This window comes from Hyaena hyaena, unplaced genomic scaffold, assembly GCF_003009895.1.
Source record: "Hyaena hyaena isolate Hyena2069 unplaced genomic scaffold, ASM300989v1 scaffold_898, whole genome shotgun sequence".
NCBI classification, from domain to species: Eukaryota; Metazoa; Chordata; class Mammalia; order Carnivora; family Hyaenidae; genus Hyaena; species Hyaena hyaena.
Window position 1 is genome coordinate 210,836 of NW_024081533.1, and position 142,810 is coordinate 353,645.

The 142,810-nt window shown below is 52.0% G+C and overlaps 1 protein-coding gene and 1 pseudogene across 1 annotated transcript; both read left to right on the forward strand.

Moving 5' to 3' along the window:
* Positions 1-27,309: 27,309 nt before the first annotated feature.
* TMEM132E (transmembrane protein 132E) lies at positions 27,310-81,209 on the forward strand. The gene is made up of 11 exons (XM_039220623.1): positions 27,310-27,608; positions 27,758-27,938; positions 28,083-28,101; positions 68,368-69,298; positions 70,745-70,891; positions 71,092-71,284; positions 72,187-72,330; positions 74,623-74,828; positions 76,558-76,846; positions 77,981-78,172; positions 79,102-81,209. The coding sequence occupies exons 1-11, from the start codon at positions 27,310-27,312 to the stop codon at positions 80,152-80,154; spliced, it is 3,654 nt and encodes a 1,217-aa protein (XP_039076554.1). The 3' UTR covers positions 80,155-81,209.
* Positions 81,210-128,562: 47,353 nt separating this feature from the next.
* Positions 128,563-128,684, forward strand: LOC120222695 (annotated as a pseudogene).
* The last annotated feature ends 14,126 nt before the right edge of the window (positions 128,685-142,810 follow it).

Sequence of the window (142,810 nt, forward strand, 5' to 3'; positions counted from 1 at the left end):
TGTGCACAACTCCGGGGCAGGGGACAGGGGTGGGGTATTTGCATGTTCAAGAATTCGAATGGTGCCCCTTGAGTCGTGCCGTGGGGCAGCTCTCCGCCCCCAAGTTAGGAGGATTTCTAAGCACGTCACACATGGTGGCGGGTTCAAGGAAGCCCAGGTAGAGGGTGATTGCTTATCAGCATCAGTGAAGACCACCAGCAGCAGCAGCAGCAGCAGCAGCAGGGAGCTGCCTCCTTCCCGAGCCCTGGTCCTTCCAGGTGTCACTGAGGGATAGCCAAGCTGTCCCCTGGGTCCTACACATCGGGGACAAGGCTCTGCTGGGTCAGGGAGGGACTGAAATGCAAAGCTCTCAATGTGAATCAGGAAGCCTGTCTCAGGCGCAGGGGTCCAAAAGGAGGCTACCAGCCCAACTCTGCCCTGGGAGACAGGGGTCTGAGTTTCAGCCCTGTGTGGCCACCTGGGGCCTGACTTGGGGCATGTACCTCTCCTCTCTAAGATTTTGTTTCCTTTCCTCCATACAGAGCAGGGAGGCTGACTTAGATGGTGTTTCTGAGTGCTTTCTATCTCTAACATCCATCTGTTCCGGAATCTGCCTCTGCTTCAGTCAGAAGGGCTAGCAGGAAGCCTTCTCCAGGGAGGTGACCTTGTTCTTCAGGCACTCTTTGGTCTGGGTGGCTCCGCTGTGTCCCTGCCCTCCTCTTCCAGCCCGCACTCCCCGGCTTAGGGCCTCGTTAGCCAACTGAGAAGGATGGGAGGGGGGCAGAAGCATCTCTCCTCCCTCAGTCCCAACACCTCCCTACCTTTCTGAATTTTTTAAAGTGCCTTTACTCAGAATTCATCAAAGATTCATCAGGTTGGGGATTGGCCCAAGCGTTTGTCTGAGGAGCCGAGTAGAGATGGAGTGGGGAGGAAGCGAGGAGGCCGGCAGGCTGAGCTATGCAGGGGCTCTGCCCGCCTCTACCCTGTGTACTCCTTGGAGAGACTGGAGACAAAGGAGGCAGGAGGTTGGATCCCAGCTCTTGGAGACCCCAGTCAGCAGTCTGGGCCTCACCTTCCCACAGGTGGGGGTACAGTCTGTCTGCCCTCCCCATTTCACAGGAAGAGAGGAGGTTCAAGGGAACGATGGGAGGGACCCACTTTCACTGGGTTACAAATTGAGTGGCATCCCCACTGACTTTCCAGCAAGGCATTGAGAGCTGATGGGATAGGCCAACGTTCCAGACAGGGCACACGCAGGGGGGCCGAGGGAGAGATCAGTCAGTGGGCCAGGCTCTCAGCTCTGGGCTTCCAAGCAGCTCCTTCCCATCTCTACCTTGTATCTTTGGCTTCTACAAGAGATTCCATTTGGAGTAAGGAAAACAAAAATCATTAATTTTTTAAAGTTTGCAAGTCATTGACCAGTCTATACCTTCGTTTTACAGTGGAGGAAACCGGGGCCTAAGTGGGTAGATGACTTGTCTAAAGCCATTTGGGCAGTCAGTGGTAGAGCTGGGACCATAACCCAGGGTCACGGCTCTTGAGCCTGGAGCCTTCTCTCTTCTCCACTGGCTTCACCTTGCCAATACCATTGTCTGGGCATGTCCCTTGGTCTCCCGAACCAGGGATGAACTTGCCAAGAGCAGCTGCTGACCAGCCATCAGGAGGATGCTCTCAGGGACAGCATAACTAGGCTGGGTGAGTCTCATTCAACACTCGTGATGAAACGCTCTGGATCACGTATGCTTGTAAGTGCCCCTGGCTTGAGCCTTACTGTGAAACAAAGTCCCTCTAGCCCCAGTGGGCACTTGAACTTCAGCCTTCAGAGCACAGGGTCATGTGCCCCAGCTGTCCGCTTTTTGGAAGAGGAGATTGAAGCCCAAAGAAGTCAGGGGTCAGATCAGCCTGGGGCCTCTCCGGTGCCAAGTTAGTGTTAGCGTTAGTGCCAACAGAACTGACAGCATCACTGCTTCTCCCCAAGGCCTCTGTCCTCCATCACAAGTGTCCCTCGGCCCTCAGTGCTGCCTCCCGCCCTACGAGGTGTGACAAGGCCAGAAGTGAGGGCAGATCTGGGGGTCTTCACCCCTCAGTCTCAGGGAGGCCTGGCCAGCTCTCAGCACGAGAACACCCACCGAGGGCCTAGCAAGACAATAAACCGTGATAATCATGTTTTTAATAATCGCCTGGAGTTTGTTTAACATACCATCACGGCCGGCAATAAATCCAAATTAAAAGCCCAACTGGGAGGCCTAAGTTAAGCTGCCTGGTTGGAAACAGAATGGCTGAGGGAGAGGAGGGGGAGGGTGGGGATGGGTGGGGCCAGGAGAAGGGGAGCCGCTTCTTCCAAGGCTAGGATGTCCTCAGGAGGGTCTGAGAGGCTGCTGCAAGGAAGGTGGCAGGTCCTGGCCTGGCCCCAGCTTCAACCTGGCCCGGGAATGTGGCTTGCTTTCTTATTTCAAAAGGATGACTTCAGTGGTCCAGGCAGAGAAGACGTTTAAGTTTCCAAACCTCAGAGATGTGAGAGAGACAGTAGTCACTCCTCTGCCTGCAGAAAGGCAAGTGCCGTAAGGCAGGAGCTGTGCCCACCACACTCAGTTTTGTATCCTCAGCCCCCACATCTAATAATCAGCAAATAGTAGTTGAATAAATGAACTGAATGAATGAATATAAATGGACACTTCTGCATCCATCCATCCATCCATCCATCCATCCATCCATCCATTCATTCACACACACAAACACACACACACACACCAACTTCAAATATCTATTGAGCATCTAGAGAACCTGGGAAGACAGAGACAAACAAGATCCCTACTTAGGAGCTCACAACCCAGGGGACAGATGATTGCAGTCTGTGCGATGCACGCACCCAGGCTAGTGCGTGGCCAGGCTGGGGATGAAGGGTGGGATTGACAAGGGCTTCCAGGAGGAGGTTTCTTGAAGCTGAATCTTGATGAAGGGCAATGAAATGTGAAGGGCAGGAGCGGGGGTTGGGGTTGGGGGCAATATAGACCTGAGAATAGTGTTTCAAAGAGAAGAGACAGTGTGTGCAAAGGTGGGGAGGGGAGAGGAGATGTGGCAGGTTCAGAGAACTGAGGACAGCTCCGTGAGAGGAGAGAACAGAATTAGCTCTGGAAGATGAGGAGGGAGGGAGAGAGGGACAGAAGGGGGGGTGGCTCTGTGAGCCTGTTAAAGAGTTTGGACTTTGTCCTGAGGGCAAAGGGAAGTTACAGAGGATTTTAAGCTGGGGAATGACAGGACCAGAATCTCAGTTTGGAAAGATGTCCCTGGCTGTGCCGTGGGGAATGGATTAGAGGTAAGGGAGCTTGGGGCCAGGTGGGGGGTGGGAAGGGAGGGTTAGGAGGCTCCTGGGGCTACCCTCTAGCCAGGTACGGGGATGGCCCCGGCAGAAGGATGGAGGGAGCCCGTAGCCACTGGGAGGGCTCAGGGAGGACGAGCAACGGGCCGTGGCCGGGTGGGCAGATGGCAGTGTGTCTGTGGGCAAAGCAGTAGCACGCCTGGCAGACACATCAGGTCTGGGGCAAAAGTCCCCCATGACAGAAGGCGCCTCTTGTGCCAGTGCCTGAAACCCCTAAAGGAGGAGTTCTTCCACATGTCTGCCTTAAGTCCGGCCTGCTGCGGTGACTGGCCCCTGTGCCGCCCATGGAAGGCAAAACTGCGAATGTCCAAGCTACAGTGGGCCTTTGAGAAACATCTAGATCAACTCTTTCATCTGCCAGTCTTGGAAACAGAGGCCTGGGAAGGGTGGCGACTTGCTCAAGGTCACCCAGTGCTGGATACAGAGCCCAGGTGTCCTGACTCAGAGCACAGACATTGTACGGTGATTGTTCTTGTTCCTGTGCGAGTTCCTGACCCTCTCTGAGCCTCAGTTTCCCCAGCTGTAAAAGGAGAACAAGATGGGCTGGAGATGTGGGTTGCATACGCACACACATGTGAAAGGCTTCTTGAACTGGAAAGCACCACAGTTAATCATGGCTTCGTATTCTCATCATCATCATAAACTCCTTTACTGGATATTTGTCCTGTGCCTGCTCTATCTCAGACATGCCTCTGTATACCAGGGGGTTTGCACAGATGACCGACACAGCCGCCCCCCCCCCCAACTGGCTCTGGGTGCTGGGGCTGGTGCATTTCAGCAGGTGGGTCCCTTGCTTCCCCAAACCGTACCCATACTCCCTCTGGGACCCTGAGATCTCACCCAGCCTTATCACCCTGGGGAGGGACTGCTAGAAGGCCATCCAGTATTCATTCCACAATCCTTTATTCTATGCTGGGCACTGAGCTAAGGACTGGGCTCTCTGCACTCAGAGAATTTACCGTCTGATAGGCCCGAGGTACATGGGGGTCCCCTCTGCAAACAGGTTATGTTTCCCCTCACCCTTAGGATAAAAAGCCCAAACCCACCCTTGTCTCGGGGTCCTTTTGGCCACAATGACCTCATGTGCAGGCACTGTCCCCTCACTCATGCCTCTCCAGCCACACACACCCCCACCTGCCCTTCCAACCGGCCACGAATAGTTCCCCCCACTCCCACCAGGTTTTCTCCCTTCCATACCCTCTGCCAGGAATGCTCCTCCCCAAATACCTACATGGTCCACTCCCTCCCTTCTTTCAAGTCTCTGCACAAATGTCCCTTCCTTAGAGAGGACTTCCCTGATCACCCTGGTTAAAAGGACAATCCCTGATCCCTCTCCAGCCTCCTTCCCTGCCTTATGTTTCTCAAAGTCTTACTATAACCTTCCTGTTAAATTATTTACTTTGGATTTTTATTTGTTTATTATTTGTTTCTCACAATGGAACATAAGCTACAAGAGGTTATAGACTTGGTTTTGTTCACTGCATCTCAGTGCCTAGAACAGAGCTCCATAAATACCGAATGAATGAATGAATGAATGAACGAACGGACAAATGAAATCAGTCCTTGTAACACTTGCACCAGAAGAGAAGGATCTACTGCATTTCCCTGTTTCTAAAAGGCACTTCTCAAAAACATTTGCACATTACTGAAATGCAGATATGTACATTAAAGCAGGGTTTCTTTTCTCCCTACAGCTATTATTAAATCGATGGTGCATCTCACAATTGATGGCATCTTACAATTGAGGAAATGCACAAGAACCCAGAGAAGCAGGGATTCATCCTCCCCAAGGAGACTTGGTAGAAACATCCCCAAGCAGAGAATATTTAGCAGAGCTTTGAGAAATGAGTGAGCATTTTCCACAATGAGCTTATAGAAAGGGCATTTCAAGGCAGGGGAAACAGCACATGCAAAGGCCCCGAGTTCTGGAACAGTATCTGTCCATTGTTAGAAGAGCTCCAGAGTTTGGTGTGTCTGGATGGGAGATGCTGGAGGCAGTGACTAAAGATGAGACCAGAGGCTGTTGGAAAGAGCCTCAGATGCTCCTCTGGGGGATATGGAACAGATGAGAGCCATGAACAAGTCTGAACTCACTCTTTTTTTTTTTTTTTCCCAAGTCTATTTATTTTAGGAGAGGGAGAGTGCACACAGACAAGGGGCAGTGAGAGAGGGAGAGAGAGAGAGAATCCCAAGCAGACATAGCACAGAGTCCAACATGGGGCTCAATCTCACAAACCACAAGATAATGACCTGAGTTGAAATCAGGAGTCAGGCACTTAACCGACTAAGCCACCCAGGTGCCCTGAACTCATTCTTCTAACTCTCGTTGGCCCCATATCAGATCATGCAGAGAAGCATCCTTATGGATTTAGCAGGAGAAGGTAGGTCCTAAATCCAAATGTCACCAAAGTGGATTTTTTTCCTTCTTTCTCAAGATTATCCAGGTTACTTGCTACTAGGCCCTGCTTCCATTTGGCTTCAAAGGCTGAGCCACTAGGACGTGGTACTCCATCTGGCATCCTAGGAAGTCTGGGGGAAGACAGCAGAAGCCAGTTCTCTGCCCACACAGGAAGGCCCTCTTGCCTCAGACAGATTGATTTCCCTCTTGCTCTAGAAAGGAAGAGTTAGCCTTCCCCCAGTGGGAGAAGGTAGGGGTCCAGGCTTCCTCCTAATGGTACCATGTGTACCAGGCACATCACATCTATTATCTTCTCCCCTTGTGAGGTAAGTAACATTATTATTCCCATTTCACAGATGAGGAAACTGAGGCTGCCATTCTAGCACTTGCAAATGCCTGGCCCATAGTGGACACTTAATAAGCATTTCATCTTCCCATAAATATTAACTAAACATCAACTGTGTGCAAGGCTCTCCACAAGACTATACTCCTTTTTTAAAAAAAATTTAATGTTTATTTATTTTTGAGAGAGAGACAGAGACAGAGCACAAGTGGGGGAAGGGCAGAGAGAGAGGGAGACACAGAATCCGAAGCAGGCTCCACGCTCTGAACTGTCCGCACAGAGCCTGACACAGGGCTTGAACTCATGGACTGTGAGATCATGACCTGAGCTGAAGTCAGAAGCTTAACCGACTGAGCCACCCAGGGGCCCCTAATGAGACCCTACTCCTAAATAAACTCTACACATGTCGTGCTCAGCCTGGTCACTTGACACAGATTCCTTCACCTCCCAAGAAGCTCCAGACACATCAGGATACTGCTCAGATGCTATGTCTGTGCAGTCCCCAAGCAGGACCTGTCACTCCCTCCTCTACCTTCCTCCCACCCTGCCCTGCAGGGCCCCCTGCCCGGCATAGAGGCGCTGCCTCTCAGTTTGTCCCTTCTTCCAGGAAGAGACTGGGCCTAGCATGCCATCTGGCACACAGTAGGTCTTCAAAACACATTGGCTAAATGTACGAATGGATGAACAACCAAGTGGAATAAAAGGTGGGAAACATGCAGAGCTGAAATGTAAGTCAGAAAAGGCCAGCTTCGCCTCACTCAGCTGAACCCTAGGGTGCTCAGAGCAAGGTGCTACCTGCCAGCGTAGAAGGACAAGGATGTCCCCACTGAGGAGGCAGCCATGCAGGGCTTTGAACAGGGTCACGAAGCGCTTTCATAAGAAAAGAAAGGGGTAGGGACCTCCTGGCAGGTTGGTCCAGACAGCAGCCATGCTTGGGGAAGCAAGGGGCTGGGACGCTCATTTAACAAATGGAGCTGGCATTCCATAGTCCTTCAGCAGCAGAATAGAAGTAATCTTTGGGTTTGTAGTTAATTTGTTCTTTTAATGGACCCATCTTGTTATCAGCTATTAAAATGGGCTTTCCCCATTAGCTGCTGGAGTCCAGAGAGCCAGCTAGCTTCCCAGTCCCTCTGCCTTAACAAGGAGCAAATGCACTGGCACATATGCATCCAGGCATTGGACGGTGCGGGGGGGCAGTCAGCTTGCCCACATACACCCACTCAGAGGCATTGGAACCCTGTGCATGTGCACAGTGAAACTCACACAGGGTATTTTGAAACAGAATATCGTAAATCCCACCAATGTCCATGTATATGAATGGAAAAGACTCAGTGATTCCTTTAGGCATAAAAAGCCAAAGCTGAAAAGGGCCCTAGGGACCATTGAGCTTAGAGCCCTTCTTCTGATAAAGGAAAAAGCCCAGAGAAGGAAAACAACTTTCCTGAGGCTGCACAGCACATTGATCTCAGGGCTGGACCTGGAACCCAGGTCTCCAGGTGCCCAGTTTTCAGTGGTCTCCTAAAATATGAGTGACAAAGCCTAGTCTAGGTCCCTCAGAGCCGGGGTTCCCAACAACCCCCCAGAATCCCCGCCCCCGCCCATCTTTTATTCTGTCAACCTGTTTTCTAAACATAAACCTAATTAGAGCATCACAGCCCAGCTCATAATAGTTATAATAGTTATACTCCCTGGCATGTATGCAGCACTTTACAGTTTACAAACCGCTGTACCTCATTAACTCTCCATCTCAAAGGTAGGCAAAGCTGGTATTATTTTAATCCCCATTTTCCAGATAAGGAAGCCAAGGCTCAGAGACAGTAAGGGATTTGTCCACGCTTGCAGCTTGGAAAGATAAGGCCAGGACTCAAAGCCAGGCCTTCCAAATCCAAATCCCAGAAGCCCCCAGGGCCATGCTTATTGCTGTGTACAGAAAACAAGTCTCCTTCTCCTGAAGCTGCACTCAGAAACGATGCAGGAACACACATGGGACCATGATCCAACACACGCGCCCGAACAAATGAGCAAGGCCGGGATGTGTGAGCAGGCAGACGGCCTCCCTCTACCCACATGGTCCTCCCCACAGCCAAGGCTGGCCCAAATCTGCCGACACTCCCGGGCACTTAATAAGCAAAAACATCAAGTCACTCAATCAATGAGCTCAGCTGTTGACAACAAGCGAGAGCTGAGCACTCCTAAGAGCTAATAATGCTTTGAGCTATAAACATGGCCATTAGCCGGCTTCCGCCCTGCCATGCGGCTCTGCTGCTGTGGGCAGGGGCACCCGCGCCTATAGCCAGAGGCCATGGCATTTCGAGGTTGGCTGAATGCACCCAGCCTGCCCAGACTGGACTGCTGCCGCAGTCTCCCTCTGCTGACACCCTCAGGTACTCCTGAGGGGCCCCGGCTGGATCCCACCAGAACACATTGAAACCCCAGGTCACCTCCAGGACTCCTACCTTTGAAACCCATGCTGTCTCACAACCACACAGTGTTATCCTCGGAGAGACCCCAACAGAAGAGGTCACACACTCAGCCCTCAAGAAAACCCTATTCAAAGAGGATGCTGGACTCCCAGCTCAGCCACTTATTAGCTGTTGGGCCTAGGAAAAGTTCCTTAACCTCTCTGTGTTTCAGCTGCCTCATCTGTAAACTGGAAATAACCACCGCCTCTGAATGTAACTGTGAGGCTTCAATGTGTCCGTTGTGGCTAGCAGAGTGCCCAGCACATGAAAGATGCCTGACAGTTGAGGCAGAAGGAAAGTGATTGTGGAAGTTGCCTGCAAGGGTGGGAGAAGCCAGCATGACTGGAAGGGGAGAGGGACATGAGCCAAGTGACATGCCTTGATGTCAAACATGATCAGCCAGCAGCAAAGCAGAGGGTCTGCCTGTTTCGAGCAATTTCCTCCAGATGATGTCTGACCTTAAAAATCCTGTTGAGCCTGAGGGCTCCTGGGTGGCTTAGTCGGTTGGGCGTCTGACTTTCGCTTAGGTCATGATCTCGCGGTTCGTGGGTTTGAGCCCCGTGTCGGGCTCTGTGCTGACTGCCAGCTCAGAGCCTGGAGCCTATTTCAGTCTGTGACTCCCTCTCTCTCTGACCCTCCCCTGCTCACGCTGTCTCTCTCTCTCTCTCTCCTAGAAAAAAAAAATCCTGTTGAGCCTGGACAGGTGGGGGAGGTGAGGGATTAGCAGACCTGGGTGGCATGGGAAGACAATGACCGGCCAGGATGCCAGCCCTGGATTAAGGAGGGCATTTTGGCCCTATTACTGATCCTAAATCCGAGTACAAGATTACACACACCAGCTTCTCCTTTTAAATGAATCTCAGCCCCGGCAGGGAGTTGAAACATCTGAGGGTTGCCCTTAATTAGTTGTTGTTCCAGCAGATAGAATCAGGGGGCACGTATTCCCCCAACTTCCCAGAGGAAAATAACATGACTTCTTAGTAAGTAGGATGATTTGAAAGTGATGTCAAAACAAAAGCCATTTTTTTCTCTCTCTGGAAATCTCTCTGCATTTCTGACTTTTCAGTGGCTTCTCCTATCTGTCTGTGCCTGTGTGTGTGTATTTGTGTCCTTTCCTGTCTCTCTCTCTCCCTATCTCCCTTTATCTCTCTGTCTCTCTCTTATCTCTCAGTCTTTGTGTGCATGTGCATGCATATGCAATCTTTTTTCTTCTACTACTGACTCAGAATTCCTGAAAACTTTTAGATAAGAGTTTTCACAGATGTCCCAAGATAGAGGAGGGGTAAAGTGCCTTGGAGGCATGATGATTCAGAACCATGGACAGAGTTTCGCCTCAGCCATGCTAGGATCTCCTGGTCTTGAGAAAGCAGGTGCTGCCCCGAGGGTCCCCTGGTCAGGGTGAGCAGAGTGGGAAAAGGCTGAGCAGAATGGGAAGAAGCTTCTAGAACTGAGAAGGTGGAAGAGGAGGAGCTTGAATCTATGGGCATGGGCAGGGCTGAGAGCAGAATGAGGGTGAAGAGCAGACATGTGAAAAAACAAAGGTGGGGTGAATGTCACTGCTAAGGCTATGAGTTCAGATGTACCTGAGCATGAGAGTGGAGTCAACAGATGTGGGATGCCCATGAGTATGGAAGACTATGTCTGTTCACTTGAGTGGATGTGAAGGCAAGTATGAGAAATGTGCAAATGAGAGCAACCCAGGACTAGAGCTGGGCCACTCTCAGGCTTCCAGCTTCCCTTCTCATTGCTCCTAGAAGACAGCAGGGGCCACTGGGCTGAGCCCCAGGGAGGGCAGGATGGCAGGAGAACTGAGCTTATGCTTAGGGCTCTGCTTGCAGAGAGAAGGCAGAGAAGGGAAGCAGCCCATTCCACCAGGCTGGCTGGTAAATATTTAGAGGGGTGTTTCCACATGTATAAAAACTCAGCCCGTCTGCTAGGCAGTGTTTGCAGAGGCTGGGAGGGGAGCGCTGGACCTAGGCCAGCCAGGAAGCCTGTTTAAACCCCTCTAACTCAACAGCTTCCCCAGCCCACGTTGCACCGGCCTTCTGGTTCTCAAAGACACACACAGGGCACTCAGCCCACTGGCACACATGCTGGTATACCCCAGCACCCTGCATACGGGGACATGATTATACACACACACACATACACACACACACACACACACACAGCTTTTTGCTTTTCACACAGATTCACATGTGAACACACACTCATGGCACTCAAATACATACCACACACTCACATCTATAGTGTGTGCCAGCTTGCTCTCTCTCTCTCTCTCTAACACACACACACACACACACACACATTGTATCACATACACAGCCAGACCACACAACTCACATATCATTACAAATGCATCCACAGTGGCCCATACAGCCCACACAATAACACCTACACACACTCAGTTCATAAGGTATCACCCCCACAAAGGTACATGTGACTTAAACACACAGAGACCAATAATCAGAAATTAAATAGTATCCCAGGTGGCCCAACACATACACAGAACATACATATGATCTCTCATAGGGACCAAATCACACACTAAACAGCATGTCACTTACACACAGAAGTACATGCATATACACAGGCATTTAACACTCACAGACTCAACATTGCTTACACATTATTACAAATACAGTTTATGTATCAGAGGCCCTAGACTCTGTGATTGTGCAGCGTCATGTGCTGTCTTGAACAAGCAACCCACTGCACCTGGGAAGCTTCATGCAGTAGGTTTAATGCTTGCAGGGTAGTAGTTAAGACTCCCCTGGAGCCGGGTGGTCTGAGGTAGAACCCAGCTGATGTTGGATGGAGCAAGTGGACTTAGAAATGGTACCAAGCAGGGGCACCTGGAGAGCTCAGTCAGTTAAGCATCCAACTTTTGCCTAGGTCATGATCTTGCCATTCCCGAGTTTGAGCCCCGCGATGGGCTCTGTGCTGACAACTCAGAGCCTGGAGCCTGTTTTAGATTCTGTGTCTCCCTCTCTTTCTCTGCCCCCCCCCCACACAAATAAACATTTAAGAAAAAAAAAAAGAAACGGCACCAAGCACAAGGGGAACGCTCAATAGAGTCTAATTATCACAGGGTTCCCACACATGTCCTGCCCCCATTCCATAAGGAAGGGAGCTGAGGCCCAGAGGGTAGAAGTGACTTATACAAAGTCATAGGAATGACAGACAATGTTTGGGTAGGGGAGGGGGATGGCGATGATGACACAAGAGCTGATGCTTACCTTGCACTTATGAGAGAGGTACTACTGTATTTTCATTATATACATTATCTCGTCCTCGTAACAACCATATGAGAGACACTGTTATTATCTCCAGTTTACAGTTGAGGAAAAAGAGGCACAAAGAGTTACAGGGTGAGGGCAAAGCAGGGGCAGCTCCAGAGTCACTGCATAGTTCAGTAGGCCCTGTCCTGCCAGCATGGTCTGCTTGCTCCCCAGCCACCCCCAACATAAACTCGAGGACCTTGGAGTGATACTAGATTTTCCCCCTTAGACTCCTCCTCTCCACATCTTCAGGGGCCTTTCTCACTGACTACCAAACCCTCCTCTCTGGTTTGCATTCTTTCTAGAAACCTAGGCCTTACTCTTGGTTCACAGTTTGGGAAACCCAAGAGGAATGGAGCCAAGAACCTGAATTCAGCTTCCTGGTCTTTCATTCAAATAGTCCATATCCTTCCAGAAAGTTACGCTTCTAGAAAGGACAGGTTTCACGGGACTAGGCAGGCTTGCCACAAAGTCTGGATCCACTCCAGCCTGGCTAAGTTCCTTAACCTCTCTGGCTCCCAAACAGCCCATCTGTGAAATGGGAACAGCTGTGTCTCCTTCACAAAGATGAGGCATTCACATGAGCATGAGCAGTCTTTTAAGCTCTGAAACTTTTGGAAGACATTGGTGGCAGCATTAGAGAGTTGGGAAGCTCCCAGAAATCCTGTTCTCAGATTCTGCACCCAAGGCAGCATCAGGATCTCAATTTAGCTTTGGTGGGAACGTCCACATATCCCGCAGTCTTTCTGAAGAAGGGCTCAGGATGTGATGGTCCCAGGCTAGCAGGGGCAGAGCCTTAGAAGCCTACCTTCCTCTTTACAGCAATGAATAAAAGGCATGTGTTGATCAGAATGGGCTACACCACACCACAGTAACAAATAACCCCTGAATCTCAGTGGCTAAAAACCACATTATTTCTTGCTCACGCTGACCCATCACCAGTCAACAGGGGGTTCTGCTCCCAGGCATCACTGGACCCCAGACTGATGGAGCAGTTAACGTCTTTCCTGTTGCTAGTCATCTACCACGGAAGGTCTCACTTTGACAATTGTGCTTGGCCTAGAAGTGACAGGTGTCAACTCTGCTCACAAGTCAGAAGTCAGAAGTCAGAACTCAGAACTAACACAGAGCCTCATGCATGGGGCCAAGCAGTGCAATCCTATCATGTAGGAAATGACAATTGGGGACAGCTGGAAATAACTAGATAGCAGTGCTAATGGTGACTCCAAAGAGAAGACCCACAACATCAGGTGCACTCTGTCCTGAGCCACAATTCCCGGGATGGATCCAGCCTCTGGGGCAAGTGTTTCCAGTTCTGTGAAACATGCCTTCCCAGTGTGACTTTCCAGAAGGATTTAGACTCTGGAGTCCCAGAGGCCTGATTTTGAACACTGGGTCTGCAACTTCCTGCTGTGCGACCATGGGACAGTCATATTCTCTCTGAGCCTCAGTTTCTTCATCTGTAAAACAGCAAGCTCCCATCCAGAAAGGACACCATCGAGATAGCACCTATATTGTGCCTGCCGCCACGCCTGGGTATGTTGAGGACACCATGTACATGGTGGCTGTTTGTCCCAAGGGCTAAAGCACTGAAAAGACCTGTCCTCCACCCTGGCCCCGGCCTTTGAGCCTGGCCTTGCCCTCCCCAATCTATTCCACCCTGGCTCCCTCTTCCCTCACTGGATTTTTGCAGTCCCATCGTGCCTTGTATGAGGCTGACCCATCCCTTGTTGGTAGTGCCTACCCATGGAAAGAGAGAGGGGGAGCTGGCTACCTGGCAGAGGGTGAGCAAAAGAAAATCTCAGTGGCTCGTCTGCATGCTCATTAATGAGGAAAATTGTCACCCGCTGAAACCCAGGGACTGGAGGGAAATAGCTGTTCTGAGCAGCGTAGATACCTTCATCCTGAGTACCTCCTTCCTCCACAAAATGAAGCCAGCTGCCTCTGGCCCCAAAGGACTGGTGGGCAGCCCTCAGCTCAGGTAGCTGGAGAAAGGGGGAGTCTGTCTTCCTCCAGCCTATCCTTGCTCAGCTGCCTTATCTTCTCTCTCTATTCTTTCTCCCTGAACACATGCATGCACCCGATCACTCCGGCTACCACCCATAGCGTGCATCTCCCAGATCTCTCCCGGGTCCAGACCCGTTCCCCCAGCTCCAGACCCAAATGCCCCTTTCATCCTGGGTACCTCCATGTCCAAATCCACAGAGAGCCCAAATTCAGCCTGCCGAACCTCCCTCACCTTCTCTACCCAGCCCACCCCGACCTGGTCTTCATCTCACATCTCCACTGTCAGTGAAGGAGTTTTTGAAGCTATTCATTTTTCCAACACAAATTCAATGCTGCCTGCATGCCAGGCCCTGTGCCAGCTGGGGATGGTGAGATGAAAGACATAGTCCCAGCCCTTGGCAAGTTCTCAGTCTAATGGGGAAGACAGAGACCAAGCACAGAGGGGAAATTGCAAGGGCACATGGGGCAGGGGAGGGAGAGATCAACTTTGCAAGAGAGGCAGAGGGTGGTCAGGAAAACTTCCCAGAGGAGGCAACCTGAGGGCTGAGTGTCCTGGGCACCGCTGGGAGGAGGCATTCTAGACAAAGGGCACAGCATGTGCAAAACAGCTGAACAGCATGACGCGTTCACAGAACATGGTCCTCTGTGGCTAACACATAAGGTGGGAAACGGGAGGAAAAGAGTGAGTGGGGGAGACAGGGGTGCAAAGCAAGCAGGGAGTGCATGTTTCAGTGTTGCTTTGCTGGGTCCCTCCCTCTGCCGATGGGAGTGTGACTGGCGAAACAAGTGAGCCTTCTCACTTGGGAGCTGGACATTGCTGGCGATCCCCTAGCAGAGCCCAGGTCCAACTCACCCTCCTATCTGTGGCTTGCGCTTCCTCCTAGCTTCAGGCCCCTTCTTCCCTTGTGCTCACCTGCCTCAACGCCTTAAGGCCCTGACCCCACCTCCTCTTCCTGGACTCATTCTTGCACTCTAGCTCCCTGCAGACTTGGGTTGCTTGCCCCGTCCTCCCCAGGTCTGCCCCAGGTCCAGCCAGCCGAAACTCAGAGGAACCTGTGGCCACTGAGCAAAGAGACTGATGTAGGCAGGGCTGAGGTGGGTGTGGTCCAGCCGCCTATAAGTCTAACACTGCAGCAGTTTCAAGAGGTCTTGGTGGAAACACCTGGACTCTGTTCTGGGTGCAATGGGAAGCCATAGAGAGGTCCTAAATGGGGAAGTAACAATGCTGGATTTGTGAATTAAACAGAAGATGGGAAGGTGCGAGCAATGCTCCCCATCCCCACCCCCCCGCCCCCCTCCACACACACAAGTGCTAGTATCTGCTAGAACACTAGCAGCGAGGCAGCCCTGGCCATCTTCCCATCAAGCAGGAGCTTTGGGGCATGGAGCACACTGATGGGAGCTAGTTGCCAAAGAAGTGCATTTCCCACACTGGCAGGAGGCAGAGCTCATCCCTTCCCACCTCTTCATGAACATAAGGAGCAAGAGTCTTGCTCAAGATCACTGTGTGAGTTGGTGCCCACGCTGAGCTTGAGTCCAACCTCCAGTCCAGTGTTGCAGAGCCTCTGTAACTGAGAGCTGACAAGAGAGCCTTGTATGAGGGAAGAAGTCATCCCCAACTCTGTGTAAGAGGGTAAACTGCCCCCCTTATATACAGTTTACACATGTAGCCCCACCTCCACCACATCCCATTTTTCAGGATTTCTGTGTCATGGCCAGAGGTGGCTCAATCAGCAAGTGTACTGCCATGGGGCCTGGCTATAGGGAGCTGGAAAGCTGTGAAAGAGATCCCAGCAGCCTTCCAAGCGTCCAAATGAAAGAATTCTGAAGCTGCAGCCCCACTCAGAGATGCACACACAGACACACACTCAGTCATGCACACACAGACACACTCCCAGATGCACAGACAGCAACACAAACAGCAGGAGCTGCCAACACCACCACAGCCCTTCAGAAGCACCTCGAGCTTCCCTGGATGTCCTTGCTTTGGGCTGCTCTCACTCTGATATAGAGCAGGGGCCCAGCATGGAGACCACCATACAGAGCAGTAGCTGCTTCATTCTGCTTTTCCTCCTGGGCTCTGGCCTCCTGAATCTCCTCTGACATGTTCTCAGTCCCTTTCCTGCTTCCTGTCTCTGTCTCTATTTCTATATCTTCCCACATCTTAATGAGTCTTCCAGCTGGGTCTTCCTAGGTCTCTCTGCATCTCTGTCTTGGTCTATGTGTGTCTATGTCTCCATGTCACTATCTTTTTCTATCTCTTTCTCTTTTCTGACTTTTTTCATGGCACCATCACAGACTAACAAGGTAGGAAGACTCTTTAGACCTCATCAAGCTCAAAATGTTCTTGTGGAAATGAGTAAATTAGAACAAGAGGGAAGGACATACCCCTAGGTATACACCAAAGGTTGTACTACTGTGGCTAAAGCCTCTCTTGTTTTATCAAAGCTAGAGTCTCCATCGCCAGTTCATGCTGACGCCAAGTAGGAGCAGGATGTGCAAGAGAGGGCAATGGTGATTCCATAGCAGCAAGGTGGAGTAGGAAGATCTTTGAGCCGGTAGATAAGAACTCAGCTCTGGTAACAGCTTGTCAATGAGCATGCTGTTTGACCTTGGTCATGTCACTTACCATCACTGAGCCTCAGTTTCTTCTGCTGTGAAATAAAGATAATCAGAGCAACTTGCCTGCTTCACAAGCCTCTGATTAATTCTCATTAGTGCAAGGATATGGAAGTGCTTTGGAATAAATTATCAACCATCAGGCAGTAATGGAAGGCAGGACAAGGACATTGATTAATGATTGGTGATAACAATAACCCTGATGATGATGGTGATGGTGGTGGTGGTGATGATGATGGTGGTGATGGTGATGATGGTAGTGGTAATGATGATGGTGGTGGTGGTGATGATGATGGTAGTGATGGTGATGGTGGTGACGGTGGTGGTGATGGTGGTGGTAATGATGGTGGTGGTAATGAGGTGATGGTGGTGGTGTGAATGATGATGGTGGTGATGGTGGTGATGGTTGTGGTAGTGATGGTGGTAGTGATGGTAATGATGGTGATGGCAGTGATAATGGTGATAGTGATGATGGTAGTGGTAATGATGGTGGTGGTGATGGTGGTTGTGATGGTGGAAATGATGGTGATGGTGGTGGTAAGGATAGTCATCGTAGTAGTAGCAATGATGGTGATAGTGATAGTGATGGTGGTGATGAGATGTGGAGGACCACTGTGATCATGGCAGTGGGGATGGTGACAGTGGTGATCATGTTCATGGTAACAAAACGTAATGCCCTGGATCCAGCCTTCTGACATGGAGATATAAAACAGTGGGTATGCTTTGGAGACAGCAGCCCCCTCCACCTCACATCCAGGGATTTCTCTGCACCCTCTGCCAGTACAGAATTCCAATCCCAACTTCCCCTTTAATACCCCAAAGCACAGATCCAGACTCTAGACCTTGAGCTTTTCCATCTCCTCCAGCCCCTCCTCTGCAGAGGCCACTCTATCCCGAGCCCAAGTATCACTTCTCTCTCTGTAGCCACGGCTCCCCTTCCCTGGCCACCTCGCCAACCTATTCTTCCTTGACTCACTGCAACACCCAAGCAAGGAGAGTGAGCACACCCACCATGGCTATTTATACTCAGGAACACCTCACGTTTCCCCTGCCTTGGCCTCCTTCCATCCAGCACTGCCCCGCAGTCAGCTTTCTAAGATGGGAGGCAAGATGAACAGGGCTGTGCTGCCCACCCAAGGCTCTTCCTCAGCTCCTGGGACAGGACCACAATGGGATGTAAAAGAGCTGCTCGTGGGGTGGCCCTAAGTCCAGCCCCCAGCTTCAGTTTCTGCCACATGGGAGTGACTACTCAGCCTCTGGAGACTATGAAGGAGTTTCCTGCCAGGACAGATAGGGTCAGTGGCTTGTAAACTCTGTTGCCACTCTGCCAGCCCTCAGGAGGCTGGGTGTCCTGTCTGAGCCACGGGACAACGATGGCCTGTTCCATAGCCCTCCTCTCAGCACAGGGAGGGGTCAGGACCCATCAGGAGACCAGGGAGGATTGAGAGCACAAGGAAGACAGAGCTGTCTGCCAGAAGTGAAGGCTGAAGTTTGGAGTCCCAAAATTCTCCAGTTATGTCACCCTGTCTCCTTGTGCCTCGGTTTCCCCTTTGCAGGAGGCATAGCCACTGACAGATGCAGAGGCCCACTGGTTGCCCTCATCGCAGAATGGACAGGGGTTGGCAGCCTCCCCAGGGTCACTCACACACTGTCCGCACCTCCTCCTCCCTCTGTGGCTGCACCTCTGACAAGCACCACTCGGGAATCAATCACCCAGGCAGAGCCAGGCCCCGGCCCCTGACATTCCAATTAAACACTTCACTCTGACCTTGGTTGCATCATCTCGGCTTGGAATAACGTCATCTATCTTCCCCAGACGGACGGAGCCTGCAGGCCAGGCATGGGGGACCAGAAGCCCCCATCCCCAGAGCTGGCCTCATCAAGACAGGGACACGTTCAATCAAGAGGACTGCGGCACTCTCAGGAAGAGAAGCCGTCAGCCTTCCCAGGGACAGGCATCCATCTCCCTGGGAGGAGAAAAACAGTCGCGGTCTCCGCCAAGGGGAGCCCCATGTTTATGTCTCTGCTCTTCCCATTAGTTGGGCTGTCACCGGCCAGCTGGGAACTCTGGAATCCCAAGGAAGTGGCAAGCAAAGGGAAAGGGAGAAGGTCTGACAAGGACTTAGTTTGAGGAGGGTGGGGACCCTGGAGGGGGAGCCCTTGCTGGATGGGGCAGCTTTCGCCCCTCCAAGAGGCAGAGAGGTCCCTGCTCTGAGGCCTCTTCCAGACTGACAGGAGACAGTCTTGTTTTGGGGACGTGCCAGACTGAGCGGGAGTCCTGTCCTTCCTGGTGGGGGAAGCATAGCCCTGACTCGTGGAAAGCCCTGTCTGTTGTCTGAGTGACAATCCCCCCATCCCAGGCTTAAAGGGGAACATAGCTCCTTCTTGATGGCAGACACAAAGGAAGTCTTGGGAAACCCCATCTAAACGGCAGACATGGCCTCAACCATCTTCTGAGCCTCCTCCTGTACCCCCACCATGTGGGCCCTGGCAAAGAAGAGCCCCTCCAACCAGGGCTTCCTAGAGGAACGTTCCTCATCTTTGGCATTAGGTGGACCTGGCTGAGTTCAAATTCCAACTCTGTGCTTTCCTTCCTGTGTGTCCTTGAACCAGTGACTCAGCCCCTCTGAGCCTCTTTTCTTTACTGGGAAAACAAGGCCTGCTTTGAGGAGAAAGTGGTGAGGCTGTCTGCTGCAGGGAAACCCTCAGGGGAGGGCAGCAGCCTCAGGGTCAGGCCAGCTCACAGGATGGGGCAGAGAGGCAGCCCAGCCAGCTCAGGTGATCCTGGCCCGGCCCTCGAGGGCAAAAGGAGGCCAGGTCCCACAAGGTAGTAACCAAGCCAGCAGAGGGACCCAACACGCCACAGCCGTCCTTGGGTCCCTAGAATATGGCAGGAGGCCAGATGCCCAATGGCTATACTGAAGCTGACCTGGGGGCCTGGACTGTGGGGGAAGGGAGACAGGCCCCACCTCCTCAAGCAACTCCAGATTTAAAAATTATACTCCATTACCCCAAAAGCAACAGAATAGTTCCTTGGACACCCCCCACCTCCAAAGAACAGCTTCTCAGCTGGCACCACTTCCTTTGGGGTTATTTTTAGCTTGTTTTCCTGGTAATGATTCTTTTGGGTGGATTTCAGGGTTGTAGTTGTGTGCTCTCTGGGAGACGGGAGTGGTATCCACACAAGAAAAAAAAAGGGTTGTTATTCATAGTAATTCGACTGGATTTGTAAAGTTATTATTAAGCATTTGTCACCAAAAAAGTCACTTTGATTTGGTTTTTTCCTTGGAGCTGTTCTCCCTGCCCAATTTTGCTTCCTTATCTTACAGGGGAGGCCTAGAGAGTTTAGAGCGCCCATCGAGAACACACAGGAAGAAACAGAGGCCACCCTTCTCAGAAAGAGAAGGGAGAAGGCAAACCCTTTGGGGCTCGTATCTCAGAGGTGGGACATGACGTGGGTGATATCGACAGCAGATATGCACAGGACTTACCACCAGCCAATCACTGCTCCAAAGTTCTTTGTTACACTTCAAGGTAGGTACCTACCAATATCCTCACTTTAGAGATGAGGCACTGGGCACAGAGAGGTTAAGGAAGTTGTCCAAGGTCACACAGCTAGTAGGCAACAGAGCTAAGATTTGAGCACAGGCTGTCAGGCTCCGGGAATTAGGTTCCGAACCACCCACTAGACATAGGTAGGTGCCTATGAGGACCTGAAAGACAGGTGTCAAGGCTGAAACAAAGGATGCCTTCACTCAGCTTAAGGAGGAAGGGGCAGTGTCTCCAAGTGAAAAAGACACTGCAGTCACCCCAGACTCTCTTTGAATGTCCCCTGCTGATGGATTTGGAGGTAATCATGAGAAGTCAGGGGGAGATCAGCCTCGGAGGACATTTATAATCGATGTGCTCTGAGCACGTGAAACGAACAAGCATGAGGGATAGACAGGTTTGGAATTGAGCCCCAGCTCCACCCCTTTCTAAGCTGTGTAGCTTTGAGCAAGTTACTTTGCCTCTCTGGGCCTCAGCTTCATCATCATCCAATGGAGAAAATATTTACATACCACTCAGATACACGGTGAGGATTCAAATAGGTGATGGGTTGGAAGTGCATGAGCCATTGCAGGACACATGTCCAAACCATTGCCCATGTGCCTTTCATGTATTCATCCATTTGTTCACTAAACATTTATTGGACACTTACTGCATACGTGGAACTGTGTTCAGTTGTGGAAGATTTAAAGATGAATAAGATATAATCTTTGTCCTTAAGGATTTCATAAGTGGATAGGGGCAGCTAAGAGATTAGGTGAATCCAAACTACGAGGCAGACAATGGTTGATTCCATCTGGAGTGATGAATAAGGCTTTGCAGAAAAGGCTCTATGAGGAGGTGGGGAAGGAGGAACAACTCTTCCAAGCAGGAAGCACAGAGGGCCAAGTGCCCCAAAGGTAGAGAAGTGTACAGCTAATGTCGGGGTGAGTGGTTAAAGGTGAGGAGAAGGTATGTGTCAAGTGCCTAATGCAAATCTGGGCAAGGTGGAATTAATCCTGCACCAGCAGGCCACCGGAGCTGGCCTTATAGTGAGGGTGAGACATAAAGAAGCCGAGAATCTGATTTGGGGGTGGGGTGGGAAGGTAAAGCAAGGGTTTTCATCCTACACTAGCAGAAAGGAGAACGTCAGTCTGGATCTCAGCTCTGAATGCTCCCTGTGTGAAGTCGGGCGAGTTGCCCATGGTTCTGTATCTCCTGTACCCACCTGTAACACTCATGGATTTCCCAGGTGGCCTTGAGGCGGCCTTACAAGACTACGGTGTGAGGGCTTCCTCGTCAGCGCTCGGCACAGCTGGCTCCCCTTCTCACCCTCCCCAGCAGCCGGGCCTGGCATTCTCCACCCAGAGTGGGAGTCCCAGGCACTGCCAAGCCCAGGGGCCTGGCAGAGCTGGCTCAATAACTCTGTGGAATCCCAGACAGTGGTTTGGGAGGCTCTGCAGAGAAGCTGGGCCCCCGGCTCTTCCTCTTCCACCTGCATCTGGCAGCCACGTTGGCTAACAAAAGAGAACTTGAGTAACTTGTAGGAAAATGAAGAGTTTACAGCCATTTAGCTGCTGGGCCATGGCATAGAGAGTGTGCTTGCTCACTCTGTTTCTCTCTCTCTCTCTCTCTCTCTCTCTCTCCAGTTCTGGCTCTCTATTTCTCTGCTTCACATTTGATCAGAGCTATGCCCTGGAATTAAGTGAAGCCGTGTGGGGGGTGGGGAGGAAAAGACGGGAAAGCAGAGCCCAGCCCTGCATGGCCGGAGTCCAAATCCTCCCTTGGCCAGGTGCCCAGGGGTGGTCCTAGCTTACTGTCAATGTGTGCCCGAGGGAGGAAGGGAAGGGGGACAGCTAGCGTCAGGGCTGGCAGAGGGTGGGGGCTGCAGGGAGGGTGCAGTCTGGAGGAAGTGAAGGTAGAGTGCTCTAGGGAAATGAAACTAGAAAGACTGTAAACAGATGGTTCAGGGGGCAACTTCTTTTGCAGAATTGGTGAATGTGTGTGTGTGTGTGTGTGTGTGTGTGTGTGTGTGTGTGTATGCATGCTTGGTTAAGATGCTTTAGAAGCATCTCAGTGTCTTTGCCCGTGTACATGGGAAGTTGTGTGTAACTGAATATAATAATGTGGGAGTGCGTGTCATCACAGGCATACACCTTTGTGGGCCTGCTTGCCTCTCCAGCCTCCCTCCCCAGCGCCACCCCAGTCCCATTGTTTCCTGATCGCACTGTAATGCCCCCATCCCGACTCCAGGTCCTTATGAAAGCTGTACCCTCTCCCTACAGCCGCATCCTCCCCTGCCTCTCCCCCCTACTTTCCTGATGTACCCCAGCTCATCTTTCCTTTAGTGCAGCTCAAAGCTCACCTCCTCCAAGAAGCCCTCCCAACACCCGAGACCTAGGTTGAGCTCGACGCCCTTTGTTCCAGCCCCCACCGCCCCTGCGTTTCCATCTGTGGAAGTGCTCACAGATACCCTGCCTCACAGTCCCTACCTCTTCCACACAATGGTGAGCTCTCTGAGGGCATAGCCCATTTTGTTCAGCTAGCTTAGCTCCAGACACATAGTAGGTGGTCAAGAATTCATTTATCAAGAGCCATTAACTGAGCACCCAACGGATGCCAGGCCAGAGGTATACAATGGGGACAACAGAGACATGGTGCCTGCCTTCCTGGGTCTCCCCATTATAGGAGGACAGAAGACACATGAACACAATGCCACGCATGCTTAGATTCAGGAAACAAGACCCCCCAGGTGTCTTGGATGGGTGTGGGCAGTGTCCAGGGAAGGCCTCAGAGAGCAAGAGATGTCCAAAGTGAGATGGAATGAGTGAATGAAGATGTAAATGCAATTACTAAACTGAATCTAAGGCCTGAGCTGAACCAAACCAGAGCTGAACCCCCAAAACAATGACCTGGAAGCCTCATTCCCTCCACCAAGGAGAAGACTGGTCCTATCTTCTCTTTTCAGCAGGCATCCTGGAAAACAGGGACGTGCTGATAGGACAGATGTCATCAGGTCTGCCATGGTGGCAGGTCAAGCAGCAGAGGAAGCAGGTGCTGGCTCAGCCTAGCTCCCTCGTGGACATACATGCAGGGCACAGGGACCTGACATAGAGCCCAACTGACTCTCTGACTGTCTGGCAGGAGGATGGGCTGTTCCCGGCACCACCCAGGAGCTGGGATCTAGGAAACCCCCAACCATTGCCAGCCTCAGGCTAGAAAGACACTTGACTCTGAATAAACTGGGAGCAGCAGAAAGGAGACGCCACCACCTGAATGAACAAGGTGTCCATTTGGAGCCAAAGAGTACGTACATGCCAGGTCCTTCCTCTAGTCTGCGCTCCCTTCTTGGGTGTTCCTCTGGGTTCCTACCCAGGTTCTAGGTGGGATCCATGAGTAAGCCTCACAGGTGAGGTCGGGCAGTCCGTGGGTGTGGCAGGAAAGGACTGCAGGAAGGCTTGAGGCCCTTTCCAGGTAAATGACGTATGGGATTGGAATGGTCATAGCCGACGGTTGTGTCTACCTCTTGCCTGCTGCTTTCTCCCTGAGCTCTAGAACTGGCCTTGCCACGAGTAACAGGCCCATGAGGCACTGCAGCTGGAACAGTTTGGGCACTTGATTCCCCAGGTGGGCTGTCGGCAGCCCTTCACTCCCTAGGGTGAGGAGAACGAGCTGCCATTTGGAGCAACAGAGGATAATCAGATATGCTGACTGGGCAGTATATGCTCTTGGTCCATGAAGAGTAGATCCCAATGGGGTGGAGGGAAGAAGAACCTGAGACTGAAATTACCTAGCAGGCTGCCCCCCTTTCCTGACCTTGGGCCTCAGTCTCCTCCATAAGAAGACCAAAAATGTATGTTGTCCTATAACTTATCACAGTGGTAATCAATGGTAAGCTTAACGTCTGTCTTCCCCTCTAGAATGGAAGTTCCCTGAGGATGGGCTAGGTCTACCTTGCCCTCTGTTGTGAGCAGTGCCTGTGGTGTTGATGTCGGAGTTATTACCAAAGTGTTGTGAGAGGAGGGGGAGGGGAGGGTGGATGGCGTGGAGAGAGGAACCAGAAGTCTGCTGTGCTGTTTCCAGAGAAGGCCATGAGAGTGGCTGGAGCTGCTGGCCCATGACAGCTCTGTGGAGGATGGCTCGGTCCACATCACTGGGGGCAGTGGGCCCTTAGCTCAGAAAAGCACACCTACGTCTCTCCTCTGGGCTTACTCTTTACAGGCCCTTCCATTTGGGGAGGGGGAAAGGGATGGAGACTTCCTGTCTCAAAAGGTGGCTTCTTTCCCCCTTTCTCCCATACAAGGAGCCTGATTCCTGACTGCTGGCTAGCCTCTCAGTGGGATGGTTAATAAGCCCTTGGGTGACATTAATTGCCATCAGGCATTAGGGACCTAATGAGAATCATCTTCCTTGACGACTCCAGCACCTTCCATCCCCAGGGCCTCCAAGAGCCTGGCCAGCCCTCGGTAGCTGCAGCACAGAGCTCTAGACAGATGTGGGCGTGGGGGAAGGGCAAGAGCGGCTCTCGGCAGGCCCCGGTTCTAAGCTGAGGCAGCCACAGCCGGCAGCCAGGGAGGAGGGAGGCTTCCAGGAACCGTCCAAGCCCATTTTCCAAAAAGAAAATGCCAGTTTCCTGGATAACAGGGTCGAAGTCTAGGGCAGAGTCAGGCACATAGGGGACAGAGACTGAGCACCCCAGCTAGCCTTGCTCTGACCTACCTCACCCCACACTCTGGATGCGTGCACAAGTGTGGCAGAGTGACCCTCAAGATCCATAGCCACCTCCCCCCTATAAGAGCTATGTCCATAGGATTGAAGACCCTGTCGCTTCCTAGTTGAGCGGGATTAAGACCTGGTCTCTGGAGGTTGGGGCACGACACCCAAGGATACTATAAAATCATTGCCATTGATCGAATGCCTGGCTGACGGTTGACGGTTGACTTGTCGGGTCTGATCTGGGTTGCGCTCTAATGGAACCAGCCTGATGGTGGGAAAGAACGCCACACCAGCCGCCCCTCCCCCTCCTCAGAAGGTGCCCGGGTGAGTGTGCCTGAGGGGCAGTTCCCCACCCCCACCCCCACCCCCACGTCCCTTTAAAGGCTTGCAAAACAACCTGTAGAAAGGCACGTCCCCTCCTCTCCACCGCCCCACCCCCAGCAGCGGACAGGTTTTTTTCCCCAGCTGCGCCCCAGATCCATCCCAAACGAAGCTGAGCCGGCGAGTTCCCGCGCGGCGGAGGGGCTGGGCGCGGCAGCTCGGTGGATTCCCACCCAGTGCCCCCGAGAGCCCTGCACAGACTCTGGGGGTGGGAGTAGAGTGCTCCCTCCCTACCCGCGCCTCTGGCAGAGCGGCTATAAAGCACCTCCGGCGCCCGGCGAGGAGCGTGCTTCCTTTGAGAAGGGGCATCGGTGGTTGCGGTGGCGCCTACCCGGGGGAAATGCAGCTATCGCAGCCGGCCGGCCCCACTCGGGCGCTAGCCTACAATGGAGAGGAAAAATAAAACATAAAAGAGAGGCGAGCGGAATCGCGAGGTCTGCCGCGGCCCGAGTCTCATTAAGGAGCCGCGCGCGCCCCCAGGCTGGGAATGCGGAATGGACACGTGGACCGGGGTGGGGGGAGCGGCGTGGGGGGTGTCTCCTAGGCGCGCGAGTCGTGGGCCGCGCGCTCCGGGCCCACGTGACCACGGGGAATCTGGGAGGGGAGGGGAAGGGAGCGAGCGCGACGGGCTCGGCGCCCGCTACTGCCGGGGTGGGCGCTGAATCCCGGACGGGGGAGGAGGGCGGGCGGGCGCGAGTGTGTGTGTCTCTCTCGAGTCATTTACGGCGGAGCAGCCGGCGCGAGCGCCGAGGAGGCAGCGGCGGCGGCGGCGGCTTCGTGCAACTGTGGCTCCCCCCACCTCCTCTCTCTTTTTGCTCCTTGATTCTTCTTCCCCCACACACGTCCATGGGGAGCCGGCCCCCCTGCCGGCACCTCCTCTCAGCTAGGCCCCGTAGGCTCCAGCTGCCGCCTCCCGGGCCGCGGGCTGCGCGGGCGCCCGGTGCCCCGGCCCCTGGCGTGGCGCCCGGGTCTCGCCGCCCGCAGCCTGGGCTGGCGCGGCGCTCCGCTCGCCCAAACTGACTCCGAGAGAGGGAGCCGATGCCCGGCTGAGCCGAGACAGCGGGCGAGCGGGCGTCCGGGGGCAGGGCAGGGGCGGCGGGGAGAAGGAGACATCGGAGACTCTGAACCCCGGAAAAGTTCAAGGTTTGTGCAGGTCCCCCCGGGGAAGGCGAGGAGCGAGGCCGAGCGGCGTGCCCCTCTGCTGAGACAGCGAGACCTGGAAGGAGAGGGGGGCGGCCCGGAACCGTGGCGGGCTGGCCGAGCCCCTCTCCATCCTACTACGGCTTAAGGGCCGGGAGGCTGGAGTCGGCGCCCCTGGCAAGGAGGGCGCGGGTCGGGCGCATTAGCCGGCTGTCCCGCTCCCCCGCTTCTCCGAGCCGTGTCTCCATGGGGCAGCGCGTTCTGGCCGCACCACCCTCGCCCCAGCAGCGGAGCCGCTGCCCGGGCAGGCGGCGCTGAGCCAGCCTGCGTGGAGCCCGGGCCCTGGTCGAGACTGGAGAGAACGCGCTGGAGCGGAGCAGCGAGCTCTGCGAAGGGACGAGCCGCTGGCCGCCCGCCTTGGGCATTTTGTCCCGGCGTCGCCTAGGGTGGTGGCGATCCGCGTTGCCGGTCTCAGCACTGCACGGAAACTTTTCCTGCTCCAGATGGATTAAAGTTGCCTGGATTTTCTCTTTCTTTGCAAAAGAAATCATTCATTTGCACCTAACCTGGGATTTCTATGCTGGGGCTGCTGCAGGGCGCTTGGAGGAAGGAAGCCGCGCTATCTATGTGGGGTTACTACCGAAACCGAAGAAACTGGGGCTTGCGTTGGAAATCTGCACCCTCGAGCGAGTTCGGATTCGAGCTGGGCCTCGGGGCTGGGAGATCCAGCACTTGGCTCTAGGCAGTCCCCGAGACGCCGGTGGCCACTGGGCTCCGGGACCGCACGTGCGGCTCCCCCCTCGCCGCCCACATCCTGCAGGGGGCACCAGCCGGGGGAGGTGGAGGCTCCTCCCGCCCGGAGCTGCGCCCCTACCAGCTCCGAGGGTGTAGCCGGCGGCGCCTGGGACGCCCCCTCCCCTCAAAGTGTCCCCGAATTGCACTCCCTGGCCCCTAGAGCTTCAGCAGAGACATTCGGGCGCCACGGCCACCCTGAGTTGGATGTGATCAAGCCCAGCCTGGAGCCAAGTCGCCGAGGACTGTTGCCCCCTCGGCCCCTTCCCGCTCCCGCCTCGGCCATGGCCCCAAGGATGTCGGGCCGCGGCGGCGCCGCCCTGCTCTGCCTCTCGGCGCTGCTCGCCCACGGTAAGTGTCGCGGCGCGGACTGGGAAGTGAAGATGCGGCGGGCGCCGCTGGAGGGGGCACAGAGGAGACTGGTGAAAGGCGAGCCCCCACCCTCTGGACTCGCAGCCGCTGTTCCCAGCCTGGCATTTCGGGCTGCAGCTCGAGTTACCTTCAGCCCCCTAGCCCTTTGGCGGGAGCGGCGGCTGCGAGCCCCGCCCTGGGGACCGAGCCCGGCTCCGGAAAAGGGCGGGGGGTGAGGGGGATTCCAGTCCTTTCCTGGTTAGAAAGAAGGGTCCAAACCCTAGAGTCTGGGGGCGTGTCCGCCCACGGAAATCTATGGGGATCCAAGGGATCCGCTAGATCGCATCCGGGCCGCCCCTCCTTCCACTTTCACCCCCGCAGCCTGCGAGGCTGTGGGCCGTTTGGGTCCGCGGGGATCCAGTTTTCTCCGCTGCTGGCGCGCAGGCCGGTGCGGGGCCGCGCCGCCCGCCGCTTCGCTTCCTGCCGCGGTCCTCGGGAAGGGAAGCGGACTGACAGGGGCCCCGGGAGCCGCGGCGGCTCGCCGCTCGCCGCCCGCCGTCCTGTGAGCTGCATCTAAATGGCCGGCTTAGCCGAGCCCGGAGGGCGGGGGTCTGGGCCACGGGCGCGGGCCGGGGCGGCGGGCGGCGCGCGGAGGCAGCGGGCTCCGCGCTCTCGCGTTCTGCAATCTGTTGCGTCTGCTCCCTAGGCTCACCCCGGGCTCCGCGGTAAAGGGGGTGGGAGAGCGAGGGGCGGGGGTTGGCGCGCTTTGGCAGTGGGACAGCACGGACACGAGTAGGGGACAGAGGGTCTCTGAACAGCCCCCCAGAGTGGGAACTCCAAGCCGACCGGAGAAGGCTGCAGCGGGCCTTCCGCAAGCTGGAGGCGCTCCAGGAGGCGAGGGGCGCTGACCGAGTGGGGAGGGAGAAAGCTGGGGCGGAGGAGGAGAATGGAGAAGAGAGGCCCCCGGCTCCCTCCCAACACGAAACCAGCAGACCTGGGACACATTTCCCCCACCGGGGGTGGGGAGGGCTTTGTCGTCCCACGCTGAGGGGTGAGCCTGGACAGGCTGGAGGGGGACTTAGATGGAGAGGGCAGTGGGCTCTCCGCGTTGATGGAAGAACCTCGATATGTCGTGCCCGACGTTTGCCCACATTTGCCCCATCCAGAGGAGCCGGCCCGAACCCTCCTTGAGCGCGCCCAGGGCCTCTGGCCAGCTGCCTCTCTCACCCTGACCAAGGCGCGTCCTCAAGGTTGAAAGAATAAGGGAAGGAATGTGCTCTGGGAATCCAGGGTCCTGGGGTTAGGAGTGGGTGGGAAATAAGGCCGACCTCCCTCTAGGGTAGATTGGTTCTTCTCTGCCGGGGGTTGACTCCGGGTGGGAGCCGGTTTGAGTTCAGTTCACCAGACCCAGCCAACCTTAGTTCTTTATCAGAAGAATGGGCAGGGCAGCGGGAGGGGGTGGGGGCCGGGGGAATGCAGCCGGAAAGCAGAAATCTCGGCTCCGTGTGCAAGACTGAGGGCGAGGAGGGGGTGGGGAGGGGGCTCTGCCGGTCTGCGCACTAGAAGAACAGGGGGCTGTGCCTGTGCAGGGAGTCTGGGTGCCTAGCAGGAGGAAACGGAGCTGGGGCCCGAGTCTAGGCGTGGTTCTGCCGCCTCCTGGGTCTTGTGTCTTGTCCCCTTTCTAAAACCCAGCCATGTCCCCACCTGGGGGCAGCTCAGCCGTTCTTATTAGGTTCTCACTGTCCAGCTTCCTGACCCCTCAGCCTGGTATTAAAGATCCTTTCTCCTCCTTCACCTGTCAGAATTCTGCCTGCTTCCAAAGATCCAGTCCCAGTGGGGCTTTGGTATCCTGGCCCTGCTTCTCCGGAAGGGTAGCAGTCAGGGGTAGCAGTCGGCCTCGTTTTCTCCTCGGATGTCCCTGTCTTTTCTGCACCCTGTTAGTCCTGAAGTGGTGGAAGCAGAACCATGGGGTTTATTCTCCTCTGTCCCCCCACACAGCCAGTGCTTAGCATGATGCCAGTATACACAGGACCCCTGGCTGACTGGCAATCAGGAAGAAGCTCTTTGCAGAGGTGGGGTGGGGATCTCCCACTGAGTAGGTGTTTTCCCTTCCTGGTCATGTGGCTCCCTTTCTGAGCCCCTTCCCGGAGTTCCCATTGCCATGCCTTCATCTCCCCATCTGCAGGGAAGGGTGCCAGCAGGTGCTCAAAGCTTGGGGAACTCCCCACCCCAGAGATGGATAAGGCCAGAATCACAGCAGTTCCTCCACCTTCAAGAAGACCCCATTACCCACCGAGACCGTCCCTCTATCAAGAAAAGGGTGCATGAATTTAGCCCCACTTCAAACTAACTCTTGGTTGGGAAGGAATCTGGGCTCTTCGAAGATGCTGAGATAGGGGAGGGACTTGCAGTTTTTGGTGCCTGGCAGGCTACTGAGGCCACAGGCTTCTGACCACACAGCCAGACTGGGAGCCAGATAGCCTGGGTTTCTGTCTGACTCTGGCGCCATCCGGCAGGGTGACCTTGGGCTGTCTCGTTCATGTTCCCCAGCTTGCGGAAGCAGTCCCTCCCGTCCCTGCCCCCTCACATTCTGCCAGGACCATGGGGGCAGATACCAGGTGTGAACAGAACCCCGCTACCTTTCTAGGGCCCAGCTCAGGCTGTGGGGGCTTAGTCTCAAGGCTTCTGCCAGAGAATATCAGAGAAGGCCACTTTCCTGCATCTGGTCTTTGGGGAGGCTTTCTGCTCCATTTTTAGTTTGAATGGGAGTTTAGGGGGGCAGGGTGCTGGTTAAATCTGTTGTAGAGATGATAATGTCAACCTCTTACTCAGTAACCTGCACTGGCTCCTCGATGCCTATAGGATCAAGGTTATACTCTTTGGCCCCCGGTATTAAAGGCCCCACATGATCTTGTCTGGATCTGCATCTTTGCCTCTGTGGTACTTCCTGCCTCTCTGCTTTGCACCCCCCAGCCCCTACCTCTGGAATACCAGCCTCCAGAAATCCTTATCTAGCCATCAGAACCCAAGCCAAACCTCATCTCGTCCAGGAAGTCTGCCTCTGTCACCCCTTGGCTTCCCACTAGCAGCCCCCACCCTGTAACAGAAACAATTGCTCTTTCCAGTGCGGCCTTGACTCTTTGTGGTGCCTTTCCAGCACTCTTCGTGGGCCACAGTGTGAGTGTGTGAAGGGTGTGCATGAGCCTATTAATGCTCCTTGTCCCCACGTCCTTGCGTTTAGCCCAGGTGCGATTGCTCTTCATTTTTGCCCCATTCTCCAGTGCTTGATACATACTAGGTGCTCAGAAGAAATGAACGGGGTGGGAAGACAACCCTGTATTGAGGCGCTCTCCCAGTGGCAATTGAAAAGGGAGCTCTAGGGGCTCCTGGGTGGCTCAGTTTGTTAAGCATCCGACTTCAGCTCAGGTCATGATCTCAAGGTTTGTGAGTTCGGGCCCCATATCTGGCTCTTCCCTGATAGTATAGACAGCCTCCTTAGGATTCTCTCTCTCTGTCTCTCTCTCCCCCCCTCCCCCACTCTCTGTTCCTCTCCAACTTGTGCTTTCTTTCTATCTCAAAATAAATAAATAAACTTTAAAAAGAAAAAGAAAAGGGAGCTCTGGAGTGTGGGGCAGAAGCCAGGGCAGGGAGGAGATAGGCAGAGACACCAGGAAGAGAGCAAAGGAATGGGGCAGGGCCATGCCCACAGCCTCTTGAGGGGCATGTATGGGATACACATCTCTGGAGTGACATGTTATAACAGCGCTCCATAGAATATGAATGTAGTGTAGTGTCCCCTGACGCTCTGACTATATAACCTCAGATGCCTGCATCCTTGCCTTTGGGTCATCAGCCTGGCAACCTCGAGCCTCCCTGGTAGGTTGGGGCCACACCCTCCCCCACCCCACCGATGACCCAAGCTCTGGGCTCCTTTGGAGATACACGAGAGACACAACAGAAGAGGGTCAGCACTGACCCCTGGAGTGAGGAATGAGGCTCCCCCTCACCCCGCAACACACACACCCATCTTCGTCCTGGCCACATGGAGCCCTACGCCACAACGCAGCCTTGTTATGTTTAAGACCAGTAGGTGGGGATGTGTTATAAACTTGGTGGCAGAAAATAAGCTTTATTAGAATCCTCAGGATAACCCAGTGCTTGGCTGTAGGAGGTAAGGCCACGTTGGAACACAAGGGGAGGGCTTGGGTATCTCTTAGGCCCTCGCTGGGGCAGCCTGGCTGGAACTATTGGACCCCAGGCCTGAGACTGGCAGTGAGTGCTCAGTGAGGCCACAGAAACTGCGACCCTTAAAGGCACTAACTCCAGCCACTGGGGTCCTGGAGCAGGGGGTCATGTGGCGGGGAGGAAGGGCTAGCCTTGATGCCCTATACATGGTGCTGTCCATCCCCAATGCTGCAACTGAAAGGGACCACAGAGTCACCACAGCAGCCCTCACGCAGATGAGGAAATGGACACTCAGAGAGGGAAGGGGACTGGCCAAGGTCACCCTGCCAGTTTGTTCTGGAATCAGAACTAGCACCAGAGCCCACAGGGAGTTCCTGGAGTGGCGGTCTGCTCCAGGCCACTTGGCACAGATCCCACCACCTCTGTTATCCCCGTCTCCCGGCTTTGTCCAAAGATGTGCTTCCGGCCTCAAGCCAGCCTCAAGTCCCAGCCAGTCAAGACAGCCAGTCACCAATGGCATTCGTAGGCCTCGCCGAGCTCTACAGGAGAACGTGGAGGGGTTCCAGACTAGATCTTCAGCTCTCCTTCATGAGCCCCGTTGAGGAGATGAGAAAAAGGCCCAGGCTCTGAAATTCAAGGTGGTTTGAAATCAGAGTTCCCTAGGAGACGGGACATGGGGGTTCTGATCCCGACTTTGTCATCCACTTGCTGTGCAACCACAGTAAAACCATCTCCCTCTCTGAGTTTTTTTCCCTCTCTGTCAGTGAAGGGACAGTGTCCCCCAGGCCCCCTTCCACGTCTCTTGTTGTGATGGACAAGCCTGCTGTTACCCCTTTTAATGTTTCTCTGCTCCGTGCGGCGCCTCCCTCCACGGATGCCCACATTAGATGCTAACAAGGGGATCGGCTTCCTTCTCCCCGTTCCCTCCCCAGAGTCCTCCTTACTTCTTCCGTACTCAACATAGAATTTTAATAAGAGATTAATGAACCAGTTGTGGTGTTTTGTTTTGTTTTTTTTTTTTAAGAAAATGAATTTCACTGTTTCTGTTTTCCTACTCTGTCTTTTTACATGATGAGGGGGCCTCCTTACCATCAATTCGGGCAGCCCTGCCGCACACCAGCCATCCCCAAGGATGGGGTAGCGTATGGAGGGGCACCAACACTCAGCGAGCTACTACACCCGTTGTCGCTGGGAGGCAAACAGCCCGCCAGGGGAGGCCAGTGCAGTAGCAGGGCACAGGCCCCTCTGGGGACACAGGCAGAGAGGCCAGAAGTCCCTTCCTCCCTTCTTCAGTCCCGTTTGCCCCTTTCAGCCGCTCCCCCCCTGCACCCCCCCCCACCTCCACCCCAGGCCCTGTGGGACAACCAGGCAGGAGGGAGCGGTCCCTGGATTACTCAGTGCTTTTTTGCAAGAGACAATGAATGCAAGAATGAATAATTCGGTGCAGAAAAAGGTAGGAAAGGTAACTGAAGGAATCCCTTTTTGCCTAAATTATCTGCCTGTGGAAAGTTCTGCTTTTTATCAAAATTGAATCCTTCCTGCATTCTCTCCCTACATTGTCGCCCACACCTACTTGTCCTGTGAGCATGGGCAACCCTTTACTCTCTTCTCTTGAGTGACTTTTCCTGTTCGGTCCACACTGGAGGCAGGTGCCATGCTTGCTGGTGGAGTTCAGCAGCCGGTCTCCATTTCCTCAGCCCTTACCTCGGGGCCCTCAGAGCTGGGGGCATGATCTGCCCAGGGTCAGCTGGATAAACAGGACGACACTCAAAATAGTTGAAGTTTTCACAGGCATCTTTATTGAGGAATCCAGGACATCTAACCCTACAGAGCAGGCACCTGGCAGCCAGGACACCTTGAACCCTGAACCCTTGCTCAGGGATATGGCCCCAGAGGCCCCTTAAACAGAATGAGTCACAGTCACACTGAGTGACAACCTCCCTGCTTTTCTGAGGGAGAAAAGGGGAAGTGGAAGAATGGTTTCTACCCCCTGGGAGACCCCAGTATGACAAAGGGTACATGATCTCATGCCTGAGAAGCCCAATCTGAGCCCCAACCCTCAGAGATGGCCTCTGTCCCCTTGCACGGTGAGGGTCTGATTGTGAAAGACAAGATGGCCACCTTGCAGACCTCCTCCTCCACTCCCCACCGCCCCCAGAGCTGTTGGAGAGCCTGGCTCTGGGCCAGAAGCAAGTGTGTTTTTGGTGGATTGGTACAGATGATACAGCAGGCTTGTCACGGCAGGAGAGCAGTGTCACTGGGAGCCCATGGCACAGACGCACACTCGAGTGGGCACCCACACAGTCATGGGCACACCCAGACATGCTTGAGAGATCAAGCAGTTCTTTGGAGTTCAGATCCACAAGTTCATTTGTGTTCCACAGCAGCCGCTGCGTGAAGGCAGCATCTGTGATCCCCATTTTACAGATAGCAAAACTGAGGCTCAACAGAGTCCTCACCACACCAGCTCTTGAGATCACATTTTCTAACCCTGAATAGGGAAGTCTTCTTTGCTGTACCTCTCTATCTCTCACATACCGGGAATAAGCACAGACATGGACAGACAGACATGCAGGGCCCCTCATTGCGAGAGCTCCTCTCCCCCTTGCTCTCTAGACTTCTTTCAGTCCCTTGAACGAATGGTGCTCTTTACCATGCCAGAGCCTCTGTACCTGCTATTTCCTCTGACCAGAACACCCTTGCTACTCAGCCTTCAGGCCAGAATGTAACCACACTTCCTCTTGGAAGCCCACCCTGATTCTCAAGTGGACAAAGACCCACTGCCTTTTGCAACTCATGACGGTTTGCCCTGCACGTAACTGCTCTGTGTGGCCTCCCTGCTGACTGTAAGCATGAGTGGACCTGGAAAGTGTGTGGCCTCTTCCCAGCCTCTGTATTCCCAGGGTCTCCTGGGATGACTGGAATAACATAGGCATTTGATGACTTGTCAGCTGAGTCATTGAATGTACCCTTGTGCGCATACTTGTAGACATAGGCACCTTCCCGGTCACTCAGTGAGTATTCAGTTGGTGCTTGTTGTGGGCCAGGTGCTGTTCTAGGTACTTGTCTTAATCCATGAATCTAACAAAAATCCCTGCATTCCCGGAGCCTGTATTCTTCTGGAAAGTGGTGAGGCAAGCAGACAGCAAGTAATAAATATACAGTATTAAATAAGTGAATTACATAATATATTAGAAGGCTCAGGGGCTAAGGAAAATAAGAAAGGTAGGGTAAGGAGCATTGGAAATTCGTGTGTGTGTGTGTGTGTGTGTGTTGGGAGGGGTTGTGCGGAATAAAATGAATGCTCACTTGATAAAGTGTCATTAGGCACACCTGAAGGCAGTAAGAAAGCAAACTAAGTGAGCATGGGAGTAGCACAGAGGGCAGCCCCTTGGACAGGCATGGGCTTGACCATTCAGACTCAGCAAGGATGCAAGACTGGGCTGGACAACAATGAGGGATGAGGACAGCTGGGGCAGATGGGTGGCTCTAAGAACACTGACTTGTCGGCTCAGTGAAGTGGGGAGCCATAGCAGGTTTTGGAGCAGGGGTGACCTGGGCTGCAGGCTTGCAGAGCTCCAGAACCTGTGGGGTCAGGGACTGCCCTCCCACCAGTGCCGTAGGGAGGGACCTCTGTCTGCTCCCTTTAGCCCATTGATCCTCACAGTCCTGGCTGTGACCTCACAGCCACCCCATCGTGGGCAGGACCAGGGTGTGGAGGGGGCAGGCTGCGGCAGAGACGATCCAAGGATTGGCAAAGCTGATTTTCCAGACCTGCCCGGCAGAGGAGCTGTGTGGTTGTCCAGGCCTCTTCTGATGGGCTCGGACCTCTTGAACTGTTTCTGCCACCTCTTCTTGCTCAACCCCCCACCATGGCCTCCCTGATGGACGCCAGATGCCAGTATCTTCATCTCAGCTGGGGCATTTGGGATGCTATGCTAGCTGCAGTTTATTTAACAGATTCTGATTTTTTAAACTAATTATCTCCCCCCCCCTTACAAAAAAACTCACTCCAGGGGTCAAGGGGATTATAAGCATTTGCTTGGACAGCGATCTTATACACCCCTCTGATTTGGGATGGGTGGCAGCCAGGATGTGTGTCGGCTCTGCGTTCCGGGAAAGCAATACCCAATTTCCCTGGTTCTCTGAGTGCCCTGCAGTGACTCCAGATTACCTGTTGCTTTGACCTCTCTGCCTGTTCCGGTTTCATGTCTGCGAGCGCTGGGTTGGTGGTCCCTCCCTTCCACCACCAGCCCCCCTGTCGCCAACCTGACCACTGCAGCGCACGCATGCCTCTTGAACAGGGAGGTGACCTGCCTGGGGTGGGTGTTGGGGGACCACACTCTCCCCGGCCTTGCCCCTCCTGGGGAGAGAAAAGTGGTATGGGGCCTTTGTCCAATAGGAAAGAACTCTTGGATTGAAAATAGGAAAAATTACCATTTTTCAGCTGCCAACACAGCAGAGAAATGATCTCAATTTTCTGTGGCTGTTCTCGGCAGGAGAAACACTGCCAGCCGCCTGCCCCATGCATGAGAGGTCTGAAATGCAGGAGGGAGGAGGCAGGAGCTGGGGGAGGGGGTGGGATGAGAAGCGGGGGAGGGGGGACTGGCATAGTGCAGAGGCTGCCACCCTCCCCCAGCGCAGCCCCCATGGGCCACAGGCCTGTGTCAGAGCAGCCACTGAATTATCTAACTACGTCAGTAGCCACCTCCGTTAACTGAGGACCTACTATGTGCCACTCCCCGGTGCTGGGTGCCAGGAATTGTTCCCTGGGAGCCAGGAGTAGACCTTGTTCCATTTTGTTTTAGTCCCGATGCCCACTGCTCTCCTCCTCTACCCTCACTTTTTCCCTGCACTTCACTCTAAAACCAACCCGCCTGGCGTCGTCACTTCCTGTGTGATTTCGGGCAGGTCACTCAACCACTTTGTGTCTCAGTTTCCTCATCTGCAAATGATTAGAAAAGTACCCAACTTGTAGGGTTGTTATGATTCAATACATGAGTCATTGTTTCATGCCAGATATTAAGGATAGTGCCTCTGGGGCGCCTGGGTGGCTCAGTCAGTTGGGCGTCTGACTTCAGCTCAGGTCATGATCTCATGGTTCATGAGTTCAAGCCCCAGGTCAGGCTCTGTGCTGACAGCTCAAAGCCTGGAACCTGCTTCCTACACTGTGTCTCCCTCTCTCTCTCTGCCCTTCCCTTGCTCTCTCTCTCAAAAATAAATAAACATTAAAAAAAACAAAAACCAATAGTGTCTTTGGAATGCCTGGGTGGCTCAGTCGATTAAGCATCCAACTCTTGATTTTGGCTCAGGTCATGATCTCATGGTTCGTGAGACTGAGGCCTGCTTTGGGCTCTGAGCTGACAGCACGAAACCTGCTTGGGATTCTCTGTCTCCCTCTCTCTCTACCCCTCCCCTGCTCACACGCACATGCTCTCTCCTTAAAATAAATAAACATAAAAAAAAAAAAATAGTGTCTGCACATACTAAGTGCCCCCAAATGATGGTTGTCGTTGTCACTGTTATTGCTATTACTAGTACATGCCGGGCACCTTGTTAAATGTAAAAAGGAAGAAAATACGGTACCTGTCCCGGGAGGGGCTTCTAAAGGGGTGCTGAGCGGATGAAGCATGTCTGCTCTATGCAGACTGTGATAAAATGCAGTCGCAGGTTGTCAGGAGGAATAAGAGTGTTGTGGAGGGGGGAAATCTCATAACTATTCAAGAGATCAGGGGAGGCTTCACGGAGGAAGTGCCCCGTCAGGAGGCCTTAACAAGGTTTGAGAATTCTGCCTCTGAAGACTAACCAGTCAGCATCTACCGTGTGTCTGGTGCCCTAGGGAAGACAGAAACGCAGAGCAAAAATGATTGCTGGACTACAATTGAGTCCAGTGAGGGAGAGCCAAGGCTGCCTGGGAAGGAGTAGCAGAACAGGCAGGCTAACTACAGGGTATATGCTTGGTAATTCTTTACCTGGAAGATCCTTAGAGACCTTTCAGAGCTTCGGCCCTATGTTCCATTGAGTGTTGGGGAGCTATTGATTATTCTGGAGTGAGGGAGTGACAAGATCAAAGTAGGGTTCTCAGCAATGACTTGGTTGGGGGAAGCCTACAGATTGGAGCAATGCTGAAGAATGCTGTTGAGTGAGGGCTCTGGGGATAGACGGTGAGTGTCCCTAGCTGTCATAAGAGGTACCACCGTGTGGCCAAGAGCCCCAGCTTTAGAACCAGAAAGATCTGAGTGCTGGCTCTGCCCCTATTCCGTGGCCTGACTTCTTTCTATGCCTTGGTTCCCACCTCTGTGAGACCTGATGGCAAATGTGAAGTGCAGAGCCTACAGCATAAGCCTGTGTTTGGAGCTCTCTTGATTATTTTAGCAGCCAAGGCCCAGGGAGCAAAGGGGACTTTGGCCCACAGCCATTTATGACCCCCTGGGGGTCCAGGAGTGTCCGGAGCCCTGGGGAAAATGCCTGGGTAGGAGGCGAGAGGCAAGATCATCCTCAGTATTTTCAACAGATGCACAGCATCCCTCCTCGTTCGTTCCCCACCTCCACTGGCAGCCAGGGCCAAGGGGTCAGATCCCAGGGGTCCCTGCCAGCGTTTGGCTCCAGAGAACTCTCAGAAGAAGTCATGTCAGGTCAGAGAATGGGAGTGAGTTATCAAGTCATGCAAATGTAGGTTGGCATCTCAGCCCTGCCGCAGTGCACCTGGATGACCCAGAAGCACTTTGCCTGCCTGTCTCCACAAGCCTTTGCTTCCCCATCTGCAGAATGGGAGTAATAGCCTCATCTTTCTTGGGCTGGGCTGCTGCAAGGGTGCAAGGGCGGACGTGCCCAGAACAGAAGCCGTGGGCCTGCTGGAGGGCTCAGTAAGGGTGGCAGGCTCTGCTGGTTTCTCCCCTCTTGCCTGGAGCCAGGCCTCGCTGCTGGCAAGCACGGTTAAGACAGTGCCAAAGACTTCCCGGAGATCTGTTTTCTGCTGTTGGGTTTTTTCATTTTGTTTTGTTTGGGGTCTTATTTTTCTTACCCTTGATGCCTCCTAGCAACATGCTGCCTGTCTGAAACACAGCAATGGCCAGCAGCCGGCCCCTTTCCCTCCCTCCATTCCTCTTTCTTTCCCTTCCCAGGAAAGCCACCGCGGGCTTCGGGCTTTGGCCCCCATTCCCAGTGCCTCTCCAGCCTGGGGCAGAGGAGGCATTCCTGGGTCCCACAGCTGGCCCCGCAGCGTGGCCTGGGTCTTCCTGGGCTGGTGAGGAGGCCGCGGCTTCCTGATATTTGCACTGCATTCTCGGCAGGTCTGCCCCGTTGCCAGAAATCGGGTCTGGGGTTAGAGACGTGAGCCAGGGAGGTTCCCGAAACACTTGCTCTGATGCATGCAGCCCAAGATGCGTGGAGACCCTGGTCCCAGAGCTGCCTCCTCTTCCTCCTCCGTCTCAGATTCCTCATCTGCAGACAATAGGAAGAAAGGCAAACCCATCCCATAGGGGTGTTGGGGGCAGGGTAACCGAGGTTATGCACCCTGCTGGCACAGTCAGAACTCAGTACCGGTCACTGTAACCATTTCTTATTCACTGTGAGCCCCTGGGAGTCCTCTCAAATGACCCAATCTGCCCACAGAGCCCCTGTCTTGCCAGCAGCCTCCCACCAAATCTTCCTCTGCCCCTGGGCTTTCTCAGACTACCACCTGCCTCAGACACAGCCTTCTCCCCTCTGGAGTTCATTCTCCTGGTCCCTGAAATCAGGGCTGCTATACTGGACCAGTGCTGCCCAATGGAAATACACCATCTATGGAAGTTACATTGTCCTAGCAATCGCACGAGAAAAAAGTAGAAACAGGCGAAATGAATTTTAGCGTACTATAGCCAATATATTCAAAAGGTTATCATTTCAACATGTAATTGGTACAAAAATTGGTAAGGAATTATTTTACATTGTTTTTTTTTTGTGTTTTTTTTTTTTTTTTTTTTTTTTTTTTATTAAATCTTCAAAAGCCCCTGTGTTTAACTGTTACAGAAGCACAGGGCGATTCCAGCCAGCCCCATTTCAGCAGCTCAGTAGCTGCCCTCCTGGGCAGTGCGGGTGAGATGCTCCCAAAGGACCCAGCCAAGCTCTCTCCTGAGAGGGTTCTTCTGGGGGTCCCTGGAGCCAGCCCCCTGGGACTGGTGAGCTGGGCCACTGTCCTTTCTGCAGTCCTTGGAGATTCCCTGCTCATGTAGAGTCAACTCAACTCCATCCCGGCCTGGGGAGATTCATGCCGGCCGTGGAGACCCACCCATGCAGGGCCCGTGGCTCCCAGCCGCCTCCCAGAGGCCACTTTCCTTCCCGCTCGACCCGGAGATCCTGTAAACACGCGTCACATCAAGTCCCCCTCCTGCTCAGAAGCCTCCACCTCACTGAGAGTGAAGGCCAAAGTCCTTACGGTGGCTGACAAGGCTGGCATCATGTCACTTTTCCCGACAATACCTCTCTGACTGGATCTTCCTTCTCAGCCGCCCGGGCCCCGCCACACTGTCCTCTGCTGCCCTCAGACATACCAGGCACCGAGCCTCAGGGACTTGGCCCTTGCTGCTGCCCATCTGGCCTTTCCCTACCCCCAACATAAGGATGACTCACGCCCCCACGCCCTTCAGGCCTCCACTCAAATGCATGTTACCAGAGTGGCCCTCCTGGCCATCCCCTGTCCAGACTAGCCCCGCTCACACCTCCTGCTGCCCCCCACTGTTTCCTTCACCCAACAGGTCATGTGTCTGCTTGTTCATAGACTGACACGCCCTTGGAATAGAAGTTCCTGACCACAGGAGCCACATCTGTTTTGGTCACTGCTGTATTCCCAGCTCCTGGCTTGGGGCCGGGCACAGGGAAAATAGTACATATATGCGGAATAGAAGAGTAAAAAGGTTGCTCCTTTTCCTCCTCCCACCTTTCTCCCTGGGGAACCAATGGGGAGAGAGATCTAGGAGTTAAATGGGTGACAGAGATCAGAAGGAAGTCATTTCTTCCTTCCTCCCTCCCTCCCTCCCTTCCTGCTTTGCTTCTTTCCTTCCTTCCCCCACTCATCGGCCACATTTTAACTTTGTGGTCTTGGGAAAATTACTTCGCTGCACTGTGGCTCAATTTCCACATCTATAAAATGGGAGAATAAGAGTATAGGTCTCACAGGATTGTTGGGATGAATAAACACATTAATGCATGTAATGCACTTGGAGCTGTGCCTGGCTCGTAGTAAGTGCTCAGTAAACCGTAGCTCCAGTTTTACTCTGCACACGTTTTTGAACACCTGCTCCACACCAAGTGCTGTGACAAAACAGTGGCCGTGTGCAGGGAAGACGTGGTCACCAGCTGATGTGGGACAAGGACGGAAACTTCCAGTGCAGTAGATTCCGTGCCAGGGTGGCAGAGGTGCAGGGGACCTCACTTGGACTTTGGAAAGGGACAGATGTGGCTTTCTGTCATTTTGCAACAACCGCTGGCCAAGGCCATGCTAATGGTGAGGTGAGCTTCTGCAACAACGGGGGCGGCTGTTCTGTGCAGAGCCTTGCCCGCCCAGCCACTGCAGCATGCTGGAGAGAGCGGAGCAGAGCAGTTTGAGAACCTCGTTACGACCAGCAGCCACATCTTAGATCATGGGGGCCAGTGGGCTAGTGTATGTAAAGGACCCAGCACTGCCTGGATGCAGAGTGGACCAGAGAGACCAGACCTATTGTTACCCTTGCTATTGAAGTACTGGCCAGAGGGAAGGCAGACGGTGTGAATCCCCTTGCACACAGCGCCCTACCTCCAGCTGGCACTCTTCAGTGCTTGTTGGATACACGGAAAACGGGTGCCCTCTGAAATCCTATCAGCACTGTGGCACAGAAGGGCCACTCGGTGGGGAGAGATACTTAAAGTCAGAGAAGCTTGGGTCAGGAGAACTAGATGGGCACTTCTTGCCCCTCTCATGCTTGAACCATCTTTATTTGAAAGAGAAGTACACTAAGGTCCAGAAAGGGACAGATCTTAGCCCAGTTCACACAGCAATCTGGCATGGCAAAGCCACACCTAACACCTAGGTCCCTGATGCCCAGTTGGCTTGCCTTGTGTCTTCAGAGGTTTTACCTGAGGGCATTGGAGGTGAGGGGCGGCATGGCCGGCGGTCACTGGAGGAAGCCAGTTGGTCAGTCGCAGATCAGGGTAACCCCGGCCATCTGCAGCTTCCCCCGCAGCTGTATCTGGGGGTATGTCTCAGCGGGCATGGTGTTTACACGGAGTAACCAGATTCCATCTCCAATAATCACACCACAAACAGCATGAAATGTGAACTGTGGGGAAGGCTTTGCTAAATGTGCGACTGGTTTTCTTATTTTCCCTCTGCTCCCTCCCCACCCCCACTTCTCTCAGTGCCAGATCACACGCCCGCACATGGATGCACACATAAGTGATCTGCATTCCCCAGGTATCGGGGTCAGGCCTCCGATACCAGCCCATCCAAGGTCACTTAGGTCCTTGTTTGGGAGATCAGTTTCTCCTGTCTGGGGGATGGGCGAGAGGAGGGGTATTTGAAGGGCAGGTTCTCATCCCTCAAGTTCGCCACCATTCCCTACCAAGACTAAGAGTGTGGTACCCTGGGCAGTTCAAAAATGCCTACCACACACTTTACCACCTTATCAGAGGGCAGCCCAGCTTGTGAAATTGGCAATCCTGATCCCCATTGTATGGACAAGGAAACTGAGGCTCAGAGAAGGGAAGTGACTGGTCCAGGTCATAGAAGGGGAAGTCTGCCTTTGCCTCTTGAGAATGTGTCTTCCGCTCCCCCTAGACACTATCTCCTGAGTCCGTGGCTTCAGGTCCAAAGGGCCCTCCTCTGGCCCCAATATCATAGAGGAAGAGTCACACTCATTCAGCTTGGTCCCAGAGCCATCAACTCACCCATGCAGGTGACCCAGTTACAGAAGGGGAAACCAAGGTACAGAGCGACTGGCTCATCTACTGGTGATGGCTTCTCTCCTCATGGGCCTCATCTCTTCGCCCACCATGTACTCCCCATCTCTTTCCTGGGTCCCTGGCTGCTGCCTCTGGACCCCAGCCTCGGGAGATTTGTCAGAGCGGGACCCTGCAGGCCCCTCCCCGTCCCCACACCCCTCAGAATCCAGATTCTCCTTCTTGGCAGCCCTGCAAAGCTGATCTGCATAAAACCATCCCCGGGCCCTGCCTTTAAAAGTCTTCATCTTTTCTCTTCTCCCTAAACGGCCCCTAAATGATTTCTGTAAATTGCTCTAAGTAGCTCAAAAAAAAAAAGAAATAATAATAACTCAGCGAGTGGCTGCCTGACCAGAATGTGGATGGCTCTCCTGCCTGGCCGCAGCTCCCAGCTCCTTCAGGCCCAGCACCCAGGCACAGGGCCCTCTGCTCCTTGACCCAGCAAGGGGCAGCACTGCCTTGGAGACCCTGCCTTGCCCCTCCTCCTTCAGGCAGGAGGCCGCCCAAGTCAGGTGCATCCCCCATCAGACAGACAGCTCCCCAGGACAAGGACAGTGACATTCTCCTTTCCCCCTCCCCCACCCCACCAGCCTGAGGACTTGTCCAGGGTGGAGCTGTGCCTTCCTCCTCAGTCTGTGCTCCCCTCTCATCAGACCAGAGGCTTTCCCGGGAGCCACTGCACCTGCCCCTTCAGGCAGGGGCTTCTCTCTGGGAAGGGCTGACTCTCCTCGTTCTGCAGCCAGCTCCCTTGTAGGCCTCATTTCCTGCACCTCACGTTAGAAGCTCGGGCCCTGATTCCTAGACTGGGCTCCATTTCCATGACTCAGTCAAGCATGCATGCATTCTTTCATTCTTTCTTTCATTCTACGAAGCTTTCCTAAATACTTCCTGAGTGCCAGACACCGAATGGACAGGTATCCTTCTGCAGATCTGACTCCTTTGAGGTGCTCCAATGATCAGAGCCCCCAGATATAGGCCTAGTTCTCCTGGGGGTAGGGTATCTGGCCAGAGGGCCAGCCGGGGCAGCATGCCTCGTGGACATGAGCCCAGCCTCAGCCCCTCATCACCATGATGACCTCTCGCCAAGGTGGACCAGAGAGGGGCTCCTCTTGGGGAGCAGAGTACAGGGGTAGGAGGGAGGTGCTTCCAAGGAGACCCTGGCCTGCCCCACTCTTCCCTCCATAACCTCTCCCCAAGCCCCCTACCCCCACCCATCTTCTGGTCATGGGGGGGCTGAGATCAGGGCCAGGAGTCCTTGATCCTAGGTCCTAAAATGGTGACATGGACTTGAACAAGTCTCTTCTCCCTTCTGGGCATCAGTTTCCCTTCCTAAGAGGCGACAGAATTGGATTCCATCAGTCACATTTTTTTCTGTCCAGGGAACTACATAATCTATAATATATACTATATATTATATAGAATACACAAATTATATATGATACTGTTAATATATGACACAAAGTAAAGCTACTGGTTAAACGGAGAGTTAGAGGGGTCCCCTTGAGGGCTCACCTGCCCCCACCCTCCCCTGCACCCCAGGGCAGCCCTGGAGACACCCCAGGGAGCCCAGCCAGCGAGCTCTGGGTCTACTTAATCCACCCCTGCGGGCCTGTCCACTCTGCCTTTGGGGGTCTGGCTAGCGCTGCCTGATTGGGGGCAGTCCCTCCACCTCTCTGCACCCACTTCCCTGGGATCACACTCAGTTCCCTGGTGGGGTGAAGCCCATGAGAAGACTTTGGCTCTTGCCTGGGCCCCGGCACTCCCTAGGGTCCTTGAATGAGTCTAGCCTCCGGTTAGAAATGCAGGCCTGAGAGCTACTCGGAAGGCGGCAGGTGGGGCCAGCCCCAGGACAGCCCTGCCCATCCCTGACAGGCGGTGGACTGTTCCAGATGGGATGAGGCCCGTTTGTCACCCTCCCTGCACTCTCTGTGATGCGCAGAAGTTGGAAGGAGGAGAATAAACAAACACAGTCCTCCACTTCCTCTCTGGTTTAATTGGAACCCAATTAAGTGAGTAATTGTTACAAATGTGAAATCACCTTCCACCAACTTGGGGGATGTGAGCCTGTGCCCAGCCTGAGCCTGTGGGACCAGGCTGGGGCCAGCCCTGGCCCAGCAGTGCAGGCTTTCCAGGGGCTGGGGGAGTGGTGACTCACAGAACTCCTGACATCCCCCCTCAGCTGGGAGAGATGCAGGGCCATCCCGTCCATCCCCCACTGCCGGAGCACAGCCTCTGGCCTCCAGCCTCTGGTGTCACATCCAGCCAAGCTTGATTGACTGGGGCTGGGGTCCTCTGGGGAGGGGACACTTGGAGGGCCTGGGGGCCAGACACTGGGGTCCCTGGGAAGGAAGAGAAGGCTAGAAAAGGTGTTAACAATGGGCCTGTCTATTTGTAAGTGATTTGAAGAGAAACTTTCTTTGGTTTTCTCTCTCCTCTTTCTTTCTCTGGTGTGATTCTCTGCTTCACGACCCAGAACTCGAGGTGACACTCTCAGAACTGATGTTCAGTTTCATTACACACATAGTAGCTGCCCAATAAATATTTATTGAGAGGGGCTTGGGTGGTGCAGTCAGCTAAGCATCCGACTCTTGATTTCAGCTCAGGTCATGATCTCACAGTTTGTGAGTTTGAGCCCCACACTGGGCTCTGTGCCAACAGCGTGGAGCTTGCTTGGGACTCTCTCTCTCTCTCTCTCTCTCTCTCTCTCTCTCTCTCTCCTTCTCCCTCTCTCTCTGCCTGTCCTCCACACTTGCTCATGCTCTCTCTCTCTCTCAAAATAAAGTAAAATTTTAAAAATATTTAATGAATGCAATATAGGCAAAATCTGTTGGGTGGGCTAGCCTGGAAATATAGGTCCTATTGATAATACTGACTCTATGGAGGAAGGCACTAGAAGTGCTTCCAGGTTCTAATACCTGCTTTCCAGCGAACTTTTGCTAAGCAGCCCATGTAGAAGTTGGAGTGTGTGTGTGTGTGTGTGTGTGTGTACAGGAGAGAGAATGTTCTGCTCCCAGTGAGCCCAGCATGGACCCCCCCACTGGGGCCCACACTGGGATGTGATATGGGTACCCAGATTGAACTCAGTGGCTCATTTATGGAGATGGCAGAGAGGTCAGAGGGAGGAGGACTTGTGTAGGGGGTGCAGAGAAGGTCAGAGAAGGGTTGACGCATCCTGGACAGGCAGACAGGCAGGAGTTCGAGTGGCCAGGGCTGAGCTGGGGCCCGGGATTCGGCTGTGAAGGACACAGATGTCAGAGTCCTTTGCACACGGCCTCCTCCACCAGGGTTGGGGGAGGGGGCAGTGGGTGCAAAGACAGCCCTGGCAGACCAAAGATTCCAAGTAGAAAAACTGGCTGGAGATGGGGAGCTGTGAGGGGGAGGCCATGAGGTCACGGGCCCCCCTGACCTGGAGCTTTAGCCCGGGCCCAGCTCACAGTGGGTCCCTCACAGTGTTTGCTTTGGGAACAGAGAAGGGATGGTCCCCACCAGGAGTATCACTGCCTCCTCGTGATACAGGATTTGGGGAGTGACAGCTGACCAGAGTCCTGGGAAGAGTGTCACCAGAGACCAAGGAGGGCTCTGGCTCACAACCTTCTAGGGATTTGCAGGAGACCCCAACTTGACCATGACCCCAGCATCATTAAGGAATACGGTGGAAAGAAGAGAGGAACAGAGGTTGGTCCAGAGGCATGGCCAGCGCTCTCCCTTCCCTGAGCCTCTAATGTGCAGGAATCGGGTAGCATCTCAGAGGAGGAATGACAGTCAGCCTACTGGCCATGCGGCCCCAGGGCATCCCTGTCACTCCAAAGGGTAGCCATTGAACTCAGAAAGAGGGGCTTGGGAGAGCCCCCCAGCTCCCTGGGCTGCTGCATCCAGACCAGGCTGTCTCCTGAAGCCAGGCTCAGCCCTGCAGGGTGCTCTGACCTCTGGCCAAAGGCTGTCTTTGTCCTCAAAGTCCCAACCCTACTTCCTGCTGACAGAGGACTCCAGAGAGGCAGCCATTCACAGGAGAGGTGACCCTGATGGCCTTGGGGGAGGGGGCTGCCCCTGACCACACAGAGTGACAGTGATTAAATGTACCAGCAGCTGGGCCATCCGGGCCCTCCCTGCTGCTAATTTGGGTCAATTAAGCCAATTTGTCTTTGTCGACTTGAAGTCCCTTCTCTGTAATGGCTGCGGTCCCTCTGGGGCATCCAAGGGAGGAAGGAGCGGGGAGGGAAGGAGGAGGCAGTGCCCTGGCCTCAGTGGCCAGTCTCCCACTCCCCATCCTAAATCCCCAGGCTCAGGGACATTCCTGAACCTTGTGGCCTTTCCCATTGCACTGCCCAGGGGCCTCCGCAGCTGTCACCCCTGCAGCGACCCCATAAGGTAGGTCAGGCAGGGTTAATCCCTGTCCCACAGATGAGAAATTAGGGGTCCTTCAGGGAGGAGAATAGAAAGTTAGGGGGAATAGAAAGATCTGAGCCTGGCATTCAGAGCCCGGTCCAGCACTCCTCTCCCTAGGCCATTTGGGCTTAGAATTTCCTGAAGGCACTCAGTCTGTGCTCCTGAGACCCAGGGGAGCCCTGCTGTGAGAGTCCCTGAAAGGTTCCGAGGAACACAGTTTGGAAACCACTTCGCCACTCCATCAGGTTCCACCTTCCACAAGAAACGGGAGGCAGGGACAAAAATTGGTGTCTCCAGAGAAAAGCCAGTGGCCTCTGCTTGGCCTCCCAGCCAAGGAGAGAACGGCCATCTTCTAGAAAGGACAGCATTACTGCCTGGAAGCTGGGCCCTGGGAGTGTCTGGACCTGGGCCTCACCCTCAGGAGGGGTGGGAGCAGCAGCGTTTTAGGCTAGCACAGGGTCCAAGGCCAGATCCCGAGACTGACATGCAGCTCCATCTACCCGGAGTCTTGTGAGGCCCCTTCACTCCTCTGGGCCTTAGTTTACCCATCTGTAGCATTGCCGGACCCGAAGAGGAAATTGGGCTAGGACCCTACAGCTCTCACATCTGACAAGCCGTCCTGGAGGGAGTGGAGGTAGAGGGGAAGAGGCCACCTGGGAAATGGAGTGCTCCCTCTCTGCTCCATTCTGCTCAGATTTCATCCCCAGGGACCCAATCTGGGCCTCACACTCAGGGCCCAGGGAAGGCATCGCCCGGGGCAGTGGTTTCTGTGGGAGGTGGGCAGGAAAAGAGAATCTGGAAGTGGCCACAGGCAGGGTCAGCGTCCGGCACGGAATGAGTCGGGCTTCCCTTTGAGCCCCTACTAGATGGCTTCTTTGACCCATCTCATGACCAGAATCACATCGCCCAAGGACAGAGGGTGGGGAAGCAGATTCAAGTGGGAGGAAGGAACTGAACAGTCTACAGGAGATGAGAGTCCCCTCTCGGGAGTCCCCTCTCAGAAGTGCTGGTGAAAATGGCTGCACAGTGGCTTGGCCTCCTCGGGATGTCTTCCCATAACGTGTCCTAGCCTAGGCCTGCCTCCCAGGAGATGGAGGTGGGCCAGACGGCCTGTGCGGGGCGGCCCAGAGGTAGTGTGTTGGTGCTAAGTTCTTAGGTGAAGTCATCTTTGTGGCTGCTTCCTATCTTGGCTGATAGGAAGTGAGATGGGTGAGGGTCAAATGCAGAATCGTGGCAAATGCACCTCCCAGGCATCCTCTCCTGGGTCATTCCCTTGGAGGGTAAGCCAGTGTTGCATCTCAGATGTGTGTGATCTCAGAGTCTATGGTATGGGGGCCCCAGGACTGGATGCTAGAGTGACAGACTCACGGACCACCTGGAGTGGAGAGGCTTGGGGGAGAGGCTTTGGGGCTGGAAGGGACCCAGGAAGAGGCCAGCTTAGCCCCCTCCTGTTGTTACTGGTGGGGAGACTGAGACCCAGAGAGGTCACAGGGGCCGGCACGCCAGCTGATCACTCGCAGGCTTGGCCAAGTGTTGCTTTCCTGGTCATATTTAATAAACCTCCGCCCCACGGTAGGTGGGAAGAGGGGATGTACGCCGTGCCAGGCACCCATTTGACAGGGGATGCACAGGACAAGGTGGGTGGTGGTGCTGAGCGGGCTTTGGGCTGGACCTTGGAAGGAGCCCTCAGGGGCTGTTCCTTCCCCGGGTGTGATCTGTGGCACTGTTCTCCTCTGGCCAGGTCTTTCCCCTGGGCGTCCCTGCATCCCCTGACCCTGCCTTCTCAGCCTCCTTGCAGCTTCTGTCTGTGCCCACCACCCTTAGCCGTGTGCCCCGGTGGGCAGCCCTCCCCCTCCGCCATCCCAGCCATGCTCAGATCCCTGGGCGCCAGACCCAGCCACCGTCCATGTCTCCTTTGGATATCCCACAGCTTCCTCACTCTGGTCACCCTGAGCCCTCCCTCATTCAGTGGAACTGCCCTCCTTCCACCCAGAGGCCAAAGTGGGCAAACTGCTCACCATCTAGAGCTCTCCCTCTCCTGCCTCCTGCCTCTTTCACCTGGCCTTGGGTCTGGTTGTCCATGTTGCTTAAAGTGACAGCAACAAACACTATGCATTAACCAGCTTGGATTTAAATAAGTTTTTGAAAATAAATAAATAAATAAAATAAAATAGTGACAGCAATGGTAGTTGTCACCTACTGGTACTTACCCATTACCTGGTATTTTTCTAAGGGGTTTGCATATATTAACTCATTTAATCCTCCCAGTGACCCTCTGAGGTGGGTACCAGTACTGTTTCCACTTTGCAGACAAGAAAGCAGGCCCAGAGAGGGTGGAAATTTACCCAAGGCCACACAGCAGCTGGTGAGCGTGGAGTCAGGACCAGACACACATATGTCCTCAAGTCTATGCTTCACAGTGGCTTCTCCCGAAAGGTCCTCTGCTTCCTCACTGTCACCACCCCACTCAGGGCCCCACATCTCTCCGTTGGACCACTGCAACCGCATCCTGTGTCCTGGGGGGCTCTTTTTAAAACTAAAATCTGACCATGTCACCACCATCCCCACACCTTTCCTAGTTGCCTATGCGTAGGGTGGAATCCTCCAAGCTCCTCACAGTGGCATCCGAGGCCCTGGTCTGGCCTTGCTCGTTCTCCTGTGCCGTCACCCACCTCTCCGGCCCCTCCCCCTAAACACATGCTTTCAGGGTGCCCCCCACTCAGAGGGCCACTAGTCCCTGAACTCACCAAGCCCCGAGGGTCTCACATCGCCACGCTGACCCACCCATCCCTGACTCTTCCTGGCAAAATCCTGCTCACTCTCCCCAGTGGAAAGGCTTGCCGGGCCTCCCAGTCAGACTCCATTATTCCCTGCTCCGTACGCCCTCAGCAGTCAGTTAGCTACCTGTGGGTCTGCCCCTCTTAGAGTCCAATTAGAACCTCTCTGTGCCTCACCTGGCACATGGAAAGCCTTTGAAGGACCAAATAAAGAAATGAATGCATTTTCAGGAAGATGAAGTCCTAAGTCTAATGAGAGTGATCTCTTATTAATAGCATTGCTAGCGTTTATTACTGAGCACGTATATCTGTGCCAGGCACCATGTGCCGAGTTTGCCTCGTATCCTCACAGCAGCCCTGTGAAGCATCATCTCCTACTATTGTCAGCACTTTAATGGAGATGTGGCTGAGGCTCAGCGAGGGTGAGTAGCTCACTCAAGGTCACACAGCTGGAAAGAAGCAGGACTGGGATACTTGAGCCCCAGATCCCCCACTGCTTGCAATCCTGCTGCTCAGAACTGCTCAGAGTAATGGGGTGAGCCTGGAGGGGCTGTGCATACGTTGGCAGTTCTGAGCGGGATGTGCCTGTCCTCTGCTGCCTAAAAAGCTGCTTGCATTTCCGTATGTAATCAGCCATGAAGTCCTAAGTGAGCAGACTCAGGTCCCTTGTCCCTGACTGTCACACGGGCAATTGGGACCCTCAGAGCATGAACCATATGATGAGTGGGGCTCAGCCTAGCTCCAGAACCACATGGCTCTTCACAGCTGAGCCCAGTAAAGGTATCTGTTTTTAGAATAAGGGGGTCGAGTGTGCTTGCCACCCCTATCTCTGTAGCTACGTGGGACAGGAGGGGCTGCCCCTTTTAGGCATGCTTCTATGGAGACCCTTCCTTGGTCATCTAGAGCCAGCCTGGAGGAGATGCCAGCATGCCCCAAATACACCCCCAGCATCATAGCAGCCTGTCCCCACCCTGCTGTCCCACCTGGGCTGCAGACAGACAGGGAACTTCCCTGGGCCTCCAATAAGCTGCAGGCTTGGCAACTGGCAGAAGAAGGGCTGAGACAATCTTTCAAAGTCCCTCGTCAGCACCAGGATTCCTTCCACGCATCCAGGAAAGATTATCAGTCAGCAATTGCCATGACAATGCCACATAACAGACTTCCGCATCTGTCTTAAGGTGTGTCTATTTCTCGCGAGTCTGCCTGGTGTCTGGGGTTTGGGTATTCTAGACGAGACTTGGCTGGCTGGACTCAAGCTGCTGTTTGGGCCCTGGTCTCTCCGTGTCTCTCACATCCACTTTGGATCAGGTGCTGCTACTTGAGGCTTATTCTTCTTGTGATGGAAAGGCCCAGTTGTGCAAGCACATTTCAAGTGTCTATGTGTGTTTCATTTGCTAAAATCTCATTAGCTAAAGCAAGTGCCATGGCCAAGCTCCAGATCAGGAGCTGGGGATGTATGCCCCACCTGCCACAAGGCCACGGCTGGGCTGCAGCTGTACCACACTGCTGCAGGGCAATGAAGAACGGAGACCAGTAATTCCATCTGCCACCCAAGGAGAGTGTGAGCCAAGTCAGAGCTGGCAAGGGACCAAGAGACCACAGGCGTAGAAACTGAGGCCCAGGGAGGGGATAGGACATGCCCGGGGAGGCACGGGACCCTGTCCTCATACCCTCAGTTTGTGCTTGTGTTCCCTGGAGGAAAGGAGGGACAGGACCACCTGGAGTTGGGGACATTGTGCATCCCAATCCCATGACCTCTCCTAATGAGCAGAGACATGACTGCTTAAGTTTCTCCAGCTGCAATCTTATCTGCTCTCCCTCCCTGCGCCTGCTTTGCTGGAAGGACAGCACTGGGGCCTCTTATCCCCACTCTGCATCTCTCACTCACCCCTTCCCTCTCTCCTCCTTTCCCTTCCTCCACCTTTACCCAGTAAACAGCAGTTCCTAAGAACGGTTGCCTCCCAGGAATCTCATGGTTGAAAGGTCATCCAGGCCAACACTCTGCCTGCACAGTATCACTGATGGAGATTGTCAGCCTCAGGTGGCTGGGATCCTTCTGGGGATGGGGAGCCCACTACCCCCCACAAGGTAGTCCTTTCAGTTGTTGGGCTGTTCTAACCCCAAGAAATTCCCAACTCATTTTTAGTTCCAAGTCTGGCTCCCCCAAAATTTCATTCACTGATCTTAGTTCAATATTTAAGAAAATATACGTGTCAGCTGGGGACTAGGGATACAGAGATGAGAGTCTGCCTGCATGTCCAAGGGGCCATAGTCCACAGGAGAGGCAGACAAGGGTACGAGGTGACAGACATTTGGGTAGGGAGAATCATGGTGGTCCTTGAGAGATGTTCTCACCTTCTGGAGCAACGGGACATCCTGTCCTCTTCCCCAGGACATCCTGAGATGCTCTGGTGCTAGTCAGACCTGGGTTTGAACTCCGGAGTCATCATCTATTAGCTGTGACCTTGGACATGGCGAGGCTGCAGCATCCTTCTGTATAACACTGGAATAATGGATGCATGCTCTATGTTGGAGAATGGAAGGTAGAGTGCATAAAGCACTTGATACACAGAAGAGCCCCATGAATGCACTGTTGTCATCATTGTTAATTGTGCACCCCAGGATGGAATCAACATTTAGCTCATCAGCACTCAGCAAGTTAAAACTTTGACCTTCCAAACGGGACTTTACAGTTGGCCCCAAGTTGGAATGAGCAAAGACTGTTGAGAGTGTGACTCTGTTATCTGCCTTCTGGTTGTCTCCTCTCAGAAATGAGCAGCATCATGGGGCCCTAAGAATGACCTGGGGGCTTTAGGTCCACAGGGGAGGCAGAGATCAGGGTGCAGGTGACCTTAGCATGGAAGAGAATGTCATCTGCTCTTGTATAACCCCTCCCAGAATCTGAGGGCTGTAGGGAACCTCAAAAATGTCCATCTGGGTGCTTGGAGTCAGGAGGGTAGGCAAGCTAAAGATGGACGCAGGAGCCACCATTTCGCCATCCAGCCGTCACAGCAGACATTGTTCATCACATGTGGCTCTCTTCTTCCCCTGAATGTGGGCTCAGATTCAAGTCACTTGCAACTCCAGCTCCTCTGAAGGAGGGCCAAGAATTCCTTGACCAATCTTGCTTTACAGCAGCCCACGCACACTTCCTAAAGGAGGCGGGATTTCCAGACTGAAATGAGCAGGCATGAGGAGAGCACGTTCTGGGTGTGGAGTTGGGGGAACGTCTGGGGAGGGCCTTGTGCTCAGTTCTCCTGCCTTCCTGGCAGGTGCCTGTGAGAGAGAGTGGGAAGGGCTGGCGTGGAGCGGGGCAGGGATGGGGCCGGACGGGAAAGGAGGGAGAAGAACGCAGTTCTGAGCGGAGGGGGCCATGGGTGCGGCAGGGGGTGGGGCAGGTAACTGCAGTTGTGGGGGGAGGGAGGAATGTGGTTCTGGCTCCTTCTCCTCAGGATGCCCAGAGCCCAGGCTGACCTGACAGGTTGTTGCAATAACACAAGCTCAGGAAATTCTTTGTAATTACGGCATTTGCTTCCCATCCTGTGTATCAGCTTCTCTGAGTGTCAGTTTTATCCATGTCTCCTGCTTTTGCCCTGCTGTCTTGAGTGGGCTGCATGGGAGGGGGCTGGGAGATAGGGCCAGGCCTCACCTCGTGGTCTCACTGCCTTGCTCCAGATCCCTAGGGGCTCCCCATCACCCACCCGGAACTTTTAAAGGCAGTTATTCATGTGAAAGCCTTTGTGAAAACCCCTGACTACAAAAGCTACTGAGGACCCCTGCGGCATCCCCCCTTGCACCACCCTGGGCCTTGAAGGGCCTAGGATCCTTCTGCAGGGCCCCAGGACTCTGGGAAATACAGTTTGAAAACCACTGGGATAAAATCCCCAGATTCCTCCGTCTGGCACCAAAGCCCTTCCCACGTCCTCGCTGCCACCCTGCCGTCCACCTCAGCTCCCTGCTTGTTACGTGCCACCCAGCCCAGGGCTGCCTTCATCCCCGCCCCGCCTGCTCACTCTGCCTGCAAGCCCCCCACCCACCCCCCCGGGGCCTATCACACTCCTGGGTTAGGGCCCTGCCACTCAGTTCTTCCTCCCCTCCCAGAGTTTCTTGTGTGGGCATCTGGCTCCTCTTAGAGCACCTGGGGCACCCCGCACTCCCCCTGAGCCTTGCAGCATTCTGCCTTTTAGCGTGGTTATTTATGTACCTGTCTGGTCTCCCTGTTAGCCTGCAAATTCCTTCCGGGCAGAAACTATCTTCTTTATCTGTGTCTCCCTGGCAGTTCCCAGCAGGGTCTTGAGCAGGGAAGGGGCTGAGTAAATATTTATGTGTTGAAGATCTTTATTGAGTACTATTGTACTGAACAGTCTGGCTACAACGTGAAAGGCCCCATCCCTGCCCTCAGCAAGACTTCTTTCTAAGAGGAAGCAAAACCTGTAAAAGGACAGTCACAGCACAAGGAAAAATGCAAAATGGTGAATGCGAGCAGCTCAGAAGTGCCTAACCCAGTCTTGGGGGAGGTCAAGGAGGGCATCATAGAGGAGATGACACTTGGGAGAAGTCCAAGGTCAAGCGGCACCCACCAGGCCGAATGTGTGGGGAACAGCACCACAGGCATAGGGAACAGCATATGCAAAGGCACAGAGGCAGAGAGTATGGCTGGAGTGGCCCAGACCCAGGTGTGTGGGTTGGGGAGTGGGAGGAAATGAGTCGAGAGCAAGTGAGGACACAGAACTCAGGGCATTGTGGGAACGAAACACTCGTGGGGACGTGGGACCGGGGAGGAGGAAAGAAAGCATCCCATAAGGAAGAGGAGTGGGCTGCAGTGAGGCGGAGCAGTACATGGAGGAGGTGGGAGCTGTGAGATCTTGGGCGGGATTTTTGTACTCTCGCAAAGTGGGTGGCTCCAATCAGAGAGTCTTGAAGTCCCCTGGATTAGAAATGCCCATGCTGTGTCAGACAGGTAGGAGAGGGCCTAGGCCTTGAGGGGCAGTTAAGGTGGGGCAGAGCAGATCAGGAAGGCTCCATGCAGGCAATGGGGGGGGGGGGGCACCTGAGAGCCGGAGTTCTCAAGAGCTCTCAGTAGGGATCCCCGCATCTACTCCTCACAACACCCGTAGAGAGGTGGGTTTTCTTGGCCCCATTTCACAGGTGAGGGAGCTGAGGCTCAAAGATTAAGTGGCTTGGATCCAAGGCTGTGACTCTGATCCTTTGCTCTCTCCCCAGCTGACAGGCAGATCTCATCATCCAGGGCTCCCACCCTCCACCCCCAGCCCTGACCCCCTGGGAAACCAGCCCAGGCCCTGGAGCCACCCTGTAGAATACTTCATAGTTCTTTTTAGGCCCTGTCACAACTGTGTGGGGCAGTCAGAGAAGGGATGGTAGCCTCCTTCAGGTGACCAACTGTGTCAGTTTGCCCAGGACTAAGGGACTGTCAGTATCAAACCCATGACAAATTGGTCACACTACTCATTCTGCAGGCCCAGGTCACTCCTTGCAGGTGGCGATGCCCTGGCCCCCAAATTTGCCCTCACACACACGTATTCCAGCCTAGGGGCCAGCTTAAGAAGGGGCCTCCCTCCCCAACTACCCAGTTCTTAAGGCCCTGAGCTGGGGGCCACAGAAGACTGTCTAGTGAAGACACTCGACAGCTTGTTACTGAGTCAGGAAAACCCAGGCAAGGTTCGATGCCTGAGGACAATCATGGGCTCCTCCACCAGGTCCGCATGCCCAGACCAGCTGGGAGTGTGCTCTGCTCCTTACTGGGTGGCTCTCTCCTCCCCAACTGGAAATTCCCCAGACGGGGCTTTGGCTCCCATAACCTAGCTATGCTGCCCCAGCAGCCCCCCACCCCCACCCCACCCCTACTGACCTATCCCAGGGACCAGGAGGAGTCTGAGTTCCAAACCCCACTCTGCCACGAATCCTCTGGGATCTTGAACAAATATCCTCCTGTCTCTAGGCCTCAGTTATAATGGGATCAGAGGAAGGCCCACCTCTCAGACCGTTGTCAGAATGTCAGACCTGGTTCACCTACAAGTGTGCTGTGGACGAGCGGCAAAGTCCCGTGTTCACTGGCTGCCAGAGTGGTTCTGGAAATACGGCTCCCCTGGTCAGTATGTCAGGCCCTCAACTTCCGTTGCTCCCAGTAAATGAGCCCAGGGCCAGCGAAATCAGGAGGTCTGATGGAGCCTAACCCCAGCTGTGTGGCCTCAGGCAAGCCTCTGAGCATCTCTGAGCTTTAGTTCCTTCACTGGCAGAAATAGGGATGCTGTTTATTTCCTGGAGTTATTGTGGGGACAGGAGTGACACACTTAGCCTAGCGCCTGCAGTCTGTAAGCAGCCTCTAAATATGAGCTGGGCCCCCCATGGGCTTGCCCTGCCCTTTGGGGCCATTCTGTTTGCCACAGCCCTGTCCCCCAGAATGGGCTGGGCTGGGCTGCTTGGGTGATGTGGTTCCCCAGCTATTCCCAGAGCCTCCCTTCCCAAGGCCCAGCTCCAAAACCCACCACCACCCCCACGGGCAGGCACAAGCATACACACACACACACACACACACTCTTTTTCTGTTGTTTGCGGCTAATTGTTTATTAGGAGATGCAGGCGGCTGCGCCAGTGGGAAGGCTCAGCTTGTTCCGCTATAATTAGGATAATGCTCACTAGTCATTTAGTGTAACTCAGAGAGCAGCCCCTCCCCCGCGCCTCCAGCTGCAGCTCCCAGGCCAGGCTGCACTGTGTGCTCCGGGTCCAGGCCGCCCCACCCCTGCCCTCCGCCCACCTCCCTACCCCTCTGTCCCACTGGGCACCCCCCAAGCGGAGGTTTGCCTCCCCCGCCTCCTTCTCCCTCTCCCCCTCTCCTGGTTTCTTTCTCTGTCCCCTTCTTCTACCTCCCCCTTCCCTCCTGACTCTAGCTTCCTCTCTCCTTTTCTCAACATCCCCCCCTTAGCTTCCTCATCTTGCCTCATTTCCGCTCTCCCCCTCCCCATGCCCTCCTGGGAGCCTGAACCAGAGGCCGGGGTAGGTGGGCAGCAGAGTAGGTCAAGCCCGGGTTTCCAGGCCCCAGGCAGGGGTGGTTCTAATGGATGCTCTGACCTCCTGGGGGACCCTCCTCCCTCAGGCCTGCTCTCTTGGGGGGACCCTCCTTGCAGCTGCTCTGCCCTCTTTCCTGCCTGAGGCCGGAGGACTGGACTGGTAGAGCAGGCCTCTGTCTCCAAAAGCCCCTCCCATGAGCACAGCAGTGTGACTCTATTGCCCTATTCCCCACGCACTTAGGGTCTTCCTGAAATCCCAGAAACAGGGGTGTTTGGGGGGTTTGGGGCTTGAAGTTCTGAGTGGGAAGGTGGAGACCCCCATAGTAATGGCCAAGCAGAGTCTTCCGCCTCACATGTCCCGAGATGGGTAGGGGCAGCGGGCTGGTGGGGGGTCTCCATTCGTTCATCAGCAACCAGGGGCTATTCCAGCAGCTTCCTCCAGCAGAATCCAGGCCTGGCCACATATGAACCCGGAAACCCCTCCTCCTCCACCCTGGAGCCCCCGGCTCAGCCCTTTCTACCACAAAAGGGACTTCACATCAGGCCCGTTACAGCTGGGAAGACTGAGGTTTGCCCTCGCCCTGACAGTTATTGCAGGGGGCAGAGGTGAGGATGGGGTCCCTTCCAGATTTTCAGAAGTCAATAAATGAGCTGTTCCCCAGGGGTGAGGGATGCTTGCCTGGAAATACAAGGCCTCCTTGTCCTCACAAGCCTGTCTGAGCCTCTGGTCCCCATCCTGAGATCACAGATGCAGACAGACTAACAGACAGACACACACTCACGACTCATACAGGCAAGCTCACAGAGCAGGCACTGGGAGGGGGGCCAGGGTCACAGTGCTTGGGGAAGGGGCCAGGCTTCTGTCCCTGAAGCTGATGATCACTCCTCTCCTGGGTTCCCCCAGCCCAGGAACCCTGTCCCAACACCTTCAAGTCCTTGCCCCCAAGAGGTCTGTATCACCCCTCCAGGGCTAACCCTTCTTACCCTCCCTCTCTTCAGGGGCCCCAAGGCTCTGTCCCCACAGGCCATCTGTAGCTTCCAGCATCGCACAGAGAGAGCAGAAGCTGGAGGGGAAGGGAGTGAGCTTGGCCCAGCCAGTCCCTCAGGACCAGGAAGCCATACCTTGGTCTCCCCCTGGGATTGCTTCCCTCTGGCTGCAAAGCTCTGGGGCCAGCAAGATAGTGCCCCTGGGACCAGCAAGCAGGGAGTCAGGAAACGAGCCCTGGCTCTGGTGTGTCTCCCATCTGCCTTGCTGTGCACCGAGGAGGGGTTCCCTGCCTGGGCCTCAGGGTGCCCAGGAGCAGGATTAGATAGCCGGCCAATGCCAGCATGCAGGGGCCATAGCAGCTCCCTGGGGGGCGTGGCTACCTGAACCTGTGGTGCCCTCACCTTCCTTTGGGTCCCTGGGAAACGCTCCTAGCCTCCAAGTTAGCGGAGCTTGATTCCTTCTCTCATTCACCAATACTTTCCTCCCCTCTGATCCTCCACCTGCACCTCTCTGATTTCTTCCCTCGTTCTCAAAGATGACCCGTCACAGCTGAGCGACAGGCAGCAACTGGTCTGGTGGAGGGAAGGCTTTGAGGCTGAGGGAGCAAGAGTGGCCAGGTCAGGCTGCGGCCCCAGAGCGGGGTGGAGCGGGGTGCCTGCAAGCGGAAGACTGGTACAGACTGTGTGTGCATGCTCGCGCGGCCGTGAATCAGCACGCACAACCTCCCAGGGCCCCCCAGTCGTTCATTTGTTCATGGCTCTGTGCTGGGTGCCAGGGATACAGAAGGCAACATTGTGGCAGGCAAGTCAACCCCCAGTCAAAGCACCAGAAGGCTCAGACATAGGGAGGAGGGGAACAGTCCCTGGGTTTCAGAGGATCTTTGGGCCCTGACTCAGGAGGCTGTGTGAGTTCCCTCCAGGGATGAGGGATGAGGACAGTACCTGCCAAACCATAGCTGACATTTAAAGAGGCTGACTGTGGGGCGCCTGGGTGGCTTAGTCAGTTAAGCGTCCGACTTTCGCTTAGGTCATGATCTCGCGGTTTGTGGGTTCGAGCCCCCGCGTCGGGCTCTGTGCTGACTGCTAGCTCAGAGCCTGGAGCCTGTATCAGTCTGTGACTCCCTCTCTCTCTGACCCTCCCAGGCTCATGCTGTCTCTCTCTCTCCTAGAAATAAATAAAAATTAAAAAATAAAATAAAATAAAGAGGCTGACTGTGCACCAGGCATGGATGAAGTGATTTATAGGTCATCTTATAACACGTGCATTTGCTTTTAAGAGCAGCCCAGCAAAAGAGAGGCTATCACCCCTTGGACAGTTTAGGAAACCGAGGTAGAGGTAAAACCAGCTAAGCTGTTTGCCTGAGCTCGCACAGTGGATTAATGGCAGTGCCAATCTGAGGGGAGCCTTCCTGAGCCTCAGTTTTCTCATCTGTAATATGCTGGGGTAGGGACCCTGCCATCCCTGTAGCTAAGGGACAGGGAGTTATCTGGTGGACGCAGGAAGTGACCTGGCCAAGGACAGGGAATTTGGGGGGAGTTGGAGGACAGGTGCCCCTCCTTCCGGCCCCTCCCCCAGCTTGTTCCAGCCAGGTGTAGGGGGGGAGGCGGGGGAGGGACAGTATGGGGAGGCTGCCTCCCCAGGATCGGCAGCCTCCTGGAGGCTATGGGATGCTGGAGGCCTGGCTTGCCACACTTCCTCGCCCTGCAGCTCCTGCGGCACTCAGCCCAGCCAGAGTGACAGGCCCACGGGGGTCCTCAGTGCTGGGGGCACAAGAGCCAGGTTGATGGTGAGACAGCCCTGCCTGGAGGGAGCTGCTTTGGGAAGAGGCATAGCGAAGCTGGGGAGGGAGGGATGGTGGGGCTCGGGGTGGGGACAGACATCTCAGGACTCAGACCTCTGGGAGGCACCCATTCCTCTGCTGGGCTCCTCCTCAAAGAGGTGGTTCACCACAGCCCCAGCCTCAGGTGGGGACATACCAGCCTAGATGGCATCATCTAGGAAAAAGACAAGCATTTCTGCACCAAGCGCTGGGCTTGGCGAGCAGAATTTAATTCCCTGCTGGCTCCCTGGGCCCAGCATCTTTGTGTAAGACCCAAAATGTTTAACGGCATATAAAGGCTCTGTCCCAAAGGATAAGGGAGGGCAGTGTTCGGGGCCCCTGGGGCCCAGCTGTCACCTCCCCTTTATCCAGCTGACCCCTGCCTGGTCCAGAACCCACCAGACTCCCTGCACACATGGCGCCTGCCCCCCACTATGTCCCCCATGTGCCAGGCAGCTCAGGGACTGTCTCCCTGATGAGGCCCAGAGAAGGGAGGAAACTGCCCAGGGTCACTCAGCAGGCCACTGGCAGATCTTCCTGAGCTGGATTCCAGGGCCCCCCAAAACTAGGAATCCTTTCAGCCTCAGTGACATTTTCGAGCTCCTTGGGACACTGCTTCATGTGCCTGTCATCTCTGTACTTGTCCTTTTTAACTTAACAGACATTGACAGAGGGCCTGCTGTGAGCTGAACAATGCATCCAGTGCTGGAGAAAAGCAGGCCAGCACTTCTCCCCTCTCACAATGAAATAACCAGTACGTGTTGAATGAATAAATGAATAAACACTGAACGCTGAACACTGACTCTACACCAAGAATTACACCAAGCGATTTGCTTATTTAGTCATGGCAGCCCTATGAAATAGGTTCTATTATCCTCATTTCCCAGGTGTGGAAATCAAGGCTCAGAGAGGTTAAGTGACTTGCCTAAGGTCACACAGCTAAGGACGTATCAAAGCTGGGATTTGAATGTGAGTTTGTGTGGCTCCCAAACCACACAGGTTCTTTCTTCCTTTTCTTTTCTTTTTATTTTTTTTTAATTTCCTTTTTAAAAAATCTTGGAATAGCTTCAAACACTTTCCTTCATTTTTAATGACATTTATTGTTTTCTTTCTAATTTTACAAGCAGGGCATGTTCATTGTAGACAACTGGAAAATACATAAAAGCATAAAGTAAAAAATAACAATCACCCATAATCCTCACCCCCCAGAGATAACCACCATTAGCATTTTGATGTATTTCCTCCCAGTGTCTACATCTTTTTATGTAAAATTGGTATCACGTTGTAGAGCCAGTTTTACACCCTTCTTTGTTTAGTTCAAAGTATTTTGTGAGCATTTTCCCATCTGAGTAAATTTTTTTTTTTTTAAACTTGACAGTAATTCCTGCCCACATCCCTTTGTAAACATTTGCTTTTATTTAACCATGTCTTGCTTTTGGACATTTAGGTATTTCTAATTTTTTACTAATAAACATAACATCGCAGCGAATGTTTTTTACATGAACTGATGCCTGTGTACGAGATTCCCAAAGGGGAGTTCCTGGGGCAAAGAGCATGAGCGATGTCAAAGCCTTTAAAACATATTTTGAAAGTGCATTCTAGAAAATTGTCTAGTGTACCCTCCGATAGCAGGGCGTGCAGATGCCTTACTTCTTAAAACCATTGTTGACACTGGATCTCACGAATTTAAAACACAAATGAAAACTTTCCACAAGACAGGATTTTCCCAGGTCAGCACCTCGTTCCTTAGTACCTGGCATATGGGTTGGTGATTTCCCGTCTGGCTGATACGGGAAAATGGGTCCTCAGAAACGGCATGCTTGCCCTGGGTGAGATCTACCCATTAGCCAAGGAAGAGTGGGACTGAAAGCAGGGACGCCTCCTCCCAGCCAGAACCCTCTTCCAGGCACCCTCAGAGGGGAAGTTCCTCCCCTGCAGCTCTCCCGGGCTAGGGCCTGGAGGTTTGAGCTTATGGGGTGGCGTGTCACTGCGCTAACCCATCCCTGGCTTCTTGATAGTGGACACATGGACCCTAGGATCCTCACCACCTGCAGCAACCGTATCTCTTGCTCCCTTTCATTCATTCATTCATTCACTCATCCATTCATCCATTCATAGATTAGGCACCTGTATGTGCCAGGCACTGTTCTAGGCTCTGGGTACTTCATCATCTGCTGTCAGCATCACCAAATTATACCATACAAGTCACATCAGTGTCTCCCAACCCTGCCGGCTCAGTGCCATGTTTTCCAAACTTCTGTGATAACAGCGCCTGGGATGCTTGATAAACACACAGATCATCAGGTCTCTCCCCTGGCAATTCCGATTGTGTTAAGCCCCAGGTCCAGCCCTAGAATCTGTTTGCTCTTGTTTTGTTTGCTCCTGCTGATTCTTACATTCAGGCAAGTTCAGGAGCAAGTGCCAAAGGATCCCCAAACACTGACATCTGATGTGGCACCTGTATGCATGCGCACATGCGCGTGTACACACACACACACACACACACACGCACACAGGTGAGTAAGCGAAGGGCTCCCAGCACAGCCCAGCACCCTCAGGCCCTGCTAGCACACCCTGCTGTGTCCCTCAGCCTCAAACTCACCAGAGCTAATGACGATCTTTTTTTTCTGATTTGCAAGCGATTAGTTTTAATTTGGGGACAATTAGAGGTAGAAGCAGGAGGCATCTGATCTTGATTAGAAGCAAGGAAATGGCCAGAGGCACCCCCATCCCTAGCCTGCCTGGCTGTAGCCTCTGTGTAGATTAATTTATATTTTCAGTAGGCTTGTGGGGAGTGGGGGCTGGCCTGTGTGCCTGGAGAGAAAGTGGGAAGGTTTTGTGGGGGTGGCCAGAGGCCCCTGCTGTGCTCCCAGACAACAAAAGCCAGACTGAATTGAAAAGGGAGGGCCTCTGTGGGGCATCTGGGTGGCTTAGTTGGTTGAGTGTTGGACTCTTGATTTCAGCTCAGGTCATGATCTCACAGTTTCGTGCATTCGAGCCCCACATCGCTGCGCTGGTGGCTTGGTGCCTGCTTGAGAATCTCCCCTGCTTCCTGCCCCTCCCTCATTCATACTCTCTCTGTCTCTCTCAAAATAAATATACTTTTAAAAAAAGGAAAAGGGCTCTGTCCAGCCACTGGCCCTGTGCAGGTACCTCAGCCCTCGTAAGAGGGTAGAATTGAGATGTGTTAAGAACCTCCTGAGTGCACCCCTTGCTCTGTGCAACACTGGTCCAAGCCCAGCATCTGCCTGTATCCCCATCAAGCTAAGAAAGCAAAAGCGTAAATAAGTAGGTGCCTTCTAGTGTTGGAAGTGGCTTGAGAGATTTCTGCACAGGTGAAGGCCAGCGTCCTGCCTGCGGGGAGCATTCGCAGAAGTGACTAATGAAACAGTTCGATGACAATTTGCATGTCACACTCACACCAAGGCCATGCTCCAGATCAGTCAGAGCCAGAGCTGGACAGAGCAAAGTGGCACCCACGTGCCACAGCGAGAGGCTGGGGGAGTGCTTCAAGAGGAGGCAGAGCTGGGGCGAGCGTGGAAGGAAGAGGGGACCCCACACACGCCGTCCCCCAGGGAATTCTCTCGGGTGCTGCTGGGTCCAGTCCAATGCCCTCGCAGAGGGTGAATGAAGCCTCTATTCATGCCGTAGTCTCTTTCTGCTCGCTGAGCATAACCCCCAAGTGGCCCTGGGTTGGTGCTTCCCAAGGGGAGGGGCAGATTCAGTGCCCAGGGAAGCTGGGGGGGGAGAGAAGATTCAAGGAGGATGAGGATTCAGGCCTGTTGCATCCACAGTCACCCCATTCTTAGTTACTCTTTACTTAGCAAAGAGCTGCGTGTGCCTTCTTGGGCTGGGAAGAGTCACATGCTAGGTATCGTCTCAGGGAGCAGCTGGGACTGCCTCAGCCGCCATCATTATCCCTGTGGACACAACACCATGATCCCAGCCATCTTCTTCCCCTGGTATGGCGTCTCCGCTCCTGACTGGGGAAACTGAGGCTGTGGGGGGTGGGCAGAAATAGCCAATCCCCATGTGTCAGTCTGCCTGGGCAACCCTAACAAAGCACCTCAGACTGGATGCTAAAACAGCAGATCTTGGCTTCTCAGTTCTGGAGGCTAGAAGTCCAAGGTCAGAGTGTCAGCAGGGTGGGTTTCTCCTGCGGCCTCTCTTCCTGGCTTGCAGAGGGCCGCCTTCTCCCAGTGCCTTCACGTGGTCTTCACTCTGTGTGTCTGCGTCCTGATCTCCCTACTTATCAGAACACCAGGTGTATTGGATTAGGGCCCACCCTGATGAGCTCTTTGCAGACCCTGTCTCCAAACACAGCCACATTCTGAGGTCCTGGAGGACCATGTATGAATTGGGACGGGGATCACAGTTCAACCCCTAACACCCAGCATGCGTCCAAGAAGATGTGGAGAAGCCCTCTCTATAAGAAGGCAGCAGCGGGGCGCCTGAGTGGCTCAGTCAGTTGAGCGTCCGACTTCGGCTCAGGTCATCATCTCACAGCTAATGAGTTCAAGCCCTGCGTCGGGCTCTGTGCTGACAGCTCAGAGCCTGGAGCCTGCTTCAGGTTCTGTGTCTCCCTCGCTCTCTGCCCCTCGCCCGCTTGCCCTCTGACTCCCAGGACTGCACCCAAATGCCACCGGAGGCTGAAAGCTGTTTACACAGAGGGGAACCCGGCTGCTGCTCTGGGGGAGAGCCAAGGCCACTGAAAACAGTGCAAAGCATGCTCTGCAGGGTGAGCTGGATGTGAACACAAGAGGAGGAGTCGGGAGCCCGGAGGCCAGTGCTCTGGGGAGCAAGTAGAGCAGGGTGAGGGGCCAGGAGTGGCCGGCGTTCAGAGCCAAGCCTGAAGAACCGTTGGGGGTGCCTGGTGCGGGCCTGCAGGGCAGATGTGCCCCAGCCTGTGAGATCAGCACCCCCCGTGTTGGGGGGGAGGGGTCCAGGCTGTCACGTCCAACCCAGTCATGCCCCTATGGTACCTCTCCCCCACCTCTGGGCCCAACCTACCTCACTTCTGTTTAGATCCTCCTCTCCCCCAACTGTTGTCCTTCAGGGAACCTTCCAGCAGCTCTTTCCTCCCCAGGCCAGGCCCTGCTCCATGCTGATATACAGGCCAGTGTGCACATCAGCACACACAACACCTTCCCGCATGGCCTCCTGGAAAACCTGCCCTGTCTGCTGACAACTCCATGGGCCTCACTGGCCTCCCCTCTAGCCCCCACACCTTTCCAGGGCCTCTCCCACCTCCCTGGGGAAACTGAGGTCCAGAGTGATGAAGCGACTTCCTTCTTGCTCCAGAGTCCGTGATCAGGAGAGCAGAGGTTAGTGCTGGGGTCTCAGCCACACTCACCTCCACCACAGAGGAAGCCTCCAGGCCTCAGAGGATAGAATGACTCACGGTGGTGACTGGAGGGGGTGTCCTGCGTCACGATGACATAAATACAAAAATTGTACCACCCTAATACTGCCTTTTCTGGCTCTCCTTTCTGAAAGCTGGAAGCTGTTTTCTTAGCACAGGTCACTTCCCCTTTCAGAAACGCAGACTCTTAATCTGCAAGGCTGCTGCCTGGTGCCAGGAGCCATCCCCCTCAGCAGCCATCCCGTCTCGTCTCTTCTCGGATGCTTCCTGGAGGAGGCGCTTGTATCCCACGTAGCATCCCAGTCGTTGGGTTCTGAGAATTCCACTCACTTAGCAAAAATCTATAGGCGCACCTGGGCGGCTCAGTCAGTTAAGCGTCCGACTTCGTCTCAGGTCATGATCTCACGGTTAGTGAGTTCCAGCCCCGTGTCAGGCTCTGTGCTGAAAGCTCAGAGCTTGGAGCCTGCTTCACATTCTGTGTCTCCCCCTCTCTCTCTCTCTCTCTGTCCCTTCCCCGTTCACGCTCTCTCTCAAAAAAAAATAAATACTAAAAAAATTTTTTTTAATGTACTGAGGGAGGAGGGGTGCATGTAGACATGGCCTCCAGGCCATCCTCCAGGCCCCTCTGAGTCTTCTGCCTGTCTGCTGGCTCCTGCCCCCGCTGTGCCTCCAAGGGGTCCAGATGGCCAGCCGTGGGGTGGGGACAAGGAGAGTGTCGAAGGGGACTAAGTGCTTACTTAACAGCCTCTGGGATCCCCTGGGGACGGTAAGCAAGGCAAGGCCAGTGGTTGTGAGTTCCATGTCCCCAGCCTGTCCACCCCCAGTGCTGCTGAGTGTTTACTGCTATGGCAGCTGCCCTTCTCAGGCCCCAGCGGGACAAGCACGGTGACCCCTCCCCATCTCGGCCCAGTGCCCACAAGCCCTGGACATCCCTCCCTTGGCCTTTCATCTACCCTCAACATCCTGGTGAGGGGGCCAATGTCACCATCTCAAGTTTAGATGTGGGAACCAAGGCCCGAAATGGGAAGTAACTTGCCAATGAATGTCACAGGGAGAACCTTGAACCTGAGTCCTGAAATCATTATTTGCCTGCTTTCTACCACTTCAAAGCAGTTGGTTGGCTTCCGTGCTCTGGCTCAGGCTGTTACTCTGGACTCCAATGTGTATCCTTTGGACCAGCCTCCCCCTGATGGCAAGGACACCTTCTCAGAGACTCCAGGGGTAACTGTGGAGCAGGGATTGCAGCCAGAAAGGCTCTCCCCATCTCTCCAGACGTCTTCCTGCCCCCATCTTGGACTTAGCTGTCCACCTCCACCCCCACCCCACCACTGGCAGCCAGTATATCTTGCAGGGTGCAGAGCATCTAGTGGGAAAGGTGGCCTGTGAACAGAGTTCCCCAGGAAATGGGAAGGGCAGTCTGGGGGTTGAGGCATGGGCTGTCCGCCCTGGGCGATTTCCCCGGCTAATCCTAAGGGCCCGTCAGAGAGAGCTCTAACTAGGTACATGAGACCAGGTACCATTCCTCTTAGAACACTTGACCCCAAGCGTCTCTACCTTGCCCCAAGCCAAATGCTTCTTTCTTTGAATGAGGAAATTAAACCACAGATTTAAAAAATAGGATATAGGCACCGGAGCCTCAGGAGCAGGGAATTTTTCGTTCATTGCCTTTATGAGGAATTGGATGTGAAGGTTTGTGGGGCTGTCAAGATTTCATTGATGGTGGTAAAATAATAAACGTGCATAAATGACAAGTAACCACTATAGCGTTGGTTAGGAGGCTCCTCCTTGGAACACAGGTCTCTGCAAATCACTCAGCATAAATCAACCATGATTTGTCAAGGGCTTGCTCAGTGCACAACCTCCTAGATAACTAACTTCCTTATAAGATAGGATGAGAGGTCCCCTCAGTGAAGGAGAGTCATACCTTGGAGGACTTCATGGAGGAAGTGGCGTTGGAGCTGGACTTTGGAGGAAGATTCCACTCTGGATGTGTGTGGTCAGGAAAGGAGGGAATTTGATGCAGAGGGCACAGCATGGGAGATCAGGCAGAAATTGTCCAGTTATGTTGGCAGTGGGGGTTTGGGAGGAGGAGTCCTGGGACAAAGGGGAGCCTGGAACCCCACTGTAGAGGACCCTGAATGCCACACTCAGGCCCAAGGTGGGTTTGAATTTTGTCTTGTAAGCAGAAGGGATTCTGTAAAAATGCTTACAGACATTGGCATTGCGATGCACAATTTAGAGAGTTCTTTTTTATTTGATTCTGGAAAACAAATCAAATGACAGCACAGCATCCTTTAAGATGAGTATTTATTATTATTATTATTATTATTATTATTATTAACTTGATTGTAAATATGAGGAAAGTGACTCAGGGCTGATGGGAAGATACAGAACTGCTTCTCAAACCTCGAACCCCCACAGCTTGGTCCTTCCTCTTCCTGAGCAGAGTCCAACAGGAACTGAGCTGGCGGTGAGGGGCCACCAAGGTCTCATCTGTGTCCAGGAGAAATAAATCACTCTGCTGCTATGGGGGGAGTGGATGCCAGCGAGGTGGTTAGAGGGAGAGGGGAGACCCAGGCAGGCGGTGTTATGTTGTCATAGCAACAGGATCCCGGCCAGAACCGGGGCAGGGCTCCCGGGATGGAGGACAGGGGCCAGCTCGGGACATATCATATAGCCAAGAGGTGGAATTGCTAGCATTTGGCGGGTCCTGCACAGATGTGGGGAGGGGACCAGAGATGGCAGATCCGAGGCTTGAGTTGGCTTTGGGAGACTGGGGTCACATTCCCTGTGTATTTAGTGCATGGGGAGAGGGAGCAGGGGGAGACAAGGGAGCTCTGGGGCCCCTGTGCCATCTGAGGCAGCTGGAGCGGGAAAGGGCTTAGTTTTGAGAGTCCGGTGGCCCTGGGTTCGAATCCTAATGCTGGCCCCTTTGACTCATGTGGCTTGGGTGCGTTGCTTAAGCATTCTGCACCTTTACCTGTAACGTATTAAGAATAGGCTTTCAAAAAAAGAGAAGTTGTTGATAGGAAATGATTGAATCCATGGAGACGGTAGAATGTCTAGCTCTGAGGATCCAACTGAGGATCAAATAAGCTAATGCCAGTGGAGGGAGCGTGGAGGAGGTTACAACGGTAAGAGTTAGAGCCTTCTCAAGGCCACTCTCTGTTCTCAGCCCTTTATGTACACACAGTACTTGGGAAATCTTCAGGACCCCACTTGAAGGCAGAAACCAATTTTATCCTCATTTTATACATGAGGATGATGGGGGATGAACCCTCTTTAAAGCCTCACAGTGCTTTGCGCTGATATCAGATTTACCTGCTCGTTACAGCAAAAGAAACCAGGCATTGGTGAGCCGACAGTTACCACACCAGCACAAGGGGGCGCCTTGGAGCTGGCGCCCGCTGGGCACGTGGGAGGCCGCGGAGCCCCGCGGGGCCAGCGCGGCCTCTGCTCACCCCTCTGAGCTCTCTCCCCTGTCTGTCCCCAGCCTCTGGCCGCTCCCACCCAGCCAGCCCCAGCCCACCCGGCCCGCAGGCCGGCCCGGTGCTGCCGGTCAGCTACCGCCTGTCGCGGACGCGGCTGGCCTTCTTCCTGCGGGACGCGCGGCCCCCGCCGCCCGCGGCGGCCAACGGCTCCCTGCAGCGCTCCGAGCCCTTCGTGGTGTTCCAGACCAAGGAGCTGCCCGTCCTCAACGTCTCCCTGGGGCCCTTCAGCACCAGCCAGGTGGTGGCCCGCGAGCTGCTGCAGCCGTCCAGCACCCTGGACATCCCCGAGCGCCTGACGGTCAACTGGAAGGTGCGGGCCTTCATCGTCCGCGCCCGCGTGCCCGCTTCGCAGCCCGTGGCCCAGGTGCTGTTCTACGTGGCCGGCCGCGACTGGGATGACTTCGGCGTCACCGAGCGGCTGCCATGTGTCCGCCTGCACGCCTTCAGGGACGCCCGGGAAGTCAAGAGCTCCTGCCGCCTCAGCGGGGGCCTGGCCACCTGCCTCGTGCGGGCCGAGCTGCCCCTGGCCTGGTTCGGGCCCCCAGCCCCTGCCGCGCCGCCAGCGGCCCGCCGCAAATCTCCGGACGGGCTGGAGCCCGAGGCGGCTGGGGAGAGTCAGCAGGCGGAGCTCTACTACACCCTCCACGCCCCTGACGCCTCTGGGGGGTGCGGGGGCGCGCGTCGGGGGGCTGGGCCGGGGGCGGGCGCCCGCGCGGAGAGCCCCACCCAGCACCCGCTGCTGCGCATCGGGAGCATCAGCCTGTTCCGGCCGCCCCCCAGGAGGACTCTTCAGGAGCACAGGCTAGACAGCAACCTGATGATCCGCCTGCCAGATCGGCCCCTCAAGCCTGGGGAGGTGCTCAGCATCCTCCTCTACCTGGCCCCCAACTCCTCCTCTCCCTCCAGCCCCAGCGTGGAGCATTTCACACTCAGGTAGGCGCATGTGGGGGGAGGGTCTGCCCTCATTCCAAGGTCAAATGCACACCTGGCCCCTCTTAGGGGTGTGCTGACGCCTGCCGGGCCAGCACCCTAATCCTACTTCTTCCATTTCTCACTCGAGCAACCTCAGGAAGACACCTGACTTATTTGAGCCTCAGTGTTCTCATCTGCCTGATGACAACAGAAATCTCTGCCCTACCTCTGTAGCTCACAGAAATGGATGAAGGAGAAATGTTCGTTTTCACAAGCATGGGTATCAAGAATGATGGAATGGGGTTGGAAGGGCCCTTAGACCTTTGCTGGTGTAACTGCCCCATTTTATAGAGGAGGAGACCAAAGCCAAAGAGAAGAAATGGAGATCAGAGTGCAGCCGGTTAGCTGGGAGCCTGAAATGAGCAGTAGTGTGTCTGTGTGTCAGCACATTTGCCCAATTCTGGAGTTGAGATGACAATTTTCAGGAGTCCCCTGAACAGGATACAATCCACAAATTCAGAAGTGCCTTAAACCAGATCACATCCCCACAAAACAGAATGGAATTTAAACCACATTGAATGACTCTGAGAACACAGTAAAAGCCCCACCAAAATATTCCTCTCACCCCCAGGCACTATGCATAGGACCCAAAACATTGCCATTAACCTCCAGCTTCTTTGAGTTAAGCATTGTCCTGTCTCCTGAGTGTACCTGCTTAAAGTTCAGATATTCCTGGATGGGATGAGATCTGATTCAATGATTGATATATGAATGTATGTATGAGTTAAATCAGTCATCACAGATCTTGGGCTACATTAACAGGAGTAAACATGTAGAATTAAGGAGGTGATCACCATTCTGCTTTAGCCAGTATGAATCAGACCATAGCTGAAGTCTTGTATTTAGTACAGGGCACTATACCTTATGTGTGCAGTGTCCAGAGGATGGTGACATGAAACTATGGCAAAAAGTAACAATTGGAGGAGCTAGAGATTTTAGGCCAGGAGAAAAGAAGACTCAAGGAACACCTGCTCCCCTCCCGCTGTCTGAGAACTGTTACAATTGAGATGAAGGAGGGTTCTTCTCTCTTGCCCCAGCAGACCCCATGACTGTTTCAGCTAAATATAGGAATGGGGTTTCTAATCCTTAGGGGCTTTCTGAGAATGGAATGGGATGTGTTCAGTAGTGAGTTCCCCGTCACTAAAGTATGCAAGTAGAAGTTTGGTAAAACTTGGCAAAGAGATGTGATAGAAGTGATTGTAGCCTCCAGTGAGGGTCAGCATTTTCAGCTACATGATACCAGATTCCCCAAGTTCATCTCAAGCATGAAGTCTAGGACTCAGGGTAATTTACTCACCTGCTCCCCCTACTCCCAGCCCCAGCTTTGGGGGGGAGGGGTGGCCAGGTGGACAGCCATTTGGACCCTAGGCTGACCCTCTTGCTCTTCTTCCTCCCACTTTGTTCCAGGGTGAAGGCCAAGAAGGGTGTGACCCTTCTGGGCACCAAGTCACGGAGTGGTCAGTGGCATGTGACCTCAGAGCTGCTGACTGGGGCAAAGCACTCAACAGCCACTGTGGATGTGGCCTGGGCACAAGGCACACCCCTGCCCCCCTGGTAAGCCAAGGTGGAGCCTCTGCCTACCTCTTTGCAGGATAGCACCTGGGAGGGATGAGGAAATTCTTGATGGAGGAGACCAGACCGGCAGAAGGGCTGGGGCTTGGTTTGTGGAGGCTCTGGGGTTCAGGCCAGGGCTGATGTTAAGGCTCCTGAGCTGTCCTTCCTCTTGGGCTCTGCTTCCTTCCTCCACCCTGCAGGGAAGGCCAGGGGCCCCTGGAGATCCTGCAGCTGGACTTCGAGATGGAGAACTTCACCAGCCAGTCAGTCAAGCGGAGGATCATGTGGCACATCGACTACCGTGGCCACAGTGCCCTGCCTGACCTGGAGCGGGCGGTCACTGAATTGACGGTCATCCAGCGGGATGTACAAGCCATCCTTCCCCTAGCCATGGTGAGCAGGGCAGGTGACTGGGCCAGTGGATGCATGTGTCTGTCACGGGGGCATGTGTGTGACAGGCATGTTTACAGCTAAGCATGCATATAGATCAATGCATGTACATGTGAGCCTGCGCTCAAGTGTGTGCATGTGGGTAAAGGGGTGTGTGTGTGTGTGTGTGTGTGTGTGTGTGTACACTCACTGGAGGCAGGCGGTACTCAGTGCCTGGTGCTGGAGTAGGACAGCAGATGTTCAGGGGGACAGAGGTGGGAGAAGTCCCCCATGGAGAGGGCACTCAGGAGAGACTTCCTGGAGGAGGTGACCATGCAGTTGAACCCGGAAGGCCACATGGAAAGAAGCGCTCATACAATCAGAGAAGATGAGGAGGGTGCTCTAGGTAGAGGATCGTGTGGGCAAAGGTGTGGTGATGGGAATGTGAATAGTTTGTCCTAAGGAGCAATGGACTTGGGAGTGCCATGGGTGGTAAGGCTGGAGTCCTTACCCGGTCCAGTCCGGGGTCACCTGGAATACCAGGTGAACATGAGGCCATCCCAGGGCACCTTGAATAGCCAGAGGGACATTAGGCCAGCCCAGGGGCATCTGGAATGGCCAGACAAATGTGATGGACGTGACTCTGTGAGCATGAGGAGCATGTCAGATGTTGAGAGAAGATGGTGGGGGGCTGGGGAAGGGCTGTCTCCTGAAGGCCACTGCAGGAGATCAGGTGAGCACAGCATCTGAGAAGGCAAGTGAGACTTGGCGGATGCACCTCTCTGCACATGCGTGCTGGTGTCCCCAGGGGTGGGACGTGCATATAAGGAGCGGGGCACCCAGGAGCCTGGGCCATGGCTGGCGTGTCCTGGGAGAACAGAGCACCATAAGCACCCCAGCTCATCAGGGCCCCACCCTCCCTGCAGGACACAGAGATCATCAACACGGCTATCCTGACGGGCAGGACGGTGGCCATTCCTGTCAAGGTCATCGCCATCGAGGTGACTGGCCTCGTCCTAGATGTCTCTGCCCTGGTGGAATGCGAGTCTGACAATGAGGACATCATCAAGGTGGGCTTGCTGGAGATGGGGCCTCCCGGGGAAGGGGGCCTCAGACCTTCAGGGGGAGCAGAGCCCCAAGCCAGTGGGGAATTTCTATCCCAGGAAGCTCCCCTTGGGAGGCAAGTGGAGGAGAAATGGGGGTGGGGGGAAATAGTTGCAGGCAGCCCATATCTAGCCTGAGTGGGGTGAGGAACAGCCCTGAGTACTGCTATCCTGGAGGGCTTCCTGTAGGAATGTGAAAGAAGCCATTTGGCAGACTGAGGGGAGAAGGCAGTGTTGACAGCCTGAGCTCAGTCCAATCCAGCAAGTGATTATTGAGCCCCCCTCACCCAGGACAGACACCAGGGAAGGCAGCGGGGGTGGGGAGGGAGCCCTTCAGGGACATCCCCTGAACCCAGATGCTGGTGACCGAATGGAGGAGCTTCAGCTCAGGGAGGAAGCCCCAGAAGCATGCAAGTTAGTCCAGAGTGAAGGTTGTGAAAGGAAAGACCCTCTCAGGGCACACACATCCCAAATCCTCCATCTCCTGAAGGGCCCCCCCCCACCCCCGCCAGAGCTCCTCCCCAGAGCCCCCGGTCCTCACCACCCAGCAAACAAGGCAACAGTCTGATTCAAATGTCCCAATTTGCCACCTCCCCAGGAGAGCCTCCAGATTTGCCCCTGCCCTTGGTTTTGGACAGTGGTCACAGGCAGTAGGATGGGCAGTGATGCAGGAGGTTGCAGCCCTAGTATCTATGTGGTGGGGGAGCTGTTTGTTGGGCCAGCCTCCAGCAGGTGCCGAAATCAGATGATCAGACAACAGAATCTGTTCCCTGTGTCTGTAAATAGCTCAGCGTGAAGGAGAACGGGAGGAGTGGGCCGTGGGTGTCCTTCTCCCTCTGGCTAACTGGGGCTAGCCCAGAGTGTGCACGCTCTCTCTCCCCACATTCTGCCCCAGATCCCTCCAGGTCTGGGGAGCTGAAGCCTCACCTCACCCCTCCCCCATCCAGCAAGAACGCCCCCCTCAAAGGGAGCAAGAGCAGATGGCTGGGTACCACAGCCCCATCCCTTGTAGAGCAAAAGCCTTGCCCAGGCCCCTGGGCCTTCCCATTGCTGGCAGGCTGGGACAGGAAAAAATGGGCCTGCTCTCAAAGGCCCTCACCTCGCACCTGCCTCTGCCCCCCAGGCTCCTCCATCCCAGCCGCAGAATGGACCAGAACAAAGTCTTGACAGCTTAGATACCAAAGGGAATTCACAAAGATGCTAAATGGAATTTGTTTCCATTCTCAATGAAATACACTCAGGTTCCTGATGGAGTTTGCCAACACTCTGAATGGAATCTGCCAGCCTTCTGATGCCTTCTGAAGTGGGAAATGAGCTTTTCTGGTGGGGCCGCTGTCCCACATCCCAGCACCCCCATCTGAGATGATTAAGGGAGCAAGCAGGAGTTTGGGACGAGCCACAGTTCCGGCACCCTCCCTGCCCCCACCAGAGCCTCCAGAGTGTCATAAGCCCACAAGCCGCATGACTAGACCCTCCCCAAATGCGAGGGCGTGCACCCATGGGCATGTGACAGCGGGAACACCTAAATGCGCTGCACACAAGATTCGCTCCAGGGTGTGCGAGGTACATACTGGGCACACTTGACGTGTGCACCCACCTACATCTGCCCTGAAGTACTGGCACAGGTGTCAGTGAGTGGGCACAGGTGTCCACCAAGATGCGTTCAGCAGGCATGTGCCCACCCAGGGAACCTCTAGGAATATAAGTTGGAGTCCTGGTGGGCATGCATTTATAAGAGCTGCATCCACCGGTGGCACCCATCCACCTGTCTGTCCTGATTTTTCCTCTCCCCATCCCCCACCTATACCCCAGGGCTAGAGTAGTCCCCACGCCTGAAATTAACCAGCTGCTCATTTTCCTGGGGCCACAGGGCCAGATGGACCATGGAGGAGTCGTAGGCTCAGGACAGGCTGCCCTTCTGTGCTGTGGAGGGTCCTACCAAAAGCCATCTGTGCCAGGGTGCAGGGCGATCGTGCGGGGCAGGGGTGCCAGCCCTGGGGGCCCTCAGCCTGAAGTCTCCTCTGAGGTGTGGTCTGTGTAAAATCACAGGCACATTGGCTCCTTGCCAGGGAGCAGAGACCTCCTGTAGTAGCCACTGAGAGATGATCTGTGGAGAAACAGTGGGAAAAGGGACACCAGAGGCGGACATCTCCCGGAGGAAATAAATGTGGTGCCTCCACCCACCCTGCTCCTCCCCGTCAGCCCACAGGATGCCCCGTAGGGCAACACTGGCCAACCAACCTCCCTCCCCCTCCCCAGGTGTCCAGCAGCTGCGACTACGTGTTTGTGAGTGGAAAGGAGTCTCGCGGGTCCATGAACGCCAGGGTCACCTTCCGCTATGACATCCTCAATGCCCCCCTGGAAATGACAGTCTGGGTCCCCAAGCTGCCCCTGCACATCGAACTCTCGGATGCACGCCTCAGCCAAGTGAAGGGCTGGAGGGTACCTATCCTCCCCGACCGGAGGTACAGCCCCTCCTCCACACACAGTGGATACTCGGGATACTCACAGGTGGATATGGTCTGATCCACGTATGTGTATGAGACCCCAGGTGTACATAGTCTGCAGGTCGGTTATACAATCAGCAAACTTTTATCGAGCAGCTACTGTGTGCCAGGCACTGATGGGTGCTTGAGACATGGTGTGAGTGTGGCCAGTGCCTGACCCAGCCAAGCCACAGAACAAGGTGGACACAGGAAGCCCTGTGTGCAGGGAACCAAGTGACACTAAAGGAGACAACCACCACTCCCTCTAGGAGAAGTCAAAGCAGGCTTCCTAGAAGAGGTGACTGGAACTAAGTCTCAAAGAATAAGTGAAAAGGAGCAGCCAGGCCACAGACAAAATGGAGCAGACACAGCAATAGGTGCACACACACCTGTGCACATGTGCCTCAGGCTGTGCATGCTAGGGATACACACTCGTGAGTGCATCATCCCAGGCATACAGCGACTCACCAGGATCCTTTGCTGGGGGGCACCTCACACACTTAGGTGTGCATCTCTGGGGCACGTACTCCACTCACTCCTCATTGCTGCTGGAGAGAAAAGCCAGCAAGGCAGAGAGAGGAAGAGTGGCAGGCAGCTAAGATGGGAGGGGAGGGGCTGGGGGAGAAGCAGGTGGCCAAGGGAGAGCCAGGCTCAGCTCAGTTCTGTAGAGATTGGGAAAAGCAAGGCTGTGTAGATCAGAGCCTCACAAATTTGAATGCACATACAATTCGCCCTGGGAGACTGTTCAAATGCAGATTCTGATCCAGTGGGTCTGAGAGGGGGTCTGTGATTCTGCAAGGGAGCCAGCTCCGGGATGCTGCTTTGAGTCATGATAGGGGAGTGAACTCTGCAGTGAGACAGCCTGGGTTTAAATCCTGATTGTTTTTTACTAGCTGGGCCACCTTGGACTACTTACATATCTTCTCTGTGCCCCGCCCCCCCCGCCATTTCTTCATCTGCAAAATGGGCACACTAACACTTACCTCATAGAATGATTGTGAGGATTCGTTAACATGGGCACAGGAGACCTGTGTGAATGGAGATTCTGGTTGCTGGATTCTTCTACAGCCGTAGCAAAGCACTAACCGTGTCCTTGGCTCGCTTTCCTGACAGTGGATCTCCTGGTTTTAGCATCTTTGGCAATCTGGCTAGGCTGAATTTCCCGAACCCTCAAGTCCTGGCTCCCTTTTGCTTATTGGCCTCTCCCTCAGTTTACCTCTCTCCTCTAAAGTTTCACTGTAAGCAGCAAGGGGAACCAGGCCACCCATTCCACATGCTGTTTGGAAATTCCATCAGCTGAATCTCTAAGTTTACCACTTACAAGTTCTGCTTGCCACGTGGCTGTAAACATACAATCTGGGCGAGCATTCCAGCACTTTGTGACAAGGGATGCCTTCCCTCCAGTTTAGAGCTGAGAACAGGGCCAGGCGCATGCTTAGCGCTGAGAAAGAGACCGCACCTGTCAGGATTCGACACCAGCTGTTCCCAGGCATGGGTTAAGCCCCACAGAGGCCGGAAGGCACAGGGAAGGGTCAAGAAGACACCTTTCTAGGAGACAAAAGGCTAGGGACTCTGGCTCCAAGCTTGTCAGAGACAGAAGCAACTGGGCAGGGAGGAGGCTTGCCCTTTGCACTGCTCCCACCCACAGGAGCCGGGGAGGAGCCAGCAGCACAAGGGTGAGGGAGTGACCCCCTGCCCTCCACCCCAGGTCGGCCCGGGAGAGCGAGGACGAGGACGAGGAGGAAGAGGACCGTCGGCAGAGCGCAAGCCGCGGCTGCACCCTGCAGTACCAGCACGCCACTCTGCAGGTCTTCACCCAGTTCCACACGACATCGTCCGAGGGCACTGACCAGGTGGTCACCATGCTGGGCCCGGACTGGCTGGTGGAAGTCACCGACCTGGTCAGCGACTTTATGCGGGTGGGCGACCCCCGCGTGGCACGCATGGTGGACAGCAGCACGCTGGCGGGCCTGGAGCCGGGCACCACGCCCTTCAAGGTAGGCCCAAGGCCAATGCCGGTAGCTTTGTTTATCTGCGGACAGAGAACACAGACTTTCCTGGGACAGGATTTCTAGGGCCTCAGCCTCTGGGATCCACCCCAGCTGGCCCCCAAACGTACTCTCTTCCCCTCATCCTGCCCCCACGCCCTGCCTGGAACCCCACTACCAGAGGTAAGCTCCTCCACTGCCCCTTGATGAAGGCTCTCCCTGCAAACCCTATCAACCTTTACCAACCTGTGTAGATCACTCGGTGCGGTCCCTGAGAGAAGGTGAGGATGTGGAGAGGGGGCAGAGGAGAGGGCTCGGGAAAGGGAATCTGGGGACCTAGGAATTCAACTCTGACCCTCCTCCTCTATAGCTGGGTGTCTAGGTAGAAACCATCCATCTAAGAGATTGTGAATAGTGGCCGCTGGGCTACTGCTTTACTTATCTGTAAAGCAACTCATCCAATGTTAAACTATTGGGTGGTTTCTCATTTTTTTTTTTTTAATTTTTAATGTTTTATTTATTTCTGAGAGAGAGAGAAAGTGTGAGCAGGGGAGGGTCAGAGAGAGAGGGAGACACAGAATCTGAAGCAGGATCTGAGCTGTCAGCACAGAGCCCGACACGGGGCTTGAACCCACGAACCATGAGATCATGACCTGAGCCAAAGTCGGACGCTTAACCGACTGAGCCACCCAGGCGCCCCTCATTTTTAAAAATCTAGATTTCTGGTTTTACAAAATACCAGGCCCGCATTCCCACCTGGCAATAATCGGCTAGTCAGTCCCGGTGCCTCCTTTACATGGGCACGAGTTCTATTTGCCAAGGTCCCTACCTTATCCCTTTGTCTCTCTGACATTGAGGCCAAACATGAAGGGCTATTTATCACTGTGTGGGGCTGTTGTTGACCTTAAAATCTGCTCACCTCTCTCATCCGTGTGCCTGCCTGGCTCCAGTGAGCCCCTGACCCTCACTTGGCCTCTGGACCCTGGTTTCTGGTTGCAGCCCTAAGTCAGAGCCCAAGAGTCCTGGCCCCCAGCCTGCTGCCCACCCCCAGGCCTCTTTTCCAGCACTGGCTTTTCTTCCATGTCTGGGAATCTGGGGTGGTCCCTTCTGGCCTTCGCCCATCCCCGCCCCACTCTGCTGCAGGTGGTGTCCCCACTGACGGAGTCTGTGCTTGGGGAGACACTGCTAACGGTGACGGAGGAGAAGGTCAGCATCACGCAGCTGCAGGCCCAGGTGGTGGCCAGCCTCGCCCTCTCCCTGCGGCCCAGCCCGGGGAGCAGCCACACCATCCTGGCCACCACAGCTGCCCAGCAGACCCTCAGCTTCCTCAAGCAGGTAACTGGATGCCCAGCCTTCCAACCTGGGGGTGTGGGGTGTGGAAGGAAGAAGGAAAGTCCAACTTGCCCTTGTGCCACGAGTCCCCTAAATGAGGGCTTTAATGGAAGATCTGTCCACCCTTTGTGCCCTACACACCTGGCCCACCCCATTCCCCTGCCGGCTGCACAGGGAGTCTGGCCAAGGTCCCGCTTCTTGCATCTGCCACCCGGAGATGTTCCTGCCCTGGGCTCCCCCTCCCCGATTCTCAGAGAGCCCACACCTGTGTCTCCGCCCCCAGGAATTACCCTCACCCATCTCTGGGGCCCCAGCTACAGCCCCCGACAGACCTGCCAGGGCGAAGGCTACAGGACAGAGGTAGAAAGGTGACAGGCAGGAGCACAGAAGGCTGGTGTTGAGCCCCAAGCCAAAAGTCCCCTGCCCCTAACTTGCTCCATGACCCCAGGCCAATCCCTTCTCTCTAGGCCCTGCTTCCTCATCTGCAGGAGGGGCAACGCTCAGAATGGTTTAACAGAGGAGAAGGGTGGGGTGGGGTATGTGTTCTCAATCTCCACGAGTCTAATGGGGACGATCCCAAGGTCAGGCATGGAGATACGGGGTTACTCCTGCAAAGGGACTTGAGGTAGACCCAAGGCAGAACATGTGTTCAGCCCATCGAGGGGAGGATAAAGTGGGTGAGGAAATTCTTTGGGTGGTATGAGGCCATAATGTGCCCCTTACCCTCCCCATGACCTCCAGAGAAGGACTTCCTTCTTCAACAATGGTTCCTAAGCACCTGCCACCCACCAGGCACAGTTCTAGCGCTGGGAATACAGCAGGGAGCCAGAGCACCCCAGTCCCTGTCCTCACAGAGCTCAGCATCTAGCAGTGAAGCCAGCCAGGGCTAGCTTTCTGACTCCTGTCCCCTTCCCCTCCTCTTCCTCCTCCAGGAAGCCCTCCTGAGTCTCTGGCTCTCCTACAGCGATGGCACCACAGCTCCACTCTCCCTATACAGCCCCCGGGACTATGGGCTGCTGGTGAGCAGCCTGGACGAGCGGGTGGCCACAGTGACCCAGGACCGGGCCTTCCCACTGGTGGTGGCCCAGGCCGAGGGGGCAGGGGAACTGCTTCGTGCAGAGCTCACCATCGCTGAGAGCTGCCAGAAAACCAAGCGCAAGAGCGTGCTGGCCACCACCCCCGTGGGCCTGCGGGTGCACTTCGGGCGGGACGAGGAGGACCCCACTTACGACTACCCGGGCCCCAGCCAGCCGGGCCCCGGCGGGGGCGAGGACGAGGCCCGCGGGGCCGGCCCGCCCGGCACCGCGGTGCCCCCGGCGGAGGCCCCGGGCCCGGGCACCGCCAGCCCCGCCGTGCCGCCCACAGAAGACTTCCTGCCGCTGCCCACCGGCTTCCTGCAGATGCCGCGCGGGCTCACGGACCTGGAGATCGGCATGTACGCGCTGCTGGGCGTCTTCTGCCTCGCCATCCTCGTCTTCCTCATCAACTGCATCGTCTTCGTGCTGCGCTACCGGCACAAGCGCATCCCGCCCGAGGGCCAGACCAGCATGGACCACTCGCACCACTGGGTGTTCCTGGGCAACGGGCAGCCGCTGCGGGGGCAGGCGGAGCTGTCGCCGCCCGCCGGCAACCCACTGGAGACCGTGCCCGCCTGCTGCCACGGCGACCACCACAGCAGCGGCAGCTCCCAGACCAGCGTGCAGAGCCAGGTGCACGGGCGCGGCGACGGCTCCTCGGGCGGCTCGGCCCGGGACCAGGCCGAGGACCCCGCCAGCTCGCCCACCTCCAAGCGCAAGCGGGTCAAGTTTACCACCTTCACCACGCTGCCCACGGAGGACCTGGCCTATGACTCGGTGCCCGCCGGCGAGGATGAGGAGGACGAAGCGGACCTGGGTTGGGGCTGCCCGGAGGTGGCGGGCACCGCGCGGCCCACCGCGCCCCCGGACCTGCACAATTACATGCGCAGAATCAAAGAGATCGCGTGAGGCGCCGTCCCCGCAGGGGGAGGGCTCTGCGCGCCGCGGCTGGGACCCCTGCTCACAGCGACGCAGGCGGGCTGAAGCGGATTTCGTACTCCCTGCCCCTGCAGCTTTGCTCTGTGCCGGGCGCCGCCTGCCCCAGCTGGCCCTCCCCGCAGCCTTGCACCAGACCCAATTCTGCCACCCAAGGTGGAGGGCTCCTTCCTCAGGAGCTTGCTAGGAGGAAAGCGATGGGAGCTTTTGTTCGACTCTTTCCAAACCTCCTCCCGTCTTAGACAACCCCCTGCCCCAAAAGTGAGGCGTGGAGGCCAAGCTTGGGGTGAGGTGGGCCCACACTGTGCCCCGCCCCTGCCCCCCACATCCCGTCTTCCCCTTGTGTGGGGGGAGCTTTGGGGGGGTCTTGTGTCACAAGCTGCACAAAGACTTTTCTCAAACCAATATTCAGGGATTTCTGTCCTGCAGGGTGGGGAGAGGGCGGCTGCCTGCCCTGCCGAGGATCTTGCTGTGAACAGAACGTTTGGGGGATGGGGAGATCCTTGTAGCATCTGCTGGCTTCCAGGTGCCCCCTCCCAAGTCCCTTCCCAGGACCTGGGAGCTGACCCTACAGAGGGGTCTGGGACCAAGCCAGACACCTTCCTGAGATCTCAGGACTCCCTCCTCTGTCCCCTCTGGCTGTGGGCTGGGACCTAAAGTGGGAGGAGCCCTGGGCCCCACCCTGAGCAAGCCACACCTGAGCACTGTGGTTTGAGCAGTCCCAGGAAGCCCCGTCCCCCTGCTCAGCCCACAGCAAGGTCAACACTGCGCCTTAGCCGCCCCCCTCGCTCTGCTGACCACTCCTTCCCCTCTGCAGGGGCCAGCCACCCATTCTCCCAGGAAACGGAATCGTGGGAGGGGGAGAGGGCACCAGGGGGTGCTGTGGAGGACCTAGGGATGGGCAAAGGCAGCGGGGAGCCCGGCTTCTCCCTTACCCCTCCCAGCCCTCAGCCACTTCTCTCTGGGGCTCTACCCACCACTGTGTCAGATTTTCTTAAATAAATGGGGGTGACCAGACTGGGGCAGGGAGCAGCTCCCGGAGAACAGAAGATGCATGGTGACTGGCTCCGTGTCTGGTCCCTGTGCGTGCGTGCACATACACACACATGCACCTTGTGGACACTCTCAATGACATGAGATCAACACATGGCTGAACCAGGGCTGCCCCTTCCTCCAATGTCCACATCCCTGCGGACCCTCTCGCACCAAGGAGGTGCCCCCACAGGGGAGTGAAGGATTCCCTGACCCAGAAATGTGCCCGTACAAAGAGGTAGCTCCTCTAGGAGTGCCATCGTTGGCTCGGGAGGGTAGGGCAAGATTCAGGGCCTCCGGAGAAAAGGCTTGGGGGGTGAGGGGGCACAGGAGAATAAGGAGAGGGCCGAGAGCAGGTCGGTGTGCACACCTGAGCTTGTTCTGGGTTCCCTCTCCACCTGTCGTCCACCTCCCAGAGACGGTCCCTCCCCATCACTGTCACTGTCACCCCCTCGCAGGGAGGCCTCTCTTCTGCATGGATTGATGAGGAAAGCCGGGGGGGGGGGGTCTCCATGTCCAAGATATAGGCAGAAGAGAGCAAAGGCTGTTGGATGGGCACATGCCCTCTGATGGCCTTGGGGCACCACTACCCAGGAATTAGCAGCAGCCTCGACGGGGAGGGACACAGGGGGCCTGGTCCAAGCAAAAGCCCAGCCGAGGCTGCCTGACCAGCCTGCAGTGCCTGCCTTGGACAGGTGACTACAGCCACCAACATCTGTTCTGGAAGAGACCAGGGAGGAGGCCTGCACTTCCCTCCTGGCTCAGAACCAGGGCTGCATGGGCACCCGTGCTGTTGCCCACCACAGAAGGAAGCCTGCTTTCCACAGTCCTCTGCTCAACAGATCATGGCGGCCCTGGGCTTGTGAGGACCGAATGAGGTTACGTATGCCCTGCAGGAAACTAAGCTTTTATCGCAGACCCTGCTTGTAGAGGTTCCCAGCAAATGGGGTTTCTCAGATCTTAATGTTCAGGATCCATTTGTCTATGCAACACATTAAGCTCCTACTATGCACTGGGCCCTCCCGGGGAGCACGGGGCCAAGATCATAGGCCTGTCCCCAAGGAGCCCCAGCCCTGCTGGGAAGATGGACATGTCAGCTGACCACGGTTATCTGGAATGATTGATGCTGTGTACGAGAGCTTTACCTTGGGTTGGTGGGACACAGGGGAGGAGGGAGGAGACCTTCTGAGTTTGCTGCGGATGGGGTCAAGGGCTTCCAGGAAGGGAAGATAGTGGGTATTAAGGCCCAGAGGCTGCATACCCAATACCCTGTACTTTCTTTTGCTGCCACATCTTTGTGCATGATTTCTCTGTTTCTTTATGCACATATTTCTGGAATATGAGTCCCAGGTGGTAAGGGGAACACAGCAAACATATGCAAAGTTGTGGAGGCCAGAGGGAGCGTGGTGGGTTCAGCATGGATCGGGGAGTCAGGCTCAGACCTGAGGTTCAGACGGTTTGTCTCTGACTAGGTGATGGAAGGAAGACTGCAGGGCAAGGGAACCAGTTAGGGGGATGCCACAGCAAGACGGATGAGGGGCAGGGCAGTGGGAACAGAGCTTGGGTGCATGCAGGGGCTCTCAGCTGCCAAATTGCCAACTGCGTTGTCCTACATGGGGATGAGACATGAGCCACTGCTTGCCACCGAGACCTCCCTCCCTAATGACCCTCAGAGACCAGGCCACCCCAGAAGATAAGGTGGAAGCTACCATAATGTGTCTGTCAGCACCCATGTTTCCACAGACAGGGAAACAAGGACCCAGAGAAGGGGAGCAGTTGGCCAAAAGTCACACAGCCAACCTAATAGTGGAGCCAGAGCCCTGCCTCCCACCCTGTCCTGTAATTTGTGTCCTTTCCTGTTCACTCCTCACTCCCCGTCCAAATACAAGAACTCAGAAGCAATTGCTAGAAACGGGAAGCCTTGACCCATGTGCAGTTCAAGAGGAAGCGGGCTTGGAGGGAACGAGGCAGGACATTAAGTTAACAGCCCCTCTGGAATGGCCCTGGCACTGAACTTCTCTTTAAAAATTTGTCTTCAACCCCGAAAACGAATCGAGGGACCTTGTAAAGCATAGTTATTGACAGAATGCTGCTCGGGGAGCTCTGGGACACGGGGCCCATGAATCAGCTTGCTAGCAAAATGAGATCTCCCAGACAGCCAGGGCTGGCAAAGGCCAAGACAGAAGTACAGAGAAACCACCTCGAGCCCATCCCCACCCTGGTGCTCAGCTCCCTGCTGAGCCCATACTGCTACCTCCCCACCCACACCACCCCTGCCTGTGCCTCCGTGCCTGTCTTCAACAAATACTGACATAGGTGCCTTCTATGTGCCAGGCACTATGCTCACTTAGAGGAGGCTCCAGGAGAAAACAGAGAGGCTGTGGAGCCCCGCTAAGAAGGCCCAAAATACAATAAATGGGCCAGAGAAAGGATTCTTCCTGAGACAGGTTGGCAAGGACTCTTGGGTCTGACAGTGCATGTGCTGTGTAACCTTCAGCCAGTATATCACCAGCTCTGGGTGCCCATTTCCCCATTTGTACAAACATGGAAGTCACTACTACTAGGCCATATCCACCGACCTCCCTCACAAGGCCCCAGGTGTTTCAACACCTGTATCACTAACTCTTAAGAGTCTGGAGAGGTAGGAATTACGACTCCCATTTCCAAGGGATAGTAACACAGAAAGGGCAGGTAGCTTGCTCAGAAGTGACCTGACGTCCAGCTACAAATCTATCCTCTTTCTGCTACATCCTTAAGCAACATTGACAATTGAAGGGGAATAAGGTTGCAGAGATTTGGAGGGGGGTAAGGTGGGTATCTCTTAACGATTTGATGGGCCGTGATGGGGGCAGCCTGTAGGGCCACCATTTAAGACATAGATAGATCGTGGCAAGGGCCTGGGGACGGAATGAACATTATGAACACTGTGTGTCTCTGCCATTGTTAGAGGGACAGTACTCCCCTACTAACAGAATTCTATGACTTGCCTCAAGGCACATAACAGATAAACAGCAGAGTCCGGATTCAAACCCAGATTAAGTGGCTCCAGGTTCCACATCTTTCCACTGCCCCCACGCTGCCCTCCTCTGCGGGGATCTGGACTTCAGAGGCCCATTCTGATGTAGCCATAAGAGCACCAGGCTGGGCATCCAGGGGCTTAGTGCGAGTTCTCAGCCATGAGCCTAGCATGGCCATGTGTGGAAAAACCCAGGACCCTCAGCTAGAATCCATGGGTCAGAGGGTCCCTCTAGTCCCTTCAATCTTGATGTTTCGTGTACCTTCAGGTGGGAACCCCTGGGTACCACCCAGCCCTGCCAGGCCACACCTCCCCCACCTCTACCCCCTTATAGAGATAGAGCTGCTGTGGGTAGGAGGAGGGAGAGTAATGGGCCTCAGTGGTCTTCAGCTGTCCTCAGCGCTCTGCCAGCCTCTACCTGATGCCAACACAGGTCTGGATTGGCCATGTTGGGGTGGGAAGAGCATGGTGAAGGAGCTAAGGGGGATGTGAATGGTAACTGTCCCTGTGTATGTCGGAAAGGCAGTGAGTCTCGGGGCTAAGACAGAGCGTGAAGGGCCCCCTGCCCACCGGGAGCTCCCAGTCTGACAGCAGAGGCCAAACTCTGTTGCACAGGAGCTTCCAGTCTTAGAGAAGAGGGACAGATCCTGTCCTATAGCAGCTCCCCTTCTGAGCAGGAAAAGAAGACACCTACCCATGACAAACGCCCAGTCTGATCAGGGTGACGGGTCACACCCTGAGGAAAGAGCATCATGTATTCAGGGAGATATACAAGCTGGTGTGAGTAAGCACAAGGTACTTTATGCAGTCACTCAGCCCACAGAGCAGAGGGGGTGAAGTAGACGTGGAAAGCAGACAGCTCATCCAGGAAGGCAGCCTGGAGCAAGGTGAGGGGGTGGTGAGGAAGGGTCTACCAGTTGGCTGGGAAGTTGGGACCCAGCACTTAGAGGTTTAGGAGATGGGATGGATTTCCCCTGGAAGAAAGGGATGGAGCCCTGCGGGGACCTGACCAGAAGAAGTGGGCATAGAGGAAGGTGGACGTGACCCTCCCTCGGTGACCCTGGGGAAGCTCTGGGCTGCTGAGGACAGAGCCACTGTCCAGGCACGGGAGAGGCAGGGGAGAGGGCCTCAACCCTTTACACCCTTCAGGGAGGAAAAGGAGACTGGAGCGGGATGGGGAGGCCTGGACCAGGGCCAAGAGGCTTGGATTTCTGCCCCCTGGGCACCCCCACTCGCAGTGTTTCCTGCCATGAGTCTCTGGCCCTCCTCTGTGAGACATGGGGTCTGGAGTAGATGTCCTCAGAGGGCCCTCCCCGGGCTGACCCTCTGTGTCCTCCCATCAGGAGCCCGGGGGTGCCCCAATGCAAAGACATAAATGTCAATTCAAACACAGGGACCACTGTGCCAGGCAACTCCTCCGAGCAGTAAGAGGGGACCTCAGCCAGGGTCCCTGTGGCTACTCCCAGCAGCTCTTCCTTCCCGAGCGGCCCTGTCAGCCAGGAGAACTGACGGCAAGCAGAGCAGTGCCAGGCATGGATCTCTGCTCCCTGAAGTTCAGTGCTTGCCCTGAAAGTGGCCTTCACTTACATTCCCCTGCCCCAGACCTATCCGGGAAGGGGGTGGGAGAAAGCTACAGACAGTGGAAGGAGGCAAGCGAAGGGTCACCTAGGCACCCCATCTCTGCCCATCATTATTTACTCTCCACCACCACCTCCAGGACACAGGGAGGAGCCCACACCTCCCCTGGTGGGATGCACTTCAGTGCTGACCGAGCCAGGACACTGTTCCAGGGCCTCCTCCCTCACACACTCTTGCCCGCGGGGTCCTGCCTCTGGCCCTCTCCTCCTCATGCTCTGGTCCAGATCCCAGTCCCCTGGTGGGAAGGGGTGGGTCCAGAGGAGGGGAGCTAGACTGTGGTTGGCCCTCTGGGCCCGGACCACTTCCCCAAGGGAGAGGAGACAGCGGGGGGCGGGGGGGGGGGGAAGCAAAGGCTGCTCCAGCAGCTGCAGCTCTGCCAGGAAACCCCCAAAGATGCCAGAGACACGATGCCACCCCAGCAAACCAGGCTCCAGGAACAGACACAACAAAGCAGCAGAAGCATCTAGTGATTAGAACCTTTGTCAAAGGATGAGGGGCCAGGCCCTGGTGATGGTACGGGGCAAGCAGAGCGCAGGTGCACATGCTCCCTACACGCATGCAGAGCACATTCTCTGAGCACCACTACTCATCCACACGCCCGCCAAACTCACTGCCCCCCAACACGCATGCACGCGTGCATACACAGTAAACACACGCACACGCGTATACACAGGCGTGCAACACACGCGTGCACATGGCGCATGCACACTATAGCCCCAGCGCAGTAGCACACAATGGGGCAGAGCCTTCCAGCCCCTCCACACCCCCAGGCAGGAGGGCCTAGAGTTTGAGCAAAGGTCTGCAGGGGCCTGATGAAGAGGGGTTGGAATGAAGACAGGCAGCACTCTGGGCTCCAGTGTACCCAGGGCGTCTCCGCTGCCCTTCTGCGGAAATGCCCTTGGGGGTGGTTGACTGTACAGTAGCTTGTCTGAGGGAGGGGTGGTCAGGAGCATATTTACCCCACACTTAAAACAACAAATAAATAGTCTCAAGGCACTCAGAGGAATTCCCATTTACATGCAAACCATCACTGAGTTAATTACAAAGATTCTTATCTGTTCATTAAAGCAGACTGGAGGGCCCTCTATTTGGAAACACTTTGCAGTTAAAGGGACCATGTTATTAACTCTAATGAAATGATTTATTTTGGACCCGTGCCTAGTGAGGTAGAACCTTGGACCAGAAGCCCTCATGGGGGGTGGGGGTGGGGGTTACACCCTGGTTCTCTGTGCTGATATTCTTTGCACAGGAAGACCTCTGTGGGAAAGGGGACAGAGATCCGCAGAGATTAACACCTCTCCTGTGGACGGTGGGAGCCCCGCTGAGGCTGGCTGGAGGGGCAGGGCACCCAAGGCGCCTTGGGGGCCACACTGGCCAGTCTGCCCCTGCTGTGGAATTGATTTCCCCCTGAGCTCAGTTCCTTGTCTATGAAATGGGGATAAAATAGCACTTACCTCATAGGGTTCTCGTGAGGATGAAATACATGATTGCATCTGAATAAGAGAAAACGTCCGGCCTGCTCACCTTAGTAAATGCCAGCTATTATTTTATCATTTTGCAGGGAAAGATGAATTTTCTAAAGTGATATGACACCTGATCTGATTCCCCATATGATACTCCAATTTTTTTTTTCAGCTTGGTGTTTAGATGTGGGACTTCCCTCCTAGGCGAAGCCACGTCTCTGGGGCACTTGAACAATTTGGAGGAGAAGCTTATCATGCTTAAAATGAAGATATTGATGTTTTGCAAATTTGGGGCAGGAGGAGCTCAGTCAATTCATCTGACAGCCCAAAAGAGGTCTGAATCCAGGCTGGCTGGTGTCATAATACCTACATTTAAAATATTCTTCAGGACAGACTCTTAACTGATACTCCTTGGAGCCATTCTAATACGAGGAGGTATGAACTGACTCCTTTGTGTGTGCTGGGAGCTGAGGGGTGGAGTAACTCGAGCTTCTTGGTCCAGGTGACATCATAAGGTCTAGGAATGCTTCGAGAGAAAGCAGGTCCTGGAGCTGAGGCCAGGGACAGTCGGCTCAGAGAAGCAGGCCCTCAGCTAAGGCGGGCCAGGGGGCAGCCTGCCAGGCCCGACATACCCTGCTCCACTTCCTCAAGCTGGCACAGAGCCCAGAGGACCACTGTGGGCCATAAGCAGGCAGCCAGGCAGAGATGTCTATCTGCAGGGTGGAGATAAGACCCAGCCCGACAGCAGGGAGCTTCTCTCTGGGCAGTGCGCACAGGCTGGCTGGCCTGCTACCATGGCTGCCCCCTCTCCATCCCCAGTTCTCTCCCCTCCTGAGGCCCGCGTCTCGGTGCCCCCCATGAGACTGCGCACCGGAGAGGGTGTGTGGTTCTGTATGGGCCACTCTGTACTCCAGGCCCCTCCGCTGGAAGGGAATGAATGTACAGCGACTTTGTTTCTCATCCACTGGGGCCCATAGGTTGGGAGGCAGCCCCAGCTGGTGGGCAGCTCCTGCCTTTCCTGGCCCACCCAGGACCAACGGGCCTATAAGAAGGATGGCAGGAGCGATGCTCACAGCCCAGACTGGAAGAACCCCTCCCCTCCAGTCCTCAGGCTCAGCCCTCCCTACCTGTGCTTCAGTCTCTTATAAAAACAGGCTCCATTCCCAGGAGCTCTGCAAGCAAAGAGGCAGGTGAGACTAGGAGTGTGGGCTCTATCCTGGGTCCCACCGAGGCATGAAGCTGCACTAAGTGTTGCCTGAGTCTGGGGAAGGGAATGGTCTCCCCAGGAGCTCTCTCAAGGCTCCCAAACTCCTCCTTTCTATTATGTATTTCTCGAAATTCCCTAAATTCCAGGCCCTTCTGCTCCCTGGGATGAGCACAGCATCAAATAAGAAGAAAAGACTATAGAGATGACAGGGCTGGGTTTGAGTCTTGGGTCTGCCATTCACTTCTCGAAAGTCCCTTCAAATCAGCATCTCAGTTATCCGAAGTCTAAACTGGGGCTGAAGTGTTCTTGTGAAGATTGACCATCTTTTCCATACTATAAAAGGCACACAGTAAGTGCTCAGTAAATGGTGGAACATTTGTATTGGATCTTTCAAACACCATACATCATCTATGACTGGCACTGAGAGGAATCCATTCCAATTTTGGAAGAAAGTAAGACCCAGGACAGTAGAATCATTTGCCCCAAGTCCTAGAATTTCACTGATTCAAATCCGGAAGGAGCCGGATTCAGATCAGGGTCTCCAGACCACTGTTCCATCTTCACAGCTGCCTCACCCCAGGCAGATTCGACCTTCAGCGTTTCCATGAAATGACTGCCCTGTGTCAAGCTTTAAGATTGTGTAAGGCTCGGGGCGCCTGGGTGGCTTAGTCGGTTAAGCGTCCGACTTTCGCTTAGGTCATGATCTCGCAGTTCGTGGGTTCGAGCCCCGCGTCGGGCTCTGTGCTGACTGCCAGCTCAGAGCCTGGAGCCTATTTCAGAGTCTGTGTCTCCCTCTCTCTCACCCTCCCCTGCTCACGCTGTCTCTCTCTCTCCTAGAAATAAATAAAAAACCTTTAAAAAAAAAAAAAAAAAAAGATTGTGTAAGGCTCTCAGACCCAAATGCAGGCCCCTCTGTCTCCCCTTCCCTGACCACAGCTGCATCTTCTCTCTGTCTTCAGAGGCCCAGTGCGGGCCTCCAGCAGAGTGGGAGAGAAGGAGCCACATGGAGGAACGTTCCTCTTGTCTCCCTCTCTCCCCTGGGCCCTAGAGCGGGGCTGAGGGATGGGCCAGTGCTCTGTCAGCAGCCTTGGTCCAAGACAGATGTGGAACCTGGTATGATGGTGTCGGCAACACTTGGTGAGATTCATTTTCCCCGCTGCTCGGGGAGAAGAATGTGGCCTCCGCGTCATCCATCTGCTCTGCAGCCAAGTGGTAAACAGGCGAGACTCTCCGAGAACAGCCTGGAGCGGAGCCCAGCTCAGCGGCCCTCCCACAGGGGCTGGGGTGCTGGGAGAAAGCACTGGGACTCATTTCCCAGGGCGCCCATGCCTGGAAGGACTCCCAGGTGTAGACTCACGGGGCGGGACCCTCGGGGGAGTTACACACCCCCTCAGGAAGCAAAAGTTAGGAAGTCAGGTAGACTAGAGTCCGCCTCGCACCATCTCGCCGCTGAGATGGGTCCAGGAGAGAAATGGCTGGGCGCCCCCTGTTGCTGAAGCCGTGCCTTTGCCTGTGCTGTCCCCTGCCTCCGGTGTGCTCTCCGTGTCCCTCCCAGGAATACCTGGGGCCAGCCCACATGTCACCTCCTCCAAGGAGTCTTCCCAGATCCTCGCAGCTTTATTTCCCACTGCTCTGGGTCTATATCTTATGAGCAGATTTGGCTTTCAATAGTTGAATAAATGTTAGCTCACTTCTGCTCCCCACAACCATATTGTTGCTGAACTTTGTTCCTCCCACACTTCTCCTGTAGTGAATTATCTGTATTCCGGGGCAGTCAAGGACTGGGCTAGAACATGTGGAAAATCAAAGTTCACGATTTCCTTCCCAGGGCACAGGCTGCCTCCTGGCAGGCTCTGTCAGATGCCCTTGTCAATTCTATTGTGCCTCCCTGAAGGGAAGGAGACACCCTGAGTGGAGTTTGATGCTTCCTTCTCTGGCCCTCCCTCTTCCTTCCTCCTCTCCTCACCCCCATCACTTCTTCCTATACAACAGTCCCACATCTGTTCTCCATAAGCATCAAAGTGCTTTCATGCCCACCCTCCTGTCTTCGAGCCTTGTTTGCGAAGAAGGGTTGCTACTATGATTATTTCATTTAACAGATGAGAAAACTGAGGCCAACACATAGAGAAATCTTGCCTGGAGTGACATGAAGCCAAAGCAGAGACTGGGACTAGGTTTAATCTGAACCTTCAGAAGCAATCCCTTTCCACATTTTTAAATTCCCAGCACCAGCATGAGATCCACCCCTCCCCGCTTCATCACCACCAGGAACAGGGATCTCTCCAATGCTCTTTCTCTCTGCCCTCTCACCTGCTAGGGCTCGCCAGACACTATAACACCCTCTTAACTAGCTTCCACAGCAGCCAGTGGCCTCCGCACCCCTCAGTGAGGCTCCCCTATGCCTTCTCCTCTTGCTGCACACAGATGTCTTTTGGGGAAGTCCAGAGAAAGGCTGCCCCAGGTGGAGGGTCCTCATAGGTGCTTTCAGTCTTTCTCCTTGGGCACCAGAGCCCCCCTTGCACCCTGAGGAACCTCTGGGGAAGCAGTCAGGGCAGCCCAGGCTCACACAACACATAAGAGATTTTGCTGGAACCCCCTAGTCTCACCCCACCTCTTACCCACCCCCAGCCCTTCCACCCTGTGGTTCACAAGGGGAAAGGGTAGGTAGGGAGGCTCAAGAGACCAGGACTCTCTCACTTAGTACCCCTTTTTAGCAGAGATCATGGGGGAATGAAGATGAACACCACCCAGCCCAGCCCCCAGGATCCACACACGTCCCAGGGGACACTGGACAAGCCCTTCTCCCTCCCTATCTGTTAAGCAAGAGGGCAGAATCCAAGACATCTTCACCTGGGGTGGGGAGTATGAACCCTTTAGAGAAGTTAATGAAAACCATGAACCTTCCCCAGCCACACGCACTTTTCTAAAATAAATTCCTCCTCATATAAAATTTCACCTGCCACTCAGTGGAAGTAATGGACAGACCCCTAAAGACCCTCCCATGTGCTCCTCCTTAAAACTCCATGGAGGCTGGGGCACCTGGGTGGCTCAGTCAGTTAAGCATCCAACTTCAGGTCAGGTCATGAGCTCACATTTTGTGGGTTCAAGACCCACTTCGGGCTCTGTACTGACAGCTAGCTCAGAGCCTGGAGCCTATTTCAGATTCAATACCTCCCTCTCTCTCTGACCCTCTCCTGCTCACACTGTCTCTCTCTCTCTCTCAGAAATAAATAAAAAACATTTAAAAAAAGAATATTAAAAAAAAAAAACTCCATGGAGGCTAGGGCTAGGGGCACCTGGCTGGCTGGGTCGGTTGAGCATCCAACTCTTGATTTCGGCTCAAGTCATGATCCCATGGATCGTGAGTTCAGGCCTCAAGTCAGGCTCTGTACTGACAGCATGGAGCCTGCTTGGGATTCTCTCTCTCTCTCTCTCTCTCTCTCTCTCTCTCTCTCTCTCCCTCTCTCTCTCTTTCTCTGCCCCTTACCTCACTCATGCTTTTTCTCTGTCTCCAAAATAAATAAATTAATTAATTTAAAAAAACACGTCTATAGAGGCCACTTGGGAAGCTCTTGTAAGACGGTTCCTAAAGACCTTTCTAGCTTCAGCTCTCTGACATGGTCTGCTTCTGCAGGGCCAGGCAGAGGCCAGGTGGACAGCGGTCTCTCCCTGTTCCCTGGCAGCAAGCCCCAGGAGAGGCGTGGGGAGGGGGCCCCTCTCCCCTCATCCCTCACCAGAGGCGTTAGCAGAGCTGGCATGGCCATTACTCACAGAGCCAATCTCTCACTCCGACACCAGCCCAACCCCACCCCCTCCTCCAAAGAACAAAATTAAAAGAGATTTGTCCTCCAGCCCAGACAGCTCATCTCTCACGCCAGCAGCGACAACTTTCCTGGGCCGGCGGCTCTGCGCCGATTGCCGGGTAAGCCTGGGAAGGAGGCCTGAGAGCGCGTCTCCTTGGCTTTGGCACCCTCTCCCCACAACCATCCCCAACCCAGCCCACTCCCTCCAGACCTCTCCTCCCTTCCTATTTGCAGCCCGGGAACCTCTTAAACGGATACAATTTAAAACTTCAGAAGGAATCCCTTCCCACATTTTTAAAGCTCACAGCTCCAGTATAGGCCCTCATCTCTCATTTGTTCACGCGTTCGTTCAACAAGTAGTCCAATTTGTCAGCGTTTGCCCAAGAGTGCCCATCCCTGCACACAGAATTGTGGTGTCCTCCTTGGAGCTCTCAGAGTGCTTCCTTGAGGTTTCTGCCCTCAAAGTCAAGGCCCAAGCTGGTGGCCTCTGTCTCTCCCACTGGCCAGTGAGCTCCTTGTGGGCATAGACCTTTTGGATTCATTTTGTACCTATGAGTGGCATAGAGCACATGGCAAGATGGATGACCATACGTACCGATGGTGGAGCCACCATGTGCAGGCACTGAGTAGGCCCCCAGGGGCTGACCAAGGACCATGCATCCAGTAGAGAAGACAGATGCGGAATCAGACAAAATGCTTCTGTGACCAGAGGTGCGATAGGGGTGAGCAGCCACCACGCCAACACTTGGCCTTCTACCTCTGGCCACATCACCTCCCGAGCTGAATCAGGCTTCCCCAGTCAGGCAAGGCACCCGGCTCACCAACATCACTTGGTCATTACCACCACCATCCAGGACACTAGGGCCAGAAGACCGAGCTTGGTATCAGCTCTGCTCCTTGATAAGAGAGTGGAGAATTGTGGGAAATTCCATCATGGCTCTTCTTATAAGGGATGGGGAGTGGCTGACAGAAGCAGGGAAGGAGAAGAACCATTCTCTTGGTCAGCCGCAACCACTTGGCCATCAGTATAGCAAATTTACTACAGAAGACACCTGAGGCCTCAGAATTTAATTTGGAGGACCTGCCTTGGGGGACTTCCTAGCCCCCTAGATCTCTTCCTTAAAGGACTCACAACCACAGCAGAAATCTAGACTGAATCTGGACTGCACAGGGGATGTCAGTTTGAGGGCCACCAAGGGGAAGAGCCACTCAGACCTAGGCAAGACCCTGCCCTGGGTTGACACATTATCTTAAAGCACCAGATAGCAAATATTTCAGACTTGCAGGCCACATGGTGTGGTTTCTCTTTTGTAGTGCAAAAGCAGTTACAGACTATACCTGAGTAAATGGGGGTGACTCTGTACAGTACAACTTTATTTCTAAACCCAAGTAGCTGTCTGCTAGAACTCAGATATCACACATACACAGGCATGCGTGACCCCTTAAAGAACACAGACCATCTCTTATCACTTAGGAATATTTGCTCAGTGCAGGCATGGTAAACCCCCTAATCCTTAAAATGCTCATGATTAATGCATGCCCCAGGGACATGCATCTCCAATCTCCACATGGTTTGGTCCAGCTTTGCAAAATAAAAACCCAATAGATTGCTCACAAGTTTTCTGAAACCTGCTGCTGCTGACATCACACTCCACTTGATGGAATGGGGAACATGGAAAGCATAGAGGAGCAGAAGCCCTTGGGTAACCAAGAAGAAGAATTAATTAGCTTTTCAAATCCTTGCTCTTAGATAGCAAGAATGCAATAGATTCTTGAAAAACAAATATCGCTCCCAAGTAATGCCAAGTGTCCTAGCTATCTGACTGCTCCAATTAATGGTTCTGAAAGTACCCACAATTACCAAGTTATTACTTGTAGCATTTGCTACAGTCGACACAGCAGCTAAGGAACATTTGCTACATTGAGCAATTCATATTAATCACATGGTATATGTGTAGGGTTAGATGTAAAAAGCATGATACTGATTCATTTCATTAACTAAAAAATCGAACAGTTAATGCTGTTTTCTCGTAAAATTTTTATACAAATATTTAATGATATTTAAATATCTTTTCCAAAAAATTAAAATAAAACTTCAGCTTTGTGTAAATACTTTTGATTTAAAGGTTTGATCTTCATTAGTTATAATAGGAATTACATCTTTTAAACTGAATAGACCATTGCATGTCTTTTTAAAAAAGACATGAAAGAATTTAAGTTTTGACTATCAGTTGAACTGCAGTATTTAATGAAAATATATCTGAATTTTGTACGCTTTAGGTTAAGATCACATATAATTTTTCATCCTTTAGCTGAGCTGTCCCACAGAGTAGCCACTCTTTATGTGATCCTTGAACACTTGAAATGTGACCACTTTGAACTGAGAGGTACTCCAAGTGTTAAATGCACACTAAATTCCAGAGCCCTAGTATGAAAAAAGGAACACAAAATATGTCATTAATAACTTTTTATATTGATTGCCTATTGACATCATATTTTGGAAACCTTGGACTGAATAACATACAGTCCTAAAATGAATTTCACCTGTTTATTTTTACTTTTTAAAGTGTGACTGCTAGAAAATTATACACGTGGCTCCTATCTGTGGCACATGTGATTTCTATGGGACAGGGCTGCCTTAGCTCAGTCCTGTAAATAGAACATGAATTATATAAAAATCCTGATTGTAACAACAAAATTGGCGATTTTGCTGACATGATGACAAGAAAAATTTTGTGGAGTACATATGCGATAGTTTAGGCATTGTGCGCAGCCATTTTTGTGTGATTTTTTAAACACTGAGTTGTTCTAAATTTCTCATGACTCTGATGTTCCGTTTTCTGCTATTATATTAGAAGCATAATTTATGTATAGTGCAACGCCCTCATTTTTAGTAGACAGTTGGATGAGTTTGGATCGGTGTATACTCCCATCTAGATAATGAGGCAACCCCATACCCCAGACTGGTCCCCCGTATTCCTTTTCTCTGAAACCCACCTCCCAGAAACAACTGATTTTCTGATGTCTATCATCACAGATTCATTTGACCTGTTCTTGAACCTCACATGAACAGAATCCTATATTATCTACTCTTGCGTGTCCGGCTTCTTCTACGTGTGTTTATTTGATTCCTCATTCAGACAGTAACCCACAACAGGCCTCCGGGACAGTCACGGTAATAATTAAATTGTTTGATGGTTACCACCAAAGCCTTATACATTCTTTGCAATTTTGTCATTATGAAGGTATGTTTGCTAGTCTGCTAGCTGTCTCCGTGGCACTGAGGTATTTAGATGTGTGGTGTGTGGGCCTCCCTCTGCACGGCTGCCTGATGCCCTGCAGATGGTAGGCATGGGTGGGCCAAGGAGGGGGAGAAGAGAAGTGACAAGGGAGAAGCCTGGCTGGGTGGGGTGACTCAGCCCTGAGGGGCTGTCTAGGGAAGGACCCTCCAGCCATCTGAGAGCCAGTGGAGAAATCCTTTACAAAGGAGGCAGGGGCGGATGGGGAGGGCAATGAAGGGAGGGACAGATCACGGAGTCCTGAGATGCTAGGCTGAAACAGGCACTACTTATTCAACTGATCAGTATTTATTGAGCATCTCTTGTTAGGCCCACACTGTGCCAAGTTTGGGGAGGAGATATAAATAAAAGATGTGCCCTCTACCCTCACGGAGCTTACAAATTGGTAAGAGAGATCTTAATCAAATACTCACATGCACAAGGGATAAAACCGATGGGATCCAGCCCAAACTTTCTAGACAGACATCCAAGACTTTATTGCTGCCTCCCCCTCTGCCAGAGAAGCCCCTTTCTGGCTCTTTATTCCGCCTGCAGAAGTCTCTCCCTGTTCAGCAAAGCCTGGCTCCAAATGCCTCCCCTCTGAGGAAACTTCTCTGCTTGGGCCCTCTGCCTGAGTTCCCAGGGCATCTTCCTCTTCCTCCCTGCATCATGTTAGGTGGGAGTCGCTTGTCACTGCATCTGTACCTCCCACCACTGAGAGTTCTCTGGTGGGGGGCACAAAGTGGGGGTGTGATGAACTTGAGGACTGCCTTCAAGTCCTCATTCCACCACCCACAAGCTATGACTTTGTCCAGGTGAATTATTGTCTCCGAGTCTGTTTCATGGTCTATACAATGGAAACAATGACGATTACTTCATAGGGTCTATGTGAGGATTAATGATGTCTACAGGCGCACAAAGACCCCGAGTAAATGTTAGTGTTTGTCTGCCCTCCCCTGTCCCTCCCACCTTTGTTTGGGAGCCCTAGGACCCCATGGAAGAGGAGCTGAACACCCTCACCTGGCCTTAGAGACCCTGCATCGCCTGGCAGAGCAGACTGGCAGCCAGAACAGGGCGTGAGGGGGGCAGAGGCAGGCTGCAGGCTTGGGGCCCCTGAGTGCCCTAGCCTGCCCAGGGACTGGGGGAGTTGGCTTCCATCTCTAATGTAGCTGAGGGTATGGAAGAAGCGGCTTCTCTAGGCAGCATCAAGGCTTGGAAATCAGCTGCCAGGACGGACCCTGTGTGGTGGCAGGACAGGCCCAGAGCAGCTGGGATCCAGGTGGGCACTGCCAGGAGCAGGCTCAGGATGCTGAAGGACTGCCAGGTGCCATTTCTCCAATCGCATCTTCTCCCCGTTCCCAGGGTGTGGCTTTCTCGCTGCCAACAAACCTGGCAGCACCTGACTCCTCTGTTTCCAGAGCAGTCTGGGAGGCTGGGACGCTGCCAGGCTAGTCGCCAGTGGGGTGAGGCATCCCTACCTGGGCCCTGTGGTTATAGCCCCTATCGGCCCCATCGCTAAGCTCTGGGATCCAAACTGTGATTACAAGCTGTTCTGGAACAAAGCCCCGCCCAGGCCCAAAGACAGCCTCCTACTCCAGAGGGTCCTGAGCTTGAGCTTCAGATCATGCAAGACTCAAGTAAATGCAAGATCGTGCATTTTACTCATGGCTCAACCTACTGTGTGACCTTAGCCCAGTCGCTGACTTTCTCTGTGCCTCAGTTCCTATGAGGCAGCTCCAGGGAGGAGGCTGGTAAGTGCATTCCTTCTTCCTGCCCACGTCCCCATCTCAGGGAGAAAGGAGAGAGCATCCCCTAGCTGGAGCCGCCTGGGATGAGCAGCAAGTTTCCTCCCCCCACCCCCACCCTTTCGAGAAAGCCAAGGCTTGATTCTTACACACAACCTCATCTCAGTCCATCCTTGGACATGTCTAGGGAAGTTCCCATGTCCTGGAGAAAGTCCAGAGGGTTCTTGCTCTGAGAGATAAGTCCCCAACCAGATGCCAGCTCTCCTACCAGCAGCTAGCCTTCATTGGGCCCCACCCTGGCCTCCCCAGCTAATTATCACATGCCCTGGCAGTTCCTCTTGGCAGCTCAGACCCCTACACCATGGCCAGCCAGGCCTCTCCTCCTATCAGTCCTTCCCGGCCGTGCCACTTCTGCCGTCCATTTCCAAAATCACTGCATCCCACTGAGATTCACTGTGAGCCTGCTAAGGCCCAGGCACTCAACCAGGCATGGAGGCACACAAGAAAATGAGACACAGCCCCACTCGGTGGGGCGTACGGATACAGCTGACCCCAGCGACCTGAGGATGGTGCGTCATCTTACAGGTATATAATAACAGTTCACATTTACTAGGACGGGGCTGAAGGATTTACATTCTCGCCACCCTGCGAGGTGGGTGCCATTACTGGAATGCAGTGGTCCCATGTTTAGAGACAGGATCCCTGAGGCTCAGAAAGGGCACCTCCCTCCCCAAGGGGCGAGGTCTCAAGAATTATTTTACTATTGCATGTGGAGCGCTCAAGCCACACGCTGCTCACCAGCAGGCAGAACGCAGGTCTCAGATGGGCCTCTCATTTCAGGCTGCTTCAAGGTTGCATACAGGTACGAGGCATCCGGCACCTTCAGGGGAGGCCCACCCACTGGAGCCAGGCTGCCAAGCACATAGAGGTTGCCCTTTGCAAACGAAAAGTCAGGGCCCTTCGGATCTTCTTCCCTGGACCCCTGCCCTGCTGTCATTCACATCCCAAGTGATAATAATGCAAATAATTCTTGCCCATACAAATGCAAATTACTTCCAGAGGCCTGCAATTGATCGTTGTGCTGTAGATACCGACTAGATTTGCCAGTTTTTGCATTTATTTGTAAATTCAAATACCTCTAGCAATACCTTCTCGGACTATATACGCGAGGTACTTTGAATTCTCCTTTGAACAGGTTGTAACATCTCATGGGGCCCCTCACTAATTAATGACTTAAATACAATCTTTTTTTTTTTTTTAAATGTTTTATTTATTTCTAGCAGAGAGAGAGACAGCGTGAGCAGGGGAGGGTCAGAGAGAGAGGGAGTCACAGACTGAAACAGGCTCCAGGCTCAGAGCTGGCAGTCAGCACAAAGCCAAACACGGGGCTCGAACCCACAAACCGAGAGATCATGACCTAAGCGAAAGTCGGACGCTTAACCGACTAAGCCACCCAGGCGCCCCGACTTAAATACAATCTTGACACACGTCCATTTTATTTCTGTATGAGAGTCATGATGGTACTTTTTCAAAATAAATTATCCTATATTAATACTCCCAAGATGGCTGGCAATTACTCATCTGGAAACTGGAATAGTGAGGGTTAGCTGCAGGGTGCGCCCCAGCTGCCCCAGGAGTGCTCCCCACTACTTCTCCCCTAGCCATGGGGCATGGCCAGGGGGTGGGGCTTCTAGGGATCTCTCCCAACAGCTGTTCCACTATGTTTCTTGCTGACAGAAGCATGGAAACACATCAGTGTTCCCTCCTGAAAGGAGGCCCCCATCCCACGTTCTGAGCAGAAAGGGGCCTCCCTCTTTCCAGTTATGCCCAGTCTGTGGGCTTCACAGAAGGGGGCTCTGGAAAGCAGGGAGCTGGAGATCTTTTCCTGGGCTCCTCGGTCCGTCATTCGAGCAGCATTAACTAAGCACCTGTTATTCCCAAGTGATCTGAGAGTAGAGCCAACCAGGAGGGCTCTCCCTTCGGGTCTCTTTCAACTTCCCTAGGCCTCGGCCCAGCTGCCACTCATGTTCCAAATGGCCCTGGCATCAGGTAGGCCCTTAAGGAACCAGAAAGGTCCTATGTTCCAGCCCACCCCACCCCCTCCTCCAAGCAAGCCTGGCAAAATCCTCCTGTGGGAAGCAGGGCTCCCCAGACTCCAGGGCAGCTGGCCTGCCTCAGTGGCCACAGCTTCCCCTGGGAAGACTTCCTTACAGAGCAGCCTCCTTCCCCAAAGAGGACATCAGCACCTCTCTCCCGCCAAGGCTTCTGGGTCACTAGAGCCCCCAGTGTGGTTCAGTGGAGAGTGTACCGGGCAGCGTGTCAGATAGAGTGTTGGGGCCTCAGCTCCTCCACTAATTACTCGGTGTGACCTTGTGCCAGGGGCGTCACCCGTCTGTCTTCCCAAGTGGAGGATGGGGACCATAATAGCCCCTACCTCATAAGGTTGTGAGCAGTAAATAGGACCGTGCGACAAAGCTCAACTCTGAATAAACTAAGGCTGGTCTTACTGTGGTTATTAATTATTAATCCACCCCCCTCATAAAAGGCTAAGTGGGGTCAGAGTTGTTAATTCCATCCTATAAACTGGCAAATTGAGGTCCAGATGATAAGGAGCTTCAAAACGTGTCTAAATGTAAGTTCAAGTACAAAGTCAGAAAACAAGATTCAGGGACACCCCCACCCCCACCACTACCACCACCACGCCCAGGGTGAATTCCCCTCATCAGTTCTCCAGGGAAGAAAAGGGGCAGGACTATTTAACAAGCAGATCAGGCAGAACAAGAAGGATGCCACAAAGGCCCAGCTACCAAAATCCCAGGAGTCCTGTGCCCAGTTTCTGTGTCTACCTTGGTGTGGAGAAGGAGCTGGCTTGTAATTCTAGACACCCTTGCCAGAGAGCATGGGGGTGTGGGGATGGAAGTTTCCTCCACCTGGGGCTTCCGGTCAGGATGCTCTGGCCCAGTCCCACCACACCTTTCTGGGCTGTACCAGCCCACAGAGCAGCACACGGGGCCTCCTGGGAAGCAGGTGATCTGAAAGCCCCCTTGGAGGCTCATTAAAGAGCTTTTGGGAGGCTCCAGCTGCAAGCCTGCAGATAGACGGATGGATGAGCAGTAACGTGGAGAGAGGCTTTCCCAGGAGACCACAGCCCACCCACCCCCGTTTCTCCTTCTTCCAGTCATAGTGGACATGACAGGGATAAAGGAGAACTCCTAAAAGAGGGGTGTAGGAGGAAGTAGGTCAGTGTCCACCAGGGCGGGGCATAGATGGGACCACAGCCTACCACAGGCCAGGCATTGTGCTAATATCAGGCGAGCCTCATGTGACGCACACACCTTACCAGGCAGTGGTCCAGATGCTTGACAGGTGTGTTACTTCATTTAGTCCCCACAACCACCCGTGGGAGGTGAGTGCTATTACCATCATCCCCATTTTACAGACTAGGAAACCGAGGCACAAAGAGGTCAAGTAACTTGTCCAAGCTAAGCACTGTGCATGTAAAAATCTCACTGAACTGTTCTCACAACAACTCAGTGGTGAAAGGGGCTATTTTTATCACCACTGTATAGAGGAAGAAACAATGTCTCAGAGAGGTTAAGTAACTTGCATAACACCACAAAGCTAAGAAGTAGAGGAATATGACCTAGGGCACAGGCTTTTTAGTGCTCCCCTATCCCAAGTTTGGGCTTTAATCACCATGTCATATTGCCATCAATCCTGAGATGTAGGTGTATTATCACCAAACCCATTTTCTAGAGGAAGAAACCAGGCTTTCAAGGACCAAGTGACTAGCCCAGAGCACATGGCTAGTATCATACCAGTCAGCGCTGGAGCCCAGCCTGCCCCCACACTCCAAAGACCGCTGTTTTCCGGGATACCACAGACGGCTGCACACAGGTGGAGGCCACGTGGTCCCCCACCGGACCAGGCCCTCCCAGATCTAGGGGCTTGACTCCTCTCTACTTGCAGACCCTTTTCACACAGAGTCCCCAGCTGGGGGTGGCTCAGTGTGTGGATGGTGCTTCCTCAGGCACAGCTGCCTGAAAACAGACTTGTGGGTTCACAGTAGGGCTTCCCATCCCCGACGGTCTGCATCAGACTAGAGGGAATGACTGGGGTGCACTTTGGTGGGCTTAGTGGTTGGATAGGAGCCTGTTTGCTGCGGGCCTCGGTGGACCTGATCTCAGAGAAATTTCACAAAGTTCTGCCCAGTTCCTAAGAGCTTCCCCTGTTATCCTTGACCCTAGGGAGCCCCCTTAGGACCTACCCTCTGTCCCCGTGAGTCTGAACCTGAGGACAAGTAAGGGCTTGAGGGGTGCACTGGTTCCTAGCCTCGCCTCTCTCTGCACCCCTCCTCCACTGAGTGACCGTGGGGGCAGGCTCTCCCATGGCGGGCCTTGTTTCTGCAAGAAGAGCAGAAGGCCCCACCCTCAAGGCCCCGTTGGCCCAGCAGAGGCGGCCAGGCCCGGGACATGCAGGAACGCACCCCACCAGCCACTCACATGGCTTCACACTGTCATAGGAGACTCATGTGCTTGTAGGGAGGGGCTCACCCCCACTGCATGTAGCCCAGTGTGGTGGGCCAGACAAAACATACAGGGTGCATACAGTAGGAGAGTGGGAGGGAGAAGGGGAGAGGGAGAGAGGGGTAGAGATGGAGACATGGGAGAGAGAGGAAAGACAGAGAGACCAAAATGCACAGAGAGGTGGAGGGGAGATAGAGAGACAGAGACAGAGAGGCAGAGATGGAGTAGAGATAGAGAGGCAGGTGGAGGTGAGACAGAGACAGAGATGTTGGAGAGATAGAGACAGAGAGATGGAGAGATGGAGGCGACAGAGACAGAGGAGAGATAGAGAGACAGAGATGGAGGATGGATAGAGAGACAGAGACAGACACAGAGGAGAGAGAGGCAAAGATGGAGGAGAGATAGAGACAGAGACATTGGAGAGATAGAGACAGAGAGATGGAGGATGGATAGAGAGACAGAGGAGAGACAGAGAGAAACAGAGACAGACGAGAGATAGAGACAGTGATGGAGGAGAGATAGATAGAGACAGAGATGGAGAAGAGATAGAGACAGATGCTGGAGAGACAGGTAGAGGCAGAGAGATGGAGGACAGATTAAGAGAGAGGGAGGAGAGACAGAGATCCTGGAGAGATAGAGGCAGAGAGATGGAAGACAGAGTGGGAGGGGAGACAGAGGGATGGAGGAGAGACAGTGAGGCAGAGACGCAGGCAGAGACGGAAGCAGAGACAGAGAGACAGACATGCAGCACGACCGAGAACACAGAGAGAGACACCTAGACAAGAGAAAAACACAGAGCCTGAGGAAGCCCGGCCGCGGGAAGCAGGGGACCAGCCCACTCGGGAAGAGAGGGAAAGGTGGAAGGCGGAGGGCGAGGCGGAGAAAGCTAAGGGGAAACTCGGGAAGGACACCCGACGAGATGCGGAAGAGAAGGGCGGGGGCCAGGGACCGTCGGAGGAGAGGCGCGGGGGCGGCGGGAGGGGTGGGGGCGCAGGGCCGCCGCCCGCGGGGAGCGGAGCGGAGCGCCCCCGGCCCCGCCCTGCGCCCTGCGCCCGGGCATATGGCTCCCGGTTTCCTAAAGGCACAGAAACGATAACCATTCATCTCTATAAATAATTTTATCCACCGAGCCTCCTAAATGGGTTCTGTGTGTCTATGAAAGCTTTTAAAACCATTTGCTTGGTAAACATGCGGGCGGCAAACAAAGGCCTCTTCCTAACAGCGGGAGGGGAGGCTGGGAGACCAATTAGGCTGAGGGGGTAATTAAAAGGGAGCGTGCGCTCCGCTAGGCCCCTGCCCGCCTCCTTCCCTCCCGGGGGCCTCGGAGCCAGCTGAGGCTGCCAGTCCGTCTCAGACAGCCGTCCAGGCCTGTCACCCCTCTCCCGCCCCGTGCTTCTCTTCCTGGTGCAGTGGCGGCTCACTGGGGCCGGGACGGACACCCCCGGGGCACGTGGGCCAGCCACACACGGAGGGCATCTTGGTCGTAACAGAAGCCTGAGTCTGGTATTTAGAAATGCCTTTGTCTCTAGCCTGAGTCCTTCCTGCTTTTCCACGCCTTACAGCCTTTAACACCTGAGGTTTTCTGGGTCATGGCTGTCTAAAAACAGACTGAGGGTGCCCTCAGATTGGAAGTTTCTTATCCCTAACTCTTTAGTGTCAAGCCCAAGACCCTCAGTGGGGGACGGAGGGCAACCTTGGATATTGATATCCCATTTTGTCAATATCCTGTACTGAGTATCTGTACCTCCCCTCAAAGGAATCACTGTTGCCTGGGGCAGGCCCTCTGAGTATTTGCTACAGCTCCTAGGTCATCATCACCCCTGCTGGGGCCCGCCTTGGCTCTTGGGACACCCAGAGCAGGATGCCCCCTTTGTCCCTGTTAAGCTTCATCTTGTCTCAACCCATCTTGTCTTGGTTTTGCTCCAATCATCCAAGATCCTCTTGGACCTTGGTTCTATCATCCAGTTTATTCCCCAGTCCTTTCTGGCCTCTATTCCACCTCTGGGGGCTGGGCTCCTCTGGGGGCTGAGCTCTGCTGGGGACACTCTAGGAGTTATTGGGCACAAGGCACCCATATCTCCCCTTAGTCCTCAGGGATGATCCATGTGTGGGCTGCCCTGGCTCCCTGAACTGTCCACTGCCATCATGCCCTCCATCCATGCCACACGTAATTGCCTAGACATGCCAGAGGGCCTCACTGGGGACCCTGGTTTCACTGGCCCGAGGTGGTCCAGGGGTGCCAAGGCACCTCCAGCCAGCCCTCTCTGACCCCCGAGCACCCACAGCTCACTGACTCTATGAACTTAGAACCCACACAGACCTCAGATAGCACAGAGGGGCCTGAATACACCCCCATTCCCAGTCACAGTAAGGGAGAGCCTGCCCCAGTGCCCAGAGACCTTGGGGAAAATGGCCAGGGAGGGAAGGGTAATGGATGACAGATCAGTTTCCCAGTGTTTGCATTTAAGAGCTCTCTGCACAAGGCCACAGGTCACCCAGGAATGTGGTAGTTGCGCATTCCCAAACTCTACTTGCTTCAAACTGGACAGAACGGAGGAGCCCAGAACCCCAACCAGACTTTCTTTCTCGGCCCTGTGTCCAGCAGGACCAAGGGGGGCGATGCGCAGGGCAGTGGTAGTTGGATAGAATTTATCCTAGATGGACTCTTAGAAGAATGAACCGCCTGACAATGCACATTCTAATTCAGCGACTTACTTGTATAGTGACTAAGGCTGTGAACGTTGTGCTTGAATGCAGCTCTGCTTCTTAGCTGCTAGGTGACCCTGGGAAAGATACTACCCTCTATGAGCCTGTTTCCTGATGTGTATAATGAGAACACCACCACCTCCTTATGGGGGTCGTCTGAGCATCTGTTGAGTGCCCACATCATCCAAGGAGCCACAGAAGGACTTCTTCATCTCAGCCCCGTAAAGTGGATGCTGTAGGTCCAAGTCCATTTTCAAAAACCCTTGGGGCACCTGGGTGGCTCAGTCAGTTAAGCTTCTGACTCTTGGTTTCGGCTCAGGTCATGATCTCATGGTTTGTGTGTTTGAGCCCTGCTTCGGATTCTCTAGCTTCCTCTCTTTCTGCCTCTCCCCCGCTTGTGCTGTTCTCTCTCTTGCTCTCAAAATAAATAAATAAACTTATAAAAAAAAAAAAACCTTGGAACCAGATGTTTTAAAAGTAATTCAGTGCATAAAATGTTTATTTTATAAAGCCTCCAGGGGTGCACCCCATAATCAAATACATTAACGTATCTGCAGTGATACACGTGACTTTCCGCATCAAGCAAAGTAAGTAAACTCTATGTTTACAGCCTCATGTCAATTCAAGTCAAGTCTGCCACCGAATGAGTTTTGAAAAACAGTTTAGTTTTCAGGGATTGTTGGCTTCCTGAATTCCAGGTACGGAATGTGGACCCGAGTTACAGTCTGCATTTTATCATTGCAGCACCTGAAACCAGAAGCCAAGAGGCTTGGCTTGCTCAGGCAATGAATGAGGCCAAGGACACCCAGCGAGTGTGAGCAAGGCCGAACATGAGACTAAGATCTGTGTCTGGGGCCTGAGCCCTTAGGACCTGGCCCCCACATTTGGCGGGGTCAGTACATGATTTTGCCTTGCATCTCCTACCTGGTACTTTCAGGTCAGGTTTGTCCTTCCATCCTGGTAACCTCTGACGGGCGGACTGGGAGGGTCTCATGCCCGTGAATGAGGCATCATGCCCCAAACTGGACAGTGGCTTTTGCAGGGATACAATGGTTTGTCTTTGCTGCTTGCCACCTACCTTCCTAGCTGGCCTCTCTCCTTGGAGTGCCCATCCCCCAGGCCTCAGGGCCTCCACTGCACTTGCTATCCCCTGGGGTGTGTATGTGTTTAATTGTGAGCCAAGGGCAAGCATGGAGGGGGAGGGAATAGGAGAGAGTGCCCTGCAGTGACAGAGGGACTGTGGGTCAGGGGCATGGCTTCATGGTGTTCTGGAAAAACCTCTCCACTCCAGCCCCCATCACAGCCACCAGGCCAAGGGTGCAGACATGAGACTTCCTCCTGCCTGCCTCTCCCCATCCCTCCCCTCCACCCCACCCCACATGATGGACCCGCTCCCAAGCCCTGAGGGTCTCTGGGTTACTGAGGGCCTGTGTACTGTGCTGTCCTCTGGCTCGGGCATCCCCTCTGCTCAGACTCCCACCCTGAGACCCGGCAGCTTCCGGTCATTATGTGTGTTAGGTTCCTGAGTGCTATAACAAATTACCACAAATTTGATGACCTCACCAATACAGATTTAATGTTCTACTGTTCTGGAGGTCAGGAACCTGAAATGGGTCTCACTGGATTGAAATCAAGATGTCAGCAGGGCCTTGTTCCTTCCAGAGGTGCTGAGAAAGAATCCGTTTCTTTGTCTGTCCCAGCTTCTAGAGGACTCCGGAGATTTCTGGCTGTGGCAGCAAGGGCCAGGGGAGGCCCCACATTGTTCCATTGCCATCACGTCCTCTCTGCCTCCTGGGCCCTCCTCTTCTGTATTTAAAGACCCTTGTGATTATTTTAGGCCACCTGGGTAACAGGGGAGTTTCCACCTGTCCTAAGGTTAGCTGATTCACAGAAAATTCCATCTGCAACCTTAATTCCCCTTTGCTTTGAACCCAACACATTCACAACCCCCGGGGGTTAGACTGTGGACACCTTTGGGAGGCCACTGTCTACTTGCATTAGGCCAGGAGACACAGACGTCTGGGAAGTAGTGTAATGAGAGCAAACGGTTCTTGGCTAGGGATGAAGAGGTCTGCCGGCTTAATGCTAGAATGACCCCAGGCAAGTAACTTAACCTCCCTGTGCTTCCCTTGTGTCATTCATTCAACTATGTGTGGAATTCCTAACTATATGCTGGTCTAAGTGCTAGGGATAAAGCAAGGACTCTTTCTCTCATGGACATTATGTTCTAGTAGGACGGCGAGGGTAAAGAACCAAATCAGCGTACAACATGTCAGGTGGTGGGAATAATTGTTACGGAAGAAACTTAGCAGGGAAAGGGAATGAGGACTGAAGGGTGGGTTAGGGTGTTCCTTTAGGAAAAGTGGTCCAGAAAACCCTCTCAGATGAGGTGACATTTGAGGAAAATGAAGTGAGTGGATCCAGGCTTGTGAACGTCTAGGGGAAGCGTGTTCCAAGCAGGCAGAAACAGTAAGTGCAAAGGCCCTGAGGCAGGAGTGTGCCTATAGTGCTTGAGGAGCATCAGGGAGACTAGGATGGTAGAAGAAAGCAAGTTGTAGGTGAGGACTTTGGAGAGACCATGGGAGCCACAGTAAGTAGGACCTGGTGAGCCATGGGAGGGAGCGCTTTGGATTTTACACCAAATGACATGGCCAAGTGGAAGGTAGTCACATTTTGGGATTTAATGTTGTGCAAAAACACCTTGCACAGGGTCTGACATATAACAGAGACTTAATAAACTTAAATCCCTAACCTCCAGTGCAGAGGTTCTGTCTGCCTCAGCAAGTCTGGCAGCTCCCTTGACCTGGGCTGGGCCCAGGGGATCCCTCACAGCTTGGCATCTTCAGACCGGACCCCCCCCCACCAGAAGCCAGCCGCCCAGAGCCCAGCCCTCTCCCGACACCCTCCCGCTTCCAGCTCCGTGTGTGTTTGCATGGCATTTCCTCACAGCCCCCACGGTTCTGTTAGTTTTCACTGCTCCTTTATTAATTGGCTTTTCTGTTCTTAGGATTATTTGATTTCCACTTAATTGCTTGATGACGGCAAGGTTTGTTTTTGTCCTTCGCTTTCCCAGAGGAAGGGCAGATGCTGGAGAGTGGGCCATGCTGACTGCTCAGGGAGGTATGGTCTCCTCTGGGGTATCCTTTCTCTTTCACCTGAGGCCTCAGTTTCCTTTCCTAACTGTCACCCTACAGGGGACAGGGGTGAGAGGCCAGAGGCCACCACATCTTGAAGCCTCAGACCAGGGCTGGGGGGAGGGGGAGCGTGCAGAGGGACAGGGCCACCCTCTGTGTTTAGAGCCAGAATCTGGTGCTGCAGATTCAGCTAAGTCCCTTGTTTGTGGAGCATACCCTGAGCCAGCTGGACCGGGCCTGGAACACACACCAACACTCACTCTCAGCGGCCTGAAAGCGGGAGCCATTCATAGCCCAGCTGAGGCAACGGAAGCTCCTGGAGAACATGCCTAGGGCCACAGAGCCAGCCTGTGGCAGGAGGAGAGCCAGAGCGGTGAGATGCAAAAGGCAGACCTGCCTCCTCCTGCATGGGTGAGCCAGGCCCCAGGAGCTCTCAGACCGGCGGGTGACAGACATATAAACCAACAACAGTGAACACTGAAGGTAGAAAATGGCCCTGTCGTGGGGCTCCTGGGTGGCTCGGTCGGTTAAGTGTCCAACTTCGGCTCAGGTCATCATGATCTCACGGTTTGTGGGTTTGAGCCCTGCGTTGGGCTCTGTGCTGACAGCTAGCTCAGATCCTGGAGCCTATTTTGATTCTGTATCTCCCTCTCTCTCTGACCCTCCCCTGCTCTCACTGTCTCTCTCTCTCTCCCAGAAATAAATAAAACATTAAAAAAAAATTTTTTTTAAGAAAATGGCCTTGTCGTGTGGCCGAGTGGAAAAAAAAATCCCTACGGTATGTTCCCTCTTCAGTTAAATGACCACTTATATGTATACACACACGTACATGGAAAGGTTCATTCCTTAAGCAGATATGCATTAGAGCTTTGTGTGTTCTCTTCTAGCTACTAGGGAATGCAGGGTGGCAAACAAAGCAAGGCCCCTCGCTCACAGAACCTACATTCCAGAGGGAGAGATGGATCATAAATGAGCAAATCAGCAATCGGTAATTTTAAATAGTCATACACACTGTGAAAAAGAAGTAGGGAGCATTGCTAGGGAAGACTTCTCCAAGAAGGTAGTATTTTGTGGAAACCTAAGTATGAGGAGCTGATCACGTGACAAGAAGGGTAAGATTGTTCCAGGCAGAAAGTACAGCCTGTGCATTGGGGCGCCTGGGTGGCTTAGTCGGTTAAGCGTCCGACTTTCGCTTAGGTCATGATCTCGCGGTTCGTGGGTTCGAGCCCCGTGTCGGGCTCTGTGCTGACTGCCAGCTCAGAGCCTGGAGCCTGTTTCAGTCTGTGACTCCCTCTCTCTCTGACCCTCCCCTGCTCACGCTGTGTGTCTCTCTCTCTCTCCTAGAAATAAATAAAACATTTAAAAAAAAAAAAAAAAAAAAAAAAAAAAAAAAAAAAAAAAAAAAAGAAAGTACAGCCTGTGCAAAGGCTCTGAGGTGGGACTGAGCTTACTGTGTTTGAAAGCCAGACAAAAGCCTGGTGTGAGTGTTTGGGGGAGGAAAGGGCCGGGGGGAGGTCAGAGAGGAAAGCAGGGGCCAGATCAGAAAAGGTTTTGTCAGCTGTGGTATGGAGTTTGGATTTGATGGTAATGGAATGCTACAGAAGGAGTTTAAAGTATGTATTTAAAAATATCTGCCAGAACACCTGTCATGCTCTGAACAGTGGTTATCACTGAGGAGAGAGGGCTGAGGAAGCTGAAGGAAGAAAAGATAGGGTATCAGAGACAGGAAGACTAATGTCAAGTTATAAGGTGGAAAGCAAACGTGGGGCCACTCACAGCCTCAGAGGGAGTCAGGAGGCTTCAGCCAAAGTCCTGGGGTGGGGACAGTGTATCCAGACACCTCTCCCACTGGAGATGAGAAGTAGCTGGAAGCTATATCTAGCCCCAGCTTAGGACAGACGAGGAATTGGTCTCCTGGGACCCAAGCAGAGTGGACTGCTCACAGTGGAGAGAAGGAAAAGTCAGGTGAAGAGGTGGTAGTCTCTGGATTCCAGGAACTAGGTCTCCAGGAATCATTTCTACGTGCATTCATTTATTCAATGAGCACATATTAAACACGAAGTGCCAGGCATGCCCTCGTCACTGGACAGGGGAGACCCTCTTGGACCCTGCAGCACAGTGATTACAGCACTGTAGACTTGACCTACAGGTAGAAGGCAAAGGGAGGGAAGTGAATCTGGGTATCTGGGCATCTTACAGTCACCATATCACTTAATTCTGGTGTCAATTCTAGAAGGAAGTATTATCAAACATGATTTATCGATAAGGACTCTGTGGCTCGGAGAGGCTAAGGAGTTTGCTCCAAGTCACACAGCTATTAAGTATGATCCAGAATATGAACCCGGACCCGTCAGAATCCAAATTTTGGGCTCTTGGGATGCACCAGGCTGGGAGCTGGAGGGGGGCGGGTCTTGTTTATGTGGGCTCTGAGGGTCAGGGATGAACCTGTGGATGGCCAGTGGTGGCTGGGTGTGCAGGTTTGGGGGCTGGTTACTCAAGACTGCCATTGCTGGGGAGGGGAAGCATGCCAGCGAATCTGACAGAGGTGCCTCCTTCATCCACTGAGGATCTGGGCCCATGCCTTGCAAGGAGAACCCAGCAAGGCTCTCTGAGCGGCCTCCTGCCCTTGAAGTTCTGGGGACACTCAGGGCCTTAACTTCAGGGTCCATCCCCTTCCCTTCCACTACATTTGGGTTTCCAGGACACTTGAAAACATCAAAGACACCCCTCCTCACCCCCTATCCACATACTACCTACAAAGTTACATGGGATAAGGAAGCCCCCCCGAACTGGCCCCAAATGCCTCAGGCTCATCTTTAACACCTGCTCCCACCCCCACCCTCAGCACACCTGCTCCATCCTATGGCAAGCCAGAGTCCTGGCCCAGGGGACGCTGGTGGCCAGGAGCATAAACCCACTGGTACTATCTCAGGGGAGTTCAATGGAAGCACAAAAGGATACCTCCTACGGGGTCTCCAGGGTCTCTATTGGGTTTCTTTCTGCTCCCTTCTCCTGCCCTCTGTTGTAGGCCAGCTTTCTCTGCTTACTCACAGCCCCATAACCCCACGGTGGCTTTCCTTTGCCTCCAATCCCTGCTTCCATGATGAGCATCCCCACCATTCATCTGACTAGTTCTCAGAGTCCAAATTCCCAGGTCCCAGGAGCAGGGCTCTGATTAGCTCAGCACAGGCCAGAGGTCCACCCTGATCCAATCAGCTGTGCCGGCAAGAGTGGGAGTTCCTTGGATGTAAGGCCGTCCTGTCTGGGGGTCCCGGGTCTCTAGAATGAGCAACAGGCCTGGAAGCCATGGTTGACGCTGAGTCACTTTCTGTTCCTCACACAGACCTATGCTTGCCCGTCTCTGAGCCTTCATTCACACCATGTCTCCACCTGGAACACTGCCCACAAATCTTGTCCTTCGTGGTCCACACCAACTTATTGATTCCTCCAGTCCTCCAATCGGTTAATAGCCCTTGGCCCCCAAACACCTTGAGATGGCCTCATCCCCTACCCTTGCACCGTGGCCAGCCCAGGCGCTTCCCCCACTGATTGGGTCCTGCCTGGCTCCAGTATGCACAGGGCACAACATCCTTCATGCCAGCCCTCACCCGGACCCCAGGGCCCAGCACTGAGGTTCAAGCAAACCAAAAAAGGGGAAGCAAATGCAAGCTCTGAAGACCCCGTCAGGCCCGTGAGGCTAGCTCACTGGGAAAAGCCATTTGCCAGGGTTTCTTCAGCAAAACTCACCCCCTCTCCAGATTGAGAACATTTCTCACCAGCTCAGCCTTTGCCCTCCCACCAGACCTTTGTGGCCAGATTCCTCCAGCTGTCCACCACATCTTCCCTAGTTTCCCATTCTGCGGCATATCGCCTCCCCTTCTAACACTTAATCTGAAACTTCCCCACCCCCTCTCCCATCCCTGAAAAACTTTTTTTTTAATGTTTAATTCTTTTTGAGAGAGAGAGAGAAAGAGAAAGAAAGAGAGATAAAGAGAGAGAGGAGAGAGACAGCATGAGCAGAGAGGGGCAGAGAGAGAGAGAGGGAGACACAGAATCCAAAGCAGGCTCCAGGCTCTAAGCTGTTAGCACAGAGCCTGATGTAGGGCTCGAACCCACAAACTGCGAGATCATGACCTGAGCCTAAGTCGGACCCTTAACAGGCTGAGCCACACAGATGCCCCTGCAAAACTTTTTAAAGCCAAGATTATAGACTCCCAAAGCTCAGATGCTGAAAATAATAATCCTGCCCCACCCCACCCCTACCCTTTTTGCCCATAAAGCAGGCTGTACTTGGAGTTTTCATCCTAAGCCCCATTAACTTTTTACCTCTCTCTTCTTTTTTAAACACAGGGTAATTTAAACCCTCTTTTCACAGATGAGAGGCTTTCAACTTTGGCACAGAACTTGGGTTTGATTTTTTTTTTTTTTTTTATTCTCAGAATAGATTTTTCCCAGCCAGAGGGACCCCCTGATCCTCTGGGCCAACCTGGAGCTTTTACAGAAATGATTGCTTGGACCCAGGAAAGAGAGGTGACCCGTCCAAGGCCACATAGCACAGGCAGGGTGAGAACCCAGGTTTCCAGAGGCCACTCGTCTGGATTTCTCTCTCCTCCCTCTACTGCAGATGGTTATTTTTTATAATGTGCAGAAACTATGCACTGAAAGAGAAAAACAGGGTGTAACTGGACCAGCTAGTGTCAATGAGAAAAGGCAGAAGCCACAGACAGAGTGGCACAATTGGGAGGAGAGTCCCTAAGTGACCCACAGTGCTAGAACCACAGCTACCTCCAGAGCCCCTGGGGCCCCAAGCAGGGCCTTAGGCACTGAGAAATAGTGGCTCTGGTGCCTCTGCCTCCCTGCCACCCCCCATCCCCCGTGAAGACAGGGTCCCAGGATCTACTTTTGCTCTGGCTGCTGCCCTACAGAAGCCACAATTTACTGAGGGCTTGCTATGTGCCAGGCACTTGGCACGCATCATCACATCCAGCCCTCCCACGACCCCAGGAGACGGGCTCCATTCCACTATGCCCACTCTACAGATGCGGAAGCTGAGGCTCAGAGTATCTTGATGACTTGCTCAAGATCACACAACCAGGCATGTGGGAGATCTAGGACTGCAAGCCGCCTGGCCCCCCCAAGCCCATGCTCTTCCTAATACTACCCTTCAGATCCGATGTTTGGAAATCCCACAAGCTGGGAGGGAGCCACCTGGAGAGGGTCAGTGTAGGGCTCGGGGACCATTTCATCCACTAAAAAACAACGCTGTCTGTCATAAGTGCTAGGTCGGAGCAAGTCAGCAGACCTGGACCAGCCACGGAGGAACCCCAGCCGGCAGCACCAGCAGATCAAATGCTTGCCTGGGATCTGACCTTTCTTCTCTCCTTGCAGAGGCTTGTCCTGCCTGTGTGGACAGCTCGGCCGTTCCGACACCCCCAGAGCCCTGGGTCATGGGGTCAAGTGGCACTCATATAGACTAGATGGAAAAGCTCTGTGCCAGGACTGCAGGAAGACCCACCCCCGTCCCATAAAGTCCTGGATGGGTGGAGGAGGATGGTGAGGAGGAGGAGGAGACTCTTGATGGGAGAACAATAAAGCTGCTCTCCTGCAGAACATGGGTCTTAGGAGCACCCTCCCAGGGACCGGAGCTCAGCCAGAGTAGAAGCCCGCAGTCCTGCGCTGGCCTCCAGGGACCTGTATGACCCAGACCCTGTGACCTCGCTGACCTCACGTCCTGCTTCTGACCGCACTGCTTACCACTCCCCAGCTGCATAGGCCCCCTCTCCATTCCTCAAACACCACAGGCTCATTCCTGCCTCTGGCCCTTTGCAGTTGTGGTTCCCTCTGTCCACACGATCTTCAGACACCACAAGGTTGGCTCCCTTTCTCCTGGTCTTGACTCGAATATCATCCTCTCAGAGAGCCCCGCCCCCAGCAACACCATCCAGAGTTGCAATCAGCCCCACCATGGCCCAAACCCACTTTCTTGCCTTTTCTCCTTAATACATCTGGCCATGGAGTGTAATATAATTTGTCCTAATGTATGCACATTTGTCTGGCTGTCCCACAGAAGCTCTGTGAACGCAGGGATTTTTGTCCATCTTGCTTTATCTCCAGAGTGTCTAATGGTGCCTGGCGCACATGTGCACCGTCACTGAATGAGGTCTTTAACCTTCTGAAGGTGGGAACCAGCAGCACCTGGGCCACAGTCTGGGTTGGTGTTTGGAAGCGACAAGAAGATGTCACATCCAGGCACCTGTAAAAACCACCCAATTGCGAACAAGTGTGTGATCGAGGGCAGTGGGAGCTAGGCCAGGCCAGGCAGGAAATTTCCACTGGGTGGTCCCAATTATCCTGATAATTTTAGCTGCACATTTCTCCCCATTACAGCATAGGCTTCTGCGTTTCTATTCAATCAGGAGGGTCCAGATCGGCACCGAAGGGGCTGGGAGGAGGGAGGGGAAACGAGAAGGGAAAATTTAGAAAAAGATATTCAGAGTCAACAGGCAGCCACAGACTGACGGGAAACCAGAGGGGGTGAGCCAGAGAGCTAGAGTTGCCTAGAATATCTCTCACTTGCTGGAACACGGCACCTCATGCTGTTGGAATTCTTGCCGCGCAGATCACATGTGTGGAATTGGATACACTGATCTCTCTTTCTCCTGCTGTAGGGCAGGCTCTTTGAGGGGAGCCTGGGTACCTTTCACCTTGCCCCCCGCATGCCCACCCGGTGCCTGGCGGGTGGTAGCTGCCCCACACACCTTTGAGGGACTGACTCGGTTTTAAGTGGATTGAAGTGTCTGGGCCAGGGTAGGGGAGCAGTGAGGGGCTCCTCCCTCTCTGCCCCTGATCAGCAAGGTAGCAATGGGACAGCTCTCCACCCTCTGCAGACCTCATTCTGGCACCCATGACATAAAGGGCTGTACCACGTGGTCTCTTCAAATGTGTCCGGCTCTAGCATTCTGTGGATCCATGAGTCTTTTGTTCTAAATCCCACGATCTACTTCCTGAGGGAGGCCACTGCTCCCCTTCCTAAGAAGGAAATGAGTAAAGGCCAGAAGAGGCAGGGTGTGTCTGGCCCCATTGCCCAGACCCTCCTTCTCCTGGAGGTAGGTGCCAGCTCTCTGGATCCCACTCTTGGCTTTACATGGCATCACTGTCCACTCTATTCCACATGGCCTCGGGCTGGCCAATGAGACCGCCATCCCCTTCCCTCCCACTGTCATACCTCCACCAGAGAGACCACAGCACAGCTCTGATTACCCCTCCTATAGATCCTTCAATGGCTCCCCACTGCCTAAGGGATCAGGCACAGTCCCCCAAGGAATAATCAAGGCCCTCCGTGATTTAGCACCACCTTCCCTTTCCCAGCTTCAGCTCCTTTTCCCGTCCCTTTCTCATCCTCTGTTCTCCAGACCCTGTGCTTTCCCCACTCTGTGCCTTTTCTCACCCTAGCATCCCCTCCCGGAGTGCCCTCCCATCCCAGTGATAACTATTCATCCTCCGGTGACCCAGCCAAAGGCCATCCTCTCTCTCTCTTCTCTCTCCATTAGACCTTCCTTGACTCTCCAAACAGTTGGAACATTTGACCCAGCTCTGCCCACTGCCCCTTGTCTGTATTTGTTGTGGATGTCATGGTGGAGCATGACAGGGACTATTTCTGACTCATCTTTGCAGGCTTTATGCACCAACCAGTTGCCTGCATACTCTGGGTGCTCCAAACACTTGGTGGTGGGATGCCAAGGACCCAGCCCAGGACAGAAATCTCCACCAGCGCCATTCCAGCCGCTGCTCCAGCTCCTATGTGCATTGACTGATTTCACCCCAGTCTTGTGAGACAGGTGCTGTTACTACCCCTGTCTTAGAGGTGAAGACGCTCAGGCTCAGGGAACAGAGACCGAGGCCTCAGAGCTGGTGGCAAAGCTGGGATTCAAACCCAGATGGCCCGGCAGGCAGCCTAACCCACAATCTTAGCAGCTGTCTCTACTGCAGGCCCTCCCCAAGCCCCTGGCCCCACGGAGCCCAGTTCCTGTGCCCTCCCAGCCCTGCCCCTCCTCTGTCAGGAGCACAAAGAACCCGGCTTGTCTGGGGTGGGGCAAGGCAGGGCTGATTTCTTGGAGTCACTCTTGTAATAGGCAGTGGAGGGGAGAGCAGTGTGGATTATTGACCCTGAGCCCAGAAGAGAACGAGAGCAGAGGGGATGAGGAAATGAGTGAGAGCGAAGGTCAGTGGGGATTGGGTATAAGAGCTGGAGGGATTAGGGAGGGCAGATGAAGCGGATCCCCTCTAACTCCCCCTCAAACAACCCCAGCCGTGCCAGCCACATGGCTGGCCACAGTTTAAGAAGAAGCCTCCCCCAAGGCACTCAAAAGGAATGTGCCAGAAAAAGCAGCTGCATTCTCCTTTCTATTAAATTCCTCACAGGGGCTGTGGGACCTCAAGTCAACAAGAGGGGATTCTTGGAAATAGCAATTAAGGGCCCCCAAGGCTGATTTATCTGACATCCAACATCTGGATGAAAAATGGAAAATCATCATTGTCAAGGTTTCTGTCTGTCTGTCTTTTTTTTTCTTTCTCCCCCCCACCACCACCCCCCACCCCACCCCCACAGTACAAAGCTCTAGGTATTTGGAAACATCTGGGTGATGGGCTGGCTGGTTCTGCTTTTTGTCCACATGTTCAGCATTCCCTAGGTTCAGCCTGACAGTGGTTGCTGAAGAGACAGGTTCAAATTGAGGAGGCCAGGGTGATGGTGAGGGAGAAGAGGTGGCAGTTCTGCCCTGTGGAACCTTCTGCCCCTTAGCTCACTCTGTCTTCATCAGAAAATTTGTTCTCCCCAACCCCCCCACACAGCTGCCAGGTTGCACTGAGCTAAGAGACACTGCCTTTTATACAACATCTTCCACTGGGAATCGGCCGGCCCAGCACAGAATTAGCTGGCGTCTTACGGCTCCTGGATTATGCAGGCAGAGACTTTGATTGAATCTGGCAACCAGATTTATGAATCAGTCGATATTTATTGCGGGGAACAATCCATCTTCATGTCTGGTCTGTGCGCACAGAGCCCCACTCAGGGCACACCCAAAGCCTTGGTGCTAAATGTTGGAGCAGTCTCCGTGAACACATCTGAGGGAGGGGGCAATGGAGAGGGGTCTGACACCAATCAAACAGGAGTCAGCATATAATGTGGGGAAGTGTAAGGGGGGGGAGGAAAGAGGGGCGGGGTGAGTGGGAGCTATCATACCCATCCCATGTTTGTCCCTGTCTTTCTGAACCCTCCTCCAATCCCCATGCCGTCTGACTAACAAGTCAACTAATGTTACATTATTTGAAGTCAAACATGATATAAAATGTTGATATAAGCATTCCAAAGTAAACTGAAATTGTGTGTGTGTGTACTTGTGTGTTCTAATTACTGACTCTTGGGTTCCCTCCCCTACCCACTGGCCCAGTTATTAAAGGAAATAACTGAGCCTGAACTCCAAGCTCAGTCTTCTGATGGACCAGTCACAGAGCTGAGGGTGTTACTCTGCTGATGAAAGGCCAGGGAAAAAAGCTACTCAGGATTCTGTCATTTGCATGCCTGAGCTGATTGGCTAAACCACTGCCCCCTGTGGTGGAACGCAAACTCCTACTTAAAGCAGAGGGAATCCAGGAGTCAATCCACCCAGAAGCATTCATCTCATTCTGAGACCCAGAAGGACTGTCTGTTACCCATCTGAGCTTCTTAGCCTAATTGGGGTAAGGGCAGAATTTAAGATGGGTGGGAAGGAAGAAACTAAGATGGTCTCCCAAAATCACCTGCTGCCCTCTTTTCAGTTCTAACTCTGCCTCCTGCCCCCAAACATGCATTCCTCTGTCCTGTCTGCCGAGGCGACCACCCTTTTGGAACTCTACCTGGCAGTCCATTCCCCCGCCCCCCAACACTTCCCCAAGTAATCCTAGTTACAAGGTAACTACGGGCATTGAGAAGGGACAAGGGAAACGTTTGGAGGAGCAAGCTCCCCCCAAATTGTAGAACGGTCCCTCCAGCAGGAAGATGAGCAATGCCGTGGCCCTTCTGTATTTCTCCAGCCTTCGGATTATTCATCATGGAGACTATTTTAGCAGTTGTGGAGGAGCTGAGGGAGAAGGGCTGGGTTGAGGATTCAGGACCTGACACCGTCTCCACCCATTCACAAAGCCTGAGGTTAGGCAGAGGGCTGCTTTCTCTCCTTACAGAGATAATACGTCCCTAGGAGGTGGCGGCAGGCAGTGGGGAAGGCCAAAGAGGCAGCTCGGAAATGAACTCCACAGATGGTACAGAAGAAAAAAAAAAAAAGGCTGGGGCAGCCCACCAGATGGGAGGAGAATGGGCAGCACCCAGAAACCATAAAAGACAACTGCCCCCACCCAAGGGCCAGGACCCCTGAGCTCTTAACTAGCTCTGGACCTCTAGTCAATTACTTCATCGCCGAGACCCTTATAAGATGGGAACCACCTCTTCTCAGACTTCCCCCAAGCTAGTCAAACAATACAACACCCACGAAGGGCTGGAATCTCCATGGCTCCAAAGGACAGAATCACGTCTGATGGGTAAATTTACAGGCAGTCAGGCTTCTACTCAGTATGTAGAAGAACCTTTCTATATTCAAAGTGTCCAGTAATGGAAGCAGTTAAGATAGTGACTGAGCACAATTCAAGCATCCAAGTAGTTTGGATGACCATCTGCTGTAGAGTATAATTTCTGGACACTTTGTTGCACTGGATGAGAATTTTGGCATAATCTTCTGGCTGCCTCCAACTCTTTATGATTCTATGACTCATTCATTTAGCAAATGTTTATTGGTTACCCGCTAGACCCAGCTCTGTCGCTCATGGGTTGTGTGACTACCACTTTCCTCTCTAGAGTCAGTTTCCCATACATAAAGTCGGGGTGTTGGGCCAGTGGACCTCCAAGGGCTCGTCCAGCTTGGACAGACTGCCTTGTTCTAAATGAAATCACAAGGAACTAAAAAGCCCATCCCCCTCCCCTAAGACTCTTCTTTCTCCCACTTCTTCCTGCACTACCCATAACTTAGCAGAGTTGGGACAGAATGAACTTCTCCTGGCCTGGGATGCTGTGTGAAACAGATGGCCCTGTTGCCATAGAGACCAGGGGGATACTTGTCCTGGGGGGCTGGGATTGGGTGGGGGGCTAAGTCAGGCACGGGTGATTTACTCCTGCAATAGCCCAGCTTGGAATCTACATGAATGTTAAGCAGGAGTGGCTCTAGGCAATCACTCAGCCAGACAGATCAGAAACCACTTAAGATGAAAGACCCAGAGCATCTCTTCCCAGGGTGCCAGCTACTTCCTGGCTCCTGACCCCCACTATATAATCTTAGGCCAGTCATCCCCTCTCTGGCTCAGGAGATTTGACCCCAAATCTAGAGGAACACACAGACTGTTGTGAAGAAGGGAGATATAGGCAGTTCTGGAAGGGACATTCTAGGGACTTACGGAGACTGACTTCTTGGGCTTGTTAGGAAAAAGAATTCTCTGGCAATCAGCAACCACGGATGGGCTGCCCCAGGAGGCAGTGAGCTCCCCACCCCTGGAAGCATTCAAACTGAACTGCGAAGATCCTCTGTCTGAGATTATCAGAACAACTTCCCTGTCAAAAACATTTTTAATGTTTTATTTATTTCTGAAAGAAAAAGAAACAGCATGAACAGGGGAGGGTCAGAGAGAGAGGGAGACAGAATCCAAAGCAGGCTCCAGGCTCTGAGCTAGCTGTCAGCACAGAGCCTGACACGGGGCTTGAACCCACAAACTGTGTGATCATGACCTGAGCTGAAGTCAGACGCTTAACCGACTGAGCCACCCAGGCACCCCAACAACTTCCCCATCAAGTAGGAGATTCTAAAGGCAGCTCTTCTAATTCTGAGATCTTGTGATAGCAGAGGCAGCAGGATGTGACAGTTGCGAACATGCACTTTGGAGTCAGACAGACCTGGGCTCAGGTCCCAGCTCTGCATCTTACTTGCTGTGTGACCTTGAGCAAGTTAACTTTCTCTGAACATCTATTTCCTCACCTGTGAAATGTGAGTCATAATACCAGCTTTACAGGATTTTTTGGGAAAGGATTAAAGTGAAACACAGCATCTGAAGTGCTTAGTATAATATCTTGCACATGTTAAGTACCCAGTAAGTGGCAGGTATCATTATTAGTTTATAATGAGTAAACCTACACAGAAATGGAAAGTTCCCCAGCTGTTTGGATTGGACTCAGCCTAAAATGTCTGCTCCTGATCTGCCAGTCACTGTGTGAGCGTGGGCAGATTCCCCCCCTTTTTTTTAAAGTATAGTTGACACACAATGTTACATTATTTTCAACTGTAGGACATAGTGATTCAACATCTCTGTAGGATATAGTGATTCAACCTCACTATACATTAAGTGGTGCTTACTACACATGTAGCTACATCGGGCAAATTTCTTTTTTTTTTCTTTTATAGTTTATTGTCAAGTTGGTTTCCATATAACACCCAGGGCTCATCCCAACAAGTGCCCTCCTTCATGCCCATCACCCCTTTCCCCTCTCCTCCACCCCCATCAACCTTCAGTTTGTTCTCCATATTTAAGAGTCTCTTATGATTTGCCTCCCCTTGACTACTGGGCAAATTTCTTTTTTTAAAAATCTCTGGGAGTGCCTGGGGTGGTTCAGTCAGTTAAGCATCTGACTTCGGCTCAGGTTACAATCTCGCGGTTTGTGAGTTGTGAGTTCAAGCCCCACTTTGGGCTCACTGCTATCCACACAGAGGCTCCTTCAGATCCTCTGTTGCTCCCCCATCTACCCCTCCCCCACTTGCCCTCTCTCAAAAATAAATAAACATTAAAAATTTAAAAAAATAAAAAATAAATCTCTGTGTCTCCGTTTCCTCATCTGTAAAATGAGGCTAATAATAGCTCTTACCTCATGGGCATATTGTGAGGGTTGAATTCTATAATCCATGCAGTGTTTGAAATAGAACCTAGCACAAAGCAAGTGTCCAGTAGCTGTGTGCTAACGTCACTGTCCCTGTCATGACCATCACCAGCCTCAGCCTCAGCTCTAGGTTACCTTCCCAATGACTGGTTCTTGTTAGGACTTATTCAAAGATCAAAGTGGGATTTTTTTGTTTGTTTGGGATTTTTTGTTGTTGTTGTTGGGAGGGTGAGAACATTTAAATTCTACTGTTAGCAAGTTTCAATTATATAAGACAGTGTTATCAACTGTAGTCACCATGTTATACATTAGATCCTCAAACCTTATGGATCTTAGAACTGAAAGTTTGACCCTTTTACCAGCCTCTTCTTATTTCCGCTCCCCTCCTCAGACTCTGCCAACAACCTCTTACCCTTTATTTCTATGAGTTTGACTTTTTATTTTAGATTCCACATATGAATGAGAGCATACAGTATTTGTCTTTCTCTGTTTGACTTAACATTGTGCCCTAGGTGAGGCAATGGATGTGTTACTTAACTTGATGGGGGGAATCCCTTCACAGTGAATATGTATACCAAATCATCATGTGTATACTTTAAATATCTCACAATTTTGTCATTTACACATCAATAACACTGGGGTGGTGGGGAAAGACAAGACATAGCAAATGCTGGCAAGAATGTGTAGAAAAGGGAACCTTTGTAGGCTGTTGGTGGCAATGTCAATTGGTGCAACCATTACAGAAAACAGTGGGGAGTAAGAGTAAGAACACCATATATCCAGCAATCCCACTTCTGGGTACATAGCCAAAGGAATTGAAATCAGAATCTTGAAGAGATAGTTGCACTCCCCTGGTCACTAAAGCATTATTCACCGTAAGCCAAGACATGGAAACAACCTAAGTGCCCACCTATGGGTGAATGGATAAAGGAGAGGTGGTCTATGTACACAGTGGAATATTACTCAGCCATAAAAAAGAATGGAATCTTGTGGCAACATGGATGGCATTTGAGGACATTATCATAAGTTAAATAAGTCAGAGAAAGACAAATAGAGTGTGATATCACTTACAGGTGGAATTTTAAAAAGCCAAATTTGTAGAAACAGATTGTGGAATGATGGTTGCAAGGGGCTTGGAGGTAAGGAAATGGGGAGATGTCAGTCAAGGGCACAAACTTCCAGTTACAAGGAGACTGAGGTCTGGGGACATAATGTACAACATGGCAACTATAATTAATGATACTGTACTATATACTTGAAAGTTGCAAAAAGGGTAGATCTTTTATTTAATGTTTATTTATTTATTTTTGAGAAAGAGAGCATGAACAAAGTGGGGAGGGGCGGAGGGGGGGGAATCCAAGCAGGCTTCGTGCCATTAGCACAACTGGGCACTTGATCCCACGAATCGTGAGATTATAATCTGAACCAAAACCAAGAGTCTGACGCTTAACTGACTGAGCCACTCAGGCACCCCAAGAGTGGATCTTAAATGTTCTCACCATGAAAAGGAAATGGTAATTATGTGAGGTGATTGAGGTGCTTACTAAGTCTACTGCGGTGATCTCTTTGCAATATATACATGTATCAAATCTTCACATTATACACCTTAAATGTACACAACATTATATCGATTATGTCGATTAAATCTCAGTAAAATATTATGTCAGTTAAATCTCAGTAAAGCCGTGGAGGTGGAGGGGGCAGAGGGGACAAAGATCAAGTGAATGAATGAGCCAGACATGAGGTGAACAGGAAGTCCGCCTCAACAAGAACCATTTGTGAGGACCTGTGGTGTTTGCTGCCCTAGGCCAGCTGGTAGGATGCAGAGGACCTGCCCTGGCAGGATTCACACTGAGTTTAGACAACCAGCACCTTCAGGAAGAAATGATCAAGGGGTCATGATATCTCAGATGGTAAAACCAGTCAGGCTTCCTGGAAAGGTGAGAGTTGCATGAGGCTTGAAGGAGGGGCAGAAATTTGGCAAGTATCCAGAAACGGGGGTGGAGGCTGGGGAGGGAACATTCTGGAAAGGGGGCCAGTGAAAGCAAAGACCCAGGGTAGCAGCACATGGCCTTTCTGGAAGGAGAGTGAAGGACACACAAGGATAGGCCCCAGAGTTTCTCTACAGGGCATTTGTGTGTGTGTGTGTGTGTGTGTGTGTGTGTGTGTGTGTGTGAGGTCTCAACCTATCGATGATAATGGAATGGGCTAGAAATGCCTGGGAGCAACTCACCTGAGTCCTGGTGGGCTTCCCACAGACATCTCTCCTTTCCAAACCAATGTTATGACTGGATTGGCCCTTGTGGTTCTTATTACGATTTCAACAACCACCCTTCAACAACAATCATCAGGAAACTTTTAAAAAATAAAGGCTTATTGCTTACAAGACCTGGAAATTGCACAGCACACCTGGGGCCACACAGCGAGGTCACCGGTGGAGACAGAGCCCATCTAGATGGGGCTTCTGCTTTTATTGAGGTCAAGGTTGGAGGTCAAGTGTGTCTCAGGCTTACTCTTTATTGGTGAATTTAAAATATAAAGGTGGGGGCACCTGGGTGGCTCAGTCCGTTGAGCGTCTGATTTTAGCTCAGGTCATGATCTCTCAGTGAGAAAGCTGAGAGCCCCATATCAGGCTTGCTGCTATCTGCCTGTCAGAGCAGAGTTTGCTTTGGATCTTCTGTCCCCCTCTCTGCCTCTACCCATGCTTGCACTCTCTCAAAAATAAACAAACCTTTAAAAAATAACAATAATTAAATAAAATATACAGATGGGAATTTAAAACACAGGGAGGAGGGGCATCTGGGTGGCTCAGTTAAGTGTCTGACTTTGGCTCAGGTCATGATCTCATGGTTCGTTCATTCAAGCCCTGCATTGGGTCCTGTGCTAACAGCTCAGAGCCAGGAGCCTGCTTCAGGTTCTGTCTCCCTCTCTCTGCCCCTCCCCGACTCACGCTCTTTCTTTCTCTTTCTCTCTCTCTCTCTTTCTCAATTAAAAAAAAAAAGCACAGAGAAGAGAAAGGACAAGTGGCTCAAATGGTCAGTTATCAAAATGAGCTAGGATCTCTAAAACAAAGGAGCCTCAGCTAGAGGAAGTAGTCTGGCTCTTTACCCGGTCTATGGCCAGCTAAGTGTTCATTCCAGATAGTGAGGTTGCATCTTTGAAATAGATCTCTTGGCAATCAAAGCATACACGAGCCCCTGTATTACAAAAAGGATAAAAGAAACAACTGCCAGGGCTTACACTATTGGCACCTTTTCTTGAAGATGAGGGAGAAGAGAATTAGGAAACAAGGTTCCAGCTTCCCAGGGAAGGCAGAGATCCGGGTCCATTTCCTCCTAGTACTTGAGTGACCTTGAGCAAGTTATGGTTCTAAAGCCTCAGTTTTCCTATCCTTACCAGGACACTAATACATGCCCCCTAAAACAGTTACGACAAACTAATATTTATGCAGCACCTGGAAGGCAGTGGTACTCAATCAATGGCAGCTATGGTTTGTCCTATGAGTGGAGAAAGCTAAAGAAGCTTGTTCTGATTATCTATCTATCTATCTATCTATCTATCTATCTGTCTGTCTGTCTTTCCAGATAAATAGATATATTTTATATATATATATAATATATATAAATAGATATATTTTTTTAAATTCCAGTACAGTCAACATACAGAGTTCTATTAGTTTCAGGTGTACAATACAGTGACTCACCAATTCCATACATTACTCAGCACTCATCACGATAAATGTGCTTTTAATCCCCTTCACCTGTTTCACCCATCATCCTCCCCACATCCCCTCTGGTAACCATCAGTTTGTTCTCTGTAGTTGAGAGGCTGTTTCTTGGTTTGTCTCCTTTTCTCTTTGTTCATTTGTTTTGTTTCTTAAATTCCACATGAGTAAAATCATATGGTACTTGTCTCTTTGTGACTGACTTATTTTACTTAGTGTTATATCTTCTAGATTTGTCCATGTTGTTGCAAATGGCAAGATTTCATTCTTTTTTACAGCTGAGTAATATTCTATTGTATATATATACTACTGCTTCTTTATCCATTCACCTATCAGTGGACATTTGGGCTGTTTCCGTAATTTGGCTATTGTAAATAATATTTTAGTAAATATAGGGGTGCATATATCATTTCAAATTAGTATTTTCATGTTTTCATATTCTTCAGGTAAAACCCAGTAGTGGAATTACTGGACCATATGGTAATGCTATTTATAATTTTTTGAGGAATCTCCATACTGTTTTCCACAATGGCCCCACCAGTTCGCATTCTCAACAACAGTGCATGAGGGTTCCTTTTTCTCCACATCCTCACTTGTGTCTTGTGTTTTTTATTTTAGCCATTCTGACAGGTGTGAGGTGGTATCTCACTGTGGTTTTGATTTGTATTTCCCTGATGACAAGTGATGTTGAGCATCTTTTCATGTGTCTGTTGGCTACCTGTATGTCTTCTTGGAGAAATGTCTGTCCATGTTTTCTGCCCATTTTTATTAGATTATTTGATTTTTCAGTGTAGAGATTTAGAAGAAGTTCTTTATATATTCTGGATACTAACACTTTATCTGGACACTAACATTTTGCAAATATCTTCTCCCATTCAGTATGTTGTCTTTTTGTTTTGTTGATGGTTTCCTTTGCTGTGCAGAAGCTTTTTATTTTGATGTAGTCCCATTTTTCCTGATATGTTCTAAGGAAGTTAATCACTTCATGGTAGGAAGGATGGATTGGAGTGGGGCAAGGGGAAAGTCCAAGAGTAGATTTAGAGATGGTCATTCATGAGTAATGTAATGCCGCTTCAAAATTTAGTGGAGACAACAGAAACTGAAAGGGAAAAAAAGAAAATAGACTCAGCAGAGCAGATGTTGGTAAAGGAGAAGTGCAAGGACTCACCAGTGACTTCACACTTTTAGGAAAGGGAGGGGAACTGAGGGAACAGGAGAAAAAGGGACTGATGGGGGAAAGAGTGAATGGTTCCACATAAAAACCCTTATCGTCACAAAATGCAAATGTTTTGGGGCGCCTGGGTGGCTCAGTGGGTTAAGAGACCCACTTCGGCTCAGGTCATGATCTCACATTTTGTGGGTTCGAGCCCCGCACCGGGCTCTGTGCTGACAGCTAGCTCAGAGCCCGGAGCCTGTTTCAAATTCTGTGTCTCCCTCTCTCTCTGACCCTCCCCTGCTCACGCTCTCTCTCTCTCAGAAATAAATTTTTTAAAAATGCAAATGTTCTATATTCAGTCAACAAACATATGTTGAGCCTAAATTGTGTCAGGCACTAAGAATATAAATATGAACAGGCATGGTTCCTGCCCCCCAGGGACTTTATGGTATCAGTAAGGGAAGCAAAGACATCAACCAATGCATGCGATGAAGTATAACAGATGCTTTTATCCACAGTGTCAGTCCAATTAGACTGCAGAACAAGGAGGTGATTGATTTCCCTAGACTTCAAGGAAGAAGTTACTCAAGAATGTGGGGGAAAACATACTCCATATGGAGGGACAGCATGAGAAAAATACCAGTGAGTGAAACATGACATGTTCTAGACTTATAAGTCTCTCTGATACTTGGGACTATCAGATCCAGAGCTGAAGCTAGAGATGCCTAAAGATACCATGGCATGGACAGTAGTGCGGGCCATAACACAGACAGAGGGAAGGATCAAGAAGAATGTTATGTTGGAGGTGTTGGAACCCTAATGGGAATTCAGGACCCAGGGGTTTGATGTCAGAGGAGAGTTCGACTGGGAAGAATCAAGGACAATTCTTCCGTTAAGGTAGGGGGGAAGGAAGAAAGAGAAGGTAAAGGCATATTGAAATATGGAGGGGGAACTGACTGGCCTGGGAGGTCCACTCTTGACCTTTCCAGAAAAGTCAGACGCAAGAGCATTAGTTCAAACAAAAAAGTAGGAAGTGGAGAAAAGGTCCAGCAAAGATAGGTTGATGAAGCGGAAAAAAGAGCACAATTACCAATATCAGATGAAAGAGGAACTGTTACTGCATTTCCCACAGACATCAGAAGGGTAATAAGAGCATTATGAACAACTTAGACAAAGTGGACTCATTCCTTGAAAAATACAAGTTACTAAAATTGACAGGAGATAAAACAGAAAAATCTAAATAGCCTTATATCTATTAAATAAAGTTAATTTGTTATCAAAAACCCTCCCACAAGGAAAATTCCGTAACTGGATGGTTTCACTATGAATTTGATCAAACATTTAAGAAAGAAATAATATCAACCCTCTATAAACTCAGAAAACAGAGGGAGATGAACATTCCCAACTTGTTTTACAATGCCAGATTAATCCTGATACTAAAACCTGACAAAAACATCACTAAATGAAGAAAAGACAAACCAATATCCCTCATGAACATAGATCCTTAAATTGTTAGCAAATAAAACCAGCAATACACAAAAATATACACTATGACCAAATAGGTTTCTCCTAGGAATGTAAGATTGTTTGAACACTCAAACTCATTAGTGTAATTCACCACATTAACAGAATAAAGAAGAAAAACCCTGACTCTTTTTATAAAAGTCAACACCTGTTCATCATTTTTAAAAATCTCAGTAAGTTAGGAAGAGAAGGAATTTCTTTAACCTGATAAAGTACATCTATGAAAAACCTACAGCTAACATCATATTTAGTATGATTTTTAATATACATTCTCCCTAAGATTTGAAACAAAACAAGGATACCTACTCTCACTACATATATTTAATAATTTATTGGAGGTTTGGGCCAGGGGCAATAAGGCAAGATAAAGGAATAAAAGGCACAGAGATCAGAAAGGAAGAACTAAAACTTTATGCACAGATGACATGATTTTTTTATGTAGAAAATTCTAATTAACCTACAAAATAGCAACTAGAACAAATAAATGAATTTAACAAAGTCACAGGATAAAAGAGCAATACTCACAAATCAATTATATTCCCTTATACTGGCAACAAACATTAGAAAAAGACATTTAAAAAATTTTTTTTTCATTTACAATAAGGACAAAAGAAAACAAAAAATACTTAGGAATAGATTTAACAAAAGATGTATAAGAACTATACCCTGGAGACTGCTTAAAAACACTGAGATAAGTTAAGGAAGACTTAAATTTATTTCTGTATGTGAAGACTCAATATTGTTCAAATGTCAATTCTCTCCAGTTTGATCTACAGATGCAACACAATCCCAACCCCAGTTTCCAGTGGGCTTTGTTTTTGTTTATTTGATTTTGTTTATTTGTTTTCTAAGTAGGCTTCGTACCCAGCACAGACCCCAATGCAGGGCTTGAATTCACAGCCCCTGAGATCAAGAGTCAACGTTCAATTGACTGAGTCACCCAGGTGCCCCCAGCAGGCTTTATTTGTAGAAAATAATGGACTTATTCTAAAATTTACGTGGAAATGCAAAGGACCTAGAATATCCAAGGCAATCTTGACAAAGAAAACAAAGTTAGAGAACTTAACACTACCTAATTTCAACACTTGCAATAAAGCTGGTATACTTCCTTCAAGACAGTATGGTAGTATAACGAGACACATATAGTTCAACTGAACAGAATAGAGAGCCCAGAAACAATGAGGAACCAAAGCAATCCTATGAGTAAAGCAATCTTTTTAACAGGTATGGCTGGCAAAACTGGCTATCAATATGGAGATATCACATATCAATATGTGAACACTGATCCCTGTCTAGCAAAATACACAAAATTTAATTTGAGATATATTATAGATCTAAATAGAAAAGCTAAAATTATAACTTTTCTAGAATGAAACATAAGAGAATATCTTCATGACCTGCAGACAGACAAAGGTTTCTTAGGTATGAGGCAAAAAATAAAAGAAAAAAATCATAATTTAGATTTTATAAAAATTAAAAACTTCTGCCCATCAAAAATACAATTAAGAAAATGATGGTGTGCAATGGCTGCAAACAGTGGCCCCCTCAGTAATATATGCAGCCTGTTGCTTGTATAGGTTGTCCTAAGGGACCTTGGAGACCACATTTTCCAGTGAACATGTATGTCTGACCTCATGCTGTCCCCAGTCCAGGATCCAGACAGGTATTCAGAGTGCCTTTAGAAAGCTGCAGGGCACAGTTGTCATGGTCCACATCAGCCAAGGCATCATGTTCATCCGCACCAAGTTGCAGAACAAGAAACATATGATTGAAACCCTTCCATAAGGCCAAGTTCAAGTTCCCTGGTAGCCAGGCAATTCACCGCTCCAAGAAGTGGGCTTCACCGCGTTTAAGACAGATGAATTTGAAGACATTGTGGCTCAAAAACAGTTTTTCCTGGATGGCTATGGGGTCAGATACATCCTTAATTGTGCCCCCTCCCTGGGCAAATGGTGAGCCCTGCACTCCTGAGAGCTTCTGCACTGCCCCTCCTTATGCCTACCAATAAATCCTTCTTCCTACTCAAGAAAGAAAATGAATGACAAGTTACAGACTACGAGGAAATATTTGCAAAATATTTCCATGAGATATTCCATTATATCAAATCTATACAAGGAACTAAAACACAAAAATAAAAACACAAACAACCCGATTAAGAGAAGGGCAACATATTTGAATAGACATTTCAGAATAAGGTGGATGTACTAAATGTATGCCTACCCTCTGACCCAGCAACTCCACTTCTAGGTATTCACCCAAAAGAAAAGAAAACATACATCCACAAAAATACTTACACAAGAACATCCCTAGCAGCTTCATTCACAGTAACCCCTAACTGGAAACAACCCCCCCCCGCCCCGTAATGGGGAAAATGGACAAATTCTAATCACTAATGGGAGATACGAAAGGAACAAAGCACTAACACATGCAACAAAATGGATGGATCCCCATAACATGATGATCCTGTTCAGTTCCATTCACATGAAGTTCTAAGTTTCTCTAAAAATGAAAACTGATTGCTTCTGCAAGACGAGAACAGTGATTGACTGGAAAGGGGGCAGGAACAGACTTCCTGCATTATAAAAATGTTCCATATCTTGATAGGGATTTGGGTTACACATGTGTAAGCATTTGTCAAATCTCCTAGAAGAATGTACTTATACTCTGTGCATTTTACCATTTCAATGATATAAATCTAACACCCCCTGACACACACACACACACACACACACACACACCCCACAAATATTGAATTCTGCTTAATGATATGTATGCTGAATTATTTGAAGTGAAGTCTACTGATGATCTACGTCTTATTTTAAAATACATCAAAAACAAGATGTCTTGAAGGATATATATATATATATATATATATCAAATATCTATCCATATATCCATATGTATATATGGATAGATATTTGATATAAGAGAATATATATGGATAGATATTTGATATAAGAGATAGAGCAAAATGTTCACATTTGTAGAATGTACCTGCTGAGTACCCAATTGTGAGTACTCACAATTCTTTTCATGTTTAAAAGTTTGCAATAAACCTTTGGGGAAAGGGGAGCCGAATGATAGGATGCAAAACTGGTCAAGAATGGAAATATCTCGGGGCACCTGGGTAGCTCAGTTGGTTAAGCGTCCGACTTCGGCTCAGGTCATGATCTCACAGTTTGTGGGTTCGAGCCCCGCGTCAGGCTCTGTGCTGACAGCTAGCTCAGATCCTGGAGCCTGTTTCAGATTCTGTACCTCCCTCTCTCTCTGATCCTCCCCTGCTCACATTGTCTCTCTCTCTCTCTCAGAAATAAATAAAACATTAAAAAAAAAAAAAAGAAGAATGGAAATATCTCACAGTGAGAGATAGGAAGCCTTAAAGTGAGAGCAGGAAGGAGTGGTCAGAATTTCCTGGGTGAAAGAAAGGTTCAACCAGGGTTCTCCAGCCCTTGTGTGTCAGAAAGGCAGTTATCCTGTGTCCCAGCCATTCTCTGTCAACAGTCACACCCAGCCAGCCTGATCACACCTGTCCAATAAGACCTCTGAGGGACAGCATGGTGCCATCACATTTTCCATCTCCCTATGAGAGTGTCCTCCCCACAGGGTACTGGAGATTTCCCCAGAGCAAGAAATAGGTATCCCCCAATAGATTAAATGATTATTTTATTTTTTTAAGTTTTTAAGTTTATTTTGAGAGAGACAGAAAGAGCAGCAGAGGAAGAGGGAGAGAGAGAATCCCAAGCAGTTTCTGTGCTGTTAGTGCAGAGCCGATGTGGACTCAATGTCACAAACCACAAGATCATGACCTGAGCTGAAACCAAGAGTCAGACACTTAACCAACTGAGCTACCCAGGCGCCCCAAAGTACTTACTTTAAACCTGACCTAGGGCTTCCCCATTACTGTGAGCTTCCTTAAGCTAGATTTTATATCTCTTCTAACAGTTTGGGAACTCTCTTAGGATGGGGACTAACTCCACCATTAGAAGGCTTCCCTGGATGCATCTGCCATTTGACAGGGGCTTTTCAGAGGGCTGCCTATTGTTTCCTGTATTTCGCCCATGATTCCCACCTGGGCTGTGCAGGCTGAGTACAGTCAGCAGAGAGTGAGAGAGGAGTTACTGACAGTATCCAAGCAGGAACGCTCCAACTTCAATCATCCCAGAAACCGACACTCACTTACATTTAGCTAGGGAAAAGCAACATTAAGTCACTGTAGTGATTGAGATTTTACACGCCCTAAAGTGAAGAAATTCTAACTTGAGGTTCCCTCAGCAACTGTAGCTGGGCAACGTCACCCCCAGGCATTGGCAGCAGGTCACAATGCTCAACAGCTCATTGGGCAGGTAGAAGCACATCCGCCTTCACACACCTGGGGCTCACAGGAACTGAGGGTGGGTTGTACCCAGATATCCAGAGAAAGGGGGATGGTGCTGAGGTTCCAGGAAGAGCAAACAGGAAAAGAGAGGGGGGGGAGAGCAGAGGTGTTTTCTTTGCTTCTCTTCTTCAGAGGACCCCATGAGACAACTAGTATATCTACCCCTTATCTCATTCTCTTCCTGCCTCCCTCCCTCCCCCCGCACCCCCCCCCCCGCCATGAATACACAGATGCACAACAGAGAACACAGATTCATGTTCTCAAGGGTAAGTTCCCTAGCAACTGATGACATATTTTCAAGGGGTTGCATGATTGGACGCTAGATACCTGCCTGAGAAATGGAACAAACTTAGTTACTGTATGAGATACAAGATCTATTCATCTCCCATCCTTTAAGCCAGTCAGTTTCCCTAGAGCCTCCACCAAACCTCTGACCCCTATAAGTTTGATTAACTTCCAGATCTTCTTTGGGACTCAGTTTCTAATGTGATAATACAGTTTGTTTTTATTATTCTGGGTGAGATGGAGAGAAGGACATTGAGCCAGGTCATGAGAACTAATCTCCCATTTTCTATGCCAGAGTTTTTCAAAGTGTCATCCTGTGTTGCTTCCAGCAATAGTAAATGAAATAACCTGAAAGGTCTTTCACTACAAAATAACTAGCTCCTGCAAAAACAGACTTAAGTGCATTTCTGGGGTCAACATAAGTAAGAGAAATATGTAATAATCCTGTCCACCCCCCAAATTTACTGAAACTAGGGCAATGAGTAATAAACAGTGAGGCAACTCAAAAGACAAGTGTTGGAGCAGATAAGGATACTTATTTTCACCACTGTTATTTAACATTGTGCTCCTAGAGCCATTAGACAAGAAAAACAAATGAAAGTCTTCCACGTTGAAAAGCATGAAGTAAAACTATCTTTGTTCATAGATGACATGATCCCAAATGTACAAAATCCCAAAAAATTCACAAGAAAGCTGTTAGCGCTATCAATTCAGCAAAGTTGTAGGGTATAAGATCAGTTGTGTTTCTATACACAACTTTACACAAGGGAAGTTAAGAGAACAAAATCATTCATAATAGCATCTAAAAGATTAAGATATTTAGGAACAAACTTAACCAAGGGCATGAAAGACTTATATACTGAAAACCACAAAATTGCCAAAAGAAATTAAAGAAAACCTAATGAAATGGAAACTTAGGGGAGCAAATTTTACCTCCCCAAAATGTATCTCTTTGGCATGTGGATTATTTTAAGCAATTATTTTTAAGAAATAGAAGACTCAAGAAGTTTTTCTTTATTTTCTGCCCACTAACTGCCTAAAAGAATTTAGATAGAGAACCTGTTCCAGGAAGGGAGTGATCACCATAGATGACTACAGTATAATATGAACTAGTAGTAGACAGGAAGGAACCTAACGGAGTAATGTTAAAATTCCTCTGTGTCCCATTGTTTCTGCATGGCCCAGTAAATAATTGCTTGCCAAACATTTACTCTTTTTCAACCTTCTGTGAATTGTCTTCCTTCCCTTTGAAGTCCCAGACCCTTATCCCCTTCTCCTTAGCTCTAGATGGTATATAAAGCCTCAATTGCCTTATGGCCTAGAGGTCTCATATTTTTATGGAGTTCCCATAGGTGCATGATTAAACTTGATTTCCCCCTGTAATCTGTCCCATGACAATATAATTCTTATACCAGCCAAAAGAACCTCAAAGGGTAAAGAAAAATTTTTCTCCCCAACAAAGCACATCTCATGTTCATAGATAGGAAGACTATATTGTTAAGATGCCTATACTACCCAAAGTGATCCACAGATTCAATGCAATCTTTATCAAAATTCCAATGGCCTTTTTTTTTTTCTGAAATGGAGAAGCCAATCATCATATTCATGTGGAGTTGTAAGGGGACCGTAGATAACCCAAACAGTCTTGATAAATAATAACAAAATCAGAAGACTCACATTTCCTCAATATCAAAACTTCCTATAAAGGCATAATAATAAAAAGTGTGGCACTGGCATCAAAAGGAATTGTCAAAAAAATTGAAAAGACAACCTCAGGATGAGAGAAACTACTTGCAAGTCATTTGACCTCACATATTAGAATTATCCCACTAGAGTGTAAACTGCATGAAAGCAGGTATTTTTATGTGTTTTGTTTACTGCTGAATCCCCAACTTCCACAATAGAAACTGGCATATAGTGGGCACTAAATAAATACTTGATGATAGATATAAAAATAAAATGAATATGTATAAAATGTTTAAAGGAAATTTGCATATTTTAAGGTCTTTTAGGACACTTATCCAAAGTCACATAGCTAAAATGTGGCAGAATCCAGGACTCAATCCAGGAGTTTCTGACATCAAAACCTGGGTCTTTAACTTTTATGTTATTATGCTGCTTCCCTAGTAACCCAAGGAAAACTAAGGTTTGGTTTTTGAGAGGAGACAGCAGAGTGGAAGTTTTCAGGCCATGTCCAATCAGAGTTATTTCTTAGTTAGAACTCCATCTGGACTCCCTCTCAACACCTACTTGCCTTTCGAAGAAAACATTTCCCAGGAAATGGGCACCCCATGTCTTTCTCTACATGTGAATAGAGTAGGAGGAAGGGAGAGTTGTTGAGGGTTTTTTATTTCTTTTTCTCTCCTTTTCTTTTTTGGAAACTGTCCGGGGGACGTGGTTCTGCTACTGGTGGTGGCAACTGCTACAATCAGAGCTGTTTCGAAGCAAAGAACTAATTTACTGCATGAATGACTTTAGCTCAAAAGAAGAAATAAGGACGATCAGGAGTCCTAAGGGAGCAGAATAATAGGGTAATTTACACGGGGAGATGAGGGAGATGGGAGAAATATGCAGGGTAATTCTTCTGTATAATCTTTATTTTATATTTTTGCCCTTTTTCCCTTTGCCTCTCTGGGGACAAAGCCTCGGCTCAGAGATGCTTCCTGGCCATCCCCAGGGTTGATGTCTGAAAAAAATGAAAGGGCAAGGAAGAGGAGGCTTCTCAGGATGAGGAAGAGAGAAGGTCGAGAGGTGGTTTCACAGATGTTTTCTAAAGCCATCTTCTACTGAGAGGATGGTCTGTGGGAGGCCCCCATTAAGCCTTGTGATTGGTGAGGGATTGCAAAGGATAGCTTCAGATGTCTGAGTGCTGTGTACAAAGGAGCTGCTATCTGTACCACCAGTTTGGGCTGGCCCCAAGCTAAGAGCTTACTATTACCCTTGTTATGGACTGAATTTTTGTGTCCCCCCTAAATTCATATGTTGAGGGGCACCTGGGTGGCTCAGCTGGTTAAGCATCTAACTTTGGCTCAGGTCATGATCTCGCAGTTCATGAGTTCAAGCCTCATGTCAGCTGTGCTGACAACTCAGAGCTTGCTTCAAATTTTGTGTCTCCCTCTTTCTCTGCCCCTCCCCCCTCAAAAATAAACATTTTTAAAAATTAAATAGATAAATAAATTCCTATGTTGAAATCTTAACTTCCAGCATAACAGTATTAGGAGGTGGGGCCTTTGGGATGTGATTAAGTCATGAGGGTAGAACCCTCATGAATGAGATTACTGCTCTTATAAAGGAAGTGCAAGAGATCTCCCTCACCTTCTTCCCACTCTCTGAGGACACAAGAGTGGGCAGTCTACAACCCAGAAGGGGGCTTTCACCAGAATCCAACTGTGCTGGCACTCTGAGCTCAGACATCCAGCCTCCAAATTGTGAGAATTAAATTTCTGTTGTTTATAAGTCATCCTGATCTTTGGTAATTTACTGTAGCAACCCCAATTGATTGGACCACCCCAGATTCTTAATTTCCCAGCATAGAAAAGATATGGGTTGGCAGGACTCTTAGATAGCATTTAGTCCAAGACACACATAAAAAAAAAAAAAAAAAAAAAACCAAAAAAAAAACACCGGGGCTCCTGGGTGGCTTAGTTGGTTAAGCGTCCGACTTTCGCTTGGGTCATGATCTCGCTGTTCGTGGGTTCAAGCCCCGCGTCGGGCTCTGTGCTGACTGCCAGCTCAGAGCCTGGAGCCTGTTTCAGAGTCTGTGACTCCCTCTCTCTCTGACCCTCCCCTGCTCACACTGTCTCTCTCTCTCTCCTAGAAATAAATTAAAAAAAAAAAAAAAAAAACACCAAGGCTTGGGTACCAAGTCTTACTTCAGTCCATACTAGCTATGTACCCTTGGCCAGACCCTGGAGCCTAGGGCTTTCTCATATATAAAGTCAAGATTATCATCTTCACTGACATTTGTGAGGATCAAATGAGATGGTGCCTGACAAAGCACTTTGGAAACTGCAAATTACCATATGAATATGAGTTATTGTCATTATGTGTCAATGAACAGAGTCCCACAGTGGTTAAGTGACTCATCTAAAGTCGCCACACCAGGGGTGCCTGGGTGGCTCATTTGGTTAAGTGTCCAGCTTTGGCTCAGGTCATGATCTCATGGTTTGTGGATTTGAGACCTGCGTCAGGGTCTGTGCTGACAGCTCAGAGCCTGGAGTCTGCTTCGGATTCTGTGTCTCCATCTCTCTCTCTGTCCTTCCCCCGCTCACCCTCGGTCTCTCTCTGTCTCTCAACAAAAAATAAATGTTTAAAAAAATTTTTAAGTCACCACAACAGAGAGAGCATCATACACTGGTTAACAGCACAGACTTTGGAGCAGGCTGCTTGGTCTGCCATTTGTCACTTGAGGGATTTGGGGTAAGTTAGTTAATGTCTCTATGCTTCAGTTTCCCCATCTGTCAAGTGGGGATAATAGTAGTACCTACCTCATAGAGCTGTGTGACTATAACATTTTAAGAATTTAGAACAATGCCTGCAAATGGCATTTATTTATTTTTATTTTATTTTATTTTATTTTTTACAAATAGTTTCTTGTCAAATTAGTCTCCACATAACACTCAGTGCTCATACCCACAAGTGTCCTCCTCCATGCCCATCCCCTCCTCCCCCCCACATCCATCAATCCTCAGTTTTTGTCAGCATTCAAGAGTCTCTCATGGTTTGCCTCTCTACCTTTCCCCCACCATTTCCACCCTTCTTCTTCCCCTTGTTCCTCCGTCAAGTTCCTCCTAATCCTCCTATACGTGCAAACATATATTTGTCCTTCTCTGCCTGACTTATTTCGCTCAGCATAACACCCTCAAGGTCCATCCAAGTTGCTACACATGGCCAGATTTCATTGTTTCGCATTGCCATGTAGTATTCCATGGTATAGATAAACCACATCTTCTTGATCCATTCATCTGTTGATGGACACTTAGGCTCTTTCCATGTTTTAGCTATTGTGGAGAGTGCTGCTATGAACATTGGGGTACATGTGCTCCTATGCCTCAGCATTTCTGTATCCCTTGGGTAAATTCCTAGCAGTGCTATTGCTGGGTCATAAGGGAGTTCTATTGTTAGTTTCCTGAGGAACCTCCACACTGTTTTCCAGAGGGGCTGTACCAGTTTACATTCCCACCAACAGTGTAGGAGGGTGCCCGTTTCTCCACATCCTCGCCAGCATCTAGAGTTCTCTGATTTGCTCATTTTAGCCACTCTGACTGGCGTGAGGTGGTATCTCAGTGTGGTTTTGATTTGTATTTCCCTGATGAGGAGGGATGCTGAGCATCGTTTCATGTGTCTGTTGGCCATCTGGATGTCGTCTTTGGAGAAGTGTCTGTTCATGTCTTCTGCCCTGCAAATGGCATTTAATAAGTGTCAGCTATTACTATTATTCAGCAAATATGGACTAAGCCCAGGAGATTTCAAATCATGTGGGGATCCCCCTTGTGGAAACTTTCAAAGACCAAGAATGAAGAAATGAGAGCCATGCTCAGCAATAGGAATTCAAGTTAGACTGAGGTAGAGCTTTAAGTCTAGTAGAACCAAAAGGTCCTTCCTTGGAGTCAAGAGGCCTGAGTTCTGGACCCAGCACCTAATTCAATCTCTCTGTGAGGCCCAACCACCTTGTCTATAAAATGAAACTGACAATATTTCCCAACTTGTCCATACTACAGGGCTTTGATTACACCCAAGTGGAAAGTCTCATAAATTATAAAGTTCTGTGCATGCATTAAGATTATTCCTGGCAGTATAGATCACTGAAATAGGTTTTGCAGGAGAGAGGAGAACTCAGAAGGGTATGACATTTCCTGATTCTGAAAAAATTCAAAGAAGAGCCAACTTATAGAATGTTGGGTTGTAGTCCTTTCTAACAGTTGAAGGATGCTCAGGGTCCTCTATGGCATAAGCTTGGCCAAGGGCCTCCCCAGAGTAGACATACAGAAATGGAACAGAGTAAGTCAGCTATCTACTCCACACTAGCCTCTACATCCTACAATACTCATACAGGTGAAACCAAGCTAATTATATATCTCTACATCTTTCAAAGTCCCATATCAGACATCTCCCCTCCTTCAGAAAGACTGCCTGAAGTCTTCCAGCAAAAGATGCTCACTTCTTCCTCAGGATGCTTTTGCTGCTTGCATAAATGGCTAAATCTCAGTTAAGTAGAGTAATGGGACCCACGGGCATGGGAGGAAGCCACAGACAGACCTGAATCACGAATAAAACAAAAGTATCATCAACTGTCCATCACATGTTATCAGATCACTGTGGGTAAGGGGCACTGGACCCAGAGGTACTTACTTCTCCGAAGGGGCTTGGAAGTTGGGCAGGGACTAATGAGTGTAATATGCAGAAAGGAGTTGACCTTGGGATCAGAAAGCTTGGAAGGGGAATGGAGAAGTTGATGTGGGCTGTTCCATTTGGGGCACAGGTAGAGACTTACATATGACCCCCTAACATGGAATCACAGACATTCTCCCTTTGCAAAAGAGGTCTCAATATACACTAATCACCTCTTATGTGTCACTTTGGGGGAGTGAATCACACCCCAGTTTCTAAAGTATTTTATCCGCAGGCAATGCATTAATTAGTCCTCAGATAATGACGTGACAATAGTTATATTTTTCATTTCCCTTATTACATTATCATTTATTTGTTACCTTCACAACTTCCTTACAAGGCTGGGAATTCTTTAAAGGAAAGTATTGTGTCTAATTCACTTTATGCCCCTTGTGTCCGGAGCCTGGCATGCCATAGGTACTCAACAAAATTTTGTCGAACAACTGTTTGTTGAATTTAGAGATTAGAATGTGTCACTTATTGTTAGAGACATTTCTGGATAGTTGTCAGCTGCACCTCTTTACCTTTTCTAGACTTTTGGAAGCAAAAAGATCCTTACTCTACAAATCCACCTTTTGCTTTGTGACCCTGACAGATAAGTGGAAGCCATAGAAACCCTTAGTAGATGGAAAGAGAGGAGCATAAGCTCAAAGACCAGACCCAGAGCTGAGCTCTAAGTGTTGACAGTGGCCATGACCTCCTGAATAAAAATTGGGTGGTAGTGGGAAGGAAACCCCAAGGAATACTTCAAAACATTCTGCTTCCATGGGGCAAGCTGGAACCTGGGCAATTGGAAGAGCCTAGGCTGGCATTGTCCTTGGAGTTAGCAGAGAGAGGTACTCTACTAATTAGGCTGGAGCCAGAAAAAACAGAAGGACTAGGAGGAAAAATAACCTGCCTCCAGTCCTATGGAAAAGCAGTATCACATTTGATGATAGCTCACGAAATACAATAGGACTTTCATTATTCATTGTGTTTCAAGACAAAAGATCTTTCTGTTTCTGCTTTATGCTGAACCATTTTTAAATTACCTAGAGATAGAAACCAGTTTAAGAGTCCCAGCAATATCCTCTGTTGGCAATTTGCACCCACCCTTAAGGAGGGCTTAGCACTTTAGCCAAGACCCCAACAGTGATCCAAGTACATCATAAAGCCTTAGCAAATAAAGCCAGTTTTACTGAAGATTTCACCAAAAGATGGAAGACATGGTTACATTGCATACCACAGACACAAACTTAATATAAATGATGATTGGGGGTGGGGGAACACCAAATAACATCCTGCTTCCTAAATCCCAAAGTGAGCATTACCAATCTGACCTGAACACTAGGCTTGTGCTTCTTGGGGGCTTCCTTGGTCATGAAATTCAATACTGGCCAGAGTTTTATATATGCTGACACACCTCATCCCAGACTGCTTTGTCCATTCATCAGTAAGCAGCTGCGAGAACTCCAAAATGGGCCAGTCATTGCCACAAACGGAAGCACAGGAGTTGTTCTCTATTACCTGTACATAACTGTTGCTGCTTAATGTGTAAATCACCTATCCGATGAATGAATGGGCTCTATATTTATGGTTGTAGCTGTTGCATTGCTGTAGCCTGTGGTTTTATGGCCCTAATTTCATAATAAACTGTAGTTTTAATTCTTCTCTTTCTACCCTGCAGCCAGAGTCTCCTGGATGTGGGGGAAGGGAGAGGGTTCCTGTCCAATCGCTCTAGGCCAACTGTCACAGAAAAAATCCTCACTAGAGCCAAACCAACCCACCTGCTCCTTCATCAAAGAAGAAGGTCACCTACCCTGTGGGGATGAGGCCTGAGCAGCCCAGATGCCCTCTGTGTCGGAGGCCTGAGCTTTGAAAAGTTGCAAGTTCATCCTGTAAATATGCCAGGACAGTGCCAGCTGTTCACAGCCCCCTGCAGATGCCCAAGCTAGGGCAAAGGGAAGGCAGAGGTCAGGAGAAGGAGGCCTGCCAGTTGGAGGACCTGACCCTAGCCATAGGCACAGCATCATTAAGCAGAGAGAAGACAGAGGGTGGATAACAAGCTCTGTCTCTGTCCGTGGTGCTGACTCATCCTTGTAAACTCGATCCTGTTTGTTTTCTCCAAAACCCAGGATTCTGGTTTTTGCTGAACAGGTCCAGCTTCTTTTGCTTTTACTTCCATTCTTGATGACATTTTAGCAATTTTTTACACTGATGCAAAATAAACAGAATCATGACATGTGTTTCACAACTGATGCCATTGGTTTCGCGTAATGTTGACAATTCTACCACATTTCCAATATTTACAAGAAAGGGTTTTCCTTTGAGCATCCGAGGGACTCCTCTTCCTTAACACACTGCTGCTATTCACATATACCCCACACACAATGTAGAGGTGAGAAGTGGAGAGAGAACGGCATCAGCAGGAGCTATTGGGTGAGTAAAGTTGGTCCCAGCAGGACGCATCCCCACCTGCAGATTTATTATTCTAGGGAGCCACCAAATGACCCTTGTGGAGCAGAGTGGGCTGTTTGAACATTTCCAATCTTGCAAAGCCACTTAATATGACAAAAAAAAACTGTCGCAAGAGGCATATTTGAGATCTGGAGGGTAAAGATAAAGAGGGAGAAACCCCATCCAGCTTCACTCTCCAGAGAAGGGAGAAGGAGGACTCACTCTGAGAAGAAATCTGGTATCTTACCTGCCACAACCAAGACAGGGGTGCAGATGTAAAGAGATGAGCAATTTGAAATGACTTACTAAGAGATTCTTATAGGCCGATCCTGTTCCTACCCCTGGCCTGCCATTCATTTTGGAGTAAAAGAAGTATGGGTTCTGTACTGGAAACTAAGACCTACCACTTGCTAGCTTGTCAGTTTGGACCAAATGTTTCATCTCTCTGAATTTCTGCTTCCACACCTGTAAAACTAGTATGATAATAACAATCCCCCCCCTCACAGTATTCTCCTGAGAACTGAATGAAATAATAAATGTAAAACACTCAAAGCATGATGAGGACCCAGTGAATGACAGGTTCTCTTCTGTCCTCTCTTCCAAGCCTCACTCATCTCAGATATACAATAAGCCTTTGAACACCCCCTCAGAAATCCAAGAAGGCAAAGGCCCCTTGAACTTCAGATTACTTCAGTTATGATTATCAGTAGGCCAGATGGGTGGTTCTCATTGGCCCCAAGTTCTTCAGAACCACAGACGGATCCTGCATCCTTCAGGAAGCTGGTTGAGAAGATTCACAAGTGGAAAAGTAAAAAAACCAAAAATGTCAGGGGCTATTTAGAAAAGACCTGAGAGATTTTTAAAATTCAGTCCACCAGAGTGAGGCCCAGAGTGGGGGATGGAGTCTTCTAAAGTCATACCAGGTGTGACTGGTGACCATACCACAGTAACCAGGTGTGCTCCTATGACTTCAGGCCTTTTTCTCATAATTCAACAAAGAGCACAAAGCACAACAACTTCAACTTGATAGAAGGAAACATGATATTTATATGTGTGTTTCCAATTTGAGCTTTTCTGCCTTGGATGACGAGGACAGGACAAGAGAACATTTTTCTTGAGGTTTCTTTGTTACGGTTTCTGTCAAACAAAATTTGAAGGAAGGTGTTCCTGTCCTGGGTATGTGATTGCATGTGTGCATGGGCCCAGGTGCACACACGTACATGCGTGCGTACACACACACACACACACACACCCCTCAACTTTATCATTGGGCTCCCTGGGGGTAATTTAACTCTCTCCCTCTTCTCTCCAGCATCAAGCTGAATGCTCTTCCTCAGTCATTTCCTCTTTTTGCATTTGAACTTTATACTTACTCCCTTCAGTCCTCTTAGCTCCTACAGACCAACCCCCCACTAGACAAAGATACTGTCTTCCCCACCAACCCAAAAATGTCCTAAGGGAGGCAGCCATGATACCTTGTTGGTTGGACACTCCTCCCCACTGGGAGCTGTGGCTCCCTCACTGGATTCATATTCCCATAGGACAAGGACTGGTCTTTCCCAGGAGACAGATCCCTTTCTCTTTCTCTCACACCTCAATACTTACGATGATAGTGTGAACTTAGAGGAATGGGGTAATTATAAGAAAGCTATACTTGGGCCAGGAGTCCTTTCAGGAACCAGACACCTTCCTAAAAGTGTGAAGGAAGTGCAACACCCAGGAGTCTGAAATCTCTCCTACTATATTTTTACAGGTTCACATCCTACCTCCCATCCTCCTCATCCCAGCCCCAGAAACATCTCCATTATTCAGTGTTTTTAAAGGCACGAAAGCATCTTGGGAACTTTGGTGCTAAGGTGCTAATTGCAGCCTGAGGCTTAGAAAGATGGGTTCTTGTGCCACAGAGAAAGTGTTCATGTGTCCTTGACCACTGGAGCTCTGAGATGGGGCTGTTTCTTGACCCCCTTCCCGAGGTCAGGCATATGTCTGTAGAGCTAGGAGCAGTAGCCAAAGTACTATGTGGTGGTGATGATGAAGTCCTGAGAGGGAGAAAGACCCCATTCTAGTTCACTGATGACAAAGGTCAGCCCTGAGGCATGATGTCACTCCAAGCCTTTTTCAACTCTGATTTGGAGGGATTTGGGGGAAGCCCCAAACTCTCACCTCTTAAGCAGAGAAACACAGCACTAAGATACTTTAGTCATCATTTGGTCTAATCTTCCATTTTACAGATGGGTAAATATAT

Coding starts and splice junctions, on each gene's coding strand:
- TMEM132E (XM_039220623.1), top strand. CDS start 27,310: ATGGCCCCAAGGATGTCGGGCCGCGGCGGCGCCGCCCTGCTCTGCCTC. Junction 69,299..70,744: donor GTGGAGCATTTCACACTCAG/GTAGGCGCATGT, acceptor ACTTTGTTCCAG/GGTGAAGGCCAAGAAGGGTG. Junction 78,173..79,101: donor CCCTCAGCTTCCTCAAGCAG/GTAACTGGATGC, acceptor TTCCTCCTCCAG/GAAGCCCTCCTGAGTCTCTG.